Source organism: Hemiscyllium ocellatum, chromosome 12, assembly GCF_020745735.1.
Source record: "Hemiscyllium ocellatum isolate sHemOce1 chromosome 12, sHemOce1.pat.X.cur, whole genome shotgun sequence".
Taxonomy (NCBI): Eukaryota; Metazoa; Chordata; class Chondrichthyes; order Orectolobiformes; family Hemiscylliidae; genus Hemiscyllium; species Hemiscyllium ocellatum.
Window position 1 is genome coordinate 77,245,135 of NC_083412.1, and position 113,570 is coordinate 77,358,704.

Here is a 113,570-nt window from a genome sequence, read left to right on the forward strand (position 1 = left end):
CATTAATTTTTGTCATCGGCAAACTTGGTGATTGTGTATACACTTCTGTCATCCAAGCTATTAATATATCAGCAATGAATGGAGCAGGTTCCAGACTTGTGCCACCAAATAATATTCTATCAGAAAACATTCTGGCTCCTCAACAATTGTGAGGGCCACTGTGATTAGCTCACCTCTCTTGGTACCTTTTCCCACTCTTCCCTGAGGGCCTCTGACAAAGAGGTAAACAGTCTGAAAGTAGAGCACTGGCAATAGGCCACATGCCTCGAAAGGTCTGGCTAATGTCAACAACTTGTACAAACAATTAAAATTAGACCCAAGATCCAATCTAAGGTGATCCTGAGCTTCCCAGAAGGGGCCTGCAGACTATGTGAAATGTCTGTTATGTCCCTGAAAATGGACCACAACCAATCTTCACCCGCATGACACCAATTTGGGTCCAACCGTCTCCTTTCAGTATGAAAGCAAACTTGATGAAACTATAATGGGTATTGTACAATTATCTGGTTTCAGCTTTATTAGATAAATCCACTTGATTGTCAATCTCTCCACCATCACACACAATGGGATTAATGGAAGATGCACTGAAGCTACTCAGTAAGAAACACTAAGGGTGGCACAGTGGTTCAGTGGTTAGCACTGCTGCCTCACAGGCCAGAGACCCAGGTTTGATTCCGCCCTTGGACAACTGTATGTGTGGAGTTTGCACAGTCTCCCCACATATGTGCAAGTTTCCTCCAGGTGCTCCAGTTTCCTCCCACAGTCCAAAAATGTGCAGTCTAGATGGACTGGCTGTGGGAAATGCAGGGTTACAGAGATAGGGTAAGGAAAGAATCTGCATGGGATGCTTTTCAGAGGATTGGTGTGGACGTGATCAGTCAAACAGCCTGCTTCTACACTGTAGGGACTCTGATTCTATAAGGTCTAAAACAGCATCTTCCAAACTCAGAGATCTCTAACAGCTGGACTGAAAAGAGCCTTTTTTCTTCTTAGGCAGTCCCTCAACACTGAGGATAAAATTCTCCGCCTCCAGAATTGTTGATCCTTAAAAAATTAAACAGTTCTTTTAATCACATCGGCACACCATCATACAGGGGATGCAGGTGACGTTTGAAGAGGGTCCCGAGTGTGATGCTCAGGAGTTTGTGAACATCTTCTACTGTTTGATCTTGGCCTCCACCTGGGTATGTCAGAGATCGTCAAGATGGTTGGCACCTTCACAGATTCTTCTTCTCCAGTTTGTGCAGACTTGGACAAGTGATTCCCAAGAGTTATTAGAGATAGCACACATTTTCAGAAGGATTTGAGAACATCTTTGAAGAATTTTCTCTGTCCTCCTCATAACCATTTGGAGCTTGGAGTAGAGAGTTTGTTTTGGAAATCTTGTGTCAGGTATGTGGATGCTATGACATACTGAACATAACTGATTGACAATAAGAGTTTGACATTGTGATGGCCTAAGAGAGGACACTGATATTGGAGCAAATACCTTGCCAATGGATTTGCAAGATTTTGTGGCAGCGTCGCTGATGATATCATTCTAGGGATTTGCAATGTCCTCTATATGTTGTCGATGTCACTAACACAGGTAGCCCTTTAGACTATGAGGTTGGTGGCAGTTTTGAGGACTTTGCCATCAAACATTCATTTCCTTCAATGGAAGAAGGCAGTACAGGTATATCGGAGGCAATGTCAAATTTTGTCATCTGCATCAGTCCTCGCTAAAATGAAGATTTAAAGTTATGAGAATTGATCCACATTGTCCAATGGCTCTCCGTGGATGTTGATGGTTAGGGGACAACTTTGGGTTGCAGGAGCAGGCTGATATGGACTTTTGGCTTGGCAGATGTTTTGCCCAAGGTTCATCATCTCATTTGCCTCCATAAATGCAATGTTGGTGATTTAGAGACCAACCTCAGAGTGTGCGCACACACACAAACATCTCCTGCACATTGCAACTCAGTGACAGAGGTTTGGGTGGTCTTCATTCTGGACTGAAGGTGATGCAAGTTCAATAATTCCCTACTCATCCTGTAGAAAAGCTGCACTCCAGCAGAAAGCTTAGTGGATGTGGTTGGACATTTGTCACAAGAAAGATGGAGAACCGCTGTGATGTGTACCAAGTTTGTACCAAATTGGGTCTGTGGTGGACGCATTGGTAAGGATCATGGCTTGCATGCTGCGCACAGCAAGCAAAGAATGGTGATGAATTTCTGGGGGATCTCCGAATTGAAGTAAACTGTTAATGACTCCTGCTGGTTGGCATACATGAAGGCCTCTGTGATGTCAAAGAAGGCCATGTATAGAAGGGCTTCTGCTCCCTGCACTTGTGTTGGACTAGTCAGGAACAACACCCTCTGTGCATTTCTCCTCCAAGCTACACATCATCTGACTCAGAACTGCATTGTCATTCCTTCACTGCTGGCGAAAGTGAGGACTGTAGATGCTGGAGATTAGAGTCAAGATTAGAGTGGTGCTGGAAATATACAGCAGGTCAGGCAGCATCCGAGGAGCCTGATTCCTGATGAAACGTCGATTTTACTTATCCTCGGATGCTCCTGACCCACTGTGCATTTCCAGCACCACTCTAATCTTGATTCCTTCACTGTTGCTGAGTCAAATCACTGGATACCCCTTTCTAACAGCTCTGTAGATATACCTGCACAACATGGACTGCAGCAATGGAAGAAGGCAGTTTCCTGTGGTTGCATAAGCCAGTTAGTACCTGAAAGGGTTAACTAAAATCTTGAGATACGCTCTGCCCATTAGGATGTGAAGGACTGTTCTGGGTGGAGCTAACCAGTTCAGTGCCAGTTCAGTCTCCAGTGCTAAGCAGTAATGCAAACAAAATTACTTATGGTCTTCCTCAGGACTTTCATGTAACCCAGATATAAGGTAATTAATTCTTACGTATTACACAATAAACCTATTTCATTAAGCATGGCCTGAGCGTATTTTCTGTTAAATATGTCACATGGGTATCCTTCCCAAATTAGTATCATTAATATAGACCAATACCAATACCAAGATCAAGATGCATTGGTGGCAGTGTATCGACCCAGATGGCTCAGTCAGAGATACCCACAACATTACAAGGTGGTATCAGTGGTGAACTCTACAGTCTCATTTAAAATGCTCATGAAAAGAATCTTCATCTCTACAAAACCTTTCAAACCCACAGTTATTTCCATCTAGCAGGGCAAGGGCAGTAGATAGATGGGAACACCACCAGCTACAAGTTCTTCTCCGAGCCACTTGCTATCCTGACTTGGAAATATATCACCGTTCCTTCACGGTTGCTGGGTCAAAATCCTGGAATTCCCTCCCTAAGGGCATTGTGGGTCAACCCGCATCATGTGGACTGCAGCAATTCAAGGCAGCAGCTCACCACGTCTTTCTCAAAGGCAACTAGAACAAAGAACAAAGAACGAAGAAACTTTACAGCCCAGGAACAAGCCCTTCAGCCCTCCAAGCCTGAGCCAATCCAAATCTACTGTCTAAACCTGTCGCCCAATTTCTAAACATCTGCAACTCTCCACTCCCCACTACACATGCTTCTGTCCAGATGCATCTTAAATGAATCTACCGTGCCTGCCTCTACCACCTCTGCTGGCAACGCGTTCCAGATGCCCACCACCCTCTGTGTGAAGTACTTGCCATGTGCAACCCCCTTAAACTTTCCACCTCTCACCTTGAAAATGTGACGTCTCGTTATTGAATCCTTCCTGGGAAAAAGCTTGTCTCTATCCACCCCGTCTACACCCTTCAAGAGTTTTTAAACCTCAATCAGGTCTCCCCTCAACCTTCTATTTTTCTAATGAAAACAAATCTAACCTACTCAACCTCTCTTCATAGCTAGCACCTTCCATACCAGGCATCAACCTCATAAACCTTCTCTGCACCCTCTATAAAGCGTCCACATCCTTTTGGCAATGTGGCAACCAGAACTGTACACAGTATTCTAAATGCAGCCGAACCAATATCTTGTACAATGTTAATATGACTTGCCAGCTCTTATACTCAATACCCCGTCCAATGAAGGCAAGCATACTATATGCCTTCTTGACTGCTCAATCAACCTGTGCAGCAACCTTCAGGGTACAATGGACCTGCATTCCCAGATCTCTCTGCCCATCAACTTTTCCCAAGGCTCTTCCGTTCATTGTATAATTCGCTCTAGAATTACACTTGCCTAAATTTATCACCTCACATTTGTCTGGATTGAAATCCATCTGCCACATTTCTGCTCAACTCTCCAGTCTATCTACATCCTCCTGTATTCTCTGACAGTCCCTTATGCTTTCTTCTACTCCACCAATCTTTGTGCTATAGGGGCATGCAACAAATGCTAACCAGTCAGTAATGCCTATGAGCCATGAGTGAATAAAAAAAAGGACAATCATCTAAGGTGTAGAAGGAAAAAAAAAGTTAGAAAGATATGAATGTTGTCAGCAACTTATGTGAAAGTAGCAGCCAAATGTAAAAAGCAGCAGAAGCCATAACAGTGCCAAACCTGTCCATTAAAGCTTAACTCAGCTATAAATAATCAAAATATTGAAAAATCCTGCAGAGACTATGCAGTTTCTTACCAGAGCTACAAGGGGAAAATCTAAATCATAGACTTGGGATATAATAGGTAATATCAGAATTGAGTCATGTCCCTTGGAAAAAGGTGAAAACATTTACAGTTAAGGGAAAATTCAAGGCTGAAACGCTGAAAGAAGTTTAAAAATCATCAGGAGAGGCAGCCAAAAAGACTTTGAGAAAATGGTAGCCACGATGTGAAGGTGCTGGTGTTGGACTGGGGTGGACAAAGTTAAAAATCACACAACACCAAGTTATAGTCCAACAGGTTTATTTGGTAGTACTAGCTTTCAGAGTGCTGCTCCTTCAACAGGCAGTGCTGTGAAAACTTGAACTTCCAAGTAAACCTGTTGAATTATAACCTGATGTTGTGTGTTTTTTTAACTTGGAGAAAACGAATTTCGTTAAAAAAATAGTTAAAATGGCATTATGTTTTGACTAATTAGCATGAAAAACAATTGAAGATTGAAGACGAGTTTATTGAAAATCAGTATTTTAAAGACAAAATAGATTTTTATTTTCCAAACTAAATTATTCTTAAAACTGCCAAACCAGCGCGATGCCATTTGTTTCAATTTAGTGTCACAATTATCTTGAAGAAGGAACAGGAAGGGTGCATAGCAAACATATTAATTAAACAAGGATGAAAACCATTAAGAAAAATTGAGAAAATATAAATACAGTATTTCCTCATTTTAAAGCAACAATTTCAACACTCACTAAAACCCAAAAGCGCTTCTTCACCATAAATGGTACACCAATTCTAAGGCATTTATAAGTTTCTCAAATTTAATACACAAAATCTATAGAACATTTTTGGAAATGAAAATAAAAAGATAGAAGTTAAAAATGCTACATGATGATCGCAAAGATTCTTAATGCAAAATTTTATTAGCAATGCATCTTAACTAGCTAGAAATTAAAGGAAATTATTTCAAGTATTCAAATAAACACATTGAAATAGACCTAAAATTTGATGCAATTGAAGTTAATGTACAAAAAATCAGCTATGTCGACAAATAAGTTGAAAATCCTGCAACAGCTTTCAAGCAACTGGTGTAAGCAAGAAAAGCAACAATAGTTAAATACATGACTCTGCAGAAAGGGATACTTCACACAGATTTGAAATCACAGATGCCTCATACAGAAAATTAAATGGGACTAAATGAAACAGACAGTTCATGAGATACATAATTGTTTCAGCAATATCTACTGAAGAACAAGCAAACATTTCTTTATTCTGGTAAATTCAGGAGGAGGCCATGATTTACCAGATAGTATGTCAGAGAAGAAATAAATACATTTGATAATATTATAAGAACAATTAACAGTTACTTTAAATTTACTACCACTAATTGGAGTGGTCAAGATTTAATAGAAAATATGATAAGAACCACCACTTTCTCAGGATAAATTAGTGGTGGGCCAACAAAACCCATATTCTGTGATAGAATTAAAATAATTTTAAAAAGTTAAGTTGCTTTTGGCCAACTGGATCAATGAAATTTTATTTTGATGTTTCAGTGCTCTGAGCCTTAGAATGGTGGAATAAAAGTGGTGGTTGAATTATCAGTAAGTTGAGTATATTGTATAAGGCAGCATGCACAGCACATTCAAGTTAGTATAGTAATTTATTTTGAGAGTGTGGTGCTAGAAAAGCACAGCAGGTCAGGTAACATCTGAAGAGCAGGAGAATCGACATGTTTTGGGCATAAGCCCTTCATCAGGAATCATGATGAGGGCCTTATGCCTGAAAAATCAATTCTCCTGCTCCTCAGATGCTGCCTGACCTGCTGTGCTTTTCCAGCATCACACTCTTGACTCTGATCTCCAGCATCTGCAGTCCTCACTTTCTCCTAGTAATTCATTATCACTTGTATTTATGAAAATAAAGTAAAACGTGTATAAGTTGCTATAATCCTGCACCATTTTTAATTACACAAATTACAAAAAGAAGTAAGTCACGTGCAGTTAAGACAATTTCATTTTGTGCTCCATCAACAGCTTCTTGATTGCCTAAGTAGCTACAGGACCTGCTTGACTCCACAGCCACCAAAGCTGTCCCTGAGGCCATAACACCAAGGAGGAAGCACACTGAAGTAGCCTCCGGTACTGCTGACCGGACCCAGACCTCTGCCTCTGCCAAAGTCACCTCATCGTCACTGATAGTCCAGCCACTGGCATAGGACACTGTCCCAACTCTTAAGGAGCAGGGTCCATCTCAACTTCCAAGGACCGTGGACCTGTCTCTAAATGAACTCCCAAGGGCCGAGGGATCATCCACTCCATCGCCGTTGCAAACGCCGGCAAAACACCAAAGGAAAAAGACCGGCACCAATCCATCGACGGTGGAGTAGTTGCTTAAGCTGCGACTGCCATGACCAAGAGGAATGGACTGGATCTGCTGCTCAACAGCTTCCCGCAACCTCTCTCCTTAATTGATTCCTTAGAGAGTGGAATGGAAAATTGGCTGGCCCCTCTACATTCTGACATCTACATCCAATTATATAATTAAAATATGGCATCAGTAAAATGCAAAGTACTTAATTGTGTTGAGTCACAGCATAGTTCTACTGCAAAGTTGGATTATATACATTGCGTTGTCATGGTAGATTTCCAATTATCAAACTATCCAAGGCTATTTTATTTTCATTAAGACAATTTATCAGTTAGGCTTTCTTCCAGCAATTTGAAATTGTGATCATAAGCAGACTAATTTCTTGTGAATCTAATTTCATTTGTCACAAAGTTAGAATTTATCCTGTTATTATAGTCACTTGTGTTAGAAAACTTGTGAAATACCCTTCTTGATTGCCCCTCAATGGTGGAAAATATTATACATTAAAGTTAAATTAAATCTTATATTTTTTACATATCCAAAAGTGTTATCACACAAAACTGACCGTTCTTTTTCCTATCACCAAATCATTGTGGTTGTATTTTCATCTATTAAACACCACCATTAAATCACTCATGTTTTCAATTGAATAATTTATGCGCAAAGCCCATTAAGGCAAACTAAATTCGATTTGACCATACACAGCTGAAGACCTTAGAATCTGTTATTCCTGACTATAATGTTTATTGAACTCCGCAGAGGCATTAATGACATGTACCTGCATAAACTGCAGTTACTCTTTTAAATTTTCCTTCACACCTTAAATCATGCCCTCTAGTCCCCTACCCATGGAAATGAACTTGTCTATTTACTCTATCTATGCCCCTCATAATTTAATGAACCTTTATAAAGTCACCCCCTCAGCCTCCGATGCTCCAAGGAAAACTGCCTTTCCCTACAGCTCAAAACCTCCAACCCTGGCAACATCTTTGTAAATCTTTTCTGAACGTTTTCAAGTTTCACAATATCCTTCCAATAGAAAGGAGACCAGAACTGCACACAATATTCCAAAAATGGCCTTATCAATGTCCTGTACAGCTATGACATAACCTCCCAACTACTTTACTCACTGCTCTGACCAATAGAGGTGTATGGAATGAGCTACCAGAGGAAGTGGTGGAGGCTGGTACAATTACAGCATTTAAAAAGCATCTGGATGGGTATATGAATAGTAAGGTTTTAGTGGTATATGGGCAAGTGCTGACAATGGGACTAGATTAGGTTTGGAAATCTGGTCGACATGGATGTGTTGGACTGAAGGGTCTGCTTACGTGATGTACATCTCTATGACTTTATGACTATTTAATTTCTGGACATTATCTCAGAGTAGATTCTGTTATGTTAATCTCTACAATGTTTAGTTTAACTTTTAGCTTTCCCTCTTGTGAAATGCCAATCTGCTTAAGTAGTCTGCATGCTGACCTTAACTATGGCTTTGAACAGAATTATATCAGAAACAGGTGGGAGAGCTGTTCTGGTCTGGTGCACTTATACCAGATTGCTCACAATAACTCAATAATATTCTATTTAGTTAGATCTAACAGCTCATAATTCAGTCTCATTCCATGAGTAATTGGTGGAATACTAATGGATTGTCTGCAGTGTGTTAAAATCGTGTTAGGGACAGTAGATGTTTAAAGATACTGGCTATTCAAACACAATAATTAACAAAAGAACTAGGCCACAAGATTGCACATTTTAAAAAAGAAGCAACTTTTATTGTAGATGAACAGGAAGTACTGTAAACATAACACATAACTTATATTAAATATGCTATGAATGCCATTCTATGTGTTAACTTGCCTCCAAAGAGTTCACCTCCACATACAAGTGTCTTGAAGACTCCATCAATTTTTCGGTGACCCACTGAATCAATCCAGTATTGATTTCCTTTGTTGTCGGTATTCCAAGGAAGAAGCTTTATGGAATTTTTCCATTAGATTTTGGCTAGGCAACCTTCCAACCTTTCCTTCAGGAGTTCACAAAAGTAGACTCCTCATTTCCTTATGCTGGCTGCCAGCAGGTACCTAACGTCCAAGCTAACACTTATCCTACCCCTGTCGCTGACTGCTTCCTGCCACAAGACTCTGTAAAGACCACTTTAGACTTCTTCTTCTAGCATCAAGCTAGGCAAATCTTCCAGCTTCTTTCCCACCCACAAATTGAACTAAGTGTGCAACCGCTTTCCATGCAGTTAACAAGAAAGTTAACATTTCCTTAGTTTAAAGTGCAAGCCTGACTAACATTCATTTTTTGTGAAATGTGGGTGTTGCTGGTTTGCGAGTATTTATTACCTGACCCTAATTGCCTTTGAGAAGGTGGTGGTGAGTTGCCTTCTTGAACCGCTGCAGTCCCCCTGCTGTGACCCACAATGCCCTTGGGGAGGGAATTCCAGGATTCCCATGTACCTGCTGCCCTTGTTCTTGTCGATGGAAATGGTGTGGATTTGGAAGTGCTATCTGAGGATCTTTGGTGCATTCCTGCAGTGCATCTTGTAGAGAGCACACAATGCTGCTACTCATCGCTGGTTGAGGGAGCGGATGCCTGTGGATGTCATGCCAGGCTGCTTTGTCGAGCTTCTTGAGCATTGATGAAACTGCACCCATCCAAGCAAGTAGACAGTAATCCATCACACTCCTGACTTGTGCCCTCTAGATAATGAACAGGCTTTGGAGAAATCAGGAGGGAAAATCATTCTGCAGTATTCCTAGCCTCTGACCTGCTCTTGTAACCACTATGTTTATGTGGCGATTCCAGTTGGGTTTCTGGGCAATGATAAGACCCAGCGTGTTAATAGTAGTGGGTTTAGTGATGTTAACACTATTGAATGTCAAGGGTCAGTGGTTTGAGTGTTTCTTTTTGGTGACGCTCATAGCCTGGCATTTGTTTGGCATGAATGTTCCTTGCCATTTGTCAGCCCAAGGGTCTAGATTAAAATGGTCCTGGAAAAGCACAGCAGGTCAGGCAGCATCCGAGGCGCAGGAAAATCGAAACGTCGATTTTCCTGCTCCTCGAATGCTGCCTGACCTGCTGTGCTTTTCCAGCACCACTCTAATCTAGACTCTGGTTTCCAGCATCTGCAGTAATTGTTTTTACCTATTTGTCAGCCCAAGCCTGGATATTGTCCAGATCTTATTAATTTGAACATGAACTGCTTCAGTCTCTGAGGAGTCACGGATGGTGTTGAACATCATGCAATCATCAGCAAACATCCCTGCTTCTGACCTTATGATAGAGGGAAGGTCATTGATGAAGCAACTGATGATTGTTGGGCCTAGGACACTACCCTGAAGAACTCCTGCAGAGATAGCCTCGAGGTGAGATGACTGACCACAACAACCACAATCGTCTTCCAATGTGCAAGGTATGACTCCAACCAGCAGAGAGTTTGCCCTCCCCGATACCCATTGAGGTCAATTTTGTTAAGACTCCTTGATGCCACATTCAGTGGAATGCAGCTTTGATGTCAAGGGCTATAACTCTCACCTCACTTCCTTTGACTCTCTTAACCAGTAAGCTGCAGCCTACACCAAACCAAAACTCCAACAGCCTTCTGTGAGGAACACCAAACTAAGTGACAACATTGGATGCTTTGGGATGAACTCAATCAGAAATTTAGTCTGATTATTTTACCTTTAGCACAAACCTTTAGTTCAGCAACCTACATGAATCATTTTGCTGTAAATAGAGTTTATGACCCTTTAGGCAGAATCTTACATTTTCTAGGTAAGTTTGAGTTGTGTTAAGGAGTTTTGACTTTTATTTACCACATGGCCTCACCAGTTTTCTCTCCTTACCTTACCAAGCTTCCTTCAATAATTACTTACCAAAACCTGAAGGCATCTCTCCTGTCTGACTTATACCCCACCTGACCACGTGCCATTCCCAGAACAACTTGCTGCTCACTGGATATCTGCCCAAATACCAGCCTCCCTGATGCCTACACCATCTTTAAAATACCACAGTTCACCTAGTTGAGCATTGGCATTTTGAAGCTGCCAGAGACCAACAACTTGCTCAGCCCCTGGCAAGAGATAACCCTATGGTTACAGCAGCAGTAACCTGATTCAAATACCCAGGGTGGGCAGCAGTGGCAGACAGGCATATGGGGCACAATGGCCCTCATTGCCCAGAAGCTGCATCAGTGCAGTAAATCATGTGGCAGACTGTCTGTCTGCATGAAAAGAGCTGAAAATGTATTGGTGGAAAAGCGCAGCAGGTCAGGCAGCATCCAAGGAGCAGGAGAATCGACATTTCGGGCATGAGCCTTCTTCAGGAATCATGACGTTTCATGCCCGAAAGGTCGATTCTCCTGCTCCTTGGATGCTGCCTGACCTGCTGCGCTTTTTCAGCAACACACTTTCAGCTCTGATCTCCAGCATCTGCAGTCCTCACTTTCTCCTGTCTGCATGGAAAGCTTGGACGCTGTCATGAACAATTATACCCAGCACCCTCAATGGCTATTGGACCTCTGAGCCCAGCCACCTCTGCAATTTCCTGGGACAAACCATCGTGGTGCCTGGGTATGATTCCACATCTACTGGGTGCCTCCTGGCAATGAACCTGCATACTTCTGAGGACAGGTTTTTGGATTGGTCAAGGCTCCTTAATCTCCAGTCCCTCCACCTCCACCTTGCCTTCCATACCAGCCTCCTCTTCCTTTGACCCTTAAACATTTAACCTAAGAAGAGTGAACGTGCCTCTCACAGCAATGGTCTTGACATGTCTGGCCTATCAGGATACAAGTGCCCTCGAGTTTTTCCACCAAACCCATAGGGTCAACAGGTTCCACATCAGAGCAGGCTCCCACCACTTCATCTGTGGAAACAGAGAGTGGACAGAGATGTAATGTGAGGGAGAGAAAGAAGAAAATGTATTGAGGACACTTTGATGACATGGGTGAAGAAGGCTTTTTGAGATAATAGTGTACATAAATGTTGATAACCTTAACTTTCAGGTATTTGCTTTCTCTCTGTGTAGGTGGTCAATGCATTTCCATGCCAACCAGCAGCATGGCCACACATGAGCTGTAATGAATGGAGATCTGTACAGATAGCCTCCTTCACCATCTGCAAATGAGGGGCAGGGTGGCGGGGGAATCAATATGAACACATGCTACGGGGTGCTGCTGATCTCTTTGGCCTTGCTGATTTAACACCGCTCACACCTGAAATCCCTTTGCTTAAGGAATAGCTGTAAGAGTTTTGTCCATCAGTGGCTGAGTCCGGGAACTACAATGTCCAAAGTGAGTCAATGCTGTAGGATGGCCAGGAAACAAACAACCAATTGGCTATACCTTTCATGGGCAAGTGACCAGTGCTGTTTCCCTTTAAAAGCCCTACCTGTGGTCATTAATACAACCTCCTCCCTCACAGATTGAGACACTTCACCACCCAATCCAAGTGTGGCAACAGCCATTTGCTTCCAATTGCACATTTTCAATTCCAGCAAAATGGAAGGTGACAGCAAGCACTCCCTCTACCAGCCTTTCCAATCTCAGCCTGACCAAGTCACTGATAGCCACATTCATTTCCTAGTAGCCCATCCTGTCACACCCATAGGCTTCACACAGCGTCCTCACCCAACCTGTCTACCTCTAGCCTCTACCTACTCATCCCTTCCCACCCAGACGCTGGCATATAACATGCAAGTAGAATCTTCATTCTCTGCTCCCTCCCTGCCGCCTATGAGGTCAGGGTGCTACTGACCATGGGTAGCCTACACCAACTGTTCCCTCATCTGCATTACACTCTTCCCAACTCTTCAAAATTCTGCTGCTTCCATCACAATTGTACTGTACCCTTAGTCAAGGCCTTCAGCCCCAGTCTAAAAGAACAAGCTTCTGAGCTTCAGCACCTTGGCTATGGCCTAAAGAACTACAGGCTAATCCTCATTGTTTGGGGATGAGGTTCAAATCTCAGAATGGCAGCTGATGGATTTTAAGTAAAAAATGAGGTCTGCAGATGCTGGAGATCACAGCTGAAAATGTGTTGCTGGTTAAAGCACAGCAGGTTAGGCAGCATCTCAGGAATAGGGAATTCGACGTTTCGAGCATAAGCCCTTCATCAGGAATAAGCCATTCATGATGAAGGGCTTATGCTCGAAACATCGAATTCCCTATTCCTGAGATGCTGCCTAACCTGCTGTGCTTTAACCAGCAACACATTTTCAGATGGATTTTAAGTTCAATTATCAAAAAATGTAATTAAATTATGAATTGAAATGTAAGTAATGATGACCATGAAACTGCAATCAATTGTAATAAAATCCTATCTGGTTCACTAATATTCTTCAGGGAAGGAAAGCGTGTCTGGTCTGGGCTACATGTGACTTTCAGAGCTACAGTAATAAGGTTGACTCCAAAATGCCCTCTGAAATGGCAGGGCAAGCCATTCAGTGAGGCAATGCAACACAGAAAAATCAAAAAGAAACAGTATTCCGGACTCCTTTCCAGACAGCACCGTGGGTCTTACCTGCACCAGCTGGACAGCAGTACCACCTTCTCAAGGGAAATTAGGGATGAAAAACAAATACTTGCTTTGCAAGAGACAGCCACATCCCATGAAAGAATTCATCAAAGATTAGGGTGTCATCAGGGTACACAAGCCTTTGTTGTGTTGTATTTGTTCAATTGCTCAGAGCTGTTTCAACATCAATCATAAAACATAAATCCACAACAGAAAATTGTAGATCTTTCTGTGTACAGCACTTTAAGCTCTTCATTATGCATATCTTGCTGCCATTCATGCTGTTTTCCACTTTTAAGCAAATTTCTTGTCTCTCCGCAAGGTTCTGCCTGACAGTTTTGTCTTTATGTACAGAACTTAATTGAATGTTTTTTTGGAAATCATTGCACATGACAATACAGACTTTTCAAATTACAAAGCACATGTTGACATATGTCCTCTTGCACCTTTAAAGAAAACTAAGTTTGAGTTCTAATGTAATGATTGCCAAATCCTTTTCCAGTAAACTGGGTGTAGTGAATTGACCCAGTGCCAGGCATTGAAACAACTCTGTCCTGCCTCACCGCATTCCTCAGAGTTAACACAACTGTGCAGGTTATTTACTTTCCAGGAAATAATGGCATACGTTTGTTCCTCTTGTCAGATGATACCTTCTGGGCTGCTGGTCACTGAGGCACAAGGGGACTATTCAACAATTGGGCAAGTACAGAGAACAGCCACAAGATTAATTCCCTAATTTCAGAGTCTAGTCTTTAAGGAAGTCCTGGAGAAATTTGGGGAGTGAAATTGGCCTTGGACTGGCAAAATGAACAGTGGTAAATTGGCAGTCCTTTCTACATTCTGCCTGACATTGCACTCTTTCTGATTGAAATTTAGCCACATTCAGTAATGAAAGATACTTTTTGGTTAAGGTGTTAAGAATTTCCCTTAATTTATCATTGAACTAATTAAATTACCACAACAGTAGTGGTATGACTATTGCATCGCATTCAATATTTGTGGCCAAAAGTTGTTAAACAGGAAGCCATCAAAGATTTGTTTACGAAGTTACATATAAATGAATTGCATGTGTTAAGGAAGTAAAAGTGTAATTGTGTTGGTTTTGTTATTACAACTCAAGCTGATTATTAGAAAAGAGTAAAGTCCTTTTTAAACACTGGAAAAATTTGATCTCATTTATGGGAATAGGTATTTAACTGATTTATAGGATGATAAGAACTTTTGGCACTTCCCAGCCAAGAATCAAACTTGTTCCAATTGGCTGTGAGCACAATTTCACACAATCTCAAGAATTTTACTATTATCATTCAGTATTCTCACTGCCTGCTCTAGAGCAGTGTCAAGTTCAGTCTGAAGCAGCCGTTCACACCAATAACACAATTACAAGATTTCTTTTCAAAGCTTGTGGACTGCTTCTTGGTAGGATGGTATTTGGAGGGTCAGTGCAGACTCAATGAGCAAATACCCTCTATCTGCACTGTAGGGATCCTATGATTCTATGAACCATCTTTGAAGTTGCTGCTGAAGACTGCCCATTCCCATTTTCCATGATCAGCACAGCCACCAGGACAAAAAACAGAAATTTAAGGAGTATATGGGAAGAGGAATCAGATAACACAGTTTAGACCGCAACATGATTTTATCTCAATAATTGCTAATTATTATTTCCTCAATTTGTTCATAGGTTGCAAACATTATATGAGACAGCCATGTATTTCCAAATCCCCTGAGCTGTGACAGGACATGAATCTTACAATCAGAGATTGGGAGTGGGCAGTTGATGGGCCAAATGGCCAAATGCTCCAATATCTTATGGTTTTATGGTCTTATTAGTCTTGCACTTTCAATAAATTGGTTTGACTGAATATATATTGAACCTAAAAATATTGTTGCCATGAATATCCATTTATTGTCCCATTCAGGTACCTAATGTGATGAAGAAAATCTTGCATTGTATCACATCTTTCATGAACTCAGTGCATTTCCAAAGGACTCCACAGCCAATTACTTATGAAAGGTAGTCACTATATTAATATAGGAAACTTACCAATTTACTATATCAGGAATACCAATCAAAATAACATCAAGAGGGAAATCCAGAGGGCAAAAAGGGGACCTGAGATAGCTTTGGCAAATAAGGTTAAAGAGAATCTAAAGGGATTTTATAAATATGTTAACAATGAAAGATGGGATGAGGTACTAAACCGGCATTTTGCATCAGTTATACTGTGCAGAAGGACAGGGAAGATATAGAATGTGGGGAAATAGATGGTGACATCTTGAAAAAAATGTCCATGTTACAGAGGAGGAAGTGCTGGGTGTCTTAAAATGCTTAAAGATTGATAAATCCCAAGGAGCCCTGATCAGGTGTACCCTAGAACTCTATGGGAAGCTCGGGAAATTATTGCTGGGCCCCTTGCTGAGAGATTTGCATCATTGATAGTCACAGGTGAGGTGCCGGAAGACTGGAGATTGGTTAATGTGGTGCCACTATTTAAGAAAGTTGTTAAGGAAAAGCCAGGGAACTATAGACCAGTGAGCCTGACATCTGTGGTGAGCAAGTTGTTGGAAGGAATTCAGAAGGACAGGATTTACATATATTTGGAAAGCAAGGACTGATTAGAGATAGTCAACATGGCTTTGAATGTGGGAAACCATGTCTCACGAACCCAATTGAGCTTTTTGAAGAAGTAACAAAGAAGATTGATGAGGGCAGAGTGGTGAACGTGATCTATATGGACTTTGACAAAGTTCCCCATGGGAGACTGGTTAGCAAGGTTAGATCTCATGGAATACAGGGAGAACTAGCCATTTGGATACAGAACTGGCTCAAAGGTAGATGACAGAGGGTGGTGGCGGGGGATTGCCTTTCAGACTGGAGGCCTGTGACCAGTGGAGTGCCACAAGTATTTTGATGCTGGGTCCAATGCTTTTTGTCATTTTTATAAATGATTGACTGTGAACATAGGAAGTGTCACTAGTAAGTCTGCGGATAACATCAAAGTTGGATGTGACGGGGTCGGCGAAGAATGTTACCTCAAAGTACAATGGGATCTTGAGCAGATGGGCCAATGGGCCGAGGAGTTGCAGATGAAGTTTAATTTAGATAAATGGGAGGTGTTGCATTTTGGAAAGGCAAATCAGTGCAAGACTTATACACTTAATGATAAGATCCTGGGGAGTATTGATGAACAAAGAGACCTTTGAATGTAGATTCATAGTTCCTTGAAAGTGGAGTCACAGGTAGATAGGATAGTGAAGAAGGCATTTGGTATGGTATTCTTTACTAGTCAGAGCATCGAGTATAGGAGTTGGGAGGTCATGTTGCGGCTTTACAGGACATTGGTTAGGCCATTTTTGGAATATTGCGTGCAATTCTGGCCTCCCTCCTATCTGGAGGATGTTGTGAAACTTGAAGGGGTTCAAAAAAGATTTACAAGGATGTTGCAGGGTTGGAGGTTTTGAGCTACAGGGAGAGGCTGAGTAGGCTGGGGCTGTTTTTCCTGGAGCATTGGAGGCTGAGGGTTAACTTTATAGAGGTTTATAAAATCATGAGGGGCGTGGATAGGGTTGAATAAACAAAGTTTTTTCCCTGGGGTGGGGGAGTTTAGAACTAGAGGGCATAGGTTTAGGGTGAAAGGGGAACGATATAAAAGGGACCTAACAGGCAATATTTTCACGCACAGGGTGCTGCATGTATAGAATGAGCTGCCTGAGGAAAGATGGAGGCTGGTACAATTACAACATTTAAAAAGCATCTGGTTGGGAATATGAATAGGGAGGGTTTAGAGAGATAGGGGTCAAAAAGTGTGGTGCAGGAAAAGCACTGCCGGTCAGGCAACATCTGAGGAGCAGGAGGGGGATATGGGCCAAATGCTGGCAAATGGGACTGGATTAACATAGGATATCTGGATGGCATGGGTGAGTTGGACCGAAGTTTCCAAGCTGTACATCTTTATGACTTTATGACTCTATGTTGAGCCAATAATTCTCAATGTCGTTTTCCTGCTATTTTCCCATAGCTTTTGATTCCCTCACTGATTAAAAATCTGTCTAATTCAGTATGGAGTATACGTCATGACTCAATCTCGACTGCCCTCTGTGGTAATAAACTCCATCGATTCACAACCCGCTGAAAGAAGAAATTCCTCTATCTCTGTCTTAAATGTGCAACTTTTTCTTCTGAGATCAAAATAAAATATTCATCCCTAGTTAGTCACTTTAAGATTAAGACATGCTCGACCACTGAGCTAGCTAGGCCTGGATCTAGCTGTCCTTAGTGCAGTCAAGGGGCAATACTGTCAGTCAGGGAATAATACAACAGTCAGTCAAGAGGCTCAGATTCCAGTCCAGGAATTTTACCACAGTCAGTCAAGAACTTGGCCCTACCAGAGTCTAGGGTTCTGTATCCTTGCAGTGCAAGACTGGGCCTTGCTCAGGCCTGTACATCAAGTCCAGAGATCACAGACAGGCTGGCAGTGTGCTCTTGAGACAACAGTTTGGGTTATGCGGTGCTCAGTTTGTTGTCCTGCCTAGTTAGTCCAGGAGTTAGGTCACAGTCAGTCCCAGGGATTGGTGCAATAATGTTCAAGGGCCAATAAGGGAGATCTCCATAGTCCAAGAGAAAATGGACAAATCAAGTCTGGGTATAAGTTTCATTGGATTTGGTCATTACAGGAATGATTACAGCAAAAGGAAGCAATTGGAGATAGATGATTGGGAATCTAATAGAACATAGAAGGGAGCTCCAGGAGGGGTTTTACATAGTATCCACATGAAGAAGGATTGGCCCAACAAGGGCACGGTAATTCACAAAGTCATGGGCTCTGGAGATAAACTGGGGACATTGAAGGCTACAATGAATAGAATGAAATGAGGGGAATGTTGAAAGGTCATTGGGGGCATAGCAACAATAATACAAAAGGCAATACAAAAGGATATGAGAGAGCCTTGGCAAATAAGGTTAACGATAATCCAAAGAGATTCTACATTAAGAGCATGACAACAACTAGAGAAAGAGTAAGGCCTTTTAAAGAGCAAAGAGGTCATTTTTGTGTTGAATCTCAGGAGCTAGGAAAGATATTAAGTTAATATTTCACATCAGTTTTAACTGTGAATAAAGGAATTGTGGCAGGAGAACACAGGGACATAAATTTTGGTGTTTTGAAAACAATTCACATTACAGAAGTTGAAGTGCTGGACGTCTTAGAAAATATAAGGGTTGATAAATCTCTGGGATCAGATCTAATATATCCCAACACTTTGTGGGAAGTTAGGGGGAAATTGCGAGCCCCTTGCAAAAATATTTGCATCATCTATAACTACAGGTGAGGTGCCAGATGACTAGAGAGTAGTTAACGCTGTGCTTTTGTTTAAGAAGGGATGTAGAGAAACCTGGAAACTGTAGCCCTAAGAATCTGACATCGGTGGATAAGTTGTTGCAAGTGATTCTGAAGGATAGGATTTATATGCATTTGGAGAGGCACGGAATGATTAGGGATAGTTAGCATGGTTTTGTGTGAGGGAAATCATTCTCATAAACTTGATTGAGTTTCTTGAGGAAATAATCAAGAAGATTGATGAGGGAAATACAGTAAACAATACTTAGTAAAGCCTTTGACATGGTAAACTAATGAATAAAGTTAGATCATGTGGGATTCAAGGTGCGCTTGCCATATGGAATGTTGTATAAAACTGGTTTAATGGCAGGAGACAGAGAGTGAAGATAAAGATTTATTTTTTGGACTGGAGGCCTGAGACCAGCAGTGTTCCACAGGGATCAGTGGTGGGTGCTGAATATAGAAGGCATGATTAACATGTTTGCGGATGACACCAAGATTGGTGGTACAGTTGACAGTGAAGAAGGTATTCGAAGATTACAAAGAGATCTTGATCAGTTGCGTCAAATGGTCTGAAGAGTGGCAGTTGGAGTTAAATTTGGATAAATGTGAGGTATTGCATTTTGGTAAAACAAACAAGGGGAGGATTTATACAATTAAAAGTAGGACCTTGGGTGGTATTGCAGAACAAAGAGACGTAGGGGTTCAGGTTCTTTGAAGTTTGCATCACATATAGATAGGGTGGTTATAAAGGCATTTAGTGTGTTTGCCTTCTTGCTTGGATCTTTGAGAATAAGAGTTGGATTGTCAAGATGAGGCTGTACATGACGTTGACGAGTCCTTTTCTGGAGCACTATGCCCAGTTTTGGTCACCCTGTCATAAGAAGGATATTATCCAGGTCTGCACTGGATATCCTGAGAGCTGCCATGATGCTTACCTACTGAAAAGCTCATAGGTTCCTATCTCCTTCCGAGATCTTTGTGCTATACAGTGATGGCTGAGCTTTAAGGGATTAAAGGAATTCATGGAGTTAACTCCTACAAACATGATTCCTGACACATTTATGAAACCTTCAGCCTAATACAGAACAAGAATTCAGCACTGCTCACACTTCATCCAGGCCCATAGTGGAACAGAGCTGAAAATGTGTTGCTGGAAAAGCGCAGCAGGTCAGGCAGCATCCAAGGAGCAGGAAAATTGACATTTCGGGCATGAGCCCTTCTTCAGGAATTTTCTCCAGCATCTGCAGTCCTCACTTTCTCCCATAGTGGAACAGACCATAGGCCTTAAGATAAGCTTTTATTATAAAGCCTTGTGGTGTATGCCAGAAAGGACACCCCACATCATTGTGCTATACCATTCTCTTCACAATTGGAGCCACAAAAAGAGGATGGTCTGAATGCAGAGAAAATGGGCGACCAACAACAATCTTCTGAGGATAAGATGAGGATCAGAACATTGAGTAGGAGGGACAATCAAAAAAGCATGACCGAGAAATGCATTACTGACCCCCCAGATGCTATAGAAAACTAATTTACTGAGTGATTTTCTGAATTCTCATCTTTTCTGAGTGGGCGGCACGGTGGCACAGTGGTTAACACTGCTGCCTCACAGTGCCAGGGACCTGGGTTCAATTCCCGTCTCAGGCGACTGACTGCGTGGAGTTTGCACGTTCTCCCCGTGTCTGTGTGGGTTTCCTCCCACAGTCCAAAGATGTGCAGGTCAGGTGAATTGGCCATGCTAAATTGCCCGTAGTGTTAGGTTAGGGGTATGGGTGGATTGTGGGTCGGTGTGGACTTGTTGGGCCGAAGGGCCTGTTTCCACACTGTAAGTAATCTAATCTAATTGAAACCCAATTCTTAGATGAGTGAGCTCAGTTTAGACTTCCTTTAAGGGGTTTCTTTTTGTTGCTTTTATAGCAAGCATCCCCTGTTTCATGGCCATGTTGACCCTGTTATTGTTGTAGTCATGTCTTTCCAGATTGTGTTCCTGAGTTCCTAATTGAGATAGAGTGTAAGTTGCTAAACAGATGTCTCATTATCCATCTGATTGAATGCTTCACATCTTGAAATTATCCATTTTCAAGTACCTACACATTGCATGACCTACTGCCCATTAGGGAAAGGGCAGCAGTGAGACAAGGAACTAACATTGCATGGGGCTATGGTTAGGTCACTTTTAAGTCTACAGTCAGTATATGATGACCAAGTGTTGTTTCGTGAAATTTTTCATGATAAGCAGTCTGAGAAATTTCCTTTTGACCCTCTCATCATTGCTCAGCTTTCAATGTTTTAGGATGACTGTTCAGTTGCCCTCGTGTAATTGGGTATATATAGAACAGCTTTGACCCTGTGAGAGGCAGCGTTTTGTGCAGCTTTTCCTAGCAGCCAGTGTATTATGTCAGAAAATGGACACTTAAAGCTGCCCATTGTATATCTCCCAGCCTTGAAGCTGGAAGATATACAATGCTGTCCCTTGAAAAGCTGCTAGATAGAATGAACAATTCCCTCCTAAGGTGTGAGGAATCAGTGATTCCATACTCTCACTTACATGGTGGGGTGTAAAAGTGCAGGTCAAGTCCTAGCACCATTATTACGCATACACTTAACATCAATGTAAAGTGCAACACCTTGACTGTAGCCATCAACATCACAGTTCAAGGATCTCCAAGGTCTGGGTCTATCTGCATTTAAGGAGTCAGATGTTTGTGAGGGATGGGCAATGCTTGGTAATTACAACTTCTTCCAACCTGACCATCTTTCACATGGATGTGACTTAACCAGGTCCAATAGTGACAAAGACAGACATTGTGCACATGAAGATACATTTACAGAAATGCAACTTTTTGTCCCTGTGTCACAGTTGTGTCTTTTCATCGTTTCCATCTCACATCCCCAACTGGAGTGAAGGGAGCCTATATGCAGCTGAGATGGTGGTGCTGGAAAAGCACTGCAGTTCAGGCAGCATCCGAGGAGCAGAAGAGTCAACGTTTCCGGCAAAAGTCCTTCATCAAGTCAAAAAGTGTTGTCAGCGGCTTAAGTGAAAGTAACAGTCAAATGTAAAAAGGCTGCGGAAGCCATAACAATCCTGTTGAAGGGCTTATGCCGGAAACATCGACTCTCCTGCTCCTGCACCTTCTGTGCTTTTCCAGCGCCACACTTTTCAACACTAATGGTAAGCACTTACGATTGCAGCAATGGAATGCAGCTTCAGATACACATCCAGCAGAAACTCTGAGTGTTGGGTCTCCAGGGCAGTCACTAACTTCTCCATAGAGACAGTCAAATACATGCATGCTGAAACCAGCCCCTTACTGATAATGTTGGTGTATGATGTGGAGGAGCCAGTGTTGAACTGGGGTGGACAAAGTTAAAAATCAAACAACATCAGGTTATAGCAAAAGATTACAGTGTCATGCAACTGCAAAGATTAGATTACTTACAGTAGTGGAAACAGGCCCTTCAGCCCAACAAGTCCACACCAACCTGCCGAAGCATAACCACCCATACCCCTACATTTACTGCCCACCTAACACTATGGGCAATTTAGCATGTCCAATTCACCTGACCTGCACATCTTTGGACTGTGGGAGGAAACCGGAGCACCCGGAGGAAACCCACGCAGACACGGGGAGAACGTGCAAACTCCACACAGTCAGTCACCCGAGGTGGGAATTGAACCCGATCTCTGGCGCTGTGAGGCAGCAGTGCTAACCACCGTGCCTAGATTACTTTTAAGGAGAAAGTGAGGACTGCAGATGCTGGAGATCAGAGCTGAAAATGTGTTGTTAAGATTGCTGTTTAAGTCTTCCATCGTTTAGAATGTGTTGCAAGTTTCGGTTCAATGTTGGTGTACCCCTTCATCCTTCAACCTGGCCTACTGGCTGCCCTATCTGCAGTTTCTGAGCAATACCATGCATTTTGACAATGGCCTAGACCATGGGATTATCCTCTGCCTGGGACTATGCTGTCGCCTGGTCTCCAGTTATCTCCAGAGGCCCTGAGGCATTTCTTCCTGAATGCTGAAGATAGAGCACTGCCCTCCTCTCCACCACCCTGTCCACCAGGGCCTCCAGTCAGCTAAGCAGGCTGCCAGCTTCCCTTTCAGGGTATATGTCCCTAGTTGTTATTGTTGATTAACACAGCTTCGGGACCAGTTCCTGGCTTGCAGCATCCAAAGGTGTGCAACTGAGCTTTATATATGGAGCTAGTGGCATAAACCTCACAAAATCTACGTCACAAAGAGGCTTTCTGCCTTCCCTGTTCCATGATTCCACATGAAGAACTGAATGCATAATTTATGAGGTGAAGAGCAGACGATTGCGTGAGAAAAGTTGCTGTGTGCCACAGTGGATGGGCGTCATGAATCTCCCTCGACAAAACACTTGCACACAAAATGGGAAAATTCAGCTCAATGTGTTTTGACTGAGTTCAGTTGGTGAAATTGTTGTGTTGTAAAGTCAAATTTTATCTCACGTTTTTAAGAGTCTGTGGAAATGCTAAACTAGGAAGCAAGTTAGAAGCCGTAATTGTAAATGAAGGATATTTGTCTCCCTGCTGTGTTAATAATTAAATGTGGACCTTGGGCTGCCCTTCTTCTTAAAAGTGTTGCTATGACAACAGCTGGGGGGTTATGGCCTCCACTGAGCATTGAAAGAAGCAAGTCCAAGATCACAAAGCACATTCCTTCACTTCTAGATTTACAAGTGTTGTCAAAGGGATAGTTGGTATGAGACATGAGATAATGCAGTTCACTAACTGATTTAAGCTGACGAGAGACAACAGAACCTTGCAAAAGGTAAGAAAAGTATTCTTTTGCCTGAGTCTGCTGTCTCAGGTTTTAGGTGTTCATGCCTTTTTTTTGCATTTATTACTGTTATTTTTATTTTATTCATCATCAATAATTCAGTGTTAAAACAAGGAAATTTGGAAAATAAGGAGCGCTTAAAGGGGTTTCCTTGCATATACATAGAGGAATTGCTTATTAGTACAGCAAATTTGTTATTTATGTGTTTCAAGTTACATAACAAATGCTAAATGTGTTACAATCATCACAGATTCTAAGTGAAAAGAAGTCCTTCTGGGGTAATAAAAATGAGTGCAAAGTAAGGGCAAGCAGGTTCCTTCTTGGCTCACTTAGGCTCCAGATTTTGGGAACATTTTCAGTCACTGAAGTTGTTTGAACACATTGTGTAGTCCAGATGGCTTGGCTCATCATGGAGATTCAATGTATTATCCTCAGTTTCCATTTCCGTGAACTATTTTAATATTTAACCCTTTGGTTAACAAACAAGTGAAAAAATTGATTTTAAGACAGCAGCATGGCATTGTCTTCCATTTACTATCTTAGTTACTAATTTCCAACAAAGTGGTGTTCGTTGTACCTTGTTCTGATTAGCATTTGTTTACAGGTGGGTTGAACAGATGATTGCTGGGAATTCATAATCTATTCCCAGGAATAGATTAGATTAGATTACTTACAGTGTGGAAACAGGCCCTTCGGCCCAACAAGTCTACACCAACCCTCCGAAGGACCCACCAGACCCATTCCACTACATTCACCCCTTCACCTAACACTAGGGGCAATTTAGCATGGCCAATTCACCTAACCTGCACAACTTTGGATTGTGAGAGGAAACCGGAGAACCCGGAGGAAACCCACGCAGACACAGGGAGAATGTGCAAACTCCACACAGACAATGCCTGTGGCTGGAATCGAACCTGGGACCCTGGTGCTGTGAGGTAGCAGTGCTAACCACTGTGTCACTGTATACATGGGACATTTTCAATAAACACAGCAACAAATTCTGATCGATAGTGAAATTTTGAAAGAACGTACAACTTCAAAAAATACATGGATGAGGACTTCAAGCATATGGAACAAGTGCATAAAATTGGGATTCGTGCATTTTTAGTGGTAGTTATGTCACTAAACTTAATGGGCCAAAGGGCCTTTTCTACGCTGTATGAATCCATGAATTTATAAAAACTGGACTCAATGAGGTTCACTGACAGAAGTGGCAGATGGAGTTTAATTCAGATAAAGGTGAGGTGCTGCATTTTGGGAAAGCAAATCTTAGCAGGACTTATACACTGAAAATGTGTTGCTGGAAAAGCACAGCAGGTCAGGCAGCATCCAAGGAACAGGAGATTCGACGTTTCGGGCATAAGCCCTTCTTCAGGAATGAGGAAAGTGTGTCCAGCAGGCTAAGATAAAAGGTAGGGAGGAGGGACTTGGGGGAGGGGCGATGGAGATGTGATAGGTGGAAGGAGGTCAAGGTGAGGTTGATAGGCCAGAGTGGGGTGGGGGCAGAGAGGTCAGGAAGAAGATTGCAGGTTAGGAAGGCGGTGCTGAGTTCGGGAGATTTGACTGAGACAAGGTGGGGGGGAGGGGAAATGAGGAAACTGGAGAAATCTGAGTTCATCCCTTGTGGTTGGAGGGTTCCTAGGCGGAACAAGGACTTATACACTTAATGGTAAGGTCCTAGGGAGTGTTGCTGAACAAAGGGACCTTGGAGTGCAGGTTCATAGCTCCTAGAAAGTGGAGTCGCAGGTAGATAGGATAGTGAAGAAGGCGTTTGGTATGCTTTCTTTTATTCGTCAGAGTATTGAGTACAGGAGATGGGAGGTCATGTTGCAGCTGTACAGGACATTGGTTAGGGCGCTGTTGGAATATTTCGTGCAATTCTGGTCTCCTTCCTATCGGAAAGATGTTGTGAAACTTGAAAGGGTTCAGAAAAGATTTACAGGGATGTGGCCAGGGTTGGAGGATCTGAGCTACAGGGAGAGGCTGAACAGGCTGAGGCTGTTTTCCCTGGAGCATCAGAGGCTGAGGGGTGACCTTATAGAGGTTTACAAAATTATGAGGGTCATGGATAGGATAAATAAACTAAGTCTTTCCCCTGGGGTTGGGGAGCCCAGAACTAGAGGGCATAGGTTTAGGGTGAGAGGGGAACGATATAAAAGAGACCTAAGGGGCAACTGTTTCACGCAGAGGGTGGTACGTGTATGGAATGAGCTGCCAGAGGATGTGGTGGAGGCTGGTACAATTGCAACATTTAAGAGGCATTTGGATGGATATATGAATAGGAAGGGTTTGGAAGGATATGGGCTGGGTGCTGGCAGGTGGGACTAGATTAGGTTGGGACATCTGGTCGGCATGGACGGGTTGGCCCAAAGGCTCAGTGCGAAAGTGGACTGGTTAAAAGGCCACCTCAGTTATATTAAGAACAGTAAGGCCCATTAACACTAGCCCCTCACATCTCCTTGTGACCACTGCATTCCCTATGCCTCACTCATACCAATCCAGGCTGCCTCATGTCTCCCACACACCCACATGAACTCTCAAACTCTCCATGCTATCTCTCCACTCCCGAAGGTCATCCACATGTTCCATGTCAATGACACAACTCATCCCACTTACTATTTATAGCCTCTATGCCAAGTTAGTGTCAACTCATACCAACCCATTATTCCTCCATCATTCCATGGTCCTTTATAGTAATTAAGCCAACTTAGCACCAAATATACTAACCCATATTGCCTCATCCACCATCCTTTACCGCGGTATAAACAGTTGCAACACACTCAGCACTTATCATGGAAAAGCCTCAGGAGCATGCTGAGGTGAAATAATATAAAGGTCTAAATATCTATTACAGACTTCGCTATATTGTAAAAGCACATTCATTGATAATAGACCATTCAATAAATTGAAATCCTTTCAAGTACTCAATCCTTTAAAAAAAACTTGTATTTGTAGTCCCACATCAAAGACAGCTAATTCCTGTATAAGTCAATCAAGCTGTGATCAACCAGTGCCCTCCAGCCCACAATGAAAATGGCTGTCGAAACAGTGTCAAGAATGTGGTGCTGGAAAAGCACAGCAGGTCAGGTAGCATCCAAGGAGCAGGATGGTCGACGTTTCAGGCATAAGCCCTTCATCAGGAATGAGGCTTGTGGAAGCAGTCAGGTAGTGTGAGTACTATAAGGATAGTTCCTCAGGTTTTTGCCAACAAATACCTATTGAATTGGCAAGCACCATTTTCTTTCAATTATCACTTTTTTGGTTCAAAAGTCAAAAGGTTTGGGATTTAAATGTTTTGACAACTTGATAGTTCCATGGATGTTATCTACTGTTTATAACTATTTTAAACAATCCAGAAGAAGTATCCGTCCTCTTCAAAAGAGCACATGATCTCTCCAAATTTCTGTGATAGGTTGAAACATTTTCCTTCTATTCATAAATAGCATAAATTGTCTTTTGGAAATCTCTGTTACAAAAATTGCTTCTGACTGAAGGCAGTTGTGGATTTAAATCCTCAAGTTGTGGCTGTGTGAAATATTTCCTATATCCACTCTCACCCATGGTTAAAATAGTGGTTGCCAGCTACAGGCCAAGATGCAAAGCAAAAACCTTTGCAAAATTTTGGGCCTTAATATTTTTTGAGGAAGCATTATTTTCCCCTACAACCCACCTTTTTTTTTGTCTTGCATATTTACTGGGTAGGAATGACTACTGTGGAATATGCACACTTTCCCCTTGAGGTCAGGTTTCTTATTTGAATGGAAAATTAAGTTCAATTTCCTTCACACACCATATTAATCAGATGGTGGGTGTGTTTGGAAGGCCATTAAAAACACATCAGGTTTGAAAACTTGAGAAGACAATAGATGTCTTTTAAGGATTTGACGACATTCTGAAATGTAAGTGCTCGCATACCTTCACTCTGACCATCACAATGAGAAGTCATGTACTCAGAAAAGACTATCAACCATTTAGGATCAAGATGAGGAGAAATGATTGTATTGAGAGAGTTGTGGATCTTTGGAATTCTCTACAGTAGGGGTCAATAGATGTTTTGACATTGAGTGTGTACAATAAGAGAGTTAAGGGGACTGATGAAGGGATTTTGCCGGAACATCAATTTTCCTGCTCCTTGGATGCTGCCTGACCTGCTGTGCTTTTCCAGCATCACTCTAAGCTAAACTCTGATTTCCAGCATCTGCAGTCCTCACTTTGCCTTAAGGGGACTAGGACAGAATGAGAAAGTGGAATTCATATAAATGTTCAGCCACGAATTTCAGTGCAGCACTGAGAGGGTGCAGCATTTTAAGAGGTCCATTTTTCAGATGAAGTGCACCGCTGAACCTTCATTCGCCCTATCGGGTTAACATAAAGGTTCCCATGTCACTATTTTAGAAGATTAGCCTGGATTCCTGTTTAAAATTTATCCCTTAATTGATGCCACACAAATAGACTAACTAATCTTCGTTAGTTATGCCAACTTAATATTTGCAAATTGGCTACTACATTTCCTACATTACAGCAATGTCAACACTTCAAACATATTTCATAAGCTATCAAACACTTTGAGATGTCTGGTGGTGATGGTGAATATTGCTAAATAAACATGCACCTTTCTTTCTGTTGGATCTTATTGAATCAAAAGGCTTGAGGATCTGTCTAGCCTAATCTTTATTTTTTATGCTCTTAAGTGAAACCATCATTTCAGGTTTCCTATTACAACTGTGCAGAGTTGCCATAGTTCCACAGAGTGTAAGAAATTTAAATGATCTGTTTTAATCTTTGCTCAGGCTGCAATGAGTTCTTCACCACTGACCTTCTGGCTCTGAAAAAAACCATCAATCTTTGAATGCTCAAACAGATTAAGAAATATTTTTCTTGGTGAAACTGGCAGGCTGTCTCATTAAAGTAAAGGATTTGCATAGTTTCCCCCATGCTAGCTTGACAACATTAAAATCAACAATCAAACAATTAGAACTGGGTATGGCAGAAGGAAACCGACAGGTTACCACTAGTGGATGGCGAGCTAACAGCCAGCTTCCAATACATGTTTAAATGAAGGTTAGAGTTATCACCTCAAACTAAATGGTGGAGTATGCTCCTGATATCAACACTAAGGGTGCATTTTCTTGCCTTAGGTCAATCCTTATATTTCCAGTGGTCAGTCTGATTCACGTGGAGGAATGCAAGAGAAACTCATTCAAATGTGCACCAGATTAATTACAAGATTTAAAGATTTAAGAACATATTCTTGCCTTTTGTAAAGGTCAACCACAATCTATTCTTTTGATCACAATCATCTCTGCTTTTTTTCTTTTGTTGTTTTGTTAAACGTCGCTTTAGGGTATCTTCCAAATATTTGTTTTTGTTTTTAGTAAATCATCCATCTCAGTTACAGCAACAACTTCTCTCAGATGGCACATATTCAATGCCGAGGGGGTTTTAAGCTGCATGTTTTCTTGGGCAAGAGTATTGTGCACATGTCATCACTATGGCAACTCTGACATTCCATTGTCCATGGCATCTTTTTAATACTTTCTTCTAAAACGTAAAACCAAGTTAAAATAAAAGAATTTGTAACAGTAGATTTGGCCAAAACTGTAGCATTTATGTATACAAACATGACAAAGTTTCTTTATCAGATTTTTAAGGAGGTTAAATTTGTTAAAGTTGAAAGAATTTTCAATATTTAGCATATAAAAAGTAAACCAAGGACTCTTGTGGTTCAGTGGTATTGTCCTTACCTCTGAACTAGAAGGCCCAGGTGTACGTCCCACCTGATCCAGAGGTGTGCAATAACATCTCTGAACAGGTTGACTAAAAATACGTATAAAAAGTAAACTTTTTTAAACTTCTCATATGATATTGGGAGAATAAACAGTAACAATTCAATTGCATTCAACTCGTACCAAATGCATGAATGTTTAAATTTACTGTCTGTTTGGAGGATCTAGCCTTGACCAGAATTGGGTTACAGAAAGGTTATAAAATTGGATCCCATCTGGTCCTACTGCATTTCCTGAAGGTGCATCTCTGAAAGCACAGTATCTCAGAATTAGCTGGTTGAAGCGTTGTGGTAGCAGCTTTTGCAGTGAACTGTCAGCCAGCAAAACAGAGAAAATAGGCTGAAAAGTTATTGATGCTCTTGAGGTAGATCATCTGTATCCCAAGCCTCACCGATAGTTCTCCATATAACAAACTTGCAAGTTCATGCAGCCATCAAGAATTGTGCAAGTGGTAGAAGGGAAATCCTGAGTCCAAAAATCTATTAGCTTCCTGCCTATTACATTATTTTCCTATCCTTTATTCCCTAATTACCAAATTGCACTCTCTTGCTCAGAATGTGGACACCCTCTTTCAAATGGAAAGTGTGTTATCTATTAACTGGAAATCATTCATATTGCTGTTTTTCTGCAATGTTTTAGCAAAATACTGAGACTTTTTAAATAGATACTAAAGGCCATCCAGTTTTTGTCCCATTGATAAATGATCACAGAAAGCTGCCCAGGTAATTTATTTTGTAACTTTTCAGTTGCAGGTTGTAGGGATTTCTCTTTATGTTCCCTTCTCACTTTCATTCGCAGAATGTGGGTCACTGGCTAGGCCAGCATTTATTGCCCATCCCCAGTTGCCCCTGAGAAGGTCATACTGAGCTGCCTTCTTGAAACACTGCTATCTAAAGCTGTGCACATAAACCAACAGTGCTACAATGGAGGGAGGGAGTTCTATGACTTTGATCCAGTGGCATTGACGAAGCAACTTCAATGAAGTTTCAATTCAGGATGATGTGTCACTTGGAGAGGCACTTGCAGGTGAGAGTGTTCTCTTGGACCTGTTGTCCTTGTCCATTTAGGTGACATTGATTATGGACTTAGAAGGTGCTGTCTCATGAATGGGGATAAGCAAGAACAAAGACAGTATAGAATCATAGAGACATAAAGATGTACAGCACGGAAACAGACCCTTCAGTCCCACTGTCCATGCTGACCAGATACATCAACCCAATCTAGTCCCACCTGCCAGCACTGACCCATATCCCTCCAAAGCCTTCCTATTTATATACCCATCCAAATGTCTTTTAAATGCTGGAATTGTACCAGTCTCCACCACTTCCTCTGGCAGGTCATTCCATACATGTATAACCCTCTGCGTGAAAAATATGCCCCTTAGGTCTCTTTTATATCTTTCCAATCTCACCCTAAACCTATGCCCTCTAGTCCTGGACTCCCCCACCCCAGGAGAAAGATTTTATCTAGTTATTCTATCCATGCCCCTCGTGATTGTATAAACCTCTATAAGGTCACTCCTCAGCCCCCGATGCTCCAGGGAAAACAGCCCTAGCCTATTCAACCTCTTCCTGTAGCTGAAATCCTCCAACCCTGGCAACATCTTTGTAAATCTTTTCTGAACCCTTTCAAGTTTCACAACATCTATCCATTAGGAAGGAGACCAGAATTGCATGCAATATTCCTTTTAACATATAACCAATTAATTCTCTTTTGGCAACTTAAAGCTGTCCTTAGATTTGTTAAAAATGAAGATCGTAGAACCTGGAACAAAACAACACAGGAACATGCCCTTTCACCCACCATGCCTGTGCCCATTCTAAACTAACCACAACTGTCTGCACATGGTCCATATCCCTCTGTTTTCTGCCTGTTCTTGAGTCTGTCTGAATGCCTCTTAAATGTTGCTCTCATATCTACTTCTACCATCTCTCCTGGCAGCGCATTCTAGGCACTTACCACCCTCTCCGTAGAAAACATGCCTTGTACATCTGCTTTAAACTTTCCCCCTCTCACCTTAAACCCTCACTCCTAGACGCACCTTATAGTGGAGCCACATCAGTTCCTTGAACATCAATTGTTAATAAGATTAAAAATATTCGATGAGAGAGAATGAAAGATCCAGACTAAGTCAGAATTGGATCAGAGAGATCGCTCAAAAAGAGATATCATTTCAGAAGCTCCAGGAAAACCAAAAATAATGTACTTTTTTTTTCAGAACTTATCTCAGAAGGTTCCAATCTATGTCAGATCGATTTATTCCAGAAAGTCGGTTAACCAGATTACACTGACCACCAACATCACCCTTGAACCTCTTCAATGAGTATTAATTTATTAGACTTTACTGTGCTGTCACCTCCTGTGACCCAACCAATCAGAAACTCTCTAGGCAAAATTACTACACAAAGCATACAATTTATGAACCTACTTTATGTCATATGACACTGATAATTGTGTCTTTTCCCATGGCTGTTGCTTTATTGCTGTTGGATTGAGTGTAACTTTGAACTCAAGGTAAAGTTTGGAGTTAAGTATTGAACTAAGAACCTAGAGTACAAATTCCACCTGAACCTGAAGTGATATTCGTTTTTGGGCAATCTCTCCACCTAGTTCTGCCTTAATCTTGATTTTTCATCCGTCTCATCTGGTATTTTTATTGAATGGCTTTAGTAATTGGTGGGCTGCAAGCTCATTGTAAATGAACAAGTGGTTGTATAAAGTTTCTTTAACTTTGCCCTTCTCATGAAGCCAGCCCTACAATATGTAATTGGTCCCTTGCAGTGTGAAGCAGTTTGGATTCATCCCAGTAGCCACTAAATATATTCTGAATAAACCCTAATGCAGTGAAAAGCCAAAATACTGCTTATGTTAAAAAAAATCTGAAATAAAAAGAGAAAAGCTGAAAATACTCTTCAGGGCTGGCAGCATCAATGGAGAGTGAAACTGAGTAAATTAACTCAATTTTAACTCGGTATAAGTGGCTGGATTGGAAAGAAGTAAATTCTTGCTTAATGTTTCAAGACTTAGAATTTAGAATGTCCACAGTGTGGAAACAGGCCATTTGGCCCAACAAGTCCACTCTGACCCTCCGAAGAGTATCCCACTCAGACCCATTCCCCTACCCTATTACTCCACATTTCCCCCGAGTAACATACCTAACCTACACATCCCTGAACACTATGGGAAATTTAGCACAGCTAATTCACCTAACCAATACATCTTTGGTCTGTGGGAGGAAACCAAACCGCCCAGAGGAAATCCACGCAGAGACGGGGACAATGTGCAAAGTCTACACAGACAGTTGCCTGAGGCTGGAATAAAACCAGATACCTAGCGCTGTGAGGCAGCATTGCTAATCACTGAGCCATCATGTTTTGTTTCACTCTGTACAGATCCCACCAGATCTGCTGAGAATATTCAGCATTTCCCATTTTCCATTTGTTATAGCAATAATGAGAAGGTGTGGGTATCAACCACTTGTTGTTGAGGTAGACAGCTACCACTAATTCTTTTTCCCCTGCTTGTCTAGGGATTTTCTGATCAGCTGAAGTGAAAGATAAACACCAGGTAAGTCTCAGTTGAAGAGGCTCTTGTCTTAGTTAATATGATGTAGTTTATTTTTTTTTTCTTTTTTTGTCACTTATATTATTTTGCTGTACTTGGCAACTGGGCTTTCAATTAACAATCTGCTCATTTCTCGAGAAGAAGAATAAAAAAGAAGCATTTTACCTCAAAGCTGAAATTTCAGTACTCTGAGATACAGTGGCATCTGGCAGTCCTAGTGCATGAATCACAAAAGGTTAGCATGCAGCAAGTAATTATGAAATTTGGTAGAACATTGCTGTTTATTATGAGGAGAATTGAATTTAAAAGTAAGGAAATTATGCTGCAGTTATGCAAAACATTACCAAGGCCACATGTGCACAATTCCAGACCTGATTTAAGGATGGATGTAAATGCATTGCAAACAGTTCCGAGAAGATTTACTGAACTAATACCGGGTCAGAATCACATGGCACCAGGTTCTAGACCAACAGGTTTATTGAAATCACAAGCTTTCAGAGTGCTGCTTCTTTGTCAGATGAATTGAAAAAAAGCACACAAGCATTTAATTTTATAGGCAGAGAGATCAAAATATCAGACAAATGGTTTGAGTGGGGTGCTGATAGGCTGAATAATAAATCTCTGCAAGTGATCAAAAGTGTAAGATAGTGTGAGTAAAGTATCAACAACTGAATAGCAAGTGAAGGGATGACCTACAATCAAATTAATTGAGGCAGAGAGAAAATTACAAAAAAAAAATCCACCCCAGTCCACCACCAGCACCTCCATATCAGAACTAATACCTGGAATGGGTGGGTTGTCTTTTGTGAAAATACTTGTAGTCCAGGCTTGTATCTGCTGGAGTTCAGAAGAGTAAGAGGTGATTTGATTAAAATATATCAGATCCTGAAGTGTCTTGATAAGTTGGATGCGGAAAGGATATTTCCTGTAGTGGGAGAATCTAGAATAGGTGTCACTGTTAAAAAAATGCTTCACCCATTTAAGGCAGCGATCAGGAGAACCTTTTTTCGCTTGAATCACTCATGGGTCAGTGGAAGTAGATTTTTTGTTTATTTTTAAGATGGAATTGGACAGTTTCTTGATAATAAAAGGGGGCAAAATGTTAGAACATAGAACATAGAACATAGAACATAGAAAAGTATAGCACAGTACAGACCCTTTGGCCCACGATGTTGTGCCAAGGATTAATCCTCATCTAAAATAAAATGAACTAACCTTCAATTCACTGCTGCCCATGTGATTGTCCAGCAGTCGCTGAAATGTCTCTAATGACTTTGCTTCCATGCGTTCACAACTCTCTTCATAAGGAACCTACCTCTGACATCTCCTCTATACCTTCCTTGTAACATCTGAAAACTATGACCTCTCATGGCAGTCAATCCTGCCCTGGGGAAAAGTGTCTCACTAATGACACTATCCTTGACTCTCATTACTTTGTACACCTCGATCAGGTCACCTCTCTTCCTCCTTCTCTCCAGGGAGAAAAGTCCGAGCTCAATCAACCTCTCCTTGTAAGGCAAGCCCTCCAGTCCAGGCAGCATCTTGGTAGACCTCCTTTGCACCCTCTCCAAAGTCTCCCCATCTTTCCTATAAAAGGGCAACCAGAACTGGACACCATATTCCAAGTGTGGTCTCACCAGGGTTTTGTAGAGCTGCAGCAAAATCTCACGGCTCTTAAACTCAATCCCCCTGTTAATGAAAGCCAAAACACCATATGCTTTCTTAACAACCCTATCCACTTGGGTGGCAACTTTGAGGGATCTATGCACTTGAACACCAAGATCCCTCTGTTTCTCCACACTGCCAAGAATCCTGTCTTTAATCCTGTATTCAGCATTCAAGTTCGACCTTCCAAAATGCATCACTTCGCATTTATCCAGGTTGAACTCCGTCTGCCATTTCTCAGCCCAGATCTGCATCCTGTCTATGTCATGCTGCAGCCTGCAATAGCCCACGATACTAACAACGGCACCTCCAACTTTTATGTCATCGGCAAACTTACTAACCCACCTCTCAACCTCCTCATCCAATTCATTTATAAACACTACAAAGAGCAGAGGCCCAAGAACAAAGCCCTGCGGGATGCCACTCACCACTAACCTCCAAGCAGAATACTTTCCATCTACAACCACTCTCTGCTTTCTGTCAGCAATCAATTCTGAATCCAGACAGCCAAAACTCCCTGTATCCCATACCTCCTGACTTTATGAATGAGCCTTGCTGAACTTCATGTTCACACATCCACTGCTTGACCTTTGTCAAGCTGTCTCATCACCTTCTCAAAGAACTCAAAAAGATTTGTGAGGTATGACCTGCCTCTCATAAAGCCATGCTGATTGCCTTTAATTATGCTATGCTTTTCCAAGTATCCATAAATCCTATCCCTCAGAATTCTTCCCAAAACCTTGCTGACCACAGACGTAAGACTGACCATCTGAGGTTAGCAAAAATATGGAGAATTAGGTTAGTCATGATCTTTTTGAGTGACATAGTAGGCTCAAGGGATCAAATGGCCAATTCCTTCTTCTAATTCAGGTGTTTGTTTGTATTTCTTTTTCAACCTATTTGCAAAACCATGCATAGCTGAAGATGCAACTTTTAACCTTGACTACCGAGTAAATTCGTTAAACAGCAAGGGGGCCAGCAGATTCACTTTAAAGGAATTTGAGACTACATGTGTGAAGACAAATACTAATCTTCAAGCCAATATGGTCTGTTCCCAGTTTTGGTCGAGGTTGATAGGGGAAGAAGTGGCAGGCAGAAAAGAAGACAAAGGAAATCCTGTGACAAGAACAGAACAGTGGAAATCCAGACCTTCCCCAGAAGGCAGCACCACACAAATACAGCCAGTGAACAAAGTCAGAGTTACATACATAACCAGCAGGACCTAGGAACATATCAAATGGAAGATGGTAAACTTAAAGTGACTCAGACAGTATACAGTTAGTCAAAAGCATCAAACATCCCTTCAAAATCATATTGTTTGCTTTCACACACTCCTCACCTACTGACAGTCTGAAAGTTTCCAAGTTGCAGATAAAGCCCAGGCTAGAAAACAGGTCTCAAGACAAATTGGTTGCTAGCTTCAATGGCACTCTTAAACCAATACTCAAGAATGTGGCACCTATGCTTTTCCAGCTATATGGAATATTCTCAGCAACTCAAATCAGATCCAATATTTAAGAAGAACAGTCAATCAGGCGTGAGGAATTACAAACATGTTAGTTTGACTTAATTTAGAGACACTTTTAAAGTAATCATTAAAAATACACCATGGCCTGATTGAAAATGAATTAATAACTTAGCTTCTGAAAAAAGAAGTTTCTGCCTCTAATCTGGTTAACCTTATCCTAGAAATTAGACATCATGGTTTGCTATTTACATAGTTCACATTGATCAATATTCTTTACAAAGCATTCAAGGTATGCACAGGCTATAAGGGTTCACTCTTTTGCATATGCATATAGGGAGCCTCAGGACTGTTTGAAGTCTCTTTTGCAAAATTAGACATGTATGCTGCAAGAGATCACCTTCAGTAACTGTGTATTTTAAAATAGGTATCTAGCCCTGATGCAAGATATCAGGGATGAATAGGTACTGCTTACATCCAGATTTGCTCAGACACAAATGATAGGTAACACAATGAATGACAGGTTTTTTTTTATATTTTACGACAATAATGGACATTTTCCTTTATTTGCATAGTATCATAATATATTGTCTTATTATTCATCCACTGCTCGTATTCATGTCATTTTTGATGGATGTAAAAGGTGGCAGGGACTGGTGTGTAATTGGTTCCTACCACACTTGCCAATTATACCCAGTCAGATTACACCAGCTTCCTGTCATATTGACAAAGACCACAATTATTTAATATGCTCACTTTGGCTCACAATTTGTGTATATGTCACACTGCATGGGCAGCTTTAATGTCTAGCCACTGGTTACAACTGTTTCTGCTGTAAGGACAAGGATCATCTAGAAGGCGATATCCAGCCATGTAAAAATGACATCCTTTTAAATACCTAAAGAATGCTGAAAAAGACCAACAGTCTGTCAGTCCACTTTATGAACAAACCACTATAGGAAGTCGTCTTTTTTTAGAAACGTACATAGTTTCACAACTTCTTGAGGCCCGTTGCATTTTGAAAAGAATGCTCATTATAACAGTGAAGGATGCAATATACCCTAATAAGCAATCCCTTATACTGTTGGTGCTTCGAGAAAAGGTCTAAATTAAAAACCAATTCAAAGAGAGCTGTGCAGATGCAAAGCAAGTGCATCAAAGGAAAGAGAAACAGCTATGATAAACGCCTACCAAACCACTTATCAGACGTCTTAAGAATAACAGGAAGTGCTATCTGCTGCCTCAGTGTTGCTACTGACTTACTTTTATAACTGTACAGGCACATGATGTGACTCAAAACCAAAAGGTGCAAGATAGCTACAATACATTTCTATTTAGTTCATTTAGGTTTATTCTATGAAGCTTTCAGAGCCTCCTGTTTTCTCACTGCACTGCCTGGGAATCCCCATGCAGCAGGTCCACGTCACTTCTGAACTGCATGATATCAACTCTTGAATTTCTTCCTACACACAAGAGCAAATTTCTCCCCCCAGTCTTTCACAATTATTATTGGAAGCACAACAGAGAAGATTCCAAAAGCGGTAAAGAGAAACTAATTAGTTTTAGTACAGGTTCAGTTGAAAAAAAAATTTCCACAAACAGTTGATTTAGAGATATATCATCCTTTATTCTGGTTTTGGAATTACTAAAAAAAAGAAATTGCTCTTTTCTTTTCTGTTCATCTCATGTCAAGACCCTCTGTCTGTCTAAGTCATCAGTCAGGTGACCCGCTTCCAGACAATTGTCCATGTCATTTTTCAGGTGTACCTCCCCGATTGTTCCATTCCAATAAGATTTAGATTAGATTACTTACAGTGTGGAAACAGGCCCTTCAACCCAACAAGTCCACACCGACCCGCCGAAGCGCAACCCACCCATACCCCTACATTTACCCCTTACCTAACACTATGGGCAATTTAGCATAGCCAATTCACCTGACCCACACATCTTTGGACTGTGGGAGGAAACCGGAGCACCCGGAGGAAACCCACGCAGACACGGGGAGAACGTGCAAACTCCTAAATACAGTCTTTAACAGGAAATCATACAGCATTGCAAAGATTGATGCAAGTTTTTTCTACTTAAAATTGAAATAATACTTTATGCAAAAATCTATTTTCCAGTTCTGAATGGCACAAAGTAATTGGTAGTACTGTACATGATGTCTGCATTTATATTGATTAATAATGCTGCCAAACTTAGATTTCCAATAATGTACTTGCTCATTTTGAAGGTATTGTGTAACTTTAAGCAATAGCAGACTTTGTGAAGAGTTAAACCGCAGGAAAGTTTTGGCTGAATGACTACATGGAAAATAAAGAGGGAAATGAAAGAGGCAAATTTTATTAATAGATAGTTAAACATAAGACATTAGAAGCACAAAGACAGCTTTGTCTCGGCTGTAGTTGTGTTGTGATAGACATCCAATCTCTGATGACCACAAATTAAATAAAATAACATTAAATGTTATTAGCATCATCAGCCCTCAGGCCACAGACCTGTTATTCACCAGACTAGCATGTGGAACAGTATGCTGGTAATCTGCCCCACTCAAAGAAATACAACTTGGCAAGACCAATTTCATGTCAAAGAGCATTCAGACAACAGGCTGACTCTGACTGAAAGGAAATGGTGGATATCAGGCAACTTTCTAACTAGTGAAGCCATACCCAAGAAAGAAGTAAACAAAACTGTGAAATTATTAATATTCATGTTTTGGTTTTCTCTTGATCAATTCAGCAAGAAACACAGACTGTTGCATACTAGGCATCGAAAGAATTTCCTTTCAAAATTCTCCAACACATACGGAAGAGGAAATGCTTACAATACTGTGCAGATTAGGCAAACATTGCCATCCAAACAACTGAAACCGGCTAATGTAAGATTCACATAAAAGTAAGTTCATGCTGCATCAGCTTAGGCCACAAGTAAGTGTTGTGATTAATTATTGTTTTTCTTTTGATGAGGAATATTTCAAAGGTTCTGCTAAAACCTACTGATGGTGTCAACAGCTGCCAATATAGGAGAAAAAATGACATCTGCACACTACTGCCCACCTCCTGTCGTGTAGACGCTAAATATCATGTGCTTAAGAGCCATGACGGTTAGTGAGGTGGGGCTGGATGCATTCATGCATATACCAAAGTATACAAAGTGAGAGTATCATGACGTCAGTCAGCATCAAAGGCCAATTTAATGCCCAACCTGTTATTTTGACCTTGATACTCTAGTTGCTGCTTGCTCTTAAATATTTACTGCTGAACATCCATTCAATATCCCTCCCTCCAGCATAATTTAAAACATCATCATTCAAATGGCTGTTTAACTGTTTATTACTTTCTAATTGCTCTTATTCAGTTTGTGGAAACACTGACCACTTTGGAAGAGTTTGTAAAAGTTGGTACAAATCTGCAGGAAGTGCAGTTGTATATTTGGAAGGTGTCAGTTGCTACAGCGCTGATTAAACCACATACTCTGAGTCATAGGGGCTACATTTGTGGAAATGCTTAGTCTGCAGCAACAAAGGAAGATGGAGAAGAGGCAGGAAAGAAGACAAGTTGCTCAGGGGCAGAGGAGAAAGAGAGAGAGAAAGGTTCTAGATGCCTCAGTCTTCAGGGAGTGCTTCTCCTATCTGTCCAGCCAGCCAGGTGAGATGTGTTCAGTGGCTGTGATTCAAGGAAGTGGTCACAGAATTTTCACTTATTTTGGAACCAGACCTTTAGCTTCAGAGTGGGGAGAGGTTAACACTGTCAGAGGTCATCAAGGTGACCTGCAGACTGGCCCAGACAGAGCAAACATCTTACAGTTCACTGACCAAGACTGCATCTAGGAAGCATTTAAGGTTCATTTAAGAGCCTTTCCCAACTTTACCAAAGCTGTACTTGGCACTAAGTCTTGAAGACACTGATTTGTTGTACTAGTTCATATCTAGTCCATGTTCATGCATTTTAGGGTACAGTTTTCAATTTTAAAGTCTAATGGTAAAAAATGGGATGCATGCATTTAAAGTCGAGTGTAATTAAATGCTTGTTATCATGTTTCTTTAAAAGGATAGCCATTTTTCTTTGATAGAATCATTCAGAACAGATTGTTTGTTTTGGGAGTTAAATCTAAATTAGCTTACAGTTTTCAATGAATTCTGAAGGCTGAAAAACCCACTTACTTCACCAGGTCAAAGAATAAATTGCAAATGAGCGACATTTAACCTTATATGTAATTCTACCTCCAGACCAATATAACTGATTCTCAACTGAAGTGAGCTAGGATGACTTCAGTTCAATGGGCAACTAGACAATAGACAATAGGTGCAGGAGTAGGTCATTCTGCCCTTCGAGCCAGGACCACCATTCATTATGATCATGGCTGATCATCCTCAGTCAATATCCTGTTCCTGCCTTATCCCCATAACCCTTGATTCCACTATCCTTAAGAGCTCTGTCCAACTCTTTCTTGAAAGTATCCAGAGACTTGGCCTCCACAGCCTTCTGGGGCAGAGCATTCCACACACTCACCACTCTCTGGGTGAAGAAGTTTCTCCTCTACTCTGTTCTAAGTGGTCTACCTCTTATTTTTAAACTGTGTCCTCTGGTTCGGGACTCACCCATCAGCGGAAATATGCTTCCTGCCTCCAGAGTATCCAATCCTTTTATTCCCTCTCAGCCTTCTAAACTCAAGCGTATACAAGCCCAGTCGCTCCAATCTTTCAGCATAAGATAGTCCCGCCATTCCGGGAATTGACCTCGTGAACCTACGCTGCACTCCCTCAATAGTCAGAATGTCTTTCCTCAAATTTAGTGAGCAAAACTGCACACAATATTCCAGGTGCGGTCTCACCAGGGCCCTGTACAGCTGCAGAAGGATCTCTTTGCTTCTATACTCAATTCCTCTTGTTATGAAGGCCAGCATGCTATTAGCTTTCTTCACTGCCTGCTGTACCTGCATGCTTGCTTTCATTGACTGATGTACAAGAACACCTAGATCTCGTTGTACTGCCCCTTTACCTAACTTGACTCCATTTAGGTAGTAATCTGCCTTCCTGTTCTTGCCATCAAAGTGGATAACCACACATTTATCCACATTAAACTGCATCTGCCATGCATCCGTCCACTCACTTAGCCTGTCCAGATCACCCTGTATTCTCCTAACATCCTCCTCATATTTCACCCTGCCACCCTAGGAATGAAGATCAAATGCTGGCCTTGACAATAACACCCATATCCCATGAAAGAATAATAAAAAAAATTGGCAAAACCAGTAAGATAGACAAAGCTGCGCAGCAAACAAAACCTTAGGTCAGGCAAACTTCGTCAATAAGCAAAACAGACAAAACATGGGGCAGACAGTACCCAGTGATGGGTAGCAATTCAGGGCAGACAGCACCTAGCATCAAAGAAAACCAGCAGGACTCAAGTCAAACGGGCACAGTGCCAAGGACTACCAATACACAATGACACAAGCTAAGGCCAGCGCCAAGCAATAACAGCATAAAGCCCATGAAACAGCTCCATACACAATAAATGACTGACTCCAGACAACATGCACTGTAAAGTGTACCCACAATGGGAGACATCCTAAAATCTATTCCCTTCCCTCCACCCCTGAAACTATCCAATCCACTCTGCCACATGAAGGCCCCAGGCTGTCTCACGTAATGGTGTTATGGACAAAATCAGGCTTCAATCCAAGAGGATAGAAAGTTTTCAGTAGCTCTGAAGACCAACAGGATTTAATGTCCATTATCCAGAGGGATACAGTCATATGGACCAAAAGACAGACTAAGATGGAGAGAATGGTAGCCATCATTATTCCGTGTCCCTTTGTAGCTGGAGATGACACCATTGCACCAAAGCACATGTATGTCCTCAGTCTCTGGGGAGTTGGCATCCACATGATCCTTTCCCCTTGCCCTGGCTGCAATCCACCCCTTTCCAAAGTCGCACCATGTGCAGGTCCTGCCTCTGCATTACCTTCTAGAACTTGGAAAATGTCAGTATGAGCGGCAAATTGAGAGATCGTCAATGGTTTCAGCAACGTTGACAATCGCTCCAGTTCTCCCAGCACCCCTCATCAATGGGGTCAGCCTGCCATGCCTGCCCCACACTGGCTAGCTACTGCTCCTGCTCCTGCCATCTACCTTGACCCAGGACAACCTTGACCTGCAAAAGAAAGGGAAATTTATCAGTGAGTGTAGACCAATGTGTTTTGACTGATGCACCACACAGTTACAGCTTATGAAGGCTTTAAGATGTGAGTGTGTCAGCTCTAGCAGTGTTTACTGAGCAAAGGTGATGTAATGTTTCGTTTCAGTTGTGGTTAGTATTGGCAGGCACAACAGCAAAATTCATGATGGATCTAGACAGATATATGAATGGGCAGGGAGCAGAGGGAAAGAAATCCTTAGAAGATAGATGACAGGTTTAGATAGAGGACCTGGATTGGCTTGGAGGGCCAAAGAGCCTGTTCCTGTGCTGTAATTTTCTTTGTTCTTTGTTCTTTGACTATAGGTTGGCTGTGCTGAATAAAAAAAGTGCAAGTTAATTGATGGAGTTAGTAAGCCATGCAAATTGTGGTATTAGAGTCAGAGTCAGAATCATACAGCATGGAGAGAGGCCCTTTGGCCCAAACGGGCCCATGCCGACCATCCACACCAACCTCATTTACCTGCACTTGGCCCATATACTTGTAATCCTTTCCTATCCATGCATTATGGTTATCCACTTACTGACACTGACCACTAATATAGTATCATTGAACTTCTGCTGATACTGCATCCAGATCCTGGCATTAAATTGCTGGCAGAGATCACATTAACCCTGCTCACAATAACTGCTCAGAACTTCTCTGGAGGTCCTCCTGGTTCCTGATGAAAGTGGCCCTCTTTAATCTGCCCATCTCCAGAGCAGTGTCCCAAGAAGCTTGGCACATACTCACGATTCTGTTGCTTCTTTCAGGTCTTCTACATGTCTTCAAGCACTTGCAGTCCCTGCTGCGTGTAGCCAAATGCCCTTTAAGGCAGTTCTTTTCAAGATCCTTCTCCCCATGACATTTTGATGCTAGGTAAGAACTGAGATTAAGGTTAGGAGGTGGGCCTATAATGGTGGGAGCACACTTGGAATCCCATCCCTCACTTTGTGAAGCCTTGTTGTAGGGATTTGATCTGAGTTTGTGTAGCATGGGCCCATTGTAAATGGTATTAGCCTCACATGAACTTGGGCCCTATACTATGCCATGTAATCAGTCAATCATTTATTCAATGCTGGGCTGCCTACCACATATCATTACAATCAGGTTGTGAACTGCCTGAATCACTTTGAACATGTGCAGGGTAACAATGTACTTCAGAATCTCTGCACCAGAGTTCAAGGGCTACCTAAATGGCTCAATTTGTTCATCAACAAATTGAGATCAACACTTGCTAGGAAAGATGCATTCGCGAATAATAACCAGACAGCTCCTCCTCCATTTCTCTGCCGGAGGACCTCACACCATTCCACAACAGCACAGTGAAAATTCCCAAGGGCTTTTACAAGAGAGGCATGGGATGGGGTGACAATGAGTATATTGTGGAGAGGTATTGGATAGTGACCAGAGATTAAAGGAGGTTTGTGAACGTGACAGATGTTGACAAGAAGGAATTAGAAGCTTCCCAAAGTTATGAGTTATCATAAGGTGAAGGATGGAGAAAGAGGATATTCTCATTATTTGCAAGGTTTGTGAAGGTTTGTAGCTCAGGTTGAGGTTTAGGGTGTAGGTCTGCTCGCTGAGCTGTAGGTTTAATATCCAGATGTTTCATTACCTGGCTAGGTAACATCATCAGTGGCGACCTCCAAGTGAAGCGAAGCTGTTGTCTCCTGCTTTCTATTTATATGCTTGTCCTGGATGGGGTTCCTGGGGTTTGTGGTGATGTCATTTCCTGTTCGTTTTCTGAGGGGTTGATAGATGGTATCTAGATCCATGTGTTTGTTTATGGCATTGTGTTTGGAGTGCCAGGCCTCTAGGAATTCTCTGGCATGTTTTTGCTTAGCCTGTCCCAGGATAGATGTGTTGTCCCAGTCAAAATGGTGGGTTTTTTTATCCATGTGTAGGGCTACGAGGGAAAGAGGGTCGTGTCTTTTTATGGCTAGCTGGTGTTCATGTATCCTGGTGGCTAACTTTCTTCCTGTTTGTCCTAAGTAGTGTTTGTGGCAGTCCTTGCATGGAATTTTGTAGACGACGTTGGTTTTGTCCATGGGTTGTACTGGGTCTTTTAAGTTTGTTAGTTTTTGTTTGAGAGTGTTGGTGGGTTTGTGGTCTTATTGTCTGGCTGTCATTTCTGAAACTTCTTTGATTTATGGTAAAGTGGTTAGAGTTTCTGACTGTGCCAGAGAATTCTTAGAGGCCTGGCACTCCAACCACAATGCCATAAACAAACACACAGATCTGGATACCATCTATCAACCCCTCAGAAAACGAACAGGAAATGACATCACCACAAACCCCAGGAACCCCATCCAGGACAAACATATAAATAGAAAGCAGGAGACAACAGCTTCGCTTCACTTGGAGGTCACCACTGATGATGCTACCTAGCCAGGAAATGAAATGTCTGGATATCAAACCTTTAGCTCAGTGAGAAAACCTACACCCTAGACATTCTCATTTACAAGGCCATGATGGCATCAATCAGTGGACATTGGAAAGCTTCGTGCCCTCTCATCTGAGTCAGCATAACCTTAAATAACTTTTAGTCCCTATCACTGAGGCACATCAATGTACATCAGAGCACTCAAAGAAACATGGGAAGTTCCACTACAACTACAGTGAATCTTGAATGAAATCAGGGGAACCAGCAACTTTTCTGCTTTTGCTTTCAATTAGGAGTAAAGATAAATTCTGAGTTCCTTATAAATGTAAATGCTGTCAGAGCAAAACAAGAACTAGAACAGTACAGCACATTACAGGACTTTGATGTTGTGCCGACCTTTTATCCTACTCTAATATCAGAGTAACCTACATACCCTTCGTTTTGCTATCATCCATGTGCACATCAAGAGTCGCTTAAATGTCCCTCATGTATCTGAGTCTGCCACCACTACTAGCAATGCATTCCACACATCCATAACTTTCTTTGTAAAGAATCAACATCTGACATCTTCCCTAAACCTTCCTCTAATCACCTTAAAATTATGCCCCCTTGTGATAGCCATTTCTGCCCTGGGAAAAATTCTCTAACTATTCACTCTATCCATTTCTCTCAACAGCCTGTACACCTCTATAATGTCACCTTTCACCCTTCTTTGGTCTAATGAGAAAAGCCTCAGTCCTTTCTTCATAAGACATGCCCTCTGGTCCAGGTAACATCCTGGTAAATCTCCTTTACACCCTCTCCAAAGCTTCCAAATTCTTACCAAAATGAGGTGACCAGAACTGAACACAATATTCCAAGTGTGGTCTAATCAGGACTCTATGGAGCTGCAGCATACTCTCGCGGCTCTTAAACTCAATCCCTCTGCTAATGAAAGCCGACGCACCATATGCCTTCTCTTCACTATTCCTGATTGGCCCTACCCTCACTCTGGCCAACCTCTTTTTCCTCACATAAGTGTAGAATGCCTTAGGGTTTTCCTTAATCCTACCCACTAAAGTTTTTTTCATGCCCCCTTTGAACTCTCCTAAGTCCATTCGTCAGTTCCTTCCTGGCTTCCTTGTAACCCTTGCTGATTCTTGCCTCGTCAATCTTAAGTAAGCTTCCTTCTTCCTCTTGACTAGATGTTCCACCTCTCTTGTCACCCAAGGTTTCTTCACCCTACCATTCCTTCCTTTCCTCAGTGGGACATATCTGTTCAGCACTATCAGCAAGTGCTCTCTAAACAGCCTCGACATTTCTGTCATGTATTTTCCTGAGAATATTTGTTCCCCGCATAGGCGTCCCAGTTCCTATCCAAAGCATTGCAATTCTCCCTCCCCCAATTAAATACTTTCCCATACCGTCTGCTCTAAACCCTCTCCATGACTATAGTAAAGGTCAGGGAGTTGTGATGGTATCACCAAGTGCTCTCCCAGCGAGAGATCTGACACCTGGCCTGGTTCATTGCGAAGCACTAAATCCAATATGGCCTCCCCTCTAGTCGGCCTATGTACATGTTGAGTCAGGAAGCCTTCCTGGACACACGTGACAAAGACTGCTCCATCCAAATGATTTGAACTAAGGAGGTTCCAATCAATATTAGGGAAGTTAAAATCACCCATATCAACAATCCTGTTACTTCTGCACCTTTCCAAAGCCTGCTTCCCAATCTGCTCCTCTGTGTCTTAGTTGCTATTGGGTATCAGTAGAAAACTCCCAATAAAGAGATTGCCCTTTCCTGTTTCTGATTTACACCCATTCTGACTCTGTAGACAAACCCTCCTCGACGACCTTCCTTTCTGCAGCAGTGATACTGTCCCTGATTCGCAATGCCACTCCTCCACCTCTGTTAACCCCCCCCCCCCCGCTATTCCTTTTGAAACATTTAAGCCCTGGAACATCCAACAACCATTCCTGCCCCTGTGATATCCAAGTCTCCGTAATGGCCACAACATCATAGTTCCAAATTCTGATACATGCTCTAAGTTCATCACCCTTTTTCCTGATACTTCTTGCATTAAAATAGACAAATTTCAACACATCACACTGACTACAACTTTGCCTTATCAACTATCTATCCCTCCTCATTGACTCTCTGCATGCTGTATCTGGCTGTATACTAACTACTCCATCCTCTGATCCATAGCTCCAGTTCCCACTCCCATGCCAAACTTGTTTAAAACCTCCTGAGGAGCTCTCAAACACTCCCAAAGAGCCCCCATATTCTGAGGACACAGCTGTTTCATTTTGATAAAAAATTGTTTCCTTTTTTTTCAGTGAGAATTCTCATTCGCATCCACACTCTCCTCATCAGGATCAAAGATTTGATGTGCACAGTTGGTCAGATTACTGTATAACATTACTTCACTGTTTTTTAATTAAATCACCTAGCCAATATTTATTGCCCAGAGACAATAAAAGAGATCATAAAGAGACAATAAAAGTCAACAACATTGCTGTAGGTCTGGAATTACATAGGGGCCTGATTAGAGAAGGCCATTAGTGAAGCAAACCCATGGTTGCTACCATCTGGAAGGACAAGGGTAGCAGATGTATGGGAACACCACCACCTACAAGTTTCTTTCCAAGCTATTTACTATCCTGGGCTCAGAAAAATATCACCATTTTTACTTTCGCTGGATCAAAATCCTGAAATTCCCTCATTAACACTATTTTGAGTCAACCTACAGCACATGGGCTGCAGTGGTTCAAGAGAGAGCTCACCATCATCTTCTCAAGGACAATTAGGGACAGGCAATAAATACTGGGCGAGCCAGCAACACCCACATGCAATGAGAAATTTTTAAAAAGCAAGAGGCTTGGAATACTATTTCAATGACATGACTCCACAGGATTCAAAATGTTCTTAGATACTGTATAACACTGCACTACACAGAATGCTATTTTAAATTAATCTTTATAAATCTGTTGTAAGCATACACAAAGATACTGCACCAATACTAGTAATACTGCCTAAGTTCTGAACTGTTTGACAGTGACCTAGTTGAGAAATTTGGTTGTTACCCATTTTAATATATGGCAGAGATTGAATTTCAGAAAAAGAATTACCATTGCAGTAATTTAGTCTGCGAAGTAAATTTTGTTTTCAAGGTGAAATAACAAAATGTTCTTGCTATTTTATCTTTCCTTTTGTTTTATATGCACGGAACCTGAAATTGCATTGGATCATGTGGTTGAAGGATTTGAGCTATAGGGAAAGGCTGAACAGGCTGGGGCTGTTTTCCCTGAAGTATCGAAGGCTGAGGGGCGACCTTATAGAGGCTTACAAAATTATGAGGGGCATGGATAGGGTAAACAGGCAAAGTCTTTTCCCTGGGGTCAGGGAGTCCAGAACGAGAGGGTGAGAAGGGAAAGATATAAAAGTGACCTACAGGACAACGTTTTCACACAGAGAACGGTACATGTATGGAATGAGCTGCCAGAGGAAGTAGTGGAGGTTGGTACAACTGCAACATTTAAGAGGTAATTGGATGGGTATATGAATAGGAAGGGTTTGGAGGGATATGGGCCGAGTGCTGGTAGGTGGGACTAGATTGGGTTGGGAAAACTGATCGACATGGATGGGTTGGACCGAAGGGTCTGTTTCCATGCTATATATCTCTATGACTCTATGACTCTATGTGATAGAGTGAGTAATAACTTTTCTGGGGACAAGATTCCCTTTTTGAAAAATGTGTGCTTGGTGCATATTGAAATCAAGTTTAAAATCTTTGAAGGAATTCTCCCTCTTTGACCATAACCTCTAATAGATAGGTGTGTAACAGTACCAACTAGGAGGAAATCCAACCATGAGAACCAGGAAATGTCCAGCTTAAAGCCAACTCACTGTGAAGCTGGCTGATTCAGCATTGCATCAACTTGGTTATTAACTCTGATTAACGGTAAATCAAGTAGCACCAGTAATGAAACTTACTTGGAAAATGGTCTACAGGGAGCCTTTCCACCTATTATAGACATCTCGATTTGGTCCTGTTGAAAATAGGGATGATAAAGAACAACTTGTCTGTAAAAGGGTTACAACCTCATAACAGGACAGTAGTTATTTTCTCCTGGGCTGAATGTTAAAGAAATTTTAGTTGTTGAAACATCAGCCTAGATTGTACCAAATCAGGGAATCCAAATTGAATTGAAGGTTGATATCTCCAGATTTATCTAATTAATTATTTCCTGGGTTGTATGAAGAACCAACTGAGTTCAGTAATGCTCACCACATTCAATTTTGTTTGTTAGACCATCCATTTGGTTGCTTTCGTAATGCTGGGATCAATAATTCGTCACTACAACTTGCCATTGGCCAGTCTTTGCATTCTTCCCATGAATACATGCTGCTAATTTTGCAAACTTAAACCAGACATACAGTACTATACATAGAATAATTTATTACACAAGATGAGATATTTTGCTTACCAAGTGGCATAAAATGATTACAGTTGACTCTTATTACCTCAACTACAATGGATTCTACCTTTGCTGCCTTTGTCAATTGTGGGGTTATTGTTTGTTTACTGAGACCTTATTTTCTTCAACACATCACATTCATTTCATAATCTTGCATTCTCACTTTTTTTGGGGTGAAGACTTTCTACTTGTACACTTCCACTGCCATTGTACTGATGCTTATGCATCGTGTGAAGCACTTTTAAAAGTATTGGTATGAAAGCAGGAAAGCAGTAATGGATACAAATCTCTTGGTAAGCTTAGTGAAGTGAGGTGGTATAATATCATTCCTGATAGTCTGAACCCCACATAGGCTTCCCATTTGATGTACTACACCTCCAGTCTAGTATAAGATCTCACTTGAAAAATGTTCAGTTCTGTTGAACTTGTTGAGAACTTCCCCATTATTTATTGTTGTGACAGGCTCATTTTCTAAAGCTTGAGAATTCACTGATTGCACAGCGGAGTACTGCTGCTTTCTGCTAGCAATACCAGGGCTGTGTTGCAGCCGAACTCACCCAGAAATGGCCTAAATCTGAGCTCAATCCAATATCTGTAGAATTTGCTCCTCTTCCTGTCCTCACTCTTGGGTTTCCTTTGACAGTTCCTTCTCAATGACAAATGTAACTATTCAATCTCTGGACAAAATGGTGGGGCTAGCTAATTGACTCCATTTCATTTATTGCGAAATACACTCTCTACATCTGCTATTATCCCTTAAAATTACTGAGTAAATTTTGTGCTAACCAATGAAGCATAGCAATAAATGGAGACAAGAGTGTGGTGCTGGAAAAGCACAGCAGCATCCGAGGAGTAGGAGTAGGAAAATCGACATTTCAGGCAAAAGTCCTTCATCAGGGTGGCCTTTTGCCTGAAACATTGATTTTAAGACCATAAGACAATAAGACATAGGAGTGGAAGTAAGGCCATTCGGCCCATCGAGTCCACTCTGCCATTCAATCATGGCCGAAGGGCATTTCAACTCCACTTACCAGCATTCTCCCCATAGCCCTTAATTACTTGTGACATCAAGAATTTATCAATATCTGCCTTGAAGACATTTAGCGTCCCGGCCTCCACTGCACTCTGCAGCAATGAATTCCACAGGCCCACCAGTCTCTGGCTGAAGAAATGTCTCAGCATTTCTGTTCTGAATTGACCCCCCTCTAATTCTAAGGCTGTGTCCACGGATCCTAGTCTCCTCGCCTAACGGAAACAATTTCCTAGCGTCCACCCTTTCCAAGCCATGTATTATCTTGTAAGTTTCTATTAAATCTCCCCTTAATCTTCTAAACTCCAATGAATACAATCCCAGGATCCTCAGCCGTTCCTCATGTGAATCTCCGCTGGACACGCTCCAGTGCCAGTATGTCCTTCCTGAGGTGTGGAGACCAAAACTGGACACAGTACTCCAAATGTGGCCTAACCAGAGCTTTATAAAGTTTCAGTAGCACAACGGTGCTTTTATATTTCAACCCTCTTGAGATAAATGACAACATTGCATTCGCTTTCTTAATCACGGACTCAACCTGCATGCTTACCTTTAGAGAATCCTCGACTAGCACTCCCAGATCCCTTTGTACTTTGGCTTTATGAATTTTCTCACCGTTTAGAAAGTAGTCTATGCTTTTATTCTTTTTGCCAAAGTGCAAGACCTCGCATTTGCTCACGTTGAATTCCATCAACCATTTCCTGGACCACGCTCCCAAACTGTCTAGATCCTTCTGCAGCCTCCCCACTTCCTCAGTACAACCTGCCTGTCCACCTAACTTTGTATCATCGGCAAACTTCACTAGAATGCCCCCAGTCCCTGCATCCAGATCATTAATATATAATGTGAACAGCTGCGGCCCCAACACTGAACCCTGCGGGACACCGCTTGTCACCGGCTGCCATTCCAAAAAAGAACCTTTTATCCCAACTCTCTGCCTTCTGTCAGACAGCCAATCCTCAATCCATACCAGTAGCTCACCTTGAACACCAGGGGCCCTCACCTTGCTCAGCAGCCTCCCTTGTGGCACCTTATCGAAGGCCTTTTGGAAGTCTAGATAGACCATATCCACTGGGTTTCCCTGGTCTAACCTACTTTGTCACCTCTTCAAAGAATTCCCAACAGGTTTGTCAGACACGACCTCCCCTTACTAAATCCTTGTTGACTTGTTCTAATCAGACTCTGCTCTTCCAAGAATTTAGAAACCTCATCCTTAATGATGGATCATGGAATTTTACCATCAACCGAGGTTAGGCTAATTGGCCTATAATTTTCCATCTCTTGTCTTGATCCTTTCTTGAACAAGGGGGTTACAACAGCGATCTTCCAATCATCCGGGACTTTCCCTGACTCCAGTGACTTTTGAAAGATCTCAACCAATGCCTCCACTATTTTCTCATCCACCTCTCTCAGAACTCTTGAATGTATCCCATCGGGGCCAGGAGATTTATCAATTTTAAGAACTTTTAGCTTTTCTAGCACTTTCTCTCTTGTAATAGCAACCATACTCAACTCAGCCCCCTGACTCCCTTTAATTGTTGGGATATTACTCATGTCTTCCACTGTGAAGACTGACGCAAAGTACTTGTTAAGTTCTCCTGCTATTTCCTTATCTCCCATCACTAGGCTTCCAGCATCAGTTTGAAGTGGCCCAATGTCTACTTTTGCCTGTCGTTTGTTTCTTATGTATTGAAAGAAACTTTTACTATCATTTCTAATATTACTGGCTGGCCTACCTTCATATTTGATCCTCTCCTTCCTTATTTCTCTCTTAGTTATCCTCTGTTTGTTTTTGTAGCCTTCCCAATCTTCTGATTTCCCACTGCTCTTGGCCACTTTATAGGATCTCTCTTTTTCTTTAATACATTTCCTGACTTCCTTTGTCAGCCATGGCTGTCTAATCCCTCCCTGGATAATCTTTCTTTTCTTGGGGATGAGCCTCTGTAAAGTGTCCTCAATTGTACCCACTTCTGGGTTTTTCTGCTCCTTGGAGGCTGCCTGACCTGCTGTGCTTTTCCAGCACCACACTCTCGACTCTAATCTCCAGCATCTGCAGCCCTCGGCTTTCACATATGAATAAGTGGAGTCTACTGAGCCCCGACTTTTTTAAAACAGTCAGAATTATTTTAAAAATTGGTCCATGTGGGTACCACTGATGTAAGCAGGGCTAAGAAAAAAAAATCTACTGAGGGAGTATGAGCAGCTAGTGACCACTCATAAAATGCAGAATCACAAAAGATAATCACTGGATTATCATCTGAGTCACAAACAAATTTTTTTTTTTAGATTACAGTGTGGAAACAGTCCCTTCGACCCAGCAAGTCCACACCGACCCTCCGAAGTGCAACCCCCCAGACCCATTCCCCTACACCTAACGCTATGGGCAATTTTGGCATGGCCAATTCACCTAACCTGTACATTTTTGGACTGTGGGGGGAAACCAGAGTACCCAAAGGAAACCCACACAGACACAGAGAGAAAGTGCAAACTCCACACAGACAGTTGCCTGAGGCGGGAATTGAACCTAAGTCTCTGGTGCTGTGAGGCTGCAGTGCTAACCACTGTGCCACCTTGGCATAGGATAAATGAGATCAGTGATGAGACATAACGCTCAAAGATTGGTGGTGAAGAAATAGGTTTTGGTTCATTGGGAACTGGCACCAGTACTGAGGAAAGCGTGAGCGATTATCATTGTGACATCAGTGTGACAGTAAGGTGAAAGCTTGCAAACACAGAGATACGGTGAGAGGGCCATATAAGTAAAGTTGGAAAAATATGGTAAAAATACAAAATCTCTAACTAATTGCATCCACATTTATAACAAAATGTTATATTGATAGCACAAATAAGTGTCATGACCACGACTGAGATATGATTACAAAGAAGCCATGGCTGGGTCTTGAATTATGGAAGAATAGGAGGAAAGGAACAGGCTGTGAGATAGTTTTTATTAAAATTTCAGTAGATTGGCAAGCCACAATGTAAAACCACTATTCATGAGAAAAGGGTGACAGAAGACAGGAAACACAAGGCCAGTTAGTCAGTCTTCCATTCATTATTGGAAAGTGCTAGAAAATTTAGAAAATCATAATAAAACAAGACAGAGACAGCATAGTATTGTGAAAATGAAATTGTCATTGACGTTTTAATTAGAAATCTTATGAAGATGTAGTGATGTAAATTGAGCCAATGGATGGAGTGTATTTGGATTTCCAAACGACATTCATTTAAGAATCATACTAGGTTACTGCAGAAGATGTAAACTCTATCAGGTGAAATCTATTAGCATGGGATAGAAAATTCACTAAATAACAGGATACAGTCAAGATAAACGGATCACTGCACTAATGAAGTGCTGCAAAAGCAGTGCTGGGGCTTCAACTATTTCTAATCTGTATTAATGACTTTGGTACAAGGATTAACTGTATTGTAGACACAGGTGAAAGTTGGTACTGCAGATGCTGGAGATTAGAGTCAAGATTACAATAGTGCTGGAAAAACACAGCAGGTCAGGCAGTATCTGCAGAGCAGGAAAAACCCTTCATCAGGAATGAGGCTGGGAACCTCAGGGGTGGAGAGATAAATGGAAGGGGGGTGGGGCTGGGGAGAAGGTAACTGAAAGTGCAATAGGTGGAAAGAGGTGGGGTAAAGGTGATAGGTTGGAGAGTAGGGTGGAACAGATAGGTGGGAAGGAAGATTGACAGTGGGACAGGTCATGAGGACGGTGCTGAGCTGGAAGGTTGGAACTGGGGTAAGGTGGAGGGAAGGGAAATAAAGAAACTGGTGCAGTCCACATTGATGTTGGGGGAGGGCAAATGAGGAAACTGGTGAAGACCACATTGAGCCATGGGGTTGAAGGATTCCGAGGCAGAAGGTGAGGCGTTCTTCCTCCAGGCATTGGGTGGTAAGGGAGTGGCGATGGAGAAGGCCCAGGACCTACGTGTCCTTGGCAGAGTTGGGGGGCAAGTTGAAATGTTCGACCACGGGGTGGTGGGGTTGATTGGTGCAGGTGTCCCGGAGATATTCTCTGAAGCACTCTGAGAGTAGGCATCCAGTCTCCCCAATGTAGAGGAGACCACATCAGGAGCAATGGATACAGTAAATACTATAAAAGGATATAGATAGATTAAGTGAATGGGGAATGATTTGTCAACTGGTATTTAATGTGGAAACATAAGACGTCCATTTGACAAGATACAGAAAAGCAACAGATACAGGAGAATCTGGGTGTCCTTGGATCTGAATCACAAAAAAAAATTCATGCAGATAAAATAAGTAATTAAGAAAGCAAACACAATATTACCTTTCATTGAAAGAGGGATACAGCATAAAGGTAAACAGGTCTTGCTACAATTTTACTGTGTGGGTCTGCACCTCGGGTAGTTGTGTCTATTACTTACTTGAGGAATAAGCTTGTTTTGCAAGCAGTTCACAGACCCTTTGAGATGCTGATTTTAGGATGGAGTTGCCTCATGAATATATGGCCCTCATCTTTAAGTCCAAGCCTTGGACTTGAAAGTTGGTAATCAACTGGTTTCAGCATTCATTGCCAGATCTGGTTGGATGACCTAAAGTAGTATCCTGTTCTGCTCTTGTCTTCCAAAACTATTCCCTATCCCAAATTCATCAGGAATGCAAATAAATTCCCTGAGCCCTCCATTCCATATTGATATTTCAAACCTCTTTCCTTGTCTCCTTTCACCCTTGCCTTCAACACATGCAATCTGCATTATGTTGAGGTTGTACAGGACTCTAAGTAGTTGGTCTCCCTGTTATATGAAGGATAAAATTAAGCTGGACAGAATTCAGAAGAGATTTACCAAGATGTTGCCAGGAATGGAGAGTTTGACTTAATAAGGAGAGGCTAGGACTTTTTTTCACTGGAGTGTAGAAGTATGAGAGCTAACCTTATAGAGGTTTATAAAATTATGAGGGATATAGATAAGGTGAATGGCAAGTATCTTTTCCCTAAGGTGGGGGGGGTTTCAAGACTAGGAGGCATATTTTTATGGTGAGGGGAGAGATTTAAAGATGTAAGGGGCAATTTTTTTTAAAGAAGTAGTTCATGTGTGGAATGAATTTCCAGAGGAAGTGATGGATGCAGATACAGTTACAATATTTAGAAGACATTTACATATGCACATGAATAAGAAAAATTAGAGGCATACTGGCAAAGCACAAGCAGGTGGGACTAGTCTAGTTTGGGGTTATGATCAGCATGGACTGGTTCGACTAAAGGATCTGTTTCCATGCTGTATGACTCTATACTCTATGCTTAAAATGTCCATTGTATTAGTTGTTTAACAAAATGCTATCACGTCATTTCAATTTCTCAAAATTTCCATGTTCGATATTTTGACCTGTGCCATTTTTGTGTGTCCTTTGGTTTCAGACAGGTCCATAAAAGTTAGGCAGAACCATATTTTTAGAGAATTCATTAATCACAGCTGTAAGATAATGAATAAATGTCTGACAGTGTGGCAGGAGAAGCGGGTGATTGCACATTTTCTTCCAGCTGTCTACATGCGTTAGCTCACATATTATGTTTGCTGCTATAGTTCCAGGACAACAGTTCATTTAACATCATTGTTTTCAAAGTTAACTCAGCATGTGTTGAAAGTTCATGCTTCAACTTGTTCTCATGACTTATATACTTTTTAAAATCCAATTATGTCTAAAAATGGTTCCCCTAAGGTTTTTGTTCTCAATAGCTTTCCACTGAAATGGCCAAGGCTTAAAAGCAAATTTTGGCATGCTCAATGAAAGGTTTGCTTTAAATCGCAGAATCACAGAATCATTACAGCAGAGAAAGAGGTCATTCAGCCTATTGTACCTATTGTCTAAATGAACAGTTCACCTAGTGTCATTTTCCTACCTTCTCACTAACACCCTACACATTCTTCCTTTTTATATTAACAGTCTGCAATTCTGCTTTGAATTCTTCAGTTGAACCTACCTACAGTGTATCCCAGACATTAATCATTTGCTGCATGAAAATGTTTTATAGCCATCTCCATTTTGATACTTTTGTGAATTCTTTGAAATCTGTGCTCTCTCATTCTTGATTCGTTCATGAGTGAAAACAGTTTCTCACTATCTACTCTGTCAAGATTGCTCACGGTTTTCAAGTTTGCCGATCAAATTCACTCTCAACATTCGCTTGTCTCGGAAAAATAACACCAAATTCTCCAATCTACCTTCAAAACTGAAGTTCCACATCAATAGAATCATTCCCATATATCTTTACTTCACTCTCTGTTTTTTTCATGCTCTTGCTAATGGGCAGTGCTCAGAACTGTGCACAACATTCCAGCTGCTTTTATATCTTTAGAAACACTGGAATACACTGGAAGCTGAAATATGTTAGCTTGAATGGGTAAGTTCCTAATTCTTTCAAGGCCTCTTTCTGTGCCTGCAATTCTTTGTTTCAATCTCTCCTTTTTATCCCTTCCCCAGTTCTCACTCCTGGCTTTTGGCAACCTCTAAATTCTGCTGTACTATTTTCCCCAGACCTATTTCCTAGATTCCACAGTCAAATCCCCTATCCTCCATTTCCCAGCGCCCTCTCAGGCCACATTTGCTTGCCTTGTGCAGGACTGCACTCCCTGATTTGAAGTCAAACTACATAAAAATATCACAGCAATATTTCAGATTCCAAACAGGCCGCAGGCAATATCATGAGTGATCATGTGTTGAACTTTTTTAGCGCAGGAGCTACATGGTAACACATTAAAAGTTGGATTCCTACTTGGAAAAGCAAATGAAAGCAGTTCTGTGGCAAATGATTACCATGGTGATGAAATGTATTCAACAAACAACATGCCTTTAATTGAAAGAAAACAAACCATAAAGTTCAGTATTCACTGAACTAACACAAGTTGCGCATTTGGGGCTTGAACAGATCATGAAAGCATTAATCCTACTTCATAGTTAAATTCAAAATGCAGGTTTTACTTTAAAAAATAGGATACTAGAGTTTTTGACCCAGTGTAATTCAGAGAAATTTTAATATTTGGGGAAGTTACAGAGATAGGGAATGGAAAAGCTGTGATGGGACTAGAATATTAATTTTAAATTGAAGAGCCTCAAGAACTGGAAGCCAAAGTAAGTTGGCAAAGACAGGGATTAGGATAAACAGGATGGTGCAAGAATAGAACACATACACAAGATGTTTTGTGTAACTGATCTTTCCAGAACTTAGAGGATTGAGGCATTTAAAGGCAGTGGACTCTCAGTAAATGAAACTGCAGGATTCTCTCTGAATCAAAAAGTCCTGACTTCAGACCACTGACATGGGAGTGGTACAATGTGAGTCGGATTGGAATGTTAGCTTCGGATTTTGTTCCCAGAGCAGGACTGCAGATTCAGAACAATTCCCAGCTCCACAGATTCACTTTGAGAGAAAGTGTTTCGGAAGGTTAGACTTTCATTCCTGGGAGAGGAATGGTGGGAGGAGTGAGTGTCTGGTACACCCCTCACCCCACAGTGAAAGCAGAGGCTGACAGTGTGGAGGCAAACTTCTGCTTCAGTTCAAAACTTACCAAAACTATTAACGAGGAGAAGCTCTCCAGCCCTCACACCTCCACAACGTTCTTCATGCCTGATCCGTGTTAACCCATGCTAACTCATGCCCTTCCACTAACCTCATGAAGCCCCTTACACCCTTCATTTATCTCTATGGCGAAAATACGCTCCCCCACCATTCATGTAACCCTCCCAAAAGCCCAATTCAGCCCTTATTACAGCTTAGTATCAACCCATGCCTCTCATCACCATATTTTGCCTTCACAACTACTATGCCCGCTTACCCAGTTTCCACTGGGAGCAGATCTCAGGCTGAGATTGAATAAAGTTCTTGACTGTCTATTCATGAATTCATTATTCAATGATAATACATTCGCATTGATAAACAAAATCACTACTTTCTTATTTGAATTCATGGTCCCACTTCAAAACATTTGCAACCACTTGGATCTGTCAGCTAAACCGTGAACTGACAGGCACCTCACTATGATAATAAAAGGTTAGGAAATCCACCATTAAGCACTAATACTGTGGAAAGAACCTTTACAGCTTGACACCTCCCTTTGTTCACCACCTTGACAGCTAACTCGACATCTCTCTTGCCAGATGTCATGTAGTGTGCTTGACGGTTCTGATTAGTTAATATAGTCTTTGCATGCATTCATGTCTTCTTAAACAATCCCGAAGGGTATTTACCTGTATTAAAGAGCATTAAAATAGTTTGGTGCTAAGGGAATGTTCATCACTAATTAAACAAGTCCATGTTTTGTCCAACAGTTAACAGTTATTGTAAGGCAGACATATATCTTTAACTTTGACAATCACATAATTGAAGGGTGGTGGCAATGTTTTGACCTAGTATGCATCCATGTGTCTTTGAATCCATCCTTCTGGTGAAGGATGTGTTCGTTATAATAAGGCAATACTGAACAAACTTTATCAACAGAAAGATGCTAATTGGTGTGATATTTCCAAACCTGTTTTTCCAATGGTTCTGCTCCAGTACCAGAGTCACAGCCAAAACTGACTAAAAAGACTCCCAGACCATAGATTTTTCCATCTGTTGTGATGATATCGAGGACTTCATCAAGGTCAAAGTAGAACTTTTCCTGAGAATCTTCATCAGAGTCAATGGTTAACTCTTGATGAAGATGGCTTTTAATTTTCAGTGATAGGATCACGGTGTCGTTGACCATTCCAGCATTTATTGCCCATCCTTAATTGGCCTTGAGAAAGTTGTGGCAAGCCAGACACTTTAACTGCAGCAGTCCATGGTTGGAGGTACTTTCATAGTGGTGTTACACTATTCTCCCTCAGAATTCTCAGTCTGCTCTTGCTGTCACAGTATGAATATGGCTGGTCAAGTCAGTTTGTAGTCAATAGTAACCCCCAGGTTTTGATAGTGGGAGATTCAATGAATGCTGAGTAGGCATGGGTAGATTTTGTCTTGTTGGAGATCATCTTTGCCTGACAACTGAGTGAAGCAAATGTTATGGGTGCACCACTTAATCTCAACCCAAGCCTGAGTGTTGTTTGGGTCATGCTGCATATTGGCATGTTCTTCAGTATCTGAGGTGTTGCAAATGGTGCTGAACATAGTGTAAACATCCGTAAACATCCCTCGTTCTGACCTTATGATGGAAGAAAGGTCATTGATTAATCATTTGAATATAGTGAGCCTAGATCATCACACGGAGGAATTCCTGCAGCAATATCTTAGAACTGAAATGACTGGCCTCCAAATCGACTCCGTGAAAGTGAGGACTGCAGATGCTGGAAATTAGAATTGAAAAAGCACAGCAGCTCAGGCAGCATCCGAGGAGCAGGAGAGATAATGTTTCAGGATCTCAGGAGGACATCAAGATGGATAATTCTCTTGGCCTAAGCGCTTTCTTTAGCACTGTTTTACTGGTCTCTGCCATCATTGATGGGAGATATTTGTAGAGCATCCCCCATCTGGTGGATGGACCTAATATTGGAATGGATAAATTCAAAAGAATTTGGAGAGGCTCGAGTTTATGGAGGATAAATACCATCAAGATGACTATTACCCCAAATATAGTTTAACACGTTCATGTTAATCAGGAGATGAGTACGAGAGAAGCCAATAGAAATAATAAAGGCAAATGTTGAGGTTTCACTAGCCACTAGATGCAGTCAAGTTACAGACAGACAATGTGGCAGAAATGGAAACAGTTGGCTTTAGAGTGCTGAGGGGGATAACACATCTAAAACATATTTCAGTTGAATCAAAGGTCTTTGTCGAGAAAGAAGTCATACCACAGTTTTAAAGAGCTTAGATCAGACACCATCTGGAATATCACATTTAGTTCTTGGCACTGTAATTGAGGATATATTGGCCAAAGGGGATACAATGCAGACCCAGCAAAATTATACTAGATTTTAAAGGTGTCAACTTATCAGAACATGTGCAAAACTTGACTTGAGCCTATAAAAGATTGACAGATGACTTAATCAAAATGTTTCAATGACTCAGTGGGGTAAAAGGGAAAGAAAGAATAACATTATTTTCAGTACCTTTTACAAACTTAGAATGTCTCAATGTGCTCTTATAGCCAATATAATACTTTCAGGGTGTAGCCATTGCTATTTTGCAGAAGACACAGCAGTCAAATTACCTATACAACAGTCTCTCCAAAAGCAATGAGGTAAAGACCAAATAGAATTGTTTTTAGTGGTAGTGGCTGTGGGATAAATATTGTCCAGAACACCCAGGAGAATTGCTTTGCTTCAAAATGATGCCATAGGATCTTTTACATTTACCTGTGAAGAGAAAGAGTTTTAATTTAGCATCTCATTTTCTCAAGGGAAGTGGCAACGTACTGTTAATATCAAATGGTTAGCAATCCAAAACCCTCAGAATATACTCCGAGAAATGAGCCTGAATCCAACCATGGCAGATAGTGAAACTTGAATTCAATAAAAAGTCTTCCATTGTAAATCTAGCGCTGGCCATGAAACTATTGTCAATTGCTGAAATATTTGGTTCACTCATGCCTTTTAGAGATGGAAACTGCTGTCCTGACCTGATCCAGCCTACATGTGACTCCAGACCCACAGCAATGATTCTGAAATGGCCTAACAAGTCATTAACAATCACCAGAAAGTTTCAAAAAAGAAACAGCACATGGACTGTGGTAGTGCAAGGAGGTAGCTCACCATTATCTGCTCAAAGGCAACCAACGACGGTAATTAACATCAGCCCAACCAGCAACACTCACATTCTGTGGACCTTTAAAGCAAAAGGCAAAAGACTACACCTCAAAATGTGCTGCATGTCCAAATCTTTAAAATTGAATGTGAACCCACAACTTTCTGCTAACCATTGTTTGATTTGTTCCTTTAAAAGTGTAGTGAGTCTATGGAATTCTTTACCACAGAAGTGGTGGAGTTAGGTACAATTTCAACATTGAAAAGACTATATAACTCTATGGGCTGTTAAGGTTGGGTCATTATGTATATTCAAGACTGAGATAGATAGACTTTTAATCGGTATGGGATTCAAGAGTTTAAGATAGGAAAGTGGTGTTGAGGAATATCTCACGAGACATGACTTTGTTGAATGGCGGTGCAGACCTGAAGGGACAAATGGCCTACTTCTTCAGCTATGTCTATAGTCTTATGCAACAGGTAAAAAAAGGGTCATTTTATTTGCTGATAATTCAGCAGAGGGTAAAGTTTTAAATTTTGCAGCAGGCCATATAGATGCAAAACTAAGCAAGCCTTTTTAATCACACAATTGTATTGAAATTTGGAAATTCTAGCATTCAAATCCTGATAACCCACTGGGAAGAATTAAACCAGAGTTAATCTTCATTCAGTTTAGATTTATTCCCAGAATTAGGCATTCTCACCACTAACACGGTTATTTTAATCAAACTGTTTTGCTATACCCTTGCAGCAGGTGGGACTTGAGCCAAGACTAACCTAGCCCAGAAGTAGAAACATTAACACTGTGCCGCAAGAGCCCTTTAGTACCAGCATATCATCAAATTCAACCCTTACTCTAGGTTTGATAAGTGTATTCTTGTATGTGCTCCAGTAACAGCTCTAAACCATGCCCTCCACTTGCATATAGTTAATCAAATACATGCTCAGTTATTAGAAAAGCCATGGATGCTACATCAATTCTAAGTTTTCATTGTTGAGATCAAGAGTTTCTGATGACCAGGATATCAAAGGATGCAGAACAAAAATGAGTTCATTGAGCTGATGTTCAGATTAACCATTATTTATAATAATTGAATGGTGGAAAAGGCTCATGGTGTTGAATGTTTTACTTCTACTCTAATGTGCATGTAAAGGTAGCATAAGTTACTGTTTACACCATATCACAGCAAACCTGTTCTGGTTATTGAGTATTAATCTCTTTTCAGGATATCTGTTGTATGATACAATACAAAACTAAGAATTCAGAACAAAATCATTGTCGTTTATTTCACTGCCATTGTCAATTATATTTAAAAGGGTGTTATCATGACTTTTAACTTGTTGCACATGAACATCATTATGTCCCACCAGCAGAACCTGTGTTGTAAAATATGCCATAAATATATTGTTGCTATTATTTGATGAAGCTACAATATCCTGAGCATATTTTTGAATCCCCACCCATCTCCAAAATGGTGATATGCACTTTTAAGTAGTTGATAAACAGTTAACAATCTGTTCATAAACATATTGATATCTCAATAAGATTAGATTAGATTAGACTTACAGTGTGGAAACAGGCCCTTCGGCCCAACAAGTCCACACCGACCCGCCGAAGCGAAACCCACCCATACCCCTACATTACCCCTTACCTAACACTACGGGCAATTTAGCATGGCCAATTCACCTGACCCGCACATCTTTGTGACTGTGGGAGGAAACCGGAGCACCCGGAGGAAACCCACGCAGACACGGGGAGAACGTGCAAACTCCACACAGTCAGTCGCCTGAGTCGGGAATTGAACCCGGGTCTTCAGGCGCTATGAGGCAGCAGTGCTAACCACTGTGCCACCGTGCCGCCCACAATAATGGATTGTTCAACCCTTTACATGCTTTTATTTTTAATGTTGTGTACTATAAGTTGCAAATTCTATTACAAATGTAAACTCTATTATAAATTACAGCTTTACTTTTTCTTAATTATTATACTCTTGACCATGGGAAAAACAGAGGCTTTATAAAGTACTGTGTTAAAAGAACATAGTTTGGTTAGTAAATCTGAAATCTTCTAGTTTCAAAGTATTAACAACTAAATTAACAGTTGCAGTAATCATTAGGTTAAATGTAGAACTGAAAATAGCTTGAAGTTAAGGATACTGAAGTAGTTTTGTGACAAACAGAATTTCTGTTCTTTTTTTTACTGTGCATAAACAATATGTTGTTCAGCAAAAGGTGTGTGTTTTCTCACCATCAGAATGCGTGTCCAAATTAAATAATACCAGCAGCAATGATTTTTATGAATTAGAAAATTAAGAAAGGTATCACTTGCCCCTAGTTTTAAAATGCATAGTCTCACTCATGCGTCTCAAACACTTCCAAATGTGCACACAAAGATTAGATACATATAAAGGTGAACAATTAGTAAAAATCATAGATATTTTAATTTCCGTTGTGGCTGGCCTACCATACAAATATATAAATGAAAGTATGAATTACGAGCAGGAGTAGGCTACTCAACCCCTAAGCCTGCTTGACCATTCAATAACATCATGGCTGATCTTGTTGCTCTGCATTAATGTCCACCTCATAAACTCTTCACCCCCTCATCATCAAAAATATAGCTACCTCTGTCTTGAAAATATTCAAAGACTTTGTTTCCACAATGTTTTGAGGAAGCGAGTTTCAAGCACTCACCATTCTGTATCTAAAAAGATTGCTTCATTTCTGTCTTAAATGGGCTACTCTATAGTTTTAAACAGTGACTCTTAGTTCTAGATTTTCCAATGAAAGAAAACACACATTCTGTATCCATCCTGTTACGACCCTGCAGGATGTTAACTGTTTCAAACAAGTTGCCTTTTATTCCTTTGAACTCCAGCAGATAAAAGCCTAGCCAGTCCAAAATTTCCTCATAAGATAATGGGCCTATTCAGGTCTCAGTCTCATAAATCCTCTCTGAACTGTTTCTGACACATTTACATCATTCTTGAAATGAATGGACCAATATTGTACATAGTACTCCAGGTGTAGTCTTACTAATGCCCTGGATATAGTATAACCTCTCTATTTTTATATTCAATTCATCTTGCCTGTGGTCTGTTAGAAGTTGTTAAGCTAAAGATGAAGTGGAATTCAGTGGTGGAGCATTCTCAATAATCTGTGGTGGTTCCTGTAATTTAACTACTAGAAGGTTGGTCCTCTGATAAATTCAATGTGGGAACAAGTTGGGGAATTCTCTTCCCATTTTCCAGGTTTTGCTATGAATTACCTTGGCTGCTTTAATGACTTGCAACTAGTTTGATAGCATTCGATGGACTTCCCACTGTCTACAAGTAACTTTTGCTAATTTTTAAAGCATGGCACCAAAATGGTTTCCCTCATCATATGACTTCTAAAATTCAAAGTCCTTTTTTTCCCAAACATAGGGTGACTCATAGACAAAGGAAGTCAAAGGTTATAGGTGGTGCAGTACAGACAAGATGGTAGAAAAGTGGAGATGAGACCACAGCCAGATTAACTATGGGATGCATCCTAGGATGTTAAAGGAAGTAACTACAGAGGCAGTGGATGCATAGGTAGAAATCTTCCAGGGATCCTTAGCTTCTGGAAAAGTCTTACAGGATCAGAAAACTGCTGACAGAAAACAGGTAACTATAGACAATTAGGTTGATGTCTGCTCTTAGGAAAATGATATGAGTTTATCATAAAGGATGTAATAGCAGCGCATTTACAGTACATAATATGATCAAGGAAAGTCAGCAGGGCTTCATGAAGGGGAAATCATGCCTGAGAAATGTACTAGAATGTTCTGAGGCAGTAATAAGCAGGATAGATGAAGGGGAAGTAGCAGATGTAATATATTTGGATTTGCAGAAGACATTTGATGAGGTACCATACAATCAGCTACTTATTAAGATAAGAGCCCATGGTGTTGAAATAGTATATTGGCATGAATAGAGTACTGGCTAACTAATTGAAGACAAAGATTAGAATAAGGGTGCATTTTCAGAGTGATGATCTGTAACCAATGGAGAGCCACACTGATAAGTACCAGGACCAAAATTATTTACAACTTATATTCATGACTGGGATGAAAGAAGTGAATGTACAATAGCCACATTTGTGGATGGCGCAAAAATAATTGGAAGGTAAGTGGTGAGGGTGACACAAGAATCTACAGAGAAAATATAGACATGTTAGGTGGGTGGCCAAAAACTTGCTGGATAGAATATGAAATGGAACAATGTGAGGTTATGGGCTTTGGCAGGAAGAATAGAGGGACTAAATATTATTTAAATGGAGAAAGACTGCAGAAAGCAACAGAACAAAGGATTTAGGAATCCTTGTTAACGAATCACAAAGAAATTAGCAACAAAACTCAACAGGCAATAGGCTAAATGAATATTGGTCTATATTTCAAAGGGAATAGAGCATATAGGAAGGGCAGTTTTGTTAAAACATGAAAGACAGTAGTCAAACCATAGCTGGAATTGTGCAAAAAGTTTGGGCCCCTTATTAAAGAAAGGATATATTAGTATTGGAGGCACTTCAGAGAAAGTTCATAAGGCTGATCCCAAGTATAGAGGGACTGTCGTTTGAGGAGTGATTGAGCAGGTTGGGTCTATTTTCAGTGGAATTTAGAAGAATGAGAGGTGACATCACTTGTAGGATAACTTTGGACCAAAGGGCATAATCCCAGAATAAGGAGTCACATAATAAAAACGGAAATGAAGAGGAATTTTGTTTCTCAGAGAATAATGAAGCTGTGGAGTTCATTACCGTAAAGTGCTGTTGAGGCTGGGATGCTGAATATGTTCAAGTCTGAGGTAGGCAGGTTTTTAATCAGTAAGTGAATCAAAGGTTATGACGAAAAGACAGGAAAGTGGAGTTATGGATTATCACATCAGCCATGATCTTATTGAATGTCCATCACTGATTGCCCAGAAGACTTAAGAGTCAACAACACTGCTGAGGATCTGGAGACTGGACAGGTAAGGATGGCACCTTTCTTTCCCTAAAGGAAGATAAGTGATGAGGAAAAAGCCTGATATCTTTTTTCCAACAATCCACAATGCTTGCCTGGCCACCTTTAGTACTGCTTTCTACTTCAGAATTTTTATTGCATTTAAACTGCACTATCTGCCACAGAAGGATTCAAACTCATGTCAGCAAAACAGGTTCTGGATTATTAGGAAAAAGTGAGGACTGCAGATGCTGGAGCTCAGAGGTGAGAGTGTGGTGCTGAAGAAGGTCAGGCAGCATCCAAGGAACAGGAGAATCGAAGTTTCGGACATAAGACCTTCATCAAGAGTCCCCCCAGTCCCCTGTGTTGATGCTGACACCTTGAGATTTACTCAGTTTAAATTTGAATGAGGAAACCATCATAATACAACACAAGGTCCAGAGGATCCATTATGTTTATCTTGCACACATTAAATTTTGATGTTTACTTTTGTTCAGAATGAAGCTGGCTGGAATTAGGTAGTTTTTTAAAATATATAATATATATAAAATATAAACAGTGGAGACTGTTTAAGGAACAGTTGTTGCAAGTGATGAATAACTATGTCCCTCTGAGACGGCAATGAGTGGTAAGATAAAGGAACCTTGGATGACGAGAGCGGTGGAACTTCTCATCAAAAGGAAAAAGGTAGCTTACATAAGGTGGAGGAAGCTAGGGTCAAGCTCAGCTCTACAGGATTACAGGCAGGCGAGGAAGGAGCTGAAAAATGGTCTGAGGAGAGCCAGAGGGGCACGAGAAAGGCTCGGCAGACATTAGGGAGAACACAAACGCATTTTACACTTATGTGAGGAATAAGAGAATGGTCAAAGAAAGAGTAGGGCTGATCAGGGATAGCATAGGGAATTTGTGTGTGGAGGAGGTAGGGGAAGCCTTAAATGAGTTTTTTGCTTCTGTCTTTATGAAAGAAACGAACTTTGTAGTGAATGAAACCTTTGAAGAGCTGGTGTGCATGCTGAAATGGATAGAGATAGAGAAAGCTGATGTGCTGAAAATTTTGTCAAACATTAAGATTGACAAGTCACCAGGCTCAGACTAGATTTGTCCTCGGCTGCTTTGGGAAATGAGAAATGCAATTGCTTCGCCACTTGCGAAGATCTTTTTATCCTCGCTCTCCACTGGAGTCATACCTGAGGACTGGAGAGAGGCAAATGTAATTCCTCTCTTCAAGAAAGGAAATAGGGAACTCCCCAGCAATTACAGACCAGTAAGTCTCACGTCTGTCATCTGCAAGGTGTTAGAAAGGATTCTGAGGGATAGGATTTATGACCATCTGGAAGAGCATGGCTTGATTAAATGCAGTCAACACGGCTTTGTGAGGGGCAGGTCATGCCTCACAAACCTTATCGAGTTCTTTGAGGATGTGACTAGAGGATGAGGGTCGAGCTGTGGATGAGGTGTATATGGACTTCAGCAAGACATTTGATAAGGTTCCCCATGGTAGGCTCATTCAGAAGGTCAGGAGGAATGGGATCCAGGGGAACGTAACTGTCTGGAGACAGAATTGGCTGGCCAACAGAAGACAGCGAGTGGTAGTAGGAAGAAAATATTCTGCCTGGAAGTCTGTGGTGAGTGGTGTTCCACAGAGCTCTGTCCTTGGGCCTCTATTGTTTGTAATTTTTATTAATGACTTGGATGAGGGGATTGAAGGATGGGTCGGCAAGTTTGCAGATGACACAAAGGTTGGAGGTGTCGTTGACAGTATAGAGGGCTGTTGTAGGCTGCAGCGGGACATTGACAGGATGCAGAGATGGGCTGAGAGGTGGCAGGTAGAGTTCAACCTGGATAAATGTGAGGTGATGCATCTTGGAAGGTCGAATTTGAAAGCTGAGTACAGTATTAAGCATAGGATTCTTGGCAGTGTGGAGGAACAGAGGGATCTTGGGGTGCAGGTACATAGATCCCTTAAAATGGCCACCCAAGTGGACAGGGTTGTTAAGAAAGCATATGGTGTTTTGGTTTTCATTAACAGGGGTATTGAGTTTAAGAGTCATGCGATCTTGTTGCAGCTCTATAAAACTTTGGTTAGACCACACTTGGAATACTGCTTCCAGTTCTGGTCGCCCTATTATAAGAGAGATGTGGATGCTTTGGAGCGGGTTCAGAGGAGGTTTACCAGGATGCTGCCTGGACTGGAGGGCTTATCTTATGAGGACAGGTTGACTGAGCTCGGACTTTTTTCATTGGAGAAAAGGAGGAGAAGAGAGGACCTAATTGAGGTATACAAGATAATGAGAGGCATAGATAGAGTCGATAGCCAGAGACTATTTCCCAGGGCAGAAATGACTAACACGAGGGGTCATAGTTTTAAGCTGGTTGGAGGAAAGTATAGAGGGGATGTCACACAGAGAGTTGTGAGAGCATGGAATGTGTTGCCAGCAGCAGTTGTGGAGGCAGGGTCATTGGGGACATTTAAGAGACTCCTGGACATGCATATGTCACAGAAATTTAAGGGTGCATACATGAGGATCAGTGGTTGGCACAACATCGTGGGCTGAAGGACCTGTTCTGTGCTGTACTGTTCTATGTTCTATGTTCTAATGCTTGAAAAAGGGATGTGGGAGTTCTTTAGATGACTATAAGTGTCCTTATTAATTGGGTCTTTCTCCATTTAAATAATATTCAGTCCCTCTGTTCTTCCTGCCAAAGCCCATAACCTTACATTTTTCCATATCATGTATGTCTGTACCTCAAAATGCCAAAGATCATATGATTTGCTGCTGCCATCTCCAGAGTTTTGTTTATATCCAAATTTTAAAAGTATTGACTTAAAAGTTTGTAATATACTAGAACATGACACATTTTAACTCCTAAAATAGGAACTGAAAACAAAAACACAAGTTACAGGGTTCCCACTCCTAATAACAGGAGAGCAGGCTGACAAGATGTTGTAGGCCAACAACATTTTTCACTATGAAAATGAAACAGGATTATGGCAAAGCATCACAAATTGGCATGAAATCATCCTCTGCAGAGGAAGGTGAGAGCAGCAAAATGTTTTATAACTTTTCAGATACTGAGAGAGAAACTGTTCCCACAGGCAGGGGGTCAGCAGTGGGAGGGCGTGGTGTGGAATGGGGGGGTGGGTGAGAACAGAGTGTTAATAACTAGATGACACAATTTTACGATATTTTGGCGCACGATCCAGCATGGAGAGGAGAAGACACTTGCCCTGTTGTTGTTACCAGTGAAAATGTGCTGGCTGAAAGGAGGAAGGAGAGTCAATGGTAAATTTTTAAAGGAAATTAGTTGCACTTTCAAAGACAGAAAACCTTACAACTCTATGTGGAGAAAGAAAAATAAGTGGAACTCTTTTCAAGGGACATAATGTGCATGCTCGATGGGCCAAATGATATCCTGTATTTTAAGACTATATAAATGTGTTGATATACCTAAACTAGAACATTAAAATTTAAAAATTATTGCATTCTGTAGCACTAGTGGGAGCTATAGAATCTTGCCTCGATCTTTGGAGTGTTTTTCTTAACTTGACCCATTTTGAAGTTTTTCATATTTTTGCAATGTGGATCTGTTCCAGTTTCTGTGCTCATGCTGCTGATTCTGCTCTTCCCTTGTGTCCCAGTCTGGTGATTGCCAAGGAGCAAGACAATGGTGATCAGCAGCATGAATACGCATACAGTTCACTGCTGAAATATTACCCCCACTGCCTGTAGCAACCTATTGGCAGGAAATAGGAAAGAAGGAGAAACAAATAGCCTTCTTTGGCTCCCACCTATATACCATTTAAAAAACACATTTGCAACCGCTATGAGCCACTGCAGCTTCAGTACAGTAGTCTGGTTTCTGGATTAAGACAGAAAACAGCGTAATTGGAACCATCCCTATATATTTCACAGTAGAACCATAAGCCAGCTGCCAGCAGGTTGCTATGAAGCAGTAATTAAATAACCATGCAACAAGAAGCAGATGCAATTGGAGAAAATTATTCTTCCGCCTGATGACTTAACCAATTTGTTCTACCTACATTTTTGCATTATTCGATGATGACGACTGACTCAAAATTTAACAATGTTTTATCCGCGTAATGTAAGTCATATGCATTTTCTCTTTTATGTGTGCACTGCCTGTGGATCTCGCTGCTTGGTGTGTGTGCTGGTTCAACTTGAGAAGTAACACTTCCTTCTTTCAGCCTGAATCAGACTTTATTAGATATTAATGTTTTTGTCAAAATGATATTTAACAATTATTCTGCTTTTCACCTGTTTACGCATGCTAAACTTTTCGTCAAAACCTATGAAAATTGTATGACAGGGAATATTTATACGAGTCTCCGAGCTTTAATGAAAATTCCTAACTTAGATGGAAGACTTTGTTCATCTACAGCGGTGGCTCGGTAGGTGAATAGTCTGCATATTCGGGCTACGATGATCAAAAAGGTCCTCAGGTGTAATCTGTGATCTGTAGGAAATGGCTGGGCTCAGCCAAAACTGGAGTTGGAAATTTGACAGTTTGGGTTAGTTAAGGGAGGATCCCCTAAGATGCCAGGCCGCAATTGCTACGCGTGGCTGTGTGTGCAGATTCTGGATGAGAACAGAATTGAGCTTGTGTCACTGTGCCTCAATCCTCTGTCGGGATTCAGTTACGGATCTCTCACATCAGACATCAGCAGTGGTCACTTGGCCCAGAAGTAGGACAACTGGTACTTGTATTTGAAGGCTCTACCCAACACAAATCACAGCTTTCAGGAAAGCAAGAGAAACAATAGGAACAAATCAAAATTCATCGCTAACACTGATAGAACTAAAGTTATGACTCCTTTTGAATAATTCAGCAGCCAATGGCACCATATGAAGCTGAACTGGCAGTCCCTTTTTTTGAAAATTTCACAGAGGTATGTCAGAGAATTGTTAATGTATTTGTAAATGATCCACCCTGGATGCTTTAATTAAGATATGGTTTGAATATTTCAAAGGTGTTTAATTTAAACCGTATTGAAAAAATAACTGAAGTTAAGGAATCAAAATGAAAATCAAGCATAAATATTTGACACACTGCAATGTAAATTTTCTTACAAAATATTTCATTGTAGAAATTCAAATGATTTATACTTCTTTATTTGGCATTTTGACTACATTGAGATAACATAATTTTGTAGATACAGTTCGTAAGGAATAATTACAATTATTACTGTAATTACAATTCCACTGTACTTGCAGGATAAATAAACAGGTTGTAAAGTCTAGCTACAGAGATGCTGATGCCTCCACACTAACAGTGAGAATGACCTTTGAAACTGTCAAGAGCAAACTTGTGGGTGGATTCTTTTGGTGTCTAGACTGAAGTAAAAATAGTTCACTGATCCAAAGAAACAACCTTATGCATTGATTCAGATCACAATGAGATAAATCTGGGCCTGAACCAGTGTAATAAGTTCCCAAAAGAACTTCAATCTGTTGCCTACATGTCCAGTGTTAAGTTGCAAGCGGGAAAAAGAGAAGGGAAATAACATTCAATTTGAATACAGATGTCCAAAATTAGATGAAACTGGTTAATTCTGAGTGACTTCATAGAATCACTATAGTATAGAAGCAGACCATTTGGCCAATTGAGTCCACACCAATCCTCCAAAGAGCATTCCACCCAGATCACTCGCCTACCTTATTCCTGTATCCCTACATTTCCCATGGTCAAGCCACACAACATGCACATCTTTGAGCTGTGGGAGGAAACCAGAGCATCCAGGGAAAATGCATGCAGCCACAGGGAGAATATGCAAACTCCTCACACAGTCGTCTAAGGCTGGAATTGAAACTGGGTCCCTGGTGCTGTGAGGCAGCAATGCTTACACTGAGCCACCATGCCACCCCCTTGATTGGATGCAATACAAAATGGTAATCTGACACAATCAATTTTCTGACAGACAGGTTAAGTTAAAATTATTGCAATTCCTCCCCACCCCAGCCAGTTAATAATCCATGCTTTCGTTATAAAATTGTGATCAACCAACACTTCTTTAATTTTAAAATCAAATAGTTTGGACCTTTAAGTTGTAATGACACTGAAGTTGTCAACATTCACCATAATACTTCCCCATAACTGAGAGCCATTTCTGCAATCTATACTTGCACAGAAACCAAGATGTTGTTGGTGATTGTCGACTATAACACAGGATGCACTTTCCATTGCACCCCAGACTGCACAAAAATAGAAGTCAATGCACAGATGAAAACCTTTTAAACTATTAGCCTCTTTGAATAGCCCCTTGCAGACCCTGTCCCAAGCTATAATGCTCATGCAGAGTTATCCAACAAGAAGGTCAACAGCATGCTTAACAGGCCACTAATAGGCTGAAGGCAAAATTTCTACTCCTGAGGGACATGTAATCTAGCCTCAAGGAACTGCCTACCTTTTGGGAGCAGTCCTTTCAGTACCAGGCAGGAATGGAGGACACTGCTCAGACTAAAGGGAATCCCCAATTAAGATCATCCTTTGAATCAGTCAGCAAGGTATTTAGCATTGGTAAAACGGTGTAGGTCCCCGGTGAGGCTATGAAAGTTGAGTTTGAGACCATGAGGAAAGGGTAAAAAGGGATGTGTGATCTCTGGGGCAGAGGCTAGTGTTCTTATGGACAGAGAGGGCCTGCAAAGGAGGTTCCATATGCCCAACACCCCCACACATAGGTAAAGCTGTTGAGTTAACTGTTTGGCATAGGCTTCCCATGCCACCAATAACATAGTAGCAAGGCAGAATGATGCTCGCAGGTGCCCACTTGAGGAATTCAATAGACTCAAAGGCAGGTATGAATGAGGTGCCCAGCAAACCCCCAACTCCAGAAGGTTTCATCCAAGTCAGTGGCAGCAAGTTGGGACGATTGTGAGTTGGATTTGTTCAGCATCTCTACCTTGAAAATGTAAATAAAGTTAGACTTTGGAACATAGGAACAGTGATAGGCCATTCTGCCCATTTAGTCTATTCTGCCATTTGAGATCATGACTGATTATCCTCAATGCCATATTCTCAAGCAATTCCTTTGATATTATTCACAACTAGAAATCTCTCAATCTCTGACTCGAGCTTACTCAATGAATGAGCTTCCACAGGCTTGTGGCACAGAGAATCCCATTGATTTGCCAGTCTCTGAATGAAGATTTGCCAGTCTCCTCCTCTCAGTCCTAAATGATTTGCCTTTAATTCTGAGACTGCCCTCTGACACTATACCCCACAGCCAGTGGAAACATTGTCTCTGCATAATTTCTGTCTATCCTTTTCAGGCATTTTTATAGGAACATAGAAACTAGGAGAGAGATGGCTTTGCATTCTTCTAAAATTCAAAGATTCCTTTTGGAATTTCCCAGCCCTAAAAACTACCCTTACGGATGTAGAATGTCAATTTTCTCTATCATGATGAGGTAGGATATAGAGGGAACAAAGTAGATGAATAAATCTGCAAGGAAATTTTCAGAGATTCATAAATATCATAGAATAGTTACCTTGGAGGACTTTGTTTGGTATATATAGGAAGTGTTTGAGTAAGGACCATTGAGGAACAGACATTCGGAGATTATATTTGGAAGAATTTCCTCCAACAGAATGCATCCAATCCAACAAGAAAGGAGGCACTGTTTACCTGATCCTTGGAACTGAGGTGGGCCAAGTAGATCAAGTGACATTGGCAGCATACTTAGGGGACAGTAATCATTGTTTTATATAGAGAGATAGATTCTGGATGAGTGAGGGGATCAAGAGTTACAGGGAGAAGGCAGAAGAATGGAATTGAGAAACAGTTGCATTTGAATGGTGGAGCAACCCAATGGGCCAAATGGCCTAATTCTGCTCCTATATCTTATGCTCTTATAAAGTTTAGGATGACAGTGAAAATTCATGCCCATCAATCCTAAACAAAGCTGACTGCAATGGATTTGTGCTGGATAGACTGGACCTAAAGGTTGGCAATGAAAATAGCAACAGAAAATTGGATTATCTTCAAAGAGGAGATATTCTGAGCACAGTTGAGGTATGTCCCCTCAAAAGGGAAACATAAGATAAACAAATCCAGAGGTCCCCATAAGACAGAGCAAAGAGAAATTAAGTTAAAGAAGAAAATGTGCTTATGACTGGTGTTATTTAATAAATACAACTGAGAAATGAGCTGATTCCAGAGATACAGAAGAGAAATGATAAAGAAGAGAAGCAAAGTGGGATAAGAAAAATATTAACAGCTAACATATTTCACAGTCATGGCAAAAATGATAGAGTTGGCCAATATCTTCTATAAATATTTAATTAGTGGAAGGAGGAACAGGGCTGATTAGATACCAAAAACAGGATTTATGCATTGAGGACTGAGGTATTCATTAAATAAATGTGTATCTGTTTTTATCTACAAGACAGATACTGCCCTTGCTATGGTGGGAAAGAAGAAAACTCAGTGAATTAGAAGGAATGAGAATTGAAAGGGAGTTTTGTGATTTGTGTTGTGTGATTTTTAACTTTATTTGAGGATAATTTAGAGAAAATGGGACTGTTTTCATTGGAGAGGTGAAGGCTGAGGGGAGATTTGACAAAAGAAGTGTTTTGCAAAAGAAGCAAATGCAAGAGCAGAAAATAATGTTTTCACACAGCAAATAATCCAGGTTCAGGAATACACGGCCTGGAAGTGTGGCGGAGGTAGGTTCATTTGAGGCATTGGGTGATTATTTGAATGGAAACAGAGTGCAGGAATATAGTGAAAAGGTGGGGGATTAGCACCAAGTCAAAATGCTCAGAGAACCAGTGCATTCATGATGAGCTGAAGTACTTCCTTCTTCACCATAATTATTCTCTGATGATAAAAGAAATTCCTTTTAATTATTTTTAAGTTTGCATCTAGCCCTTTAGCTTCTGCAATTAACCTCTACCCCTATCCAAATCATTTATTTCACTCTGCAAAATAATTGAGTAAAAATCACAAGTTTAGACAACTTTAATTCCTAACTTGCTGTTTGTGGGAATGGTTCAATATGATGGGCTGTTTAATGTCATCACAATTGCTGGCCTCCTGTAGATCACACTTAATGCAGAAGCAGACACTGGAGAAAGATAAATGACAAAGACCGCTAGATTTTTGTCAATCGCTTTCTCTGTGGCCCAGCAGCAAACTGTCATTATTGCCATGACTGTGAAATTGTGACTAATAACATAAAGCTGGGATTGATTCAATTTACTGAAGTGAATTTTGACTTTTGTGTGGAGGCAGTTTATCAGCTACCCAGTTTCCAACATTTCCAATTTTAATTTCTAATGGTGTAAGAGGAAGATAAGTTAATATATACAGATGAAATGGCAGATTCATAAAACATCCCAGCTGAATAAACAGTTTAATCAAATAATAGGTTGATTCCCTAAAACTGGTGATGAGTTGTATCCATTTAAACTGTTCATTTGTTACATTCTTGTTTTTCTTTCTTGATGATCAGGATACTGTTTGTGTATGGGTACTGTCTGCCTTTTAAAAATAATAAACTGGCGCCATGAGGCATTCCATCAATTTTAATAATGCCATGTAAATGCAAGTTATTGTTCTTGTTGCTTAATGAGATAAGAAGTGAATGGACGGCTTGAGCAGTTGACTAAAAATAGTGGCAACTCTGAGCAGCAAGTGTTTGAAAAGGAAGTGAAGGCATTGAACAACTATGAATGACATGAGAGGAATAAAAACACAAAGTTACATCATCATGCAAGGATGAAGCTAAATTATGATCAATTATCTAATTTAGCCAATGAAATCATGTGTCACAACTATACACCAGGTGTACCCTGAGACTGCACAGTGAACTGGGAATTTGTATAAGTTCATACATTGCCCTCTTTTAATTTTCCAGACTTTCAATGCAGGGAGGCAATGGTCTAGTGATATTGCCACAGAACTATGAATTCAGAAAACTCAGCTAATGTTCTCGGGAGCCAGATTCAAATCCTGCTGGGGTTAATTATGACAATGAAATCATTGTTGATTATTAGGAAAACCCACCTGGTTCACTAATGCCCTTTAGGAATGGAAACCACTGTCCTTACCGGGTATAGCCAACGTGATTCCAGACCCACAGCAATGTGGTTGACTCTTAACTGCATTCGAGGCAATTTGTGATGAGCAACAAATGCTTGCTAAGTCAGGGATGCCCACATGCCATGACTGAATTTAAAAAAATAAAATAGCCAGCAGCAAAGTCTCAAAAAGAAAAAGAGTAGTATAAGATTATTAACTGAAAGTATGTGTGACGATATATGGTAAAGATAACAGATACTAACAAAGATTGTAATAAAATTAGTCCCCAGATCAATGCAGGTCTAGTAGTTCTTGAAGTTCCTCTTTCCAAAAGCAAGGGTTGAAACTTGAATTCAGATTCAGGAGCTGTGATGATTTCTGTGGTCAAATTGTGTTTACAAGAAAAGGTGGGTTCAGCAGGTAAATAGCTTTTTGGAGGAAGAGCTAGAGGGGATTATTTTGTTCCTCACTGGTTCCACAGTTATGGCATTTGTTACCTGCCTTGACTCTTGGTAGAATAGCACTAGAATGAATTCCCCCTTGAACTCTCTGAGCTAAAACCCTTCCTGATAGGACTTGTACCTGGGGCTTCGGTACAAAATAGCATTGGCAACTTATCTTTATCATAAGCAAAGCAAAATGACGCTAATTTCACATGAGTTATTGTTCCAGCAAGCAGAGAAGCTACCCAGAGTGGAGTCCTTCTGCAGTGACTTCCTGTCTCCCATTTTCTTGGAAGACAAGGAACAGTCACTTCTTTTACAGTCCTGAAGGAGTCTTTTGCTTTTCATAGACTCTTCATGGCCAGGGATAACAGAGCTTTAAGTCAATAGTTGCTGTCTGCTGTTGCTTAACCTTTTTCTATCTCAGTCATAGAGTCATAAAGTCATAGAGATGTACAGCACGGAAATAGATCCTTCGGTCCAACCCATCCATGCCGACCAGATATCCCAACCCAATCTAGTCCCACCTGCCAGCACACAGCCCATATCCCTCAAAACCTTTCCTAATCATATACTCATCTATAAATGTTACAATTGCACCAGCCTCCACCATTTCCTCTGGGAGCTCATTCCATAAACGTACCACCCTCTGAGTGAAAAAGTTGCCCCTTAGGTCTCTTTTATATTTTTCCCCTCTCACCCTCAACCTATGCCCTTTAGTTCTGGACTAGTCCAGCCCAGGGAAAAGACTTTGTCTACTTATCCTATCTATGCTCCTCATCATTTTATAAACCACTATAAAGTTAACCCTCAGCCTCTGACGCTCCAGGGAAAACAGCCCTAGCCTATTCAACCTCTCCCTATAGCTCAAATCCTCCAACCCTGGCAACATCCTTGTCAATCTTTTCTGAACCCTTTCAAGTTTCACAACCTCTTTCCAATAGGAAGGAGACCAGAGTTGCACGCAATATTCCAACAATAGCCTAACCAATGTCCTGTACAGGTGCAACATGACCTCCAAACTCCTGTACTCTGACCAATAAAGGAAAGCATACCAAATGCCTTCTTTACCATCCTATCTACCTACAATTCCACTTTCAAGGAGCTCTGACCCTGCACTCCAAAGTCTCTTTGTTCAGTAACACTCCCGAGGATCTTACCATAAAGTGTATAAGTCCTACTAAGATTTGCTTTCCCAAAATGCAGCACCTCACATTTATCTGAATTAAACTCCATCTGCCACTTCTCAGCCCATTGGACCATCTGATCAAGATACTGTTGTCATCTGAGGTAACCTTTTTCACGTCCACTACACCTCCAATTTTGGTGTCATTAGCAAACTTACCAACTGTGCCTTTTGTGCTCACATCCAAATCAATTATATAAATGACAAAAAGCAGTGGCAGCAATTCTTGTGGCACACCACTGGTCACAGGCCTCCAGTCTGAAAGACTACCCTCCACCACCACCCTCTGTCTTCAACCTTTGAACCAGTTCTGTATCCAAAGGGCTAGTTCTCCCTGTATTGCATGAGATCTAACCTTGCTGACCAGTCTCCCATGGTGAACCTTGTCAAACACTTTACTGAAGTCCATATAGATCACATCTACAGCTCTGCCCTCATCAATCATTTTTGTTACTTCTTCAAAAAACTCAATCAAGTTTGTGAGACATGATTTGCCATGCATAAAGCCATGTTGACTATCCCTAATCAGTCCTTGCCTTTCCAAATACATGTATATCCTGTCCCTCAGGATTCCCTCCAACAACGTGCCCACCACCGATGTCAGGCTCACCGGTTTATAGTTCTCTGTCTTGTCCTTACCACCCTTCTTAAACAGTGGCACCACGTGAGCTAACCTCCTGTCTTCCAGCACCTCACCTGTGACTATTGATGATACAAATATCTCAGTAAAGAGGCCCAGCAATCACTTTCCTAGCTTCCCACAGAGTTCTCAGGTACACCTGATCCGATCCTGAGGATTTATCCACTTTTATGCATTTCAAGACATCCAACACTTCCTCAGTCTTAGAGCTTTTTAACTTAATATTTGATTCAAAGCAAAATGATACTTTTTAACAGGGGCATTATCATTAAAAGTCTGCAGTATCATAATGCCACATCAGTGACATAAGTAGTCAGCTAAAAATCTAAGAAGAACCTAAGCAAAGTTGAATGAACATATGGGGGTGAACTTGGTCTATATCAGCCCTGGAAAACAGACTGGGAGTGAATCACCAATTTTTAGTTTCATTGGCTTGGAAGATAGTGCAAAGAATTTTAGTTTTAAACAAATAAAATTGACACTTTCACTAGGAAACAGCTCTCCAAAATGAGTTTGAAGTGAAGTCTCCTCATATATCACAATAGGTCATTTTATGATGTTGTTACATCAAATTCATCTCCAATAATCTTTATTTCGTTTTGTGAATGGTGCTGGCTAGACCAATACTTATTATCCTTGAACTGAATGACTTGCTCGAGCATGTCAGAGATTAGTTAAGAGTCAACCATATTTCTGTTGGTGTGGAATCACACAAAGAGAAGTGTGTAGATTTGCTTCCCTAAAGGACAATAGTGACCAGAAGACAATGGTTACATGCATGCAATTTCCCAATACACTGTGGGGCTAAGTAGAATAGCAGTGCAGAAGGTGTGCCTCTGCTGCAGCATATAGGAGCTCCTGGAAAAGATCTCAAACCAAAATGACTGTATTCTCGATATATGGCACAGTGGTTCAGTGATTAGTACTGCTTACCTCACAGCACAAGGGACCTGTGCTTGATGCCACCTTTGGGTGCCTCCCTGTGTGGAGTTTGCTGATTCTCCATTTCTGTGTGAGTTTCTTCCAGGTGCTCTGGTTTTTTTCCCACAGTCCAAAGCTGTGTCGGTTAGGTGGATTGGCCATGCTAAAATGCCCTATCATGTCCAGAGGTGAACAAGATAGGTGGATTAACCATGGAAAATGCAGAATTACAGAGATAGAATGGAGGAGTGGGTCGGGATGAGCTGCTCATTGGAAGTTCAGTGTGGACTTGATGGGCTGAATAGCCTACTTCCACACTGTAGGGATTCTGTGAGAAAGTGATCAAAAGTGTGAGAATATATTAATTGGAGACATACATGAAGATTGCAAAATGGTTCCGTTCGTAGAGTTAGATTGAAGAGTGGCTTGATAAATCGAGAAGTTGTGGTTGAGTCAAGAAATAAATCCCTATGGAAGGAATTGATCTTATCTTGGGAAATAACCTGGCTGATGCAAACATATTGCTCTCACTCTGTATGGTGGGACAACAGTGGACGTAAAATGAATGGTGGAGCTACAGGAGGAACATTCTGGATTGTTTCCTGACTATTTTGTGACTAGGTCTCAGATCCAAAGAATTAGAGAGTAAGTGGACTCATTTATGATAAAGGAAAATGACTTGGAAATTCATTTGAGGGGTACAATTTTTTGAATACTAAAATAAAAAAGATTGAAAGCAAAAAGAATGAAATAGACATGTTTAGCCCATTTTATTTAATAGACATCAACAAATGGATCCTGAATTGTCAGCATTATTAGGAACAGCCCACTCAGAAATTAAATCAGAAACAATGCCTGGAAGTTGTATTTTGACAAACGATGTACTAATGAGGAAATTGATATCACTTCTAATATCAGTTCCATTAGGTGGAATCCCATTGGAATATCATATCAAAATTTTCTAAGTGACTCATAAAATTCCACTGGAGGGTCACTTACATATTGAGAAAACATAGGTGAAAATATTAAAATATTTTTATCGACTATAAAGTTGTTGCCACATTTTGTCAGTCACACCAGTAATGGAGATAGTCTAACTATCAATTAAACCTGCTCCTGATACCAGCTTCAAAGGGTGATGATGGTATAGTGGTGAGCGGTTCGATTCCCGACCATCGCAGCGTTGTGGTTTGTAAACAGCCTTTTAAACGGCAACATGGTGGCTTGGTGGTTAGCACTGCTGCCTCACAACAGGATCCCACGTTCGATTCCAGCCTTGGGGAACTGTGTGTGTGGAGTTTGCATATTCTCCCCGTGTCTGCGTGGGTTTCCTCCAGGTGCTCCGGTTTTCTCCCGTAGTCCAAAGATGTGCAGGTTAGGTGAATTGGCCATGCTAAATTGCCCATAGTCAGAGGGAAATGGGTCTGGGTGGGTTACTCTTCAGAGGGTCTGTGTGGACTTGTTGGGCTGAAGGGCCTGTTTCCACACTATAGAGAATCTAAATCTAAATTGTTTGGCAGGGTCTTCATAGGTTATATTATATCCTACCTCAAAAATGAAATGGGAACCAGTATTGATCTTTTCAACTATGAATATTGCTGCAAGATTTCCTGAGATAAGGACTTCAGGAAAAATTAATACAGAAATGATTGTGGAAAAGTTAGTTCAATATTTTACAAAACAGGGAAAGAGACACAATCAGATCAAAGTTCAATTTTGTTGGATAAATATTCAAAGGAATTATGTTTCATTTGCAAATAAAAGTTTAGATCCACATATTGTACCCAAGCTCAAAGTATTTTTGAAAAATGACATGAGACTTTGAACTCCATAATTATAGCTTATTGCCAAGAGTGTCCTTATAAGTAGTTACAGGAATTCCCTTGTTATTGGTTCTCATTAGGGATGCATCTTCTGAGTCCATAGGATCCAATCCTTTTGATTTGATATATGGACATGAGATGAGAGGGCTACCTGAATACCAAAAACACAATAGTCTCTGAATCACTACCATGAGCAAATTGGCACAGGGTCAACAAGATTGAACATATGGCTCAAAGATCGGTGTGAAAGAAACAAGTTTGACTTCATAGGACTTCATTGTCACCAGGACTAGGGAAGGAGGGAGCTATTCTGATGGGACAGGCTCCACCTAAATTATGTAATGAATCACATAACTTGGGCTATGGATAGGGCTTTAAACTAAATAATGCAATGCTGGGTTCAGTTCCATGAAAAACTTATGGAAACAGTTAAAGGGGGTGAGGGCTCAGCAGAGGTTATTAAAGTTTCCAGAACTAGTAATAGGACAAAGAGTATAGCAAGGGTCAGGAAATTAACTTCAGGCACAGCAGATAAGGAGACAGCTATGAGAAGGGGAGGCAGTCATCATAGGACTGAGGATGTTATACATAAATGCATGCAGAATACAAACGAAGGGAAATGAGCTTGTAGCACAGACTGAAGTTGCTAGGTACAATGCTGTGGGTACCATAGAGACATGACTGCAAGGGGATGCAAACTAATTACCCAAGAATACACATCCTATTGAAAGGGCAGGTATATGAGACAGTGGGTGTGGGTTGACTTGTTAATACGAAATGAAGTTAAATTGATAGTAAGAAATGAAAAAAGAATCAGAGTCAGTGAAGATAGAATTGAGGAACTGCAAAGGGAAAAAAGGCCTTCATGAGAACTGTGTACAAGTCTCCTTACAGTAGTCAAGATGTCAGGCAGAAACTCAATCAGTAGATAGAAAAGGCATGAAGAAAGCTACAATTTCAATAATCATGGTAGACTTCAATAAACAGATGGACTGGGAAAATCAGGTTAGTAGTGGATCTCAAGAAAAGGAATTTATGAAATGTCTATAAGAAGTTTTTGTTTGGAGCAACTTGCGATAGAGCCCACTAGAGAATAGGTAATTCTGGATTTAGTGATGTGAAATGAGGCAGACTTGATTACAGAGCTTAAGGTGAAGGAACTCCCACTGGGCAGTGACCATAATATGATAGAATTCACCCTGCAGTTTGAGAGGGAGAAGCTGGAATCAAATGTATAGTTGAGTAAAGGTAACTATAAAGATATGAAGGAGGTGCTGGCTAGAGTTGATTGGAAGGAGTGCCTAGCAGGGAAGATGGTGAAGCAGCAATGGTATGAGTTGGGGGTAATTCGAAAGGTACAGCAGAAATTCATCCCAAGGAAGAAGGCACAAGTCGTTTTTAAAATTTTGATTTTAAAATAGTGGCATAAGGGTGCAATTTACTTTTGTGAAGGGCTTTTCAAAAAAAATCTAGGTCATAGAGTCCTTCCAGAATTTAATCCATAATGTGTCAGAGTGCAGGGAACCCCTGAAGTATTAATTCAAGATTGTCAGTTCTTCTTTAGCCAGCAACAATGCCAGAACCCAGAAACATCACCATCCCCCGTCACACTGAAACACTGTTACTCTCCCTTCACCCAGCAACACTGCCACTCCCCTGCCCCACAGAAACACTGTCACGCACCCTTCACCCAGGAATACTGCCACTCCTCAGTCATCCAGCAATGCCACCAGTACCCCTTCACCAAGATTGAGTGTTTTCTGATAGTCTGGTGGGACCCTAACTGGGATCAGATGCAAGTCTTTAGTACCTTTCCTAAAAAGTATTTCTTTGGAGCAACTAATGAATTGACTTACTTCTGCAGAAAAATTTAATTTGTGCAACTTCCACACCAAGAGTGATTGATTAGAAATCTTCTGATATCAGAACTTGAAACGACCAAGCTCTTGGTTTTGACAGTACTTACGTAATCAATTAAATTGAATTTAATATTTGATTCGGAGGTACAATTTCTCTGGATTTGAATTGCTGTAAAGTGATGATTTGGGGAATAGATTGAAGCCCCTTTTTTTTGAAATTCTATCTCTAGTTAGCTTTCTTTTTGGTCTCATAACTTGTGTAATAAAACTGTTCAAGTGTTAAAGAAACTCCGTATCTTGTGTGACTCTGTTCCAGCGAATGACCATGACATTAATTAAACTAAAAAAAAGTCAGTCAGGCCAGGTTTTTTTCGGAGGTATGACTTAGCCAGTAATACCATCAGCTGGGATCATAACAAGGTACATCTCAAGGAGGCATTGACCTATAAACTAGGGTATTATTGGATGAAGCATCAGGGAGTGACAGATTAACCTGGACACTGATTCCGAAGGCATTTTTAGGTTATGTGGTATCAGCTGGAGTCAAAAAGGTTGTAAAATGCCTGATTGGAAAAATTAGGTGATGTTTCTCCAGATTGAATTGGGCTTTACTGGAATACTGCAGGAGACCTGGTACAGAAATATGACAACAAAATGGTGAATTGAAACAGCAAGTGATCAAAATCGCATGGTCATTTTTGCACCTGAGGAGAGGTGTTTGGCCAAATGGTCATTCCGTCAGCATTTGCCCATCCAATCCACAAAATGCAATATCATGTTATTTAAAATCTTTTTCTTAACAGTGCTGATGTAGCTGTTTAACCACCCTTTAATACTTTACATAGAAGCTTGAACTATGTCAACAGAAGCAAAAACAGAAATTGCTGGAAAAACTCAGCAGATCTGGCATCTGTGCAGAGGAAGCAGAATTAACATTTCAGGTCCAGTGACCCTTCTTCAGAACTGAACCTGGAATGTTAACTCTGCTTCCTCTCCACAGATATTGCCAGACCTCCTGAGTTTCTCCAGCAATTTCTGTTTTTGTTTCAGATTTCCAGCACCCGCAGTTCTTTGTTTTATTTTATTATGTCAATAGGAGGACTAAAAGCCAAACTTGGATCTATACTCACTGAACACAAGACAATTTCACATCATGTTAGTTGTTTATGATCAGGAGCCACCAACCCTTGTATATTATTTTTAAATGACTGTACAACGATAAAAGAAGAGTTTCAGCCACATCCTTTTTTTGTCTGTTTCAGATGCTGTGAAAAATGGAAACTGTCCATCAGGCTCTATAACGTTATGTCGTAAACATGAAGGTGACTGGTTCTGAGCAAGACCAGGTGGTATTTTCTTTTGGATTGTGGTTCTGTGTCTGTGTGGCTTTGGTGAGAAGCAGTAACCACACACTCATCTTTCAAAAAGAAAGTAACTTCCGCAATTGCAGCTGCTTCTCCAGCATACCAGACTGTGGGTTTGCTCTCGCCAACATCGCATGCAACTGTAAGACTGTCTCGTCTCAAGAAATTGATAAATCCAGCCCAACCTTCAGCTATGGCAGTGAATTAGTTGTGTGGGTGTCAGATACAGCTACAGTGGGGCTGTTGCTGAACTACTCATCAGTTCCAAACCTCAGGCTGTCTTTGTGCAGTCCTAATGCCGTACTTACTGAATATCTTGTTATCTTTGGCCTGAAAAAACTCTGGGTGGCAAATCCTAAGGCAAATGCCTATCCGCTACAAAATATAACGATATACAGCACAGGTGGCACAGCTGTCAAGTCATCCTTGCAGAATGGCACAGGATTCTCATTTTATATTTCATTCTTAAACATGGCTCTGTTAAATGGAGATTCTAAGTTAAAAGCGTACTCGGTGCCTAATGTCACAAACATTGCAGAATATTTTCCAGATCTTCATTATGACGCTACTTCTCTGCCTTCTGACGCTAACAGTTCTTTTGTTACTTTCATCTACGTTTAGGAGCTGTGCAGTACACTTGTTTTTGGACAGTCAACAAAGTACAACATAGATGCTGAGTTTGCGATTTTTTTTTGTCCAAGCATTTTGGGGAATTTTAAAGCACAACTGTTCTGTATTATTCCTTCTTGTAGCTTGTATTTCTTCTTAATGCTATTTTTGTGCAGAAGCTTCAAATATAGACAAGGAAGAACTCATGGCAAACATTTACAATCAACTGACTCCACTGTAAATTTTAGGTTAGGAATATAACTTTGAAGATAATGTTAGACCATGATAGTAACTATCAAGGTTTAATTTATTAAAATATAACATTATGAAAATAAGGATATTTTTTCAATTTAATATGCCTAAAATGATATTAACAGCAATATATGTAACACTGACGTGACTGTAATCAGGTTTGGAAGATTTCTGTGTTGCTCTGTACCTTATTAGTATTGAGGTTTTTCAGGTAAGTGATCCCATTTTAATGTCAGATGCAAAAGACTATTAACAGCATATTTTGGCTATATGTTTATTTAAGCTGACACGTGTTCCCAGATCACAGAATTCACAGAATGAGATCATTCCTTCTAAGCAATGACATATAAGTATAAAGAATACTCCCATTCACTGCACTTTGCTAAAGGAATTTGATTTTAATGCAGAGCAACTGTTCCACTGATGTAGAAAGGGAGCAGGAATCAGGAAATCTGGGATAGATGACCAGGAAATCTGGAGTCTGAGAAGAGAACAAGTAACAAGGAGGCCCTGAGAAATAAACAGCATTGAAGAATCTAAAACATAAACATCAGGATTGGATTAGTGGCAAATGCACTCCCGTGATTAAGACTATTTGCATAATTATTTGCACATAAGATTACCCACTATTTTCAACACTTAAATTGCTGTCTCCTACACAAACACCTACTGTGTTTTTTCATTGTTGACAACACTAGATTTTACACAGACCATATAGTTTGGTAGTTTGGAGACAGTGTAGTGAAGACCTGACATTGGAATTCTAATGACTTATCAGTAGTTTTAACTTACGTGTTAATATGTCATTTTAACAAGATAATTTTAACTTCAACCTGACTTTACATGTCAAGAAATAACTTTATTGAATAATGTATATTTCATGGTTTCACAATGTCTCAAAGTGCTACATAACCAGCAATGTATTTTCGAAGAGTAGTCACTTGCAATTTAAGAAACCTGTTTGCCCGCAGCAAGGGTTCACACATGGCAATGAATTAAATCTCAAATAATCTGTTTTCAGTTGAGGTATAAATATTGACCAGGTTTTGCATTGAGCGAGATTGCTTTGAGACAGGAACACACTGCAACTTTTAAGTGTTGCTACTGCCAGTCCTGTCTCACAACCTGACCCTGCAAGTCCAGATAGATTCTGTCTTATGTTTTCCAATTTAAGATCGTTAAAAGGGCAATTAAAATAGCTATTGCTGATACTACTGCTGAATGCTTAACATGGGTATTTTTAACTTATATCACTGCACGGATCAGAAATCCAGTTGATACCTCACATGAGTTTCTTTTGCAGATTTTGATTTCAGGACATTGCCAATTCCTTGCAAACTTGTTTCAGCTGATAAAATTACCTGCTTTGTGAAGGTATATTATTCCTCTGTCCGTTATTCCAATGCACAATTCATTTATGTTAATAAAATATGATCTGAAAGAATATCATACTAAACTTTTGTTTGCTAATACCAGTAATTGTAATTTCTGGGATTAGAATCATAAAAGCATAAATCACAATCAGAAGCCATTTGACTTATTTTGTTTTCTCCTCTCGTGTTCCACACTTTTAAATACATATTTGCTTTACTCATAATATAAATAATAGTCTTGGCCTCAACCACTCCCTTTAGGTTGAATAAGCATGTTATTTGATCAAGAGATATATGGTTATTATTTAATAGCATAGATATCCAATGCCTATCAACAAAAATGGTGGAAATTTTCAGAATTTGTCATTTCATCTCCCTTCAACTACCCCATCCTCCCATTTTCCCCCACCCTATGCCATTCCTCAGCTCACCCAATTTCGGTGAGGACACAGTTTTAAAGGTTTGAATTATATGGATTGTTTTGTCTCTGTCTGCATTGTGTCAAGATTTTTTTGGAGGGATTTTAACAGGTTCTCTCACCATATCTTACAAACCCCTCCTCATTTAGCTACCTACCTGTGGCGACTTTCATGTCCAACGCCAGTCCTATCCTACCATGTACCTTCCTAGAACAACTCGACACTCAGCGGATATCTGCCATGACACTGTCATTCCCCGCATCCATGCCATCTTTGAAAGCTTCTGTATACCTGGCATACCATAGCTTTCCTGTTCTTTTACTGACAGAATCTGAATGTATCTGAGAAGGGGATGGTGGCATTGTGATCCTCTAACAGAGACTTGCATGTCATGCTTGAGGGATAGTGCAAAGGAGGGTGTCCGCTTCCTGATGGACAGGCAGAGGTGGTCATGCCACCAGACCCTGGTTCTCTGATCCATAGGTGCAACTTAAGTCATCACCATCGCATGTGGAGGAAAATCCAGTATTGCCATAAGAAAGTTGCATCAGAGTAAGTGCCAGGGTAAGTATCTTTTACCTTCCTGCCACTGCACACAGTATGGAAGAATTCAGTAAATAATTCATGGTGATCAAAAATACTTTATCTTTGCCATAGAAGTTAAAACTAATAATTATGATACCTGTGGTTAGACATAGTTTTGGGGAATAAAAACAGAAATTGCTGGAAAAGCTCAGCAGGTCTTGCAACATCTGTGGAGAGAAATCAGAGTTGACGTTTTGAGTCCAGTGACCCTTCCTCAGAACTTCTGAGATGCTGTCAGAACTGCTGAGCTTTCCAACAATTTCTAGTTTTGTTTCTGATTTCCAGCATCTGCAGTTATTTAGTTTAGACAGTTTTGTGGAATCCTTATTATTCAAATATGGCAGAATATTTTTGAGATAAGAAAAAAGTAAACAGTGATGTGTCTTCAGTGATATTACCAGTCCAAAACGTCTGTCTTGTTTGTTGGCAGAAATTGGACAATTATTTTATTTGTGCAAACTATTTACGGTATACATCACAAAACCAACATTTTTCTTTGCTGGAAGCTACATGTTAAGACTTTTCGTAATTCTTCTTCTCACAGAAAACAATTTCAAATACTCAATGTTAGGCTCCAAGCATTGCTAGCATGGCTTTCAAGTTGACAAATACATTCTGGCATTCTTAATATCATTCAAATTTTCTGCCTTTCTTTAATAGATGTCATAAAAGTGTAAGTACAGGTACAGAATCCTTTATCTGAATTCCAAAATCTGAAAATCTTCAAAGTCCGAAGATTTCTCATGAAGTTTTTTCTGCAATCTAAGATTGTTTGACATGCAAGTAGGTGACCCAACTCCGCACCAACTTGAACCCCGTCACTCAGATGTGACGTGGCAATGTGGCCCAGCACTGACAGGTGTCAATTGCGTCTCAGTGTTCATACTAGGCACCCGTGGGTCTGCTGTTCGGTAATTTTTTTTTATTTCACTGTGAAAATGTCATTTATTCCAAAATCCAAAAAAACAGCTAAGCCCGGGGATTTCAGATGAAGGATTGGGTACCTGTACCAGTGCTGAGGTTTTGAACAAACCTCCAAGAGAATCCAACATGTCAATATTTTTTTTACATTTTGTCCTTGGTACAGGAAAATTCAAACTAGCCCTTGGTTTCACTTCTTTAGGTGCAACTTGGCCATGTCCCACAGTGTGGCTCAAATAAATCACTTTTGACAAATTCACTCTAAACCAGATTTATAACAAAATTGGCTCTTTGTAGCTGATCAAACAAGTCAATCAAGACAACAGCAGAAAAAGCTGTCAACCTTACAAAGTCCTTCCTATAACATCTGGGGGCTCATACCAAAATTGGGAGAGTTGACTCACAGGTTAGTCAAGCAACAGTCTTACATAGTCATACTCACAGAATCAAATCTCATAGACCAATGTCCTAAACTCACCAGCAAGACAGACCCGCAGAGGGGACAGCACAGGAGTACACAGTTGGGAGAGAATTGCCTTGAGAGTCCTCAACATTGACTCTGGACACCATGAAGTCTCATGACTTCAGGTTAAACATGGGCAAGGAAACTTCCTGCTGATTATCACGTGACATCCACCGTCGGCTGAAGAATTAGTGCTCCTCCAAAATGATATAGATAAGTTGGTGGAGTGGGCAGGAAAGTGGCAGATGGAGTTCAACATCAATAAATGTATTTAGGGAGATCAAACATCAAAAGGGAATACACAATAAATGTGAATATACTAAGAGGGGTCAACAACGTGAAAGATCTTGACGTGCAAGTCCCTAAAGGTAGCAGTACATGCAGATAAGGTTGTATGAAGGCGTATGGAATGCTGTCCTTCATTGGCAGAGATTTCGAGTCCAAAAGTAGTGATGAAACTGTATAAGACATTGATGAGGTCACAACTGAAGTGTTGCAGTTCTGGTCATCACATGAAAGGAAGGATGTAATTTCTCTGTAGAGAGTGCAGAAAAGATTTACAAGAATGTTGTGAGGGTTGGAGAATTGCAGTTACAAGGAGAGATTGGAGTGGTTGGGGTTGTTTTTCTTGGAACAGAGAAGGCTACAAGGGAACACGATTGAGATATACAAACTTGTGAGGGGTCAACATAGAGTAGACATGAGGAACCTGTTCCCCTTGGCAGAGAGTTCAAAAAAAAACTATTGAGTCTGTAAGTCACTTCAAAACGTTTTGGAAGGATAGCATAATACATCATCTAGTCTTTGAATTGCCTTTGCATTATCCGAACTGAGTATTGGAGAATCAACATTCAAATATTCAATCTGATTCATTGTTATAATGTTTATTTTTCACTTTCTACACAGTTGGACTCATGTTCTGACTTTCCTCCCATTCACAATATCCAACGCACGAAACATAGGCTGGAAGCATAGCCCTCAAGCATTGGTCAAGGTCCCTTCACCTCATCTTCACATTTCAGTCCAAAAGGACTAAATCCTATGGGGTCATTAGGAGCATGCTTATAGCTGACAATAAGCTGTAATCATAGTTTTAAAGTTTGATGCCATTTTCAAAATGTTCTTTAAGATAGTCAAAAGATGAGCAGGTTAGGTGATTGGCCATGCTAAAATGCCCATAGTGTTCAGGAATGTGTAGGCTAGGTGCACTAGTCAGGGGAAATGTGGAGCAATAGGATAGGGGAATGAGTTTGGATGGAATAATCTTTGGAGGATCAGTATGGATTTGCTGGGCCAAATGGCCTGTTTCCAGACTATAGGGATTCTATGAATAGTGGGTGATAAGGTGAACATGAAACGTTTTATTCTTAAACTATTCATTATTTCTTTAAAAATTTGCAAGGTAAAGTTTGAATTCTTCTACCATATTTCTTTGTGTAATCCAAATATTGCAAAAAAATTAATTAGCCTTTTCATGATCAATTTAGCTCTCATTTCCTCAAAGGAACTGTTTCAGAAAATCTTGCTAATACATCATAATTGTTAGAAGATATATATTGTCACTCCTAATTTTAGGTAGTATTCTAACACAAATTATGAAGATCCTGCTAAATGGTTCTTTCAAAGCTGGTATTGAAGTTAAAGACACTGGTTTAATTGATTGTATTGATTGGGACCAGGTGGACCTCATTGACTATGAGGTTCTTGATTGAGGTTGTTAACCTGAGCCAATCAGGAACACCTTGGCTGACCAATACAGCTAGGAGATCGCAGCATGGAGCCTTGGTTGTGAAGGGCACTGCTGGTCACTGGTCACTGGTCACTTGTCACTTGTCACTTGGGTGTTTCTTTTTTTCCTGGTGGTGGAAATTGAATAAAGATTTGTGCACTTTGTGTCTCTTACTGCGTCTCGCACTCGCGCACACACACACCATGGGTGCTGGGGAAAAAATAAGCACTACCGCAGTGAGGCGGTAGTGCGGGGTAGAGAGAAAAAATTTTTAAAATAAAAAAAGAAAAAATATACATAGCTAGGAGATCGCAGCATGGAGCCTTGGTTGTGAAGGGCACTGCTGGTCACTGGTCACTTGGGTGTTTCTTTTCTTCCTGATGGTGGAAATTGAATAAAGATGCGTACACCTTGTGTCTTTCACTGCGTCTCACACCTGCGCATGCACCCAGCATGGGTGCTGGGGGAAAAATAAGCACTACCACAGTTTTTTTTTCTTTTTTCTTTTTTTCTTCTTCTATTACCCCCACATTACCACCTAACTGCGGTAATGCTTATTTTTTTCCCCAGCACCCAAGTTGTGTGTGTACAGGTGTGAGACACAGTGAAAGACTCAAGGTACGCACCTTTATTCAATTTCCACCATCAGGAAGAAAAGAAACACCCAAGTGGCCAGTGACAAGCAGTGCCCTTCACAACCAAGGGTCCATGCTGTGATCTCCTGGTTATATATATATATTTTCCTCTTTCTCTTTCTTTTTATTTCCACACTGCCACAGTTAGGCGGTAATGTGAGGGTAATAGAAGAAAAAAAGAAAAAAGAAAGAAAATAACACGAGTGTCAAAGATTCTGTTCACTCTGAGAGCTGGCTTTGAGAGAGCTGGATCAGTGTCAAAGACTCTGCAGATGTAAATAAAGGGTGACTTGGTGATGGGATACTACACAAAAAAGGAAAAATAAAGAAACAGTTTAAAAAATTAAAATAAAAAAAAACTAGGAGGTAGCAGCATTGCCCTTTGATGTGAAGGGCAGTGCTTGTCACTGGCCACTTGGGTGTCTAGTTTCTTCCTGGTGGTGGAAATTGAATAAAGATTTGTACACATGTTGTCTTTCACTGTCTCTCACAATGCACATACACAATATGGGCACTGGGGAGAAAAGAAGAAAACCAAAGGAAAAAAATAAACAGGGGATGACGTTGAGAGCTGACTCTGAGGGAGCTGGAACCAGTGTGGAGTGAAGCACTCTGCTCTTTAAAGAGAAAAGGAGACTGATTTTTTTTTGGTGTCTTTGCATTGAGGAGGAAGAGGTTATTTTGAAGTCCTTTTTTTAAAGAAAAAAAGTATGTTGCAGCATTGCCCTTTGATGTGAAGGGCATTGTTTGTCACTGGCCACTTGGGTGTTTCCTCAGTTAGGAGTTGGACCAGTGGCAGTGTTGTGCCTGAAGAGAGAAGAGAGAAGAAGGTGGAAGAACAAGGAGGAGGTGGAAGAAGGAGGTGAGAGCTTTGTGTTCTGGGCCCTGTGTTTGAGCTGACCTGGGGCCCACTCCCACTGCTGGTCTCTGGGACCCCGCCTGGGCCTGCCCTCCACCACCGCAGCCTGGGACTTGCCTGAGGCCCCTTCCCACAACCTCCTCCACTGGTGTGACCTGAGGCCTACCTCCACTGCTGGGACCAAGGGCCAGCCTGGGACTCACCGGAGGCCTGCCTCAACTTCTGCTGCAGCCAGAGGCCTGCCTCCACCACTGCTGACTGGAACTCGCCTGGGGGTGCCTCCCCAACAGGTCCGCCTCCACTGCTGGGACAAAGGGCCAGCCTGGGATTTGCCAGAGGCCTGCCTCAACTGCTGCTGCTGCTGCCAGAGGCCTGACTCCACCACCACTGCCTGGGACTTGCCTGGGAGTCCCTCCCCAACTGAGGGCCTGCCTGGGACTCGCCAGAGGCCTGCCTCCACCACTGCAGCCTGGGACTTGCCTGAGGCCACTCCCCACAGCCTCCACCACTGCTGCGACCCGTGGCCCACCTCCACCGCTGCTGCCCAGGACTTAATTTTGGGGCTGCCTGAGACTTGTCTTGGGGACCCCCCCCAACAGGCCTGCCCCCAACACTGCAATTGAGGGCCTGCTGAGGACTTGCCTGAGGCCTGCCTCCTCCACCGCTGCCTAGGACTCGCCTCGGGTGACTGGCCTCGGGCACCTCCCCAAGGACTCCATTACTACTACTGCCAGAGGCCCACCTCCACCGCTGCTGCCAGGGGCCGACGGAGTATGGCGAGCCCGAAGGTCGCAGGGCCCAGCCGGACCTACGCCGGGGTAGCCGCTGCCTTGGGCTCGGCTGGCCCAACCCCGGCCGCAACCGCATCCCCCTTCAGGCACCTGACCAAACGCCTGGGGGTCAAGGCCTATCCCCATCCCAACATGACCATCGAGGCCTGCAGTAAGGCCATGGCTGGTGTGGTCGGCCCACTGGCCATCGTCGCTGCGGCCCGCATGTACGGGAAGGCCGTCTTCTTCCTTAAGACCGAGCAGGCGGTCCACCTGGCCGTGGAGAGGGGGCTCACTGTGGGCGGGACATATTTGCCAGTCGACCCTTTGGAGGTCACGGCCCAGAGAGTCGTGATCTCCAACGTCCCGCCCTTCATTGCCAGCGAGCTCCTTCTTCCCCACCTCAACACCTTGGGGGAGATCCGGTCAGGTGTTCAACCGCTCCTGCTCGGTCTTAAGGACCCCACCCTCCGCCATGTATACTCCTTCCGACGCCAGGTGTTTATTTGCCTGGCCCGGGAGGAGGTCACGGAGGGATCCTTCACCATCCTCCACGAGGGCGCGGCCTACCGCGCCTTCTGGACGGCGGACGGCGTGCGGTGCCACCTGTGCCGCGAGGTGGGGCATATTAGAAAAAACTGCCCCACCCAGAAAGCTGCCCAGCCCACACCAACGGCTGCGGGTGGTGCCGCCGCACCCACTCCCCCTCCCCCAAAGTCAACACCACAAGCCCCGGCACCGGGGGCTAAGCCAGAGGCTCCCAATGCCTCAGCCTCTGGCAGGGAGGGGGGTGAGCGTCCGACCGAACGGAAGGCGCTCAGGAAGACGCAACGCGTCAAGCCCGCCCACGGGGAGACCACCCTATCCCCATCCCCTTCCCCTTCCCCTCCACGTAGCCCACGACCTGCCCCGCCCCGGCACGACAATGCCCCTGCGGCCGTGCCAGCGTCGCCCCGGCGCGGGAACCCTGACCCCCGAACCCCCAAACCCGTACCTGATCCCGGTCCCACTGACCCCGACCCCAACACCGACCCCTACCTCGTTAAGGAAACTCCTGGGGCTTCAACCCCCCCTCCAGAAACTGAGCCCCGCCCCACCCAGCCACCCCCTGGCACTAACCTGGGGGGAACCATCGCTGCTGCACTTCCTGCAGCGACCGTGTCTCTGGGCCCTGGAGAGGGAACTGGGCCCCGGCCCCGCCCGCCATCACCTGATATACCAGGGGCGGGGCAGGAAGTGACACAGCTGACCCTCCCCACCATGGCCACGCCCCCTGAATTCCCCCAGCCAATCATATTCCGGGAAAGGCTGGAGGGAGGGACCTCGGGCCCCATGACCACCAAGGCGGGCGGGGAGGCGAAGGCTCATAAACTCCCCCCTGTCTCTCTGGGGAAGAGGCACTGGCCCTTGGAGGGGGGAGAAATCCCATCAGCGCGCCGGCGGCGCTGCCCCTCTCCAGGGGATGAGCCGACGGTGCCCCCCCACTGTCCTGCACCATGGCCCGACCTGCCCAAACCCCCAGGGGCGACAGCCGGGCCTTCCACCGCCATAACTCCTCCAGCCCCTGGGGAGGATTTTAATACTATCACAGGCCATGGTGCAGGCGACCGCCTTCTTTTCAGTATTGGGTCGTCGAGCGGTGGTGGGGAGGAAGGTGTTATCCTTGCTCCTCCCTCCCAGACTGTTTTTCCGGGGGCCTTGGCCCTGGGGGAGGACCTTTTCCCCGAGGAGCCGGGCGTCCCGGTGTCGGGAGAGGAGCGGGGCCCCGAGCCTCTGCCGCCCGGCGACCCGAACTCGGGGCATTCCGGGAAGGGGTGCGCCGAGGAAGATACGGAAGGTGACCCTGGGGGTGGGGTCACTGGAGGTTTGAGGCCAGTTGGCGGTGCCGGACCAGCCCCCATCCTCTTGGTGGGGGAGGGGTCGGTGACCGAAGGCGACCTCCCGGAGGAGGGTTCTGGATCGGTGGCGGACACCGGGGACGACGCGGAGTCCGTCTCCAGCGAGATTTTCGAGTCCCAGGTGCCCCCCACCGATCTCCCCCTCATCCCCCTCGAGGAACTCCGGGAATTTGTCGAGGAAACTCGGAGTCGCCGGGATAGAGCCCAACTGGCGCTCGACCGCTGGAGCTCCTTCGAAAGAGTCTACTGGTCGGCCCACGCTGCGCGCCAGGCGCCCGGACTTGACGTCAATGAGCGAAAGCGAGTCAGGAACTTCCTGGGAGCACTCCTGGTGAGGGCGAGGGACTTCTGTGCCCCTCTCTCGTCCTCCCAGTAAATATGTACATAGTTTAACTGTGTGTACTGGTGGTGGTTGTACTATACTTCCGACATGGAGACAACTATAGCCAGCCTCAACATCAACGGCAGCAGGGAGTCACAGCGCAGATTCCAGACCCTCTCGGTCCTTCGGGACGGGAGGTATGCGGTGTGCTTCCTGCAAGAAACCCACACTACCCCGGGAGACGAAGCCACCTGGCTCCTGGAGTGGCGAGGGGGGGTCTACATGAGTCACCTCACCCGCAGATCTGGCGGGGTGGCTATCTTGTTGGCCCCGCATTTTCAGCCGGAGATCTTGGGGGTCAGGGAGCCAGTGCCAGGCCGTTTGCTTCACCTGACGGTTCGGCTGGGGGGCGCGGTGCTTCACTTGGTGAACGTCTACGCTCCCCTGGCCGGGCCGAGGCAAGCGAGCTTCTTCGAAGAAGTGTCCGCTCATCTCGCTTCCATCGACGAGAACCAGTGCGTCGTCCTCGGGGGAGATTTTAACTGCGTCCTCGAGGACAGGGACCACGGCGGTGCCCGCACGAGTTCGGCGTCGGGGAGGAGGTTGGGGGACTTGGTCAAGTCCTTGGACCTGGTGGACGTCTGGCGGAATCTCCATCCTGACTCCATCGCCTTCACCTTCGTGAGGCCTGGGGTCGGAGCGTCCAGAATCGACCGCCTGTACGTTTCGCGGGCGTACGCCTCCTGCTTTCCGAAGGCCTCCACGCGGCAGGTGTCGTGCACGGACCATCACCTGGTGTGGGCGGAACTCCTTCCGTTCGGCGCCAGGTTGGGCTCCGCGTACTGGCACTTTAACAACCTGCTGCTGGAGGACGAGCGGTTCCGGGACTCGTTTCGTCGTTTCTGGGCCGGCTGGAGAAGGAAGCGGGGAAGCTTCCCCTCCCTGAGGCTATGGTGGGACGTGGGCAAGGCTCACGTCCGCGTCTTCTGTCAGGAGTACGCGAGGGGGTCGACAAAGAGGCGGAAATCCAGGATCAGGGAGTTGGAGAGGGAGATGCTCGACCTGGAGTCACGCCTCGGTCAGCCCGACGCGGACCCGGCCCTGCGCGGGGTGTACGAAGAGAAGAAGGCCGCGCTCCGGGACCTGCAGCTCGTCGGGGCTCGGGGCGCGTACGTGAGGTCGCGGCTCCAGCTCCTCCAGGACCTGGACCGCGGCTCCCCCTTCTTCTACTCGCTGGAAAAAAGGCGTGGCACCCGTCAGCAGCTCCTTGTGCTGCTGGCCGACGACGGGTCCCTCGTCTCGGATCCGGAGGGTATCAGGGCCCACGTCCGATCCTATTACACGGCCCTGTTCTCTCCGGATCCGTCCAGCGAGGACGCTCGCAGAGTTCTGTGGGAGGACCTGCCGCAGCTCAGCCCGGAGGACGCCGGAAGGCTCGACGCTCCCGTCACCTTAGAGGAGCTGACCGGCGCCCTCGACCGGCTCTCGCGGGGCAAATCCCCGGGGCTGGACGGGCTGACTGTGGAGTTCTTCAGGGCGTTCTGGGACGTCCTGGGGAGCGACTACGCACGGGTCCTGGGGGAGTGTCTAAATGCCGGAGAGCTGCCCCTTTCTTGGCGCAGGGCGGTCATCGTCCTGCTGCCAAAGAAGGGGGACCTTCGTTCTTTGAAGAACTGGCGTCCGGTCTCCCTCCTCAGCACGGACTACAAAATCTTTGCCAGGGTGTTGTCTTCTCGCCTGGCTTCCGTGCTGGCCCACATGATTCACCCGGACCAGTCCTACACGGTCCCGGGCCGGAGGATACAAGACAACGTCCATCTGGTCCGGGACCTGATCCATTTCTGTCGACGGGCTGGTCTGCCGAGCGCCTTCCTGTCTCTCGACCAGGAGAAGGCGTTCGACAGGGTCGATCACGAGTACCTGCTCGGGACTCTGCGGGCGTTCGGGTTCGGGACGCAGTTCGTCGCCCGGATCCGACTTTTGTACGCCGCCGCAGAGTGTCTGGTTAAAGTTAACGGGTCCCTGACGGCGCCCCTTCGCTTCGGGAGAGGAGTGCGTCAAGGCTGCCCCCTGTCCGGCCAACTGTATTCCCTGTGCGTGGAGCCTTTCCTGCGCCTCTTGCGGAGGAGGTTGTCGGGGCTGGTTCTGCGCGGCGCGGGCGCGGGGGTGGTCCTCTCGGCCTACGCCGACGACGTGCTCCTCACTTTCACCGACCCGGCTGACCTGGGGAGGATGCGCGAGTGCCAGGCCGTGTACTCGGCGGCGTCTTCCGCCAGGATCAACTGGGCCAAATGTTCCGGGCTACTGGTGGGTCCGTGGCGGGTGGACTCCCTGCCGGAGGAGTTTCGGGGGTTCAGCTGGAGTACCACCCATCTCCTCTACCTGGGGGTCTACCTCAGCCCGACCGAGGAATCCTGGCCGGCCAACTGGCAGGAGCTGGAGGCCAAAGTCTCGGCTCGCCTAGGCCGCTGGACAGGACTGCTCCGAGTGCTATCTTACAGGAGCCGAGTGCTGGTCATAAACCAGCTGGTGGCCGCCATGCTGTGGTACCGGCTGGTCACTTTGGTCCCTCCTCCTGGCTTTGTCGCTGACATCCAGAGAACGTTGGTCGACTTCTTCTGGGACAAAAAGATGCACTGGGTCGCTGCGCAGGTTCTGAGTCTCCCCATTGAGGAGGGCGGTCAGTCGCTGGTGTGCGTCCGCACCCAGGTCGCGACCTTCCGCCTTCAGACCTTGCAGCGATACCTTTACGTCGAGCCTCCTCCTAGGTGGTGCGCCCTGGCGACGTATTTTTTCCGCCAGGTGCGTAACCTCAACTACGACACGCAGCTCCTGTTCGTCGATCGTGACGGTTTGGAGGTCGCCCTCAAGGTGCTGCCTGTCTTTTACCAGGACCTGATCACTGTCTGGAACATGGTCGAATCGCGTCGCGCCTACCCTCCGGCAGGAGTAGCGGCTGTCGTCAGGGAGCCGTTGCTCAGGAATCCGCACCTCCGTGCTCGCGGGTTCGAGTGGCTGTCGGAGGGGAGGGCCGTGGCGGCGAGGGTGACCAGGGTCGGGGACGTGCTGGGTGCCGGGGGCCTGGGCTGGACGTTGCCGCAAGACATAGCGAGCAGGGCAGCGGTAGACGTCCGGTACGTGGCCACCGGCATCCGACGCCTTAAAACGGCGGTGCTCGGACCCGACGTAGTGCACCAGTTGGAGGACGCTCAGGTGTGCGGTGGGATCCCGTCCGCGCTCACCCCTGCCCGGACGGAATTTCACATCGGCCCCAGGGTCCCGTACTTCCCGCGGGAGCCTGTGCCCCACAACCTGAGCCGCCTCCGTAATTTTAGGTTTGTCCCGTTCAAGGACGTTAAAAGGCGGGTCCTGTACAGACTGCTGCTGCACACCGTCCACCTCTTCTCCCTCATCCACCGCCCGGACACGCCCTGGCGTGCCCATTTGCCACTGGGCGGTGGGGGTCCCCAGTGGAGGGCCCTCTACGCAGGAGTCCTCCCCCTTTCTCTCGGGGATCTGGGGTGGAGGGTGTTGCACGCAGCAGTCCCCTGCAACCGCAGATTGCGGTGGTTCACGGACTCCCAGCCCAACTGCTTGTTCTGTGGCGCTGTGGAGTCCGTGGACCATGTGTATATTGGGTGTGGGCGTTTGCACTCCCTTTTTGATTTTCTTAAAAACCTCCTCCTCTGCTTTTGTTTGCACTTCAGTCCCACGCTCCTGATCTTCGGGCACCCGGTGCGGAGGAGGGAGGGCAGGTCTGAAGATCTCCTCGTGGGTCTGCTCCTGGGCCTGGCCAAACTGGCCATAAACAGGTCCAGGCAGCGGGCCGTGGAGGGGGTCGTTAGGGCCGACTGCCTGCCCCTCTTCCGCGGTTACGTTAGGGCCCGGGTGTCCTTGGAGAAGGAGCACGCGGTGTCCACCAACACCCTGGAGTTGTTCAGGGAGAGGTGGGCGCCGCAGGGAGTGGAGTGCATCATTTCCCCCTCCAACTCTATTTTGATTTAGTCCCTGCCCTCCCCTTCACTGTTTTGATCACACAGCATTGCCCTTTGATGTGAAGGGCACTGCTCGTCACAGGCCACTCGGGTGTTTTCCTACTTTTCCTGGTGGTGGAAATTAAATAAAGATTTGTACACCTTGTCTCTCACTGTGTCTCACACCTGCACACACACACCATGGGTGCTGGGGATAAAAATAATAAGCACTACCGCAGTTAGGCGGTAGTGTGGGGGGTTAATGAAAAAAAAAAAACAGGAGATGTTTAATCCCTGCCCTCCCCTTCAGTTTTTTGGTCACGCAGCATTGCCCTTTGATGTGAAGGGCACTGCTTGTCACTGGCCACTCGGGTGTTTTCCATTCTTCCTGGTGGTGGAAATTGAATAAAGATTCGTGTCTCTCACTGTGTCTCACAACTACACACACACACACCATGGGTGCTGGGGAACAATAAGCACTACCACAGTTAGGCGGTAGTGTGGGGGGGGTTAATAAAAAAAAGAAAAAAAAGAAAAAAGAAGAAAAAAATAAATTAGCTTCCATCTCTTCAAATGCTCACTCTTTGTTCCTTGTGGAGCAATTTCCTTTGCAAGAAGAAAAAAAAAAAAAAAAAGAAATACAGCTAGGAGATCGCAGCATGGAGCCTTGGTTGTGAAGGGCACTGCTGGTCACTGGTCACTGGTCACTTGTCACTTGGGTGTTTCTTTTTTTCCTGGTGGTGGAAATTGAATAAAGATTTGTGCACTTTGTGTCTCTTACTGCGTCTCGCACTCGCGCACACACACACCATGGGTGCTGGGGAAAAAATAAGCACTACCGCAGTGAGGCGGTAGTGCGGGGTAGAGAGAAAAAATTTTTAAAATAAAAAAAGAAAAAATATACATAGCTAGGAGATCGCAGCATGGAGCCTTGGTTGTGAAGGGCACTGCTGGTCACTGGTCACTTGGGTGTTTCTTTTCTTCCTGATGGTGGAAATTGAATAAAGATGCGTACACCTTGTGTCTTTCACTGCGTCTCACACCTGCGCATGCACCCAGCATGGGTGCTGGGGGAAAAATAAGCACTACCACAGTTTTTTTTTCTTTTTTCTTTTTTTCTTCTTCTATTACCCCCACATTACCACCTAACTGCGGTAATGCTTATTTTTTTCCCCAGCACCCAAGTTGTGTGTGTACAGGTGTGAGACACAGTGAAAGACTCAAGGTACGCACCTTTATTCAATTTCCACCATCAGGAAGAAAAGAAACACCCAAGTGGCCAGTGACAAGCAGTGCCCTTCACAACCAAGGGTCCATGCTGTGATCTCCTGGTTATATATATATATTTTCCTCTTTCTCTTTCTTTTTATTTCCACACTGCCACAGTTAGGCGGTAATGTGAGGGTAATAGAAGAAAAAAAGAAAAAAGAAAGAAAATAACACGAGTGTCAAAGATTCTGTTCACTCTGAGAGCTGGCTTTGAGAGAGCTGGATCAGTGTCAAAGACTCTGCAGATGTAAATAAAGGGTGACTTGGTGATGGGATACTACACAAAAAAGGAAAAATAAAGAAACAGTTTAAAAAATTAAAATAAAAAAAAACTAGGAGGTAGCAGCATTGCCCTTTGATGTGAAGGGCAGTGCTTGTCACTGGCCACTTGGGTGTCTAGTTTCTTCCTGGTGGTGGAAATTGAATAAAGATTTGTACACATGTTGTCTTTCACTGTCTCTCACAATGCACATACACAATATGGGCACTGGGGAGAAAAGAAGAAAACCAAAGGAAAAAAATAAACAGGGGATGACGTTGAGAGCTGACTCTGAGGGAGCTGGAACCAGTGTGGAGTGAAGCACTCTGCTCTTTAAAGAGAAAAGGAGACTGATTTTTTTTTGGTGTCTTTGCATTGAGGAGGAAGAGGTTATTTTGAAGTCCTTTTTTTAAAGAAAAAAAGTATGTTGCAGCATTGCCCTTTGATGTGAAGGGCATTGTTTGTCACTGGCCACTTGGGTGTTTCCTTTCTTCCTGATGGTGGGAATTGAATAAAGATTTGTACACCTGTTGTCTTTACTGTGTCTCACACCTGCACACACACAAAATATAACCAGGAGATTAGTATCTCTTTAGTTCAGGTGACCGACTCCGAGCTGGCTGGCTCCAGCCAGTGAACTGCGTGCAAGTAAAGAAAAATAAAAGAAACAGGAGTGTTCACACTGAGAGCTGCCTCTGAGGGAGGTGGAATCGGTGTGGAGTAACGGACTCTGCTCTTTAAATAGGAGAGGAGAGGAGACTGATTTTTGTTGGTGATTTTGCGTGAAGGAGAAAAAAAAAGAAAAATATATGTATAACCAGCAGGTCACAGTATTGTCCTTTGATGTGAAGGGCATTGCTTGTCACTGGCCATTTGGGGGTTTTCTTTCTTCCTGGTGGAAATTGAAGCCCAACAATGTTTTAATATTTTAATATTTTCAACTGTGCTTTCCTAATCCCTAGTAGTTTGCTATTGGAATTCCCTGAACTACTCATAAAACATTGGCACAATACTCAAATGGATTGCCATTTGAAGGACAACTGTCTATTTCTCATTGACTGGTATTTAAGATGGACTGCATTTCCATCTTAACACTTCATCTTTTGAAGAGAAATACTCAAATATTCTTTGTGACTCAATTTCTTATTTAAAACTGTTTGGTATAACTCTCAAAGTTCAGAATATATTTTTTGCATTTCTATTAAAGATGATCAGCTATATATGTCAACTTCATTCTCTTAACATTCAATCTTTCAAAAATTGCAGCCCACAACTGCGTTTCCACTCATCTCCCTTTTTCGAAGATGACAGTACTTCCTGTGTAATCCAATGGGTTTGAAATCTAATGACAACACAGTCAGGAAAAGTCCATTATACTCCTCCTCAAGTACCTCTGCTACATTTATTTCTTCCAGTTATTTCAGCAGCCTTGGTGATGCCAATATTTTTGAACTATTCTGACGATAACTTCTTATTGGGTCAATGGGCTGAGGAGTGGCAGATGGAGTTAAATTTGGATAAATGTAATGCGTTGCATTTTGGTAAAACAAAAAAAAAGACAGGACATGTACAATTAATGTAGGACCCTGGGTAGTATTGTAGGATAGAGAGACTGAGGGATTCAGGTACGTAATTCTTTGAAATTTGCATCACTGGTAGACAGGGTGGTTCACAAAGCATTTAATACACTCACCTTCTTTGCTCAAAGCCTTGAGTATAAAAGTTGGAATGTAATGCTGAGGACACACAGGATGTTGGTGAGGCCTATTCTGGAGTACTGTGTGCAGTTCTGGTCACCCTGATATAGGAAGGATATTATTAAACTGGAGAAAAGATTTACCAGGATGTTGCCAGGAATGGAGGGCTTCAGCTTTAAAAATAGGCTGGGATTTTTCTCACTGGAGTTTAGGAGGTTGAGGGGTGACCTCATGGAGATTTACAAAACCATGAGAGGCACAGATGAGCTGGATAGCAAATGCAGACAGGTGAGACTGGTTTAGTTTGAGAAGTAGGTTAGTGTGGACTGAAGGGTCTGTTTCCATGCTGTATGACTCTATGACTCTATGACTCTATGACTCTATGACTCTACAGACTCCATACAAGAAGTGAAGTTGTAACCTCTATGTCTACCTCCAATTTTCTCCTTCAGTAACCATTTTGGAAGATATAGTGTATCATTGGCCAACATTAGTGACTGACTTACTCCACTTTGTCTCAATATCTTTACTTGTTTACCTCCTTCATTTGGAGAGGTAGGTTAATAATAAGGAAATATTGATAATTCAAATGATGTTTAATGACCCTTCAGAACTTAGATGAAGAGGAATTTTTTCAGCCAGAGGGTAGTTAATCTGTTGAGTTCATTGCCACAGAGGGCTGTGGAAGCCAATTTATTGAGTGTATTTAAGTCAGAGATAGCTTCTTGATTGGTAAGGGAATCAATGGCAGTGGGGAGAAGGCAGGAGAATGGGGTTGAGAAACTGTGGTTGTGGAGCTGTGATCGAATGGCAGAGTAAATTTGATGGGCCAAATGGTCTAATTCTGCTCCTATATCTTCAGGTGTTACGAAATAAAATATTTTGGACATCCAATGATCTGATCCTCTTATTAATAATTGAAGATTTTTATTGATGCTGCTGAGGAAGCAATCCCTTCCTGATAGATTCCAAAGAAGCGTATTCCCTTTGTAATACAAATAATGATTTAACATCTATTTCCTTCCTTAATGCAAGCTTTTGTGAGGAATCCTGAGGCTTTCCTAATACTAACAATAGGCCTCCTATTTAACTTCCAGCAATTGGCATTGTTATCCTATCTTATTACAATATTATTTTCTTTATCACTTAAACTTGGAAGTTAAATGGGAGACAAATATTTAGTTCCTTCGCAACCAGAGTGCACAGTTTTAAAGAGTTTTCCAAAAGACAAAATTGCAAGGTGAGAAAATCATTTTTTTTCCCAAAGCATGGAGCAGAAGAGGGTACGTGTGTGCGTTTTTGACAGTATTTTGATAGGTGCATTCAGTTTGAAAAACCCTGGCTCTTAAAGCTAGAATTTTGGGTTAAATTCTCAGATAATTGCCTTTTTGAATATTCTAATTATTAACAAAAACTAAACAGCTGGAGAAACTTAACAGGTCTAGCTGCATCTGTAGGGAGAAAGCAGAGATAACATTTCAAGCCAGGTGACCTTTTCATCACTTCACTCACTGGATCCTCAACATTAAATCTGTTTTGTTCCCACAGATGCTGCTAAACATGCTGAGTTTCTCCAGTAATTGCTGCTTTTGTTTCAGATCTCCAGCAACTTGTTTTATTCTAACGATTAAGTTGCACAGCTCCCCACTCACCTGTAAATTTGAGTGAGTAAACACTGAAGTGGGAATGTCATTCTCCTAACCTGACATCCCTTTTTCAGAGCTCTAACCACTCAATCCCAGTTGCATATGAACACCTCTATTTGACAGTACAAATTCTGCCCCAAGAGCATCAATTGAAGAAAATAGGCCTGATTTTGCAATATCTGGATCAGTGGTGCTGGAAGAGCACAGCAATTCAGGCAGCATCCAAGGAGCAGTAAAATTGACGTTTCGGGCAAAAGCCCTTCATCAGGAATAAAGGCAGAGAGCCTGAAGGGTGGAGAAATAAGCTAGAGGAGGGTGGGGAGAAAGTAGCATAGAGTACAATAGGTGAGTGGGGAGGGGATGAAGGTGATAGGTCAGAGAAGAGGGTGGAGTGGATAGGTGGAAAAGAAGATAGGCAGGTCGGACAAGTCATGGGGACAGTGCTGAGCTGGAAGTTTGGAATTAGGGTGAGGTGGGGGAAGGGGAAATGAGGAAACTGTTGAAGTCCACATTGATGCCCTGGGGTTGAAGTGTTCCGAGGCGGAAGATGAGGCGTTCTTCCTCCAGGCGTCTGGTGGTGAGGGAGCGGCGGCGAAGGAGGCCCAGGACCTCCATGTCCTCGACAGAGTGGGAGGGGGAGTTGAAATGTTGGGCCACAGGGTGGTGTGGTTGATTGGTGTGGGTGTCCCGGAGATGTTCCCTAAACCGCTCTGCTTGGAGGCGTCCAGTCTCTCCAATGTAGAGGAGACCGCATTGGGAGTAACAGATACAATAAATGATATTAGTGGATGTGCAGGTAAAACTTTGATGGATGTGGAAGGCTCCTTTAGGGTCTTGGATGGAGGTGAGGGAGGAGGTGTGGGCGCAGGTTTTACAATTCCTGCGGTGGCAGGGGAAAGTGCCAGGATGGGAGGGTGGGTTGTAGGGGGGCATGGACCTGACCGAGTAGTCACGGAGGGAACAGTCTTTGTGGAAGGCGGAAAGGGATGGGGAGGGAAATATATCCCTGGTGGTGGGGTCTTTTTGGAGGTGGCGGAAATGTCGGCAGACGATTTGGTTTATGTGAAGGTTGGTAGGGTGGAAGGTGAGCACCAGAGGCGTTCTATCCTTGTTACGGTTGGAGGGGTGGGGTCTGAGGGTGGAGGTGCAGGATGTGAATGAGATGCATTGGAGGGCACCTTTAACCACGTGGGAAGGGAAATCGTGGTATCTAAAGAAGGAGGCCATCTGGTGTGTTCTATGGTGGAACTGGTCCTCTTGGGAGCAGATACGGCGGAGGCGGAGGAATTGGGAATACGGGATGGCATTTTTGCAAGAGGTAGGGTGGGAAGAGGTGTAATCCAGGTAGCTGTGGGATGCGGTGGGTTTGTAAAAAATGTCAGTGTCAAGTCGATCGTCAGTAATGGAGATGGAAAGGTCCAGGAAGGGGAAGGAGGTGTCAGAGATGGTCCAGGTAAATTTAAGGTCAGGGTGGAATGTGTTGGTGATGTTGATGAATTGCTCAAACTCCTCGCGGGTGCATGAGGTGGAGCCAACGCAGTCATCAATGTAGCGGAGGAAGAGGTGGGGAGTGGTGCCGGTGTAATTACGGAAGATTGACTGTTCTACATAGCCAAAAGAGACAGGCATAGCTGGGACCCATACATGTGCCCATGGCTACTCCTTTGGTCTGGAGGAAGTGGGATGATTTGAAGGAGAAAATGTTAAGGATGAGGACCATTTCAGCCAAACGAATGAGAGTGTCGGTGGAAGGGTACTGTTGGGGATGTCGGGAAAGGAAAGAACGGAGGGCTTGGAGGCCCTGGTCATGGCGGATGGAGGTGTAGAGGGATTGGATATCCATGAAGATGAGGCGTTGGGGGCCGGGGAAACGGAAGTCTTGGAGGAGGTGGAGGGCATGAGTGGTGTCTCGAACGTATGTGGGGAGTTCCTGGACTAGAGGGGATAGGACAGTGTCGAGGTAGGTAGAGATGAGTTCAGTGGGACAGTAGCATGCTGAGACAATGCTGATTCTCCAATACCCTGACAGTCATTATTCCAGTGTAGATGGGAATTGCATGTGATGGTCCTGCAGAATCTTCCTCAGAGCAGTCTCTGAAGGAATTCCCTGGGAAGTTGAAGGTTGTACTGAGCAATTCCACTCTGCCTAGATCCCTTCAAAAATCTCCAATTAATCTGGAAAATTCAAAGGGATCCAATGCAATTAAGTAAAATAATTACTTAGGAAAACACAGACTACCACATGCAAAGACTAACCACTGAGCGACTGTTCAACTGAATCATTTTCACCTCCCTCAGATGTTGACCTGAACCCCCAGGACCCCAACCCCTTTTCCCATTGCTCCTTCCACCCTTTCCTCACTCTGCTCCACCTCCAACCAGCCCACCCCACCACCAGACCAGACTGAACCACCATCACCAAACCTGCCACTGGAATCAACACGACTTGACCCTCCCCCTCCCAACCATGACTAGATCAGATCCAACCACTCACCAAACCCAGCTGCAAATGTGTTGCTGGTCAAAGCACAGCAGGTGGGAATGAAGGGCTTATGCTCGAAACGTCGAATTCTCTATTCCTGAGATGCTGCCTGACCCGCTGTGCTTTGACCAGCAACACATTTGCAGCTGTGATCTCCAGCATCTGCAGACCTCATTTTTTACTCACCAAACCCACCATTTTATCAATACAATTCGACCATTCCCCTGCAACCACCACCAGACAAGGCCCAACCCTGCACTCTCTTCCTCTCCTTAACATATCAATACAGGATGTTCCATTATGACTGAGTATGGACATGGTAATAGATTAGATTAGATTCCCTACAGTATGGAAACAGGCTCTTTGGCCCAACAAGACAAAACCGACCCTCCAAAGAGTAACCTACCCGGACCCATTCCCCCTGACTAATGCACCTAAAACTATGGGCAATTTAGCATGGTCAATTCACCTAACCTGCACATCTTTGGAATGTGGGAGGAAACCAGAGCAGCGAGAGGAAACCCATGCAGACAGGGGGAAGAATGTGCAAATTCCACACATACAGTCGCCTGAAGCAGGAATCAAACCTGAGTCCCTAGTGCTGTGAGGCAGCAGTGCTAACCACTGAGCCACTATTTCACTTCAGAATGTGCAAAAAAGCACAAAGTACAAGGCAAATGGTAAACAAGTCATTAATAATGACCTAACCTTAAATAGTATTTAGGATGTGTTCTTATAGTTAACCACTGATCTGCCTTATCCAATATATAACTCTTATTTCAGTTGATATTAAGCTTTCTCTTGCAACAATTAAAGGTTTCCTGGACATGTCTGTGTTTGTGGCTATGAGATAATGCTTGATATTAGCAAAAGTATTTTTTGTGCATTGTTTAAAACTATTGGAATGTCTGATGTAGTGTGCTTTCTGGTTACTTATTGAATTGCCATTTGTGCATCATTGCACATAATTTGGCTGCTGTGACTTGACAACAGTGATTACACTTCAAAAGTACAGAATTGGCTGTAAAATATATTTGAGTGTCCTGAGGTCATGCAATCCAATTTTTCAGAGAATATAATTGAAACAATTGTGCATTTACATTAGTTCAATGTGGTCATTTTTTTCAGCTTATTCTTTTTGTTTAGCTTTACATTTTGTAAAAACAAACTGAATTCAAATTCTCTAACTGCAATACAGGATCTAAACTCACACGATCTGGATTACTAGTCCAATCCAAGCACATGTCCCTTTTTAGCATTGGGAATGAATTTGTGGGGGTGATTAAGGTTGCTTTTAACTTCTGATTCCTCCAACTGTTCAACCATGTCAGCCTTTCTGGACAGCTTCTCTCCGACTCCCACTTCAATTGTAAGCCATTTTTTTCCACAAAGTACACAGTATAGTGTATATTCCTTTTGCAATGTTATTAACTATTTTTTCATTCTGACTAATAATTCTAAAATTGTGAGTACATTTACAGAGATGGCTTCTTCAAAATATTCTGTGCTTGCAATAGCTCACCAGTTTGTATGCAAGTTAGTATTTCCAGTCATAAGAAAAGAGGGACCACAATATTGTTAGAAATATTTCAGTAGGTGTATACCAGCCTCACTGAAAAACATTACAGATATCCAATATATTATGCTCCTAGTTGAGTACAATTGCATCCAATCTTCTGATATTTCAGAAAGATTTGCAGGTTGAATAAAAGTTTAAAAAGCTATGATTTTGCTCTTTCATTGTGTCAGCATCAGAGTACTTGGCTAACATAGATTCCTGATGAGGGGCTTTTGCCCGAAACGTCGATTTTCCTGCTTCTCGGATGCTGCCTGACCTGCTGTGCTTTTCCAGCACCATTCTGATCTAAACTCTGGTTTCCAGCATCTGCAGTCCTCACTTTTGCCTATTATATAGTACTAACTGAACTAGTTATGAGCTGCAGACTAGTAGTGCTGATAATGAAAACTTTGAAATGGAAATAATCCAAAGATTGGTGTTGAGCATCTTAATTGATGGCCTTGTTATTTCCTTTGGTTCTTTGCTCCGTTATGGTGCTATCCTCAGGGAGAAAGATTGTTGATACACTGTCATAGAAACATGTGATCTTTGCAGTTTGCATAGATGACTACCCCACATTTTGTTACTGCCAGAGAGTATCAGGTGCTAGTTTCTGTCAATTCCCACCAGTCCATTCCATATTTTAATGACACATGATCAGAATACCCTTTCCTCTTTTGCTTAAGTGATTCCCATTCCCAACCTTTGATTAAGGATGTGACACTGGTTTATCTCCTGTGTCGATTGCGCACCGTGTCTTCAGATTCCTTCAAATTTATTTATGTCCTTCTGCAAATAAGAATCCTACACACAACTTACATGCTCCAGGATTCAGTGAATAAACAATTGGAAAACTATATCTCTAGTATTTTTGTTGTGATACCAATGATTTATCTTCAAATGAATTCTGTTTGGTTTGGGTATTGTTTATTGAATGTGGAATCCCCAATAAAGACAACTTTAAAACATGGTCTTTTATTTAAAAACCAAAAGAACTGCAGATGCTATCCACACCTATTATTTACTCCTTATTGCACACCCGACACCCCCCCCCACCCCGCCCTCACCCTATCTTCTGCACATAAACCAACATTTACTGAGCTATCATCAGTTCTGAGGGTCACTGGACCCCGAACCATTAACTCTGATTTCTCTCCACAGATGCTGCAGATCTGCTGAGCTATTCCAGCAATTTCTCTTTTTGTTTATGGTCTTTTATTTACTTGTTGGAAATTTTTATTACAAAACTTAAAGCTGTCTGCTACATATATTTTAGATAATGCATATGACATAGCTTTTTTCTTGGCATTGAACCCAATGACCATGTCCTTTCTGCAATTCCACATTATCTTGCAGTGAATTGATATAATATTGATTTTTTACCTGATGCATAACCCATGCAATCAAATGCAAATAGTCATATCTGTTTTAAACTATTTCGTGAAATCTCCTTCCATGACCATATTCATCATTAAATCAGCTGGGAAAATATCCTCTCTGCATCTGGTCTGTCCAGCTTTATTAGAATTTTAAATATTTCAATCAGATCCCCTCTCAGTTTTCTAAACTTCCATTAATCCAGGCCCATTGGCACCAATCTCTTATCATAGGACAGTCTTGCCTTCCTCAGAACCTCAGCTGCACTACCTGCTACGACAAGTACAACCTGCCTTGGGTGGGAAGACCAAAATGGCATGCAATATCCAGAGTGGTCTCACCAAGCCCCTGTATAATGCAATAAGACATTCCAATTTCTGAACTCAAACCCGCTTGCAATGAAGGCTAATGTTCCATTTGTCTTCCTAATTGCATCTACTGCCTGTCTACTTTCATTGACTGCTGAACAAGGACAATTAGGTCACTTGGTACATTTGCATTTCCCATTATATCACTGTTTAAATAATACACTTCCTTTCTGCTTTTCACAGCAAAGTGTATAACTTCACATTTAGCCACATTGTAGTGCATCTCTCATGTGTTTGTCTTCTCACTCAACTTGTCTGAATGCTCTTGCATCTTCCTCGCAACTTCACCCAATTTTGTCATACGGATTTTGTATAAGTTCTATATTAGTAACAGCATACACCATTTAAACCAAGTATTATTTGTGTATCAAGGTTTTAAATAGAGCCTAATATGTAAAAGACAAAGGGCTGTCCAAAGGAGCTTCAATGTCTTTACTCCAAAGATGTTTGTAAGTTTGCAGATGACATCAAAAGTGGAGAGCGAAAAAGGTTACCTCAGAGTACAACAGGATCTTGACCAGATGGGCCAATGGGCTTAGGAGTGGCAATGGAGTTTAATCTAGATAAATGCGAGATGCTGCATTTTGGATAAGTAAATTAGAGCAGGACTTATACACTTAATGGTAAGGTCCTGGGGAGTATTGCTGAACAAAGAGACCTTGGAGTGCAGGTCAATAGTTCCTTGAAAGTAGAGTTGCAGGTAGATAGGATAGTGAAGGCGGCATTTGGTATGCTTTCCTTTATTGGTCAGAGCATTGAGTATAGGGGTTGGGAGGTCATGTTGTGGCTGTACAGGACATTGGTTAGGGTACTTTTGGAACATTGTGTGCAATCCTGGTCTCCTTCCTATTGGAAGGATGTTGTGAAACTTGATTTGGACTGAACGATCTGTTTCCGTGCTGTACATCTTTATGACTCTATGACTAAGATGATTGTTAAACCTGGAAAACAGCCTTCTGAATTCAATTTGTTGAGTTCAAATATACTCAGACATCACAGCAGTAAAGCAGATATTAACATGAGACTCTGAAAAGAGATATTAGAGGTTTTTGTTGGTTTAATGTTGAGAAGTATGTTGTGTGTGAATGCAATATTTTTCATATTTATTTTGTTTCAATTTGAAATTAATTTTGGTGATACAGAACTGATATTCCAGCCTGAATTATATGGTTGGGTTTCACTGATCAAAAAGAACAAAAACACGTGTGAGCAACTCACAAAGAATTGCAAACAGAAAAACCTCAGTAAAGTGGTTATTGTTAATCCTGCAGCATTCTAATTAACTCAGTTTACATATAAAGTCAGAAGTTTGTAACTATACATAGGTCTGATAGCTTGTGATCGGGCCGATAGTGTTGGAATAATCTATGTTGATAACAAATCAGTATATAAGAAGAGAAGGAATAGGATTTGGGTGACATGAAGATGGATGACATCCATATGGTGCACAAACAGAAACATGCAGCTGTTGGGTCCAATGGCCCATTTCTCTGCTATGATTAGATTTGCAGTATGCTGTGACATTGCTAGAAATTTCCCAGTCGAGTCAGCATGAAACAATATCTTATGAAATAGAAAGGAGAATTACTTTTAATATAACTAGTTCATTATCTGTAACCTCGCATAAAAACAAGTGAAGACCTGTAATGCTGGTTTACTGGCATACTTTTACTGTAAATTCAAAGCATATCTATGATTGTTGAATATCAAATAATTCACTGTTCATTTAACAAGAGATTCAACAGATCGATCGTACCATTCCTGACTGAGAAAGAAGGCAGTTGCTAATTTAAGAGGCAGGTTTATAAAACTCAGGCAGAAGGAACAAATTATCCTTCATGAATAGAACACACCTCATAACTGTATGGTTTGTCACTTAGCAAGGATTCAGTGGAATCAAAATGGAAGTCTTTTTCCCTCCAAAACCAACATCAAATATTGCCAGGAGAAACTATTTAGTTTCTGAACAAATCTGCCAACATTCATTCTTTTTGCATGAGACTTATTTATTTCTGGCCCAAAATATAGCTAATACATTTTCCTGTATCTCATACTGGTAATACATTGGTGAAGTGGGGCCATGACTGCACTGGAGAGGAAGAAAACAAAGAACACTGACAACCAGAAAATCTTTGGTTTCCAGACCAGATTTATCCAACAAAAATGTCTATTCTCTACCTATGCTAGTAGATGGCTACAAAAAAAATACTTCTTGCAGTGTCAATTCAATTCCTGTTTCATTCACACATTTCCCTTTTTCCCTTGTCATTCAGTCCAGTTTAAGTTTAACAAACTGAAACTTAAGTCCAAATCGACTTTGAATTTCAGAAGAAAAGGAAATCAACAACAGCATTGTAACATGATAAACGAAGTTAGTGAATGAGATTTGAGCTGTGTTGGACACCTCTACTGCAGGACACATTTTCAAATAAAGAATCCCTGGTGCTAGGGAGTTTATAAAGGACCCCAGGGTCTCCACTGTCAACAGAAGGTATTAATCTTGGCTCAGTAGTAACTGTTTTGTCTCTGAGATACAAGGCTGTGGTTTCAAGTCAAATTCCAGGGGTTTGAGCAAATAATAGATTAACATTAGGGAATGTTACTTTGCTAGTAGAAGCTTTAACCCACAGCGACTGCCTTTCGGATTCTACATTAAATTATTATGATGGAGATCTTAGGAGGTGTGACTAAGTGGAAGGGGTGTCAATAAATTCAGGGACAGTTGGCCGCTCAGAAATTTGCTTACATAAACATTAGTCAACACAAATATATGACAATGCTTTGTGTACAGTGGTAATCTCCCTATCTGTAGGAGATTACCTGGTAAGGTCGGGTTCAACTCCCACCTATTCCAGAGGTGTGTCACAATATCCCATTGGTTGATTAAAAACATTCAGAGAAGTAGCCATGTGAATATTTAAACTTTTTTTTCATTCCTGGCTCTGTTTATCTGACCTAATTGATGTTTTTATAAAAACGCCCATATTTAATGTTTGTTTGAGATTGCACATAGTTTCAATTTTGTTTGTCATGGCTGGCGATTCATACAAATAAAACTTCTCTTGTTAATCACTGCTTATCTGAAATAAAAACTGAGAATGCTTCTGTAGGGTGGAAGAAGGTAATATTTCAAGTAGATCACCCAGAACATTAACTCCCTATTCCTCTTTCTGTAGAAACTGATGGTCCTACTGAATGTTTTCAACTTATTTTTATTCACTCATGAAATGTGGGAATGACTACTGAGCCAGCATTTGTTGCCCCTCCCCAGCTGCCTTCTTGAACCGCTGCAGTTCATGTGCTGTTAGTAGACGCACAATGCCCTGATGGGAAAGAATTCTAGAATTTTTACCCATTGCCTCTGCCGAAAAGGGGATCTGTTTCCAAGTCATGATGGTGAGTGACTTGGTGGCATACTTGCAGTGGGGGTGGTGTCCCTATACAGCTGCAGCCTTGTCCTTGAGGTGGAAGTGGCCTTTGGTTTGGAAAGTGGTCTGGAAAGTGTTTGGAACATCTCTGGGATACAGGCACTAAACAACCCCACAGACCTGTGGCCGAACACTTGAAATCCCTCTCTCACTCCGCCAAGGACATGCAAGTCCTTGGCCTCCTCCACTGCCAAACTCAAGCCACACAATGCCTGGAGTAAGAACACCTCCAGTTTTTTGAAGAAGTGACAAAGAAGATTGATGAGGGCAGAGCGGTAAATGTGATCTATATGGACTTCGGTAAGGTGTCTACAAGTTCCCCATGGAAGACTGGTGAGCAAGGTTAGATCTCTTGGAATATAGGAAGAACTCGCCATTTGGATGTAGAACTGGCTTAAAGGTAGAAGACAGAGAGTAGTGGTGGAGGGTTGTTTTTCAGACTGAAGGTCTGTGATCAGTCGAGTGCCAATCTGATCGGTGCTGGGTCCACTACTTTTCATCATTTATATAAATGATTTGGAAGTGAGCATAAGAGATATAGTTAGTAAGTTTGCTGATGACACCAAAATTGGAGGTGTAGTGGACAGAGAAGAAGGTTACCTCAGATTACAA

General features: G+C 42.4%; 1 protein-coding gene across 3 annotated transcripts; it reads left to right on the forward strand.

The window, feature by feature from the left end:
- Positions 1-23,498: 23,498 nt before the first annotated feature.
- Positions 23,499-86,329, forward strand: LOC132820843 (uncharacterized protein C21orf62-like). 3 transcript variants are annotated; one of them, XM_060833189.1, is made up of 2 exons: positions 23,499-23,586; positions 83,964-86,329. In XM_060833189.1, exon 2 carries the CDS (start codon positions 84,018-84,020, stop codon positions 84,684-84,686), a length of 669 nt encoding a protein of 222 aa, XP_060689172.1. In that variant the 5' UTR covers positions 23,499-23,586; positions 83,964-84,017; the 3' UTR covers positions 84,687-86,329. The 3 variants fall into 3 exon arrangements, with proteins under 3 accessions (XP_060689172.1, XP_060689174.1, XP_060689171.1); XM_060833191.1 differs by lacking the exon at positions 23,499-23,586 and adding an exon at positions 38,888-38,970; XM_060833188.1 differs by lacking the exon at positions 23,499-23,586 and adding an exon at positions 69,458-69,891.
- The last annotated feature ends 27,241 nt before the right edge of the window (positions 86,330-113,570 follow it).

What these genes read in the sequence shown, in the direction of transcription:
- LOC132820843 (XM_060833189.1), top strand. Translation starts at nt 84,018, where the DNA reads ATGAAGGTGACTGGTTCTGAGCAAGACCAGGTGGTATTTTCTTTTGGA.